This window comes from Phacochoerus africanus, chromosome 14 (assembly GCF_016906955.1).
Source record: "Phacochoerus africanus isolate WHEZ1 chromosome 14, ROS_Pafr_v1, whole genome shotgun sequence".
NCBI lineage: Eukaryota > Metazoa > Chordata > Mammalia > Artiodactyla > Suidae > Phacochoerus > Phacochoerus africanus.
The window spans coordinates 42,383,580-42,503,638 of NC_062557.1; the positions used below are offsets into that span (position 1 = coordinate 42,383,580).

At 43.1% G+C, this 120,059-nt stretch overlaps 2 protein-coding genes across 9 annotated transcripts in view; both read right to left on the minus strand.

Annotated features, from left to right (window-relative positions):
- Window positions 1–25,638: 25,638 nt before the first annotated feature.
- On the minus strand, window positions 25,639–96,458 carry RHOT1 (ras homolog family member T1). Of its 8 annotated transcripts, XM_047757106.1 has the most exons (22): window positions 96,246–96,434; window positions 75,819–75,877; window positions 74,244–74,325; window positions 72,242–72,285; window positions 71,373–71,426; window positions 71,176–71,228; window positions 64,048–64,156; window positions 63,632–63,733; window positions 56,167–56,265; window positions 55,535–55,643; window positions 54,164–54,284; window positions 50,864–50,948; window positions 50,348–50,493; window positions 48,753–48,853; window positions 48,046–48,176; window positions 47,269–47,352; window positions 44,880–44,999; window positions 43,660–43,862; window positions 40,701–40,823; window positions 28,133–28,276; window positions 27,590–27,635; window positions 26,511–26,668 (listed from the first exon to the last, which is right to left on the minus strand). In XM_047757106.1, exons 1-21 carry the CDS (start codon window positions 96,319–96,321, stop codon window positions 27,620–27,622), a joined length of 2,061 nt encoding a protein of 686 aa, XP_047613062.1. In that variant the 5' UTR covers window positions 96,322–96,434; the 3' UTR covers window positions 26,511–26,668; window positions 27,590–27,619. The 8 variants fall into 8 exon arrangements, with proteins under 8 accessions (XP_047613068.1, XP_047613063.1, XP_047613064.1 ...); XM_047757112.1 differs by lacking the exon at window positions 27,590–27,635 and having other exon boundaries at window positions 25,639–26,668; window positions 96,246–96,458; XM_047757111.1 differs by lacking the exon at window positions 28,133–28,276 and having other exon boundaries at window positions 96,246–96,433.
- Window positions 96,459–107,737: 11,279 nt separating this feature from the next.
- RNF135 (ring finger protein 135) overlaps window positions 107,738–120,059 on the minus strand; it is a 13,324-nt gene continuing 1,002 nt past the window's right edge. The window contains exons 2-5 of the mRNA XM_047756553.1: window positions 116,275–116,418; window positions 112,669–112,831; window positions 109,525–109,614; window positions 107,738–108,289 (exon numbers count right to left, since the gene is read on the minus strand). Coding sequence (XP_047612509.1) covers window positions 107,760–108,289; window positions 109,525–109,614; window positions 112,669–112,831; window positions 116,275–116,418 — 927 coding nt within the window. The 3' untranslated portion in view covers window positions 107,738–107,759. The remainder of the gene's footprint in view (window positions 108,290–109,524; window positions 109,615–112,668; window positions 112,832–116,274; window positions 116,419–120,059) is intronic.

The window sequence follows — 120,059 nt, forward strand, 5'->3', positions numbered from 1 at the left end:
GGGAAGCACTGGGAAGCGTTCTGCTGGCTTGGCTTGCGGCAATGATTTATATCCAGGAGAAAGGGGCTGCAAGGCAGGGAAATACCAGGACCGCTGAAGGAACGGGCACATTTGCCAGATGATTCCTGGGGCACAATTGTCTCTGCAGAGGGACGGTCCACGGGGGGAGGTCCTTTCTTCCGAGAGCAAAGGCACTAGCTGATGGCTCATTCATTATCCTAGGGCTCATCTGAGGGAGGGGGGAAGCTGGGAGCACACCCACGCACGTCTTTTCCCAGAACCTAGAAGCTCTGACTGCCTGGGGTTGAAGTGGCGATGGGGATTGGGACTTCCCAAGCACTCCTAGCTCTATGTTTCTTTAACACCTGCCACCTGTATCTGCTTTCCCAGCTTAAGCCAGTTAGTTCACTCTCCCAACTGCCAGCTTCCTTCTCTCTCCTGAACGTAACTGACCGCATTTAGTCAATTACACAGCCTGGGCTCCTGGGAGGTGAGTTCGGTGGTGCTGCCAGGGTTGAAATGCAAGGAAAGAGGGACCAGGTTGGGTAGGTTTGCAACTCTCTGCGACATAAGCACAGAATTTTCCAGAGCTCATTCCTTTCCCCTGGAAATCCATGGGCCCGTGTCTTCCTCTGTGACACTAGGCTGTGAGCATTCGGGAATGTCCCTGTCCTGGCTTGGCTACATGTTCCAGGTGGGCTGGGTCACAGCCTGAATCACACAGATGCCCCCCAAAAGCCTTAGGGGCAGGGCTAATGGGGTGACGAGGGGGTGGGCACAAAGGCATCCCGACCTCAGGGCCCAGTCATGCCCTTTGCCCAGTGGTCATGGCCTCCCCCTGCAGAAGGACAGCAGGATAGTCTGCAGCGTGAGGCTGGGCATTTATAGAGTAACCTAACTGTCCACTGGCTATAACTTCCATGCTATGTCGTGACCCCAACCAGGACAGGGGCCTTTGGAATCAGCTCGCTCTCCGCCTCTGAGAACCATGCCTGTCAGCGTGGCATCGGGGAGGTTTAGTGGGAAACATACCTTTACTCATACGGACCTTCACTTGGGTCTGGTGGGATAACCTCCAGCAGGTTTGTTCACTTAGGTTCACTGAGCCTCAGATGCTGTGGATTTGAAAGAGGCTAACGTGACCCAGCTTGGGAGCATGCAGGTAAGGTGATGAGACGGTGCCTGGCACAGAGTTCCTCTCCATCAGCACCAATGCCCCTTCCTCTCCCCTGGATACACAATACACTTCAGAGATGAGTACACTCTGGCACATTTCTTGGATACGTTCACATTCCCAAAGAGCCCATATATTGCAGTTGTACCTTTTTTTTCCCCTACATCCAACACCAAGGAACCAAATTTGCAGTTTACAGCAGGAGGCGGCCACCCTGTGGGGGGTTAAAGTGGTTTCCAACCAGATGGAGAAGTACGATTTATTTTTAAAGGGAAAATACAAAGAAACTAGCTGGGCGAACAATGCCACAAGGCTTTGTATTTGACCTCTTTCTCCCCTTGACACTGGAGGCACACAGTTGGTGCCTAATAAACACACCCCAAAGGCTTGGCCTTCTGAGAGACCTGGGAAACCACATGAAGTCCTGGAGCCTCGGTGTCCTCTAGTGGGGAAAAACAGCCACAACACCCTGCAGAGCCAACCGCAACACACAAAGCCCAGGGCTGGCGGTTCCCTAAAGGGCTCTGGACAAGCCCCAGGATGCAGCCACCAGGACTTTCAGGCTATCATTATGACCAGGAAACTCCAAACAAACCAACAACACATTTTCCAGGAAATGCTTCTCTGATTGCATTACAAAGAGACAGTCATTGCAGCCACACTTATTCCTTAAAATGCACTAGGCATTAGTCAATTAATGAGGTCTAGGCAATGATTTTAGGCTGCCAACACTCTAAAAGGAAACCAGGCATTCGCTGCCTCTGATGGAATTAAACTGCACCACCGAGGAAGTATTTTTGCCACAGGACTCGAACCTGAGTGTGATCAGTCTCCGGATCTACCCCCCAATTTACAGGCAACGAGTTGGTAGTTAACAAATGAATTTACAGAGGAAAATGCTGAAAACCACCACAGGGATGCAATCAGAAAAATTCAGACCATGGAGACTCTACAGGACAAATGACCTCGTTTCTTCAGCAATAAATTGCAAGGGAGAGAGGGAAAGAGATGAATCTTTTTTTGGCTCCTGATTTAAACAAAGTGGGGAAAAAACTTGTTTAGACAATTGGGGAAATCTGAACATTGTATTTTGATCTTTAGAATTTATTCTTTTAAAGTGTGGAAATGGTACTGTGGTTATTCTTTAAAGCCTCCCTCAGTTTTAGAGGCACACATTGAAATATTTTCAGATGAAATGAATGTGTCGTCTAGGATGGGTTCACAGTGGGGGGAGAACAGATGAAACAGGGCTGGCCACGCTGACCATTGTTGAAGGTGGCTGATGGGTACATGAGCATTCATGAGGCTGTTTGCTTTATTTCTGTTTTTATTTGAACATTTTCATAATTAAATGTAAAACCAAAAAAAAAAAAAATTTGTTTGAAACCCCCCAAACAAAAAAATACATGTAAAACCCAAATCCCTTCTACAGAAAGTTTCAACCCAGATGACTGCTTTAAAGCTTTCTTCTCTGCCTCTGTGAGGAAACAGGAGCCCAGTGTTTGACAACTTCTGTAGGACAGGGAGAGGGATTGCTTTCATCTGCACCAGCTGACTCAGAGGAACTGCTATGCTTTACAGCTGGACCATTTTTTTTTTTTTTTTTTGGTTTGTTTTTACGGCCACACTCACAGCATATGGAAGTTCCCAGGCCTGGAATCAAATTTGAGCTGCAGCTGTGACAATGCTGAATCCTTGACCCACTGCGCTGGGCCAGGGATCGAACCCGTGCCACCAGAGAGACAACACTGGATCCTTAACCCAGTGTGCCACGGCAGGAATTCCTACACCTGTTTCGTTTGAATGAGCTTCAGTTCTTTCATTTACTCCTGGATAACAGGGTGGGAAGAGGTCAAGAGCCAGTGGACAGATCCTCTAAGGGATCACTTTGACAAATGCTCAGACCTGGGGAGCCAGGAGCACCCATGATTTCTGCAGTCTTCGAATTCTCTGGCCGACCTTCTCTCCTCAGAGATAACTCTTGACCCGCAACTTCCCCCCGAAAAACATTGGGCATCAGAACCTCAGCAAGTGTATAGGTGGATTCAGCACCTCCTGCCTCCTTTCTAACCCTCTTGCTCTCTTCTGTCACCAGCTTACATAAACACAGCTGTGTCAGCAGCCCGCCAGCTGCCAACTCTCCTAGAAGATATTCGGCATTTTTCCTCTGCTGGCTAAAAATAAGTCCCAGGCTCTCCTGGGCATCTGCAGGTGGTGTGCTCACTCTGTCATGCTGGAGTTTTCTCAGGATGCTGTAACTCAGAAATGTGGAATTGCTTGTACCAAGTCCATGGCAGAAGCTCTGCCCCTTCTTTGCAAAAATGGTCACCAGCAAAATCAAAGCTGAAAGGAGCTTAAGGCTTGTCCCCTAAGGCCTTCGCTAACTGTGTGCTAACCTCAATCAAGGCATCTGACAGAGGGCACTAGTTCAAATCCCAGTCCTGCTACTCAGCTGGGTCTGTGACTGGTTACCCAAATTCCACCAGCCACTGTTCTCTGTTTAATGCGGATGATAATACTAGACCTCTTGGGTATGAGAATTAAATGACATGTGAAAAGGACTTTGGAAAAGGCCCTATAAAATGTGCTCAGCTCATCTCACCTCCTTTTTATGACACTCTCCCACCCACCCCCTTGTGCCAACAGGCTCTCTTGACGCGTTCACTAAACGCATATCTGAGTATTTGCTCTGTGCCAGGTACTGTGCCTGGAACTTAGGGTAAAGTGGTAAACAAAATAGACAAAAATCCTGCCCTCACAGAGCTAATAGCGTTGGAGAGATTAACAACTAACAAAATTTATTATATAATAGTATGTAAGATAGTGATAAGAAGTATAGAGAAAAATAAAGCAAGACTCCAGGATAGGAGAGCTACCATAGGATCCAGGCAATCCCACACCTGGGCATGTAGCTGGAAAAGATGAAAACTCTACTTTGAAAAGATACATGCACCCCAATGGTCACAGCAGCACTGCTTTTAATAGCCCAGATATGGAAACAACCCAAGTGCCGATCAACAGACAAGTGACTTAAGACGATGTGGTGTATATACATACAGAATGGAACATTACTCAGCCATAAAAAAGAATGAAGTAATGCCACTTGGATTTCGAGAAGACTATTGCATAGGAAAGGTATGTTTTTTCGGTGCCGGGACAACTGAATATCCACATGCAAAAGACTATAGTGGGCTTCCTAGCTCACCTAATAGACAAAATTAACTCAAAATGGACTGAAGATCTAAATGTAAGAGCTAAAACTCTTAGAAGAAAACACGGTATAAATCTTGGTGACTTTGGTTAGGCAGCAATTTCTTCAGTATTTTGCCAAAAGCACAAGCAACACAATAAATAAATAGATTGGACTTTAAAAACTTTCATGCTTCAAAGGCCACTATCATGAAAATGAAAAGACATCTCAGAATAAGAAGAAAATAAACGCTTACAAGCTAACAATTAAAAGATAAATCACAATTTTTAAGTGGGCAAAGGATCCAAACAGCCACTTCTCTAAAGAGGACATACTCATGACCAATAAGCACGTGAAAAGAGGCTCAACATCACTAGTCATTAGGCGAATGCACATCAAACCACTGTGACATACTGCTTCACACTTACTAGGGTAGCTGCAATAAAAAGATGAACAGTAACAACTTTTAACATCAGGAAACAATGGCAGAAATGTAAAATGTTGGGAGTTCCCGTCATGGCGCAGTGGTTAATGACTCCGACTAGGAACCATGAGGTTGCGGGTTCGGTCCCTGCCCTTGCTCAGTGGGTTAAGGATCCGGTGTTGCCGTGAGCTGTGGTGTAGGTTGCAGACTCAACTCAGATCCCGAGTTGCTGTGGCTATGGCATAGGCCAGCAGCTATGGCTCCGATTAGACCCCTAGCCTAGGAACCTCCATATGCCACAGAAAAGACAAAAACACAACAACAACAAAAATAAATTTTTGGGAGTTCCCGTCGTGGCGCAGTGGTTAACGAATCCGACTAGGAACCATGAGGTTGCGGGTTCGGTCCCTGCCCTTGCTCAGTGGGTTAAGGATCCGGCGTGGTCATGAGCTGTGGTGTAGGTCGCGGATGCAGCTCGGATCCCATGTTGCTGTGGCTCTGGCGTAGGCCGGTGGCTACAGCTCCGATTTGACCCCTAGCCTGGGAAACTCCATACGCCGCTGGAGCAGCTCAAGAAAAGGCAAAAAGACCCCCAAAAAAAAGAAAGAAAGAAAGAAATGTAAAATGTTGGCAGTTACTCAAAATGTTAAAATGAGTTACCACATGACCCCGCAATTCTCCTCTTAGGTACACACTCAAGAAAATGGAAAACAGACATCCATCCAAAAATGGCATAAAAATGTTCACGGCAATATTATGCATCATAACCTAAAGGTGGAAACAACTCCAAAATCCATCAGTCGATGAATGGATAAACAAAATGTGGTCTATCTGGGAGTTCCCATCATGGCTCAGTGGAAGTGAATCTGACTAGCACCCATGAGGACCCAGGTTTGATCCCTGGCCTCACTCAGTGGGTTGGGCATCAGGCATTGTGGTGAGCTGTGGTGTAGGTTGAAGATGTGGCTCAGATCTGGTGTTGCTGTGGCGGTGGTGTAGCCAGGGGCTACAGCTTCGATTCGACCCCTAGCCTGGGAATTTCCATATGCCTTGGGGATGGCCCTAAAAAGACAAAAAAAAAAAAAAAAGTGGTGTATTCATGCAACGGAATGTTATTCAGCCATAAAAAGAAGTAACATACTGATACATGCAACAGCATGGAAGAACCTTGAAAACATGAATGAAGCCAGGCACAAAACGCCACATATTACATGATTCCATCCATGTGAAAGATCCAGAGTAGGCAGATTCATGAGACAGAAAGTAGATTATTGTTTGCCAGGGGCTGATGGGGAAGGGACTGCCCATACGTACAGGGTTTCTTTTTGGGGGGTGATGAAATGTTCTTAAATAATGCTAACAGTTGCCCAACTTTGTGACTCTAGCAAACGCCACTGACCTGTACACTGGAAATAGGTGAATTTTATGGTGGGTGAATTATATCTCAAGTTTTAAGAAGAGACAATAGGAGAAGATATTGGAGAAACTTTTTTTTTTTTTTGGTCTTTTTAGGGCTGCACCTGCAGCATATGGAAGTTCCCAGGCTAGGGGTCCAATCAGAGCTACAGCTGCCGGCCACAGCCACAGTCTTGGCAGAAACAACAATCTGTTTGCACAGAAACATCCAGGATAAAGAGGAGAGAGAGAATTGCTGGAGGATGTAGATGAGAGGGGCTGGGATCTCGTGCTGAAGGAACAGGGCTGCCCCGTGGAGAGTTCCTCGGTGATGACAGGAGAGAAAGCAGCCCAGACGCGTACAAACGCAGGGAGACGCGGTGTGGGAGGCGGGAGCTTGAGGAAGTTCCAGGTGTCCTCCTTCAGAGAGATCCGTCTATTTTCCCTGAACGTTGAGCTTACCGCCTCCTGTATCAACACGTGCCTTCAAAGAAAGCACTGGATCCTGATCCCTGGTGATCAGGATCCAGTGCTTTCTCCTCTGTGGCCCAGGTGCAAGCCCTGGTCTGGGTACAGAGATCCCACATCAAGTCACTGCGTGCTGCGGCTAAAACCACCTCCACCACAAGGAAGCAAACTGGCTTAAAGAAATCCAGCAGGCAAACAAGCAAACCAATCCCCAGAAATCATCTACCCCAGAAGTTTTTAAAAGTTCATTCCACCCAAACTGGTCCTTCCTTTACTCTGAATCCTTGCAACAATATTATTTGCGTCTATGCTATTTTAATCTAAAATTTTATTCTACTGAAGAGTAATACTTCAAGTTCCCACTGTGACACAGTGGGTTAAGAATCTGACTGCAGCGGCTTGGGTTGCTGTGGAGGCGTGGGTTTGATCCCTGGCCTAGCACAGTGGGTTAAAGGCGCTGTCATTGCCACTTCTGGGGTGTGGGTTGCAGCTGTGGCTCTGATTCAGTCACTGGCCTGGGAACTTCCATACACTACAGGCGGGGCTATTAAAAAAAGAGTGGCAGGAGTTCCCCTGGTGACGCAGCAGAAATGAATCCGACTAGGAACCATGAGGACACAGGTTCGATCCCTGGCCTCGCTCAGTGGCTTAAGGATCCGGCGTTGCTGTGAGCTGTGGTGTGGGTCGCAACCTTGGCTCAGATCTGGTGTGGCTGTGGTGTAGGCGGGCAGCTGTAGCTCCAATTCAACCCCTAGCCTGGGAACCTCCATATGCCACAGGTACAGCCCTAAAAAGCAAAAAAAAAAAAAAAAAAAGAGTAACACTTGCACAAATAAAATTCAAAAGGTCCAGAAACAAATCTCTCTCCTACCTTGAGGCCGGTTTATTGTATATATCCTCTAAGAGATAATTATATATATGAGACCATATGTGTGTATATTTGCATATATATCCCTCATTGCTTTTTTAAACCACAAACGGTATCCAGACTCACTGTTCTGCATCTTGCTGTTTTCACCGAATATGGATCTTGGAGATTGTCTCATCTCAGTACATACAGCATTGCCTCATTCTTTTGCATAACTACTATGATGTGATGGTTTTAAAATATGTTCTCAAGTCTTTGACATTCTTACCTTCAAGAAGTGGAGCTTGAGTCCTTTCCCCTTACGTGTGGGCTGGGCTTAGTGACTCACTCTAATAAACAGACGATGGCAGAAGCAATGTGTGTCCCCTGAGACTGGGTCATGAAAGAAAATGTAGCTTCCTCCTTTTCCCTCTCTCTCGCATCACGTGCTCTGCGGTGACGCGAACTGCCGTGTCGCTCAAGCAGCCCTGTGGGAAGAGGCCCCTGCGGGGGGTCCTGGCCAAGAGCCCCACGAGAAAACCTTCTTGGAAGGGGATCCTCAACCCTAGTCAAGCCTTCCGATGACTGCAACCTAATTACAGCCTCTGAACCAGAACCAGCCACCAAAACAATGAGATGACAAATACACATGTTTAGGGCGAATATGTCCTTTCTCCTCTATCATCCTATTTCAGGATGAAAATCCCTTGTCAGCCATAAAGCTTATCATGGATAGAAAGTATAATCCTCTTGTCCCACTGTCTCTGCCGCCTCCCCAACAATTGTCAGCACATATGTCTAAATCTGCTCAAACCATGCTGCTGTGAACCGCATGGGTGTTGGCCCCTCTCATGCATTCTCAGAAAAGTTGCTATTTTCTTTTCTTTCTTTCTTTTTTTTTTTTGCTTCTTAGGGCTGCACCCAGGGCATATGGAAGTTCCTGGGCTGGCGGTCGAATTGGAGAAGCAGCTGAGGCCTACGCTCCAGCCAAGGCAACACGGGATCTGAACCACATCTGCAACCTATACCACGCTTGCAGCAACACCAAATCCCTAACCCAAAGAATGCGGCCAGGGATCGAACCAGCACCCTCCTGGACACTATGTTGGGTTCTTAAGCTGAGCCACAACAGGAAATCCCTTTTCCTTTCTTTTTTCTTTTTTTCTTTTTTTGGCTGCTCCCACGGCATGCGGAAGTTCCCCAGGCCAAGGATCAAACCTGCGCCACAGCAGTGACCTAAGCTGCTGCAGTAACAACGCTGGATCCTTAACCTGCGAAGCTACCAGGGAACTCCAGAAATTAGTATTTTCATCAGTGCTCCAGCAGCAATTCTCTGGGTCAGTGTGGGAGCCATATAATTTTAAGTTTTTGGAATGTTTCCACTTTGTTCAGAAAGTGAACTCAGCTAAGAAACAAATCTGGCTTTCCGGGCTTTCCTGTCTCTGCTCCTGACCTAGGTAGGCCTCCCTGCAGTGTAGAGCGGATCTGTCAACTGTACTCTGAGCATAAAGAAGAAAAAAAAAAAAAAATCTAGTCTCTTCCCTGGAGTGGGGAAGCAGCTAATAGCATTCAGATATTTTGAGATGAAACTGTTACCATGGGAATGTTCCCATATTTCTCCCTTAATAATGATGGGTAGAAACAATGAACACCACGGCTCTCAGAATATTCTAGAAATAAAAGAAACAAGGGAAGAAAATGAAGCTGGAAGAACGGGCTCCAAAGAAAGGATAGATGAGCTCAGCCAAAACCCTGCCCAGGGTGCATTCGAGGAGAATGGGGGCGATTCGGGGGTCAGTGTCTTCCCTCCAAGGGTTAGGGTTCACATAGCGGCTGGGGGGTGGGGGATCCTGAGGTGGATGGGGTGATTCTTCAGTGTTGCTGGGAAGCGGGCTAAGCCGCTCTTTCCTTCTGGGACTTGGGGTGGGAGGCAGGGAGTTGGGGAGGAAAACTAGACCTCCCGAATCCTGATGCTTCCAGCCACTGTTCTTTTCTGTCCTGGACAGACAGCAAAGTGCCTGAGGATCCCTCCGTCCCCAGGGCCTCAGAATGGACCCTGAAGGCAGAAGTGTGCTGGCACACAGACACTGGCATCTCACAACCCAGAATTTCCTATGCTATACACCTCACCAAGGGCTTCAAGGGCTCAGGAATCATTTCTTAACTAAGAAGGGACCACTACCTTGCCCTCTGCCCCAAGCTATCCACCACTTGAAGCACACACAGGGATTCCGGCCAGCTCACTGTCAGCTGGGCTCCTGTTTCTCCAGGACCTTGAGAAATCTCAAAGCACAGATGACCCCGGGATAAGCAACTGCGGCCACAGGCATTTTACCCTTGTCTGCCCTAACCTCATACCCTCTCTCCGAAGGATTTGTTGCCTTTTTTGTTGGTCCTATTTTTTGAGAAGAGGTACCCAAGGAGAGCCATCCTACCTGCGAAATGAATGGGAATCCAACCTGCTAGTGGCACATTTAAGAATCACACTGATGAGTGGGGAAAGATAGATGCAGATGGGATGCTCCCTTCATGTAAACACCTTTAAAACATCACAGGAAGAAGGAAATGGATACCACCTCACCAAGCACCCTTGCGCCGCAAACTGACCAAAGGTGAGGCGGGAGGGCAATGGACTGTCTGCTCAGGAATGCTTATCTGTCAATCTCCCCCCACCCCCCCCGCCCCCGCCCCGGGTCTAGTTTTGCCTGGAGTATCAGAATCTAGATTTGCCATTTTGTTCTTGGGAGCCTTAGATAAAACACAGCAGAAGCAGCACTTGAACTGCTCCTTGGAGGTAGTGGGTGGAGAGTAATCCTCACTGGAACATGCAGCCTAAAGACCAGAGACCACATGGGGCTGGGTGAACACTCAGAGGACTGCGGCTTCCTTCTCTAAGTGAGCACCCAGTGAAGCCATACATACAGCTGTCCCTGTTTCTCACACCTTCCAGAACCACACATTGTCTGTTCTGGCATTTATAATTCACAAAGAGAAAATCAGTTTCAAAATTTGATTTGGTGGCAATAGAAGCTCAGCAGAGAGAGTGCAGCAGGGAGCTCTAAAGACAGGTGGCTCTGGCAGGGGAAACCAGCCAGGAAGACACCCAAACACAAGTTTCCTTGCTGGCTTCCCAGCTCCCTTGGCTGGGGGAGCTCCACAGTCCTGGCCACGTAAGGAGGGCTCTCCCTGGCGGGTGACACACCTCTCTCAATTCTTTCTCAGTGACTGCTGGGCAGGCAGAGCTTCTTCATTTGGGCTTGGAAGGTCATTTCTGGTGAACAGAAACTCTTACTCCCAAAATGCGAAACCTAAAGCGTGGCAGAATCTCGACCGCAATGTAAGAAGTTCTATCTGCAGCTGGCTTATAACCTGGTACATGTTTCAGCTGCCACTGATAACCTAATAGGTGACCACAGTTTTCATGTTGCTAGGCATGAACACCTACTCTGTTGCAAGATTTTTTTTTTTTTTCGGCTTCACCTTCACCATGTGGAGGTGCCCAGGCCAGGGGTTGAATCAGAGCCACAGCTGCCACCCTGCACCGCAGCCACAGCAACTCGGGATCCTAGCCACGTCTGTGACCTCCACGGCAGTTCGCGGCCACGCCAGAGCCTTACCCCACCGAGCAAGGCCAGGGATTGACTCTGCGTCCTCATGCATAGTAGTCAGGCTTGTTACTGCTGAGCCACGACGGGAACTCCCAACCCTGACATTTTATAATAGAAATTATGTGTCAAAATTTTTTTGCATACCACAGTGAAGGAAACTCTTCAAAGAGGTGACTGCTGATCTCCAACCCCAAAGCATGAGGCCTCGAACGCCTTCAGCCTGAGTGAAATTAACTCAATACTCTTTATGTATGAATTGTTGAAGAGGCAAATGGAACACAACCCCCTCCATATAGCTTTTTGGGAGCCTCTCAATTTGAGAACATTCACCCTTTGCTAGAATTTCCACTGCACTTGATTTTTCTCTCTTATTAGTTACAATTTTTCTACTTGTAGTAGACACTTACATATTACCTGCTGGCAGATAAAAGTCTATCTCATCTTTATTTCTCACAACACTCAGCCCAGCAATTTATACACAGTCTCTACTGCATGTTTCTCAGTGAATGAATGACCAAGCAGTATGGGGTCCCTCCTGCTAAAACCAAGGGCAGCAATAGGAGGGAGATCATTGAGCTCAGGCTAAGGAGGAGTTGACCAGGCGACTTAAAGAAAAGCTTAGATCCCCAAATCTGAGGGTTAGGACCGCTGACTCTGAATTACTTGAGTCCCTGCCATTCTGTAGTTGATTGTGGCTGAGGCCGCTCCCCACAGCATGGCAGCAATCAGAACCATCTCAGCAGAAAATATATGGGTTTCCCTTTATTTAGTTTTATTTCCTCACTCAGTCCACTAAGTGGTACTGACTTCCACGGCGTTTTAAGGCAAGTAGCCTGCAGTTTATTCGCCTGTTCATTCATTCATTCAAAAAAATATGTATTGAGCACCTAGTATTGTTCTAGGCTCTGAATAAAGAGTGGTGATTAAGACAGCTTGACATCGGTCTGGGAGATGAATTTTTGGAGCTGACTCCAAAAGCAAAGGTGACAAAAGCAAAAATTAACAAGTGGGACTACATCACACTAAAAAGCTCCTACACAGCAAAGGAAATCATCAACAAAATGATAAGGCAACCTACTGAATGGGAGAAAATGCTTGCAAATCATAATCTTGATAAGGAATTAATAACCACAATATATAAAGAACTCATAAAACTCAACAGCAAAACAACAACTTAAAAACAATTAAAGGGAGGAGTTGCCATCATGGCACATCAGAAACAAATCTGACTGGGAACCATGAGGTTTTGGGTTCAATCCCTGGCCTCGATCAGTGGGTTAAGGATCCGGCGTTGCCATGAGCTGTGCTGTAGGTCACAGACGTTGCTTGGATCTGGCATTGCTGTGGCTGTGGTGTAGACTAGCAGCAACAGCTCCGATTAGACCCCTAGCCTGGAAACCTCCATATGCCGTGAGTATGGCCCTAAAATGACAAAAGACAAAAAAAAAAAAAAAAAAAACAATTAAAAGGAATTCCTGTCATGGCTCAGTGGTTAACAGGCCCAACTAGTATCCATGAGGATACAGGTTCAATCCCTGGCCTCACTCAGTGGGCTAAGGATCCAGGGCTGCTGTGACCTGTGGCATAGGTCGCAGATGCGGCTCAGATCCTGCATTGTTGTGGCTGTGGTGTAGACCGGCAGCTACAGCTCTGATTGGACCCCTACCCTGGGAACCTCCATATGCCGCAGGTGCAGCCCTAAAAAGACAAAACAATAATAATAAAAAAATAAAATAAAATAAAAATGATTAAACATGGGCAGAATATCTGTATAGACATTTTTTCAAAGAAACCATACAGGTGGCCAACAGGTACCTGGAAAGATGCTCAATATCACCAATCATCAGGAAATACAAAGCAAAACCAGACTTACTGTGATGGTCATTTCACATATATTCAGATACTGAATCATGCTGTGCACCTGAAACTAATATGTTCTGTGTCAATCATAACATTTATCAATGTTTTAAAAAGACAGACAAGGCCCTACTTTCACAATGTTTATATGCAAGCATGGAGGAGACATCCAACAAATGAAGAAATACACATGAGGAAAAAAAAAGGATGAAACACAGGCAGTGAGATGCTAAAAATTCAGGGTTTTGTTTCCATGAGTTTTTCTTTAGATTAGATGGTCTGGAAAGGTTCCTTTCTGGGGAGGTGACATTTAAACTGAGATGCCCTTTGGAATCGGTAAGCAATGAAATCCTGCCGTATAGCCCTGGGAACTCTATCTAGTCATTTATGATGGAGCATGACAGAGGATAATGTGAGAAAAAGAATTATATGTGTGTGTGTGACGGGGTCACCTTGCTGTACAGTAAAAAGTGACAGAACACTGTAAACCAGCTAGAATGGAAAAAAAATTAAAAAATCATTAAAAAAATAGAATATGAGAAAAAAAATTTTTAAATACAATAAACTGAGGTGTGAACAAGAATGAGGCAGCTTTGCAACAATCAGAAGGAAAAGCACTCTAAGCAGAGAACAGCCAGCATAAAGCTCCGAAGCAGGCACGTAATAGGTTTAGAAACCTCTTATGGGTGTAGGTCAGTGAAGCAGGCAAGGACCAGCTCAGGTGGGCTTTATGAGGCAGGGCATGGAGTCTGTTTTCTTTAAGTGTGAGGAGAAGACCCTGAAAGAACTTAAGCATTGTCATGGGCAACACAGCTGCCATAAAGAGAATGGATTTTAGACGGAAAAGGATGGAAGTGGTAAACCAGTAGTGTCAGGAAGTCAACTTGCATTTAGTTCTGGTGGGAAGTCTCCGTGGCCTGGACTTGGGTGGTAGCAGGGGAGAGGGAGACAAGTGGACAGGTACATGTTCCGGAAGCAGAGTCAACAGGATTTGTTGACTGATGGCATGGGTGGGGAAAGCAGAAGAGAACATCCAGATTTTTGCCTTGAGAAACTATGCAGACGGTGGGGTACTCTGCTAAAATGGGAAAACTGGGAAAGGGGCAGTTAGTGCTAGATGTCAACGGCTCGGTTTAAGGTGCCTCAGATTTCCTAGAGGAAACAACTGGCAAGAAACAGAAGTGTGGGTTTCTGGAACGAGGTCAATGCTGATAATACTGACTGGGGAGTCACTGGAGGATTGAATTTTAAAGTCAGGGGCTGCTAGTAGCAATGAGCTCATTCCAAGACCTCGGTTTCTAATGAGATAATAAAAGGACCAGGGTTCCTTGGAGAAATGGTTGGTGTCAGTATCAGGACAGGGAATGTACAGGATGATGCCTGGGAAGTATTTTGTATAAACGTTGCCTGGAACTTCTTATGGGACCCCAAAGTAAGGAGTGCTCAGAAAATAATGGGCACACATTGAAAAGGCACATGAACCAAGTTGAAGGCGCTCCCATTGGCCAAACCGAAGACAAGAACAATGAGCAATAGCTGAGCAACAAAATAATGATAGTAATGGATTTATGACCCAAAGAACAAAGTATATATCCACAAGTCCATACTGATAAACAGAAATCACAGAATAAATATAAGGGGGAAGAGGCAGTGGTCTTCCTGACATAACAATTCCAATTAATAAATGTAGAAGAGGGCTTCCCTTCATGGCTCAGTGGTTAACGAATCTGACTAGGAACCATGAGGTTGTGGGTTTGATCCCTGGCCTTGCTCACTGAGTTAAGGATCCAGCATTGCCGTGAGCTGTGGTGTAGGTCGCAGACACGGCTTGGATCCTCAATGCTGTGGCTCTGGCGTAGGCCGGTGGCTTCAGCTCCGATTAGACCCCTAGCTTGGGAACCTCCATATGTCATGGGTGCAGCCCTGGAAAAGGCAAAAATATATAACATAACATAAAAGTAGAAGAAATGATAGAAGTAGAAGATTTGGCAAATAACACTGTAGTAACTATTCTGGGCAAGATTACTAACGGTCAAAATCACAATGAGATACCACTTTGCATTCACTACAAATGGTTAAACTTTAAAAGGACAGATAAGGAGTTCCCTTCATGTCTCAGCACTTAACGAACCTGACTAGTATCCCTGAGGATGCAGGTTTGATCCCTGGCCTTGCTCAGTGGGTTAAGGATCTGGCGTTGCTATGGCTGTGGCTGCTGCTAAGCTGGCAGCTGTAGCTCTGATGCAACCCCTGGTCTGGGAACTTTTATGTGCTGTGGGTGCGGCCCTAAAGTAAAATAAAGACAGATAATAATAAGGGTGGAGACATGAGAACCTGCAAATGCTGCTGGTGAGAACAGAGAATGGTGCAGCCACTTTGGGAAAGAATTTGCCAGTTCCTCAAGATATTAAAACAGAATTAACAAATGACCCAGCAATTCCACTCCCAGGTATGTTCCCAAGAGAAATGAAAACACATGTCCACACAAAAACTTGTACACAAATGTTCATGGAAGCATTATTCATACTAGTCAAAAAGGAGAAATAATCCAAACGTCCATCAACCGATGGAGAAACAAAATGTGATCCACACGGGCCTTTTCATCACACTTCATGGATACCACTTTTTTTGTGTGTCTGTTCCGTCTTTTTTTTTTCTTTCTTTTCTTTTTTCTTTCTTTTTTTTTTTCTTTGCTTTTTAGGGCTGCACCCGAGGCTTATGGAGGTTCCCAGGCTAGGGGTCTAATTGGAGCTGCAAGTGCCGGCCTACACCACAGCCACAGCAACACCAGATCCGATATGTGTCTGCAGCCTACACCACAGCTCATGGCAACGCCAGATCCTTAACCCACTGAGTGAGGCCAGGGATTGAACCAGTGTCCTCATGGATGCTAGTCGGGTTCGTTAACTGCTGAGACATGAAGGGAAATCCTTTTTTTGCCTTTTTTTTTTTGGTCCTTTTGCTATTTCTTGGGCCGCTTCTGCAGCATATGGAGGTTCCCAGGCTAGGGGTTGAATCGGAGCTGTAGCCACCGGCCTATGCCAGAGCCACAGCAACGCGAGATCCGAGCCGCGTCTGCAACCTACACCACAGCTCATAGCAACGCCAGATCCTTAACCCACTGAGCAAGGGCAGGGATCAAACCCGCAACCTCATGGTTCCTAGTCGGATTCATTAACCACTGCGCCACGACGGGAACTCATCCTTTTTTGTCTTTATAGTGTTGCATCAGCGGCACATGGAGGTTCCCAGGCTAGGGGTTGCATTGGAGCTACAGCTGTCGGCCTACGCCACGGGCACAGCAATGTGGGATCCGAGCCCTGTCCCAATACCTACACCACAGCTCGTGGCAACGCTGGATCCTTAATCCACTGAGTGAGGCCGGGGATAGAAGCTGTGTCCTCATGGACACTAGTTAGGTTTGTTACTACTGAGCCACGATGGGAACTCCCAGTTTTTGTTTTTTATCCAATTGAAGGTTTGTGGCAAACGTGCATCAAGCAAGTCTATCGGTGCCAGTTTTCCCAACACCACTTGTTCACTGTGTCTCTGTGTCGCATTTTGCTAATTTTCAGAATATTTCAACTTCTTCATCACTATCGTATTTGTTATCGTGATCTGTGATCAGTGATCTTCGATGTCACTCTTTTAATTGTTTGGGGGCACCACAAACCACACCCATCTAAGTCAGCAAACATCATTCATATATGCCATTGTGTTCTGAATGCTCCACCAACTGGCCACTCCCGTCTCTCCCTCTCCTGTGGCCTCTCTACTCCCTGAGACACAATAATACTGAGATAAGGCCAATGTATAACCCTACTCTGGCCTCTAACTGTTCAAGTGAAAGGAAGACTTACACATCTTTCACTTTAAATCACAAGCTGAACCTGATTAAACTCAGTGAGGAAGGTTATGTCAAAAGACGAGGTAGGCTGAAAGCTAGGCTTCTGGCCACACCATTCGCCCAGCTGCGAATGCGAAGGACATTACAAGTGAAGGAGATTACAAGTGCTGCTCCAGTGAGCCCATGAATGACGAGAAAGCAAAACAGCCTACTGCTGGTATGGAGAGAGTTTTAAAGGTCTGGGGAGAAGATGGAACCAGCCACAACATGCCCTTCAGCCACCGCCTAATCCAGAGCAAGGCCCAATTTCTCGTCAATTCTGTTTAGGCTGAGAGAGATGAGAAAACTACAGAAGGAAAGTGTGAAGCTAGCAGAGGCTAGTATTGAGATTTAAGGAAAGAAGGCATCTCCAAAACATAAAAGAGCGGGGGAAGCAGCAAGTGCTGATGCAGAAACCGCAGCAGGTTATCCAGGCGCTCTAGCTAATAAGGTCACTAATGAAGGTGCCTACACGAAACAACAGATTTTCGGTGCAGACGAAACGATCTTTATTGGAAGAAGACGCCATCCAGGACCTCCGTGGCTACTGAGTAGTCAATGTCTGGTTTCAAAGCATCAAAGGACATGCTAGCTCTCATTGGGGGCTAATAAAGCTGGTGACTTTAAGTCGAAGCCCATTCAATCACCATTCCAACAACCCTAGAGCCCTTAGGAATATGCTAATTCTATTCCCCCTGTGCTCTATAAAGGGAACAACAAAGCTTGGACCGCAGCTTATCTGTTTACTTAAACCTACTATTGAGAACCTCTGCTCAGAAGAAAAAAAATCCCTTTTGAACCATGACTGCTCATTGACAATGTCCCCTGGTCACCCAAGGGCTCTGATGAAGATGCATAGGGAGATTAATGCTGTTTTCATGTTTGCTAATGCAACACCCACTCTGCAGCCCATGGATCAAGGAGTAATTTCAACTTTCAAGTCTTATTATTTAAGAAATACATTTAATAAGTCTACAGCTGGAGTTCCCGTCGTGGCTTAGCGGTTAACGAACCTGACTAGCATCCATGAGGACTTGGGTTCGATCCCTGGCCTCGCTCATTGGGTTAAGGCTCCGGTGGTGCCATGAGCTGTGGTATAGGTCACAGGTGTGGCTCGGATCCCGAGTTGCTGTGGTGTAGGCCAGTGGCTACAGCTGTGATTTGACCCCTGGCCTGGAAACCTCCATGTGCCAAGGGTGTGGCCGTAAAAAGAAAAGGAGAAAAAAAAAAAAAAGTCCATAGCTGCCTAGCTAGAGCTTTCTCTGATGGATCTGGGCAAATACACTGAAACCTTCTGGAAATGATTTATCACTCTAGGTACCACCAAGAACATTTGCGAATAATGGGAAAGGGTCAAAATATTAACATGAATAGGAATTTGAAAGAAGTTTATTCTAATCCTCACGGATGCCTTTGAGGGATTCAAAACTTCAGTGTAGGAAGTAACTGCAGATGTAGTGGAAACAGCAAGAGAACTAGAATTAGAAGTGGAGCCTGAAGATAGGAGAGAATTACTGCAATCTCATGATTTCATGGATGAGAAGTTCCTTCTCATGGCTGAGCAAAGTGGTGTTTTTTTTGTTTGTTTGTTTGTTTTTTGGTCTTTTTTTACCTTTTGAGGGCGCCTCCCACAGCATATGGAGATTCCCAGGCTAGGGGCCCAATCAGAGCCGTAGCCACCAGCCTACACCACAGCCACAGCAACTCGGGATCCTGAGCCGCGTCTGCAACCTACACCACAGCTCACGGCTGTGGCGAGGCCAGGGATCGAAACCGCAACCTCATGGTTCTTAGATTTGTTAACCACTGCGCCACGACGGGAACTCCAGAAAGCGGTTTCTTGAGATGGAATCTACTCCTGGTGAAGATGCTGCAAATGCTGTTGAAATGATGACAAAGGATTCAGACTAGTCGCTTAGTCGATAAAGCAGTGGCAGGGTTTGAAAGGATTGACTCCAATTTTGAACGACATTTGGCTGTGGGTAAAATGCTATTAAACAGGAGTTGCCTTGGTGGCACAGTGTATTAAGGATCTGGCATTGTCACTGCTGTGGCGTGGGTTCCATCCCTGGCCCCAGAACTTCTTAGACTGAGGGCACGGCCAGAAAAAAAGTGCTAATAAATAGCACTGCAAGCTATAGAGAAGTCATTTGTGAAAGGAAGAGTCAATGGATAAGACACACTTCACACTTGTCTTATCTTAAGAAACAGCCACAGCCATCCCAACCTTAATCAATTGGCAGTCATCAGTCTTGCGGCAAGACCCTCCACCAGCCGAGACGTTACAACTCACTGAAGGCTCAGATGGCGGTTAGCCTTTTTCAGAAATAAAGTTATTTTTAAATTAAGGTATGCACACTTAATAGACTACAGTATAGTGTAAACATAACTTTTACATGCACCAGGAAACCAAAAAGTTTGAGTGACTCTCTTTATTGCAATATATGCTTTTTGCACTGATCTGACAGCAAACCCCCAGTATCATCAAGGTATATCTATAGAGACAAACAATGAAATATTATGAAGTCCCCTTTCAAAAACAGGGAGTGAAATACTGACACATGCTGCGACATGGATGAACCTTGAAAATACGCTAAAAGAAGCCAGTCACAAATGACCACCTATTATGACTCTATTTATATGAAATGCCCAGAATGGGCCAACCCTATTATTATTTCTGCAACTTTTAAAATGTTTCAAAAAAAATTTTCTTTGGTCTTTTTAGGGCTGCACCCTTGGCATATAGAAGTTACTAGGCTAAGAGTCAAATTGGAGCTGCAGCTGCCGGCCTCTGCCACAGCATGCCAGATCCCCAACCCACGGAGTGAGGCCAGGGATCAAACGCTCGTCCTCATGGATCCTAGTCGGGTTCGTCACCACTAAGCCACAATGGGAACTCCTCAAATACTTCAAAGTAATAGTTAAAAGTTACAAAATAAAAGTTAAAAAATATTTAAAAGTTTCAAAATAGAAGTTAAATAAAATCCGGGTGCTGGGTGAGATCACCTCGAGATGGGATAGAGAGAGGATAAGGAAACTCAGGACAGAACCTTGGAGTATGCTAACACTTGAAAGCCAGCGAGAGACTGCAAAAGACCAAGGAGCCAGCAAGATAGGAAAGCCAGCTATTTGTGCCGCCTGCCAAGGCAAAAGGGGTGAGGGGCATTTTATTGGCCCCAATACCCAAGATAGCTTCAACAAGACATTTGTCAGATACATGTAGAAAAAAAAATTGGCTGCCACCCATCCTCTGCGGCTCACCCAGATGCAATGGCTCAGCTCTGCTCAAATGGGGGACATGGATCTGTTCTGGGGGAGGAGGAAGGTGAAAAACCGCCACGGACGGGTCTCAGAGAGCGTGCACCATGATTCTAATCTTCATTTTAGAGAGAAGAAAAAGAACCAGAAAAGTCAAGCAAATTGTACAATGAATGTGGCAACGCTGGAATTCAAACTCTTAATTCTGAATGAAGCCTGTGCTTAGGAGTCAGGGCTTTCACCACTGCAGTGTGGGTTCAATCCCTGGTCTGGGAACTGATCCCACATCAAGCTCTGCATGCTGAGGACAGAAAAATAAAATAAAATAAAATAAAAATAAAAAATAAATCAAGGGGTGGTGGTGGGGGGTGGTTCACAGAGATTTTGCTGGGCCTCAAACCTCCAAATTTCTGATTCAGTAGATCTGGGGTGGGACCTGAAAGCTGTACTCCTAACAAGTTCCCAGGTGTTGTGACGACACTGTGAGAATCTGGGGGTGGGGGGGAGCAAGAGATCTGAGAGGGAGTCAGTGAAAAGAGTAAGTGCTCTAGGAAGACACCCTCAGCCCCTTATGCCCTTCTAGCCGGTACACGGAATTGGTGGGGGAAAAAGAGGCTGGAGTTACAGAAATCCCAGGGTCAGACCGGAGAAGACATGAAAACAGTTAATGACACAGTTAATGACAAACCTTTAAGAGTCTTCTCTATTAAAGCCCCTGCTTCAAGGTATTTTTTCTATTTAATAAATAGTGAAACAGTATTTTTTTTTCCAAAATTAACGGAACAATTAAATAAAAATTCATAAAGAGTGCGTTTAAAAGAGTCGTCACATCCCTACTCCCCCGTTATCTATAGCTGGAATAAACCTAACCGCCAAGCCTGCACTCCTCTAAATAGACACCATCAATTACCTGGTGATAGCTCCCAGAAGGGAAGGCAAAATGCCTCGGAGGAACTGAAAGGCGTCCGGGAAACGTGCTTTGCCAACTTTAACCCTTCTTAGTAATAGAAATGTCAAAACTCTTCATTGTTTTTTCTTTCCTTCCTTCTTTCCTTCTCGCTCTCTCTAGCTCAGGCACAGACTGGCTTTGTGCCCAGTTTCTGCTATAAAAATATGGACCTGAACAGGTCTTTGGGGTCTACCTAAGCTCTAAAATTTTGACTTTAAATTCTAAAGAAATAAGGAGCATTATCACCTGGTCATGCACATAGGGGATGGTCCCCAGATAACTAGAGTTCAAACTAAACATTCTTGGGGGATTCCTTTTTGGGGGGGGGGGGCGGTCACACCTGTCTATTATGGAGGTTCCCAGGCTAAGGGTCCAATCAGAGCTGTAGCCACCGGCCTACGCCAGAGCCACAGCAACTTGGGATCCGAGCTGTATCTGCGACCTACACCACAGCTCGTGGCAACACTGGATCCTTAACCCACTGAGCGAGGCCAGGGATGGAACCCGCAACCTCATGGTTCCCAGTCAGATTCGTTTCTGCTGCGCCACGACGGGAACTCCTCTTGTGGGATTCTTTCACCTTCCAGGTATGTCAGTTACACACCTGGACAAAGGGAAAATGAACATGGATAAAGCACCAAAAGAACAGCTCCCCCTGAGCGCTCAGAGGCAGTGGAGTGGATGCTCCCTTTACCTGCTGAGGGCCACAGGACCACGTTCTGGCGAACAGCACCACCAGCAAGGGTGAAACAAACCAAACACTTCCTGCAGGTCCGACCTTGGTTTCCCTACAAGCACAGCATGACTACCACGGTTTTATTTTCTCCCTAATATTATACCTTTTCAAATTCGATAACAATCTTAATTTTTATTTATTGTAATTTTTATTTATCATAATTTAAAAAAATCTGCCGTGCATGTATTACTAGTACTTTCATCAGTTATACCAAGAGTTGGTCAAATCTGACCCACAGCCTGTTTTTCTATAGCCTGTGAGCCAAGAACAGTTTCTACATTTTTGAGTGGTTAAAATAATCAAAATAAAAGTATTTTTCTGGGAGGTTGCACTATGGCGCAGTAAGATTGGCATTGTTGCTGCAGCAGCTTGGGTCGCTGCAGGGGTGAGGGTCCAATCCCCAGCCCAATTCAGTGGGTTAAGAATCCAGCGTCGCCGCAACTGCGGCTCAGATTCAATCCCTGGCTAGGGAATTTCCATATTGGTAGGGCGGCCCAAAAAAAAAAAAAAAACAAGAATATTTTTGTGACAAGTGAAAATTACATAAAATTCAAATTTCAGTGCCTATCAAAAAGTTCTATTGGCATGTAGTCATGCTCATTTGTTTACATAATGTCTTTGGCTGCTTCTTTGCTGACATAGTTGAGCAGCTGCAAGTCTCGAATATTTACTACCTGACCTTTTAGAAAAGCGACCACTAAGTTACGCCTAGTTATTGTTAAGTTACGCCGCAGCATGTATACTCACTTCATTCTCATAACCAACACTTCTAAGGGTTATTTGATCATAAAAGATCTGCATGTGAACTACTAACAAGAAAACACCAAGAAAGGAAAAATGTTCTTAGGGAACTTGGATTTTTCAATGTATGAATATGATCCTGGCGATGCCTCCTTGTGTGTATGTATCTGACATGCAGCTTTCAAACCCAGAAGGAACGACAATCTCCCAATTTCACTGTCTGACTTCTGCCACTGCCTATGCTAACGGAGAAGAGAAAATCTACAGAGCAAAACAAGATCCATGGAAAATGCAGCCAGGAGCCAGAATGGCATGACAAAGTTAGGAAGTATTTCCTAAGGATGTCAAAATCTCACCTTTCTTGGTGAAAGGTGTCTGCGCTTTCTGAACCAAAAAGAACACCACTTCTGGGGCAAATGGTGTCACGCGGGAGGGGGGAGGACACGGCTTTTGAATGTGGGATTCACTAGAGTGATCTGAGATATGCAACCGTGATACTCACAGGTCAGAGACTTCCACAGGGCTGAGAGCCAAACAGGTTAACAGATACTCGCTCTCACTGAAGGAGCCTTTTGATAAATAGAGTTTAAAAGACAAGAATTACTTGCAAGCTTAGAAGTTTCAATAAATGGGTCATTGGGACTGGGACTCTGGGGATCAGAGTTTCTGGCATGGCCAGGCCACCTGCGCAGGGGATTCTCACACCACAAACATTAAATGAAGTTAGCATCTTGGTAGGAGCTATTTCTCAAAAAAGTATCCCGTCCCAAATCAGCTTCCTAAAAACACATGGACTATGAAAAAGTCAAGGATAATGCCAAATAATGCCACATGAATAAACGTGCTAATGAAAAATTAGGTCACCTCTCCATTGTTAAGATTTGCACATACCTTTTAAGACACTTTGACACCGATGTTCACTAAGTACAATTCAGACAGAAGGGGCATCAGCGCTGACACCGGCTGCGTTCGGAGGGCCTGTTTAGGAAGGCGTTTGAGCACTTACCTCTCTGTCGCCCCCCTGCCAGTCTTCTACCCAGGTGTCTGTCTTTCCTTCAGGACCGGCTCCTCTGCAGACCTCCTCTTTGGTGCTCTCCCCTGACAGGTGAGGCACAGATATGCACAGCGATCTGCAGCCCTCCCATCTCTTCTTTCACAGGCCATCTCAGAATGGAGATGTGCTCCCCCAATTCCGAACATCAGAGCCCACGCCTACGACAGCACTCACAGCTCTGATGATGTGGGCCGTGGCCCACCTTGGGATCCAATGCGAAAGAGAAAGACAGATGAATGAATGGCAGGAAGCAACAGACCGGTGATGTGCTAATTAAGGCTACTATGGTATGCCACGGCACTACAAACCTTCAAAGTAATGTGTCTTCACAGGACCACTTTGAAAGTCATTTAGGGAGCTCCCACTGTGGCGCAGGGGAAACGACCTCTGGCCTAGCTTGGTGGGTTAAGGATCCGGTGTTGCTGCAGGCCGTGGTGTAGGTCGCAGAATCCTTATGCAGAGGCTCAGATTCCACGTTGCTGTGGCTGTGGTGTAGGCCAAGCAGCTGTAGCTCCAACTCGACCCCCAACCTGGGAACTTTCAAATGCTGCAGGTGCAGCTCTAAAAAGAAAGAAAGAAAGAAAGAAAGAGAGAGAGAGAGAGAGACAGAAAGAAAGACAGACAGACAGACAGAAAGAAGGAAAGAAAGACAGAAAGAAAGACAGACAGACAGAAAGAAAGAAAGAAAGACAGAAAGAAAGACAGAAAGACAGAAAGAAAGAAACAAAAGACAGAAAGACAGAAAGAAAGACAGAAAGAAAAGAAAGAAAGAAAGAAAGAAAAAGAAAGAAAGAAAGAAAGAAAAGAAAAGAAAAGAAAAGAAAGAAAGAAAGAAAAAGAAAGAAAGAAAGAAATTGATTCAAACACTGTGGCAAGTGGCCTCGGGACTGTCCATGGAAAAGATGATGCAAGCGGGGCAGAGTGAAAGGTTTCCTTTCAAGGCTCAAGTTTCTAATTTCCTTATTTTTCTTTAGTACTCTTTCGGCTTGCATTAGTTCTCATTGGAAAAGCTAGGAGATGCCTATTTACTGTATTTACATCCTTCCCCATATTAACTAGTCCTTAAAGTGGATGTGAAGTAAAGAAAAAGATTTGCATGAGCCTGTAGGTTCAAGAGCAGAAGCCAGTGTGTGTTCCCTCTGCAAAGCCAACCCGCCTGGACTAACAGAGCAGAGGAAGCTGCCAGGCTTCCCCCAGGGAGGGAGGCTGTCAAGAGCAGGGAAGAAATAGGGCGGCTGCCAGTCTGCCTCCTTGTGAACCAGACACGTGAGCTTCAAACACAAAGATGAAGAGAGAAAAAGCTAAATACGTGAACACGCTACTGTGCACCTCTTGGCAAACTACCTTTCCCCTCTGCTTCTCACAAATACAACCTTCGACAAGGCAGCATCACGAAAAACGAGATTTCCGTCTGACCAGGGAGGAACTTGGGAGGAAAGAAGGAACGGTTACTGGAAGCCGTGTAACTGAAATTTAGTTGGTAAATAAAAAACGCTCCGAGAATAATGAAGATGAGGAGTTACCAGGTTTTTTGCTTAATTTTCCTTTCCCTCAAATTCCAGATAAAAATGGAAGGGAGGGAAATGGGGAAGAATGCGAGTGAGCGGGGCGCATATGCTACTTCACCAGTTGACAACTAGTGGCTTATGCTGTTAGGAGCTGCTCCCGGTGTGTGATCTGAGGAGGAAACATCCCTCAGCACAGCGAAGGGGAAAAACATCCATGTTAAAGGAGAAAATAAACATGCAAATCACAGCAGAAACCACATCACTTAGGTGTGTGTAGGAGAAAACAATCGCCCTTTTCTAAGAATAGATTTCCCCGCAACTCCAAAATAGATTTCCTCTTATATGTACAAACCACACTTGTCTCCTATTATCTTTTTGTATATAAAATAGTTTTCAAGCTAAGACAGAAACCAGAAGATTTCATTCACGTCGGCACAGAAATATTTACTTTTGATAAGACAAAAGAACTCAAGATCACAGTACACAGCAGTTATTTATTTAAATACTTGAAAAGGTCAATGATGGAAAAAAATAGGTTTATCATGAGAGTTTATAGTCATTAGATTTATTTCACCATTTAAAAAAAGTGCTGCTTCTAGGTTATCCTAGCCAGATACGGAACACTTCATGACACATGCAGCTACTGTCACACACTAGAATAGACACTGCCATTATAGAATGATTTACACTTTGGGAGGAAATTCAGTAGTAGCAATGGTGACTGTTTATTTAAACTAAAAACATTGATAATATACAAATCTTTTTCCTCATTTGATTGAAAGGGCTACAAAATTCAACATACTAACAAAGGAAGCAATGTAATCACACCGGTGACGCCTGTGCTGAGAGCCTGCAGCTTTTATGCCTTCCTTAAAGGAGAGCCTCACACCCAGCTGTACGGTTCTCCAGACTGCACGGTGGCTTCAAGGCTGGCCTACCCCAAGGAACAGGACTGAAAGAACGTTATGTTTTTAAAAACGGAGAGAAAATGGCAAATTGTGCCTCGTGTACTTAAAGTACCCAAAGATCATTCTGAGTAAATGCGAAATAAATAAGTGATCAGTGAGTAAATACGATCTCTGAGCGGACCTAAACCTAGGAGAGTGAGCTAACTGAGCACTAATAATACCATGTAGAAACGCCTAGAAACATCATTTCTAGAACTCAGTTTGGGAGCCCGTATCCTGCCTGAATATGTACATTATTTACAAAATATTCCCTTTTGGCCTTTGAAACTTAGCCATTTTAGTTTGGCTGTTAAGCGGTTTCCTCCCATAAGCTAGTCAATACTGCGGTTATAACTATCATTAAAATACTCTTATGCATGAATTACAAATATTAATAAAGGAATTCTGCATGTATAAATATCTCAATATTTCTAGCGGAATTTAAAGCATTCAGAATGTACATAAAAGTATTTGTTTTTGGTAGGGCCAGTATTTTTTTTTTTTTTAATCATCGCTGTTTCAACAATGCTTTGTACATAGCAAAGCCCAAAACTGCAAAAACAGTAGCACCAAAACTTGCTCGAAGCCAAAACGTGGAGCTCTTGAGGTCAGCTTGTGTCACGTGCCTGTAGTCAAAAAATATAATTAATGTTTAAAACATGATTAGTATGAAAAAAACCAGTTACACGAACAGTCTACTTTTAGGGAAGTATTAGCACACTTGTCAGGCTAATTGCGTACAGTTATGGTCACAAAAACATTTACCAAGAAAACCACAGGTACGTTGCTTAGATAACCATTATCTGAAGACATACTGTAGACATTAGTAAAGACAAGTGTCTTTACAGCTGGTTACTACTTGGGAGTAAACAGTATCTAAAATACTTTCTGCACATGGGAAATGGAAAACTTAGACAAATCAGCCTGTCACTTTTTAATATCACCAGGGCCCTTTAAAATGAGAGCTAAGACTGAGACTCACAATTTTGAGACTCAATTTCATGGAACTTAATGTGCCATCTCCTGTTCCCAGGAACCAAAAGCTATCTTGTAAGCAGTTAAGTGACAAGTGACAATACTTTTCTAAGAGCAATGCTTAAAATCAACTTTGGCAACGATGAGCCCCATAAAAATTTACCAAAAAAAACCCCAGAGGGGAAGGGGGAAGGTTTACCACTTTGCATTAATTTGGTTACTGCTGATTAAAGAAAAAGGAAGAAACAAACAAACAAACCAAACCCTGGTATTAGTCAGACAGGCAGTGACAATGGTACCAACTAACGGACATCATGTAACGTGATGGACTGAAAGGTCAGTGACATAAAAGAAGCCATATTATGCATGACAAGGTCAGGGACAGCCTGTACCACAAACTGAGTTTGTGAGCATGCTCAGTTAATGACACTGCTAAGCACCCTCAAGGGTATCAAGTATGACAGCTTACCAGGAAGAGGACAAAGCTTCAGAGCAAAGGTTGGAACGTTTTATTCAAGCGCCACTCAAGTTTTAGTTAAGTGAATACGATTGAGGGGATGCAGAAAACTTACAGAATTAAGGGCTTAGAGAGACTGCCTCGTTCAGGTTATTTTACAACTATATTAAACAAAAAGGATTTGAAACAAGAGTCAGACATCATTAAAAGACCGAGACACTGACATACGCAGAAGAGTTAAGGGCCAAGAATATAAGCTGCACAAAACTACACTGCCTCAGCAATAGTCAAAACGTCAACAACCAGATTAGTTATCACAAAATGCAATTCGTACATCCCTAAAAAACACGTCCACAGTACAAGCAGAGTGCTCCATGCTTCTCTCCTGAGTAAAACAACACATCGCACTCCAACCTCTTACCCTCCCCAGTTTCTACCAAAAAAAAAAAAAAAAAAAATTCACTCTCTACAAAATTATTATTTTACAAAGCAAAGTGATAACAGAAGTCCATTCCACCTTGCAAGTTAGTTCTTCCAACAGGCAATGCTTCATTAAAAAAAAAAAAAAAAAGTTAGGGAAGAAAATACTTCAGTGTTTAGTTTTTCCAGCTGGAAAAACTCCAACAAGGCCAACCCACTGATTTGTGGGAAATGTTACCTGGCTTCAAGAAAAAGTGGACCATGAGATGACTCCATGAAGATGGAATCTTCTACAGAGTGGACGGCGTGCACCTGGTGAGTAATACTGCCTTCGTCGTCTGCTAACAGCGTGGCACCCCACTCAGCTACCCGGGCTCTTAACCTTTTATACACATGCACACAGTTGGCAGTTCACAGCACAGCTCACAGAAGAAGAGGACTGAAAATAATCTCTCTCAATTAAACATCCTGCACACAAATTGAGTTGCCACCCTCTATGATGCATCTCATGCTTTCTATATTTAAAATAAATGTATTCTATAGAAAGTCACCAAAACTTAAAAAAAACTTCTCTCTACATATACTCTTTTAAAACACTCATAAACCAGGCAAGGGAACCAAAGCTGCTATACACATTCTCTTCACATTCCCCAGAGGCTGGTCCTGGGACACCTGAAACCCTAAGTGAAGCCCTTGAAACCAAGACTCTGTACCCAACAATCTGTGATGACTGTAAACATGACCCAAAATGAGGATAACAACTATTAGTTATGAAGTTTAGAGATGCTTCTCATTTCAGATTATTTCAAAGTTCACAACGCCAAGTCAGAAGAGACGTAGAGAACTTAAACTGAGAACAGAGGCTTCAGCTTTGGTCTGTGATTCTTCACGCATCTTCACTGATGCAGATTTTTTTTACACTTATTTTTTAATTTAGAGGAAAAGGGGATTAGGATAATGATATTACAATCAGTCAGAATGATTCCTCATAAATATTCTTCAAGTATGGAATCTGTTTCACACAGCTCTCTTTGTTGTATTTTGAGAACTATGATCACTCATGAAATAACATATTCTGCCTGACTGCATTGCGTACTTTGCTTCTGCATTTCAAGACAGTAACTATTACTTTCCCCCAGCTACAGTATAGCCTTTAATAGGCAAAACCGTGGTTCATATTTATAGATGAGAAATAATATAGGTACATGTTCACAATATAGCTAGTTAAAACTCAAGGCAACCACTAACTCATAAAATATATTTTAATAACTGCATCAATGTTATAGTAGTTAAGGTGCTTTTAGACATGGAAAACTACTTTTAGACAGAAAGCTACTTACTTAGAGAATTCTTTTATGCCTTTACCATGTGCATTTAAAAGCTACACTAACCAGGCTCTATTTATAAAAGAGAACACATTTATAATGGATGCCGCATTTGTTACTGCTTGCCTGACACCTCGACGGAGAATAGTTTCATCTTATTTAAACTCCGTAAGTATTAAGAACTGAACCATGCTTGTCATTTCAGGTCTCAAGCAGAAGCAGAGTTAACAGTTTCATAAAGCTGCTTCCTAGTTAATGTCTAAACTCAAGCAAAAGTAATTCTTCCCAATTCAAAAGTATAATTCTTTCCAAATGACTCACATACAATATCTTAGAATAAATTATATCTTACTGCATACTTTTTTCTTCTTTAAGTTTTTTTTTTGACTATTAAAGTAATATAAGCATATTATATGTGGAAAATAAAAGTAGTGAGGGAAAAATTATTTAGAGTCACTTAAGGCAACTAATTAAAATTTGGGTTATTTCCTTTTAGAGTTTTTCTATGTATTTGCTACATAGCTGCAAACACAATTTATATAATTTATAAATTTATAATTTTATATCCTTTGAAATATTATATAAGGGAGTTCCCGTTGTGGCTCAGTGGTTAACCAATCCAACTAGGAACCATGAGGCTGTGGGTTCAATCCCTGGCCTCGCTCAGTGGGTTAAGGATCCGGCGTCGCCGTGAGATGTGGTGTAGGTAGCAGACGCGGTTCAGATCCCGAGTTGCTGTGGCTCTGGCATAGGCCGGTGACTACAGCTCTGATTAGACCCCTAGCCTGGGAAGTTCCATATGCTGCAGGTGCGGCCCTTGAAAAGCCAAAAAAGTAAAAAATTAAATAAATATTATATAAGGACTTTTCCATAAATAATGGAAACATTTTATTTTTTGCTTTTCAGGGCTGCATCTGTGGCATATGGAACTTCCCAGGCTAGGGGCCGAATTGGAGTTGCAGTGCACAGCCTACACCACAGCCACAGCAACGCCAGATTGGAGCTGCATCTGCAACCTAGAGGACAGCTCATGGCAATGCTGGATCCTTAACCCACTGCACGAGGCCTGGGATCAAACCTGAATCCTCATGGATACTAGTTGAGTATGTAACCCACTGAGCCACAATGGGAACGTCCAGAAACATCATTTTAAATAGATGCATTAGTATATTAAATTCTTCTATTGGTGGCTAACTCCATTTAATGGTGACTGTAACTAAAGTGATGACTAGTTTACTATGTAAGATTTTTCTCTATATTTAAAAGTTTTCTGAAAATAGATTTCCCCCAAAAGAATAGTACAGGGTTAAAAATGTGTGTGTAATGGGGGCAGTGTGTATAGGTATAGGTTTTTTTTCCTAATCTATGGATATATTAAAATCACATTTCCCTACTGTATGGGGAATAAAACTTAGGTTCAGCAGTATCTCTCTTCCTTTCTCTCTCCTCCTCACTCTCTTTTTTGGCTGCACCTGCACGATACAGAAGTTCTCAGGCCAGGAGCTGAACCCACACTGCAGCTGTAACCAGAGTCACAGCATTAACAGAGAGAGATCCTTAACCTGCTGAGCCATGAAGGAACTCCAGTATCTCTTTTTAGAACATAAGAAATAATGACTAGGAGTTCCCGTCGTGGTGCAGTGAAAACGAATCCGACTAGGAGCCATGAGGTTGTGGGTTCGATCCCTGGCCTCGCTCAGTGGGTTAAGGATCCAGCATTGCCACGAGCTGTGGTGTAGGTCGCAGATGTGGCTCGGATCCCGCATTGCTGTGGCGTAGGCCAGCAGCTACAGCTCTGATTAGACCCCTAGCCTGGGAACCTCCATATGCCATGGGTATGGCCCTAAAAAGACAAAAGACAAAAAAAAAAGAAAAGAAAAGAAAAAATAATGACTAAGTGCTGAAATATAAACTTAATCACTAGGTGAGGCTTGTTGCGTTCTTAGGTAGAAAACTCCTGTGTATGTAGTGCTGGCTTTGTCTTGAAAGTGCTGAGGGTCCATACGTCAACCAAATGACAAGTGGTTCTTGACAAGGGTGTGGGAGCTAACCAACATGTTTGGACTTGTGTATTATTAAGGCTACTTAAAAAGGCAGAAAGAAGGAATATTTTCAAAATTCAGGTAATAAAGAGCTAAATTAAAAATTGTCTGGGAGTTCCTACTGCAGCTCAGTGCAGACAACCATGACTAGTATCCCTGAGGATGCAGGTTTGATCCTGGGCCTCGCTCAGTGCGTTAAGGATCTGGCGTTGCCTCGAGCTGCAGTGTAGGTCACAGACATGGCTTGGATCGGGCGTTGCTGTGGCTGTGGTGTAGGCCGGCAGGTGCTGCTCCAATTCAACCCCTCACCTGGTAACTTCCATATGTCACACCTGCAGCCCTTAAAAAAAAAAAAAAAAAGAGTAAGTAAATTTTAAAAATAAAAACTGTCTGTGTGAAGGTCACTTATGGCTATAACAGAGTGATAAAAATTCCTATGTACCTTGGCAGAGAAGCCCTGAAGTAAGGCATACAAGATGCTTTAACCCTGCAATTTATGGTAAATATAAGAACATGAACTAAAATCTTTATTGTTTCGGTGTATTTAACCAATAATAAAAGAAATGTTATCAACTATAATATTTAGAAACATAGAGTAATCAAATTCTAAAGGCCTCAATAGACTTAAGCCCATTCTGGCCATTTCCAAAGAGCCATTTTTAATATTATTCTTTATAATGTGCCACAAGACCTTATATATGGGGTATAAAAACTATATAGGCATACCTCAGTGGTATTATGGGTTCAGTTCCAGAACACAGGAATTTTTTGGTTTTCCAGCACATAGAAAAATTATGTTTATACTATACTGTAGTCTATTAAGTGTGTGATGGCGCTATGTCTAAGAAAACACACACCGCAATTTGAAAATACTATATATACTGCTAAAAAAATGCTAACCATCATCTGAAAAGGCAGTTACCTCAAACCTTCAATTTGTAAAAACCGCAATGTCTTGGAAGCACCATAAAGCAAAGCACAACAAAATGAGGTTATGCCTGTGTGGCAGAGACCCAAATGTCTGCAAAAATTAGAATTTGGGGAAGGGGGAGAATCGGAAAGGTCTAGTCTGCAAATTGTCATGCAGAGGAAAGAAAAGCTCAGAACATGCTCAAAAGCAGTGAAGCTGGGGGGCTACGGGAAGAGCAGTTCCACCTGGTCACCGTGCCCAGCCCCCCCACAACTTCTTAGATGTCAACTGAATTGCCTATTTTCCATTCTTCTCATCTCACCATTTTGTCTTGCCCAAACACAATTCAGAGGGGTACCAATGCACTGACATGAATGGTCTTCCAGCTTTATAATCCCTTCCACACAGCTAAGTCAATCCTTTGAAATGGTCTATGTAACCGTAATGCATGTAACCCACAGTTCCTAGGGCTTCTAGATAGAAGACACAGCTTTCTCCTATTTGCAGCTACATAGCTCAAGTGGAGAACTGTACTAAGGTCACCAAAACTACAGGTAAGTTTTCTGTTTTTAAACTTTTTTTTAAAAAAAGTCTTCTGGATCTCTTTGCTTTTATTCCTCGCAATGTTTCTACCTGGTGAAGTATTATTTAATATTAGCAGTAATAATGTCATTGCTGCTAATAATAATGTTAACAACAATTTTCCTAATTGAACTAGCAAGGCTGAAAGATTTTAATTAGATATTCCTCCAAGTAGGTTAAGAAATCAACATGTAGTGTCCTACAGAGATGAATTGCAAATACAAAAAAAAAAAAAGAAAGAAAAAAAAGAAAGCTGTTAACTGAGCATGCCTAAATAGTAACACACTTAGGAAAAGGACACAGGTGTGCATCAATGTCAAGAAATGCTTGGCCAAGCATCAGAAGAATAAAACTTTATAGATGACTGCAGATACACGGGAAACACAGAATGTCTACATGTTAAATACTGATACGTAAAGGTCAGAACAGGCAAACTTCATCCTGTTTATCCCTTAATATATTAACCAAATGGCAAAAAAATTTAACTTACAGATTCTCATCAAGTAAGCTGCTGCTGCTTATGACACAAGCTCTCATATAATTTTAAACGTATGACTATGTATATGCATCCAAATTCAAAGAAAAGCCATGAAAGGACCTTTCATATGAACAGAGAAGTTTCATATGAAATTAAAACGCAGGACATGGAGTTCCCATTGTGGCACAGTGGAAACGAACCCGACTAGTATCCATGAGGATGCAGGTCTGATCCCTGACCTCGATCAGCGGGTTAAAGAGCTGGCGTTGCTGTGAGCTGTGGCGTAGGTCACAGACGCGGCTCAGATCCCAAGCTGCTGTGGCTGAGGCCGGCAGCTTGAGCTCTGATGTGACCCCTAGGCTGGGCACTTCCTTCCATATGCTGCACTTGTGGCCCTAAAAAGGCAAAAAAAAAAAAAAAAAGGACAGACTTCCCTAAAATATTTTACTATAACATAATATCCTAAGAACTCTTACATTCCCAGCAGAATCTCTATAACATTCCAATTTCTTGGAAACCTATCACTACTTCATGCAGCAATCCTGTGAAAAGGCATTTCATTTTGGTGTGATAACAGTAAAATTCTTTCTTCAAAAAAGGGCTCCTATATTAAGGAACAAGATTTTAAACTATGTAAAGGAGAAACTTGGGTGATTATTGAAGTAATATGGGCAAATGAAGTCAGTCATTAATGAATGAATTAAAATGTCTCATACATCCAAATTTTTAAAAATACATTTAAAAACACAGAGTTCCCATCGTAGCGCAGTGGAAACGACCAGGAACTATAAGGTTGAGGGTTCAATCCCTGACCTCACTCAGTGGGTTGAGGATCCGGTGTTGCCGTGAGCTGTGGTGTAGGTTGCAGACGTGGCTCGGATCTGGCATTGCTGTGGCTGTGGTGTAGACCAGCAGCTGTAGCTCCAATTAGACCCCTAACCTGGGAACCTTCATATGCCACAGGTGCAGCCCTAAAAAAACTAAATAAATAAATAAATAAATAAATAAAATAGAGTAAAAATACATTTTAAAGCAGTATTAAGGAGTTCCTGCCATGGCACATTGGAAACGAATCTGACCAGGAACCATGAGGTTGCAGGTTCAATCTCTGGCCTCGCTCAGTGGGTTAAGGATCTGGCATTGCCATGAGCTGTGGTTGTAAGTCACAGATGCAGCTTGGATCTCAAATTACTGGGGCTGTGGCATAGGCTGGCAGCTGCAGCTCCAATTGGACTCCTAGCCTGGGAACCTCCATATGCTGCAGGAATGGCGCTAAAAAGCAAAAAATAAAACAGGATTAAAAACCACAATGGGAGTTCCCTTGCGGATCAGATGGTTAAGGATCCAGCATTGTCACTGCAGTAGCACTGGTTGCTGCTGTGGCACAGGTTCAATTCTTGGCCTGGAAACTTCTGTATGTCGCAGATACAGCCAAATAAAAACCCTACAATGGAGTTCCTGTTGTGGCTCAGAGGGTTAAGAACCCAACTAGCACCCATGAGGATGTGGGTTTGATCTCTGGCCTCGTTCAGCAGGTTAAGGATCCAGTGTTGCTACAAGCTGCAGCATAGGATCCAGCTGCAGCTCCAATTAGACCCCTAGCCCAAGAACTTCCATAGGCTGCAGGAGCAGCCCTAAAAAGACAAAGACACACACACACACAGGAACTTCCATAGGCTGCAGGAGCGGCCCTAAAAGACACACACACATACACATAAAACCAACCTACAATGGGTATGATGACTGTCATACCTTTGGGTCTCTGTAAATACTCAGCATGAACTACACACTTTGTTGCTAAAGTAAAATGCTGTTAACAAACTTAAGAAGTAACATGAACGAATAATTTACATGACTAATGCAAATACTAAAATGCGGTGACAGAAATTCTAACATCAAAATATTCATCAAAGACAACTACACCAAAACAATAAATTGTAAAAAAAAAAAAAAAAAAAAGATTAAATTACAGGTGGGAAGAAGTGGGAAGATTATACACTGAAAACCAGCTGGGAAAGGGATCAAGAGAAATTAAGGAAATTACTAAGCAGCCCAGACAAATGAAAACAAACACCTGAAGGAAGGGACAAACGAAAGTTCACAGCACACGACAGCACAGTCACATCATCGCACGCAGCACACAGTCTCCAGTCAGAATCACAAAAACTTAATAAACTAAAATTCTGGGTAGTTCAAACCAACAATCAAGCCCACTCTTACAAAATCATTTTAACACCTTCGGATTTAAGAGGTATTTATAATTAAAACATAATCAAGGGGTGTTTTTCTCCAATACCACGATTTACACTATGTGAAATGAAAGCACTGCCAAAGACTCAAATCATCTGGCCGCATGTTAATCATCCTCCAAACGTATTTTCAGTTCCTATAACTCCAGCTATTCATAAATTCTTCTAAAGAAAAACATAAATCTATCCACATCTAAATGCTGAGGCCTTAATTACCAAAGAACAAAGTCACATGTCAGATGTGCAGGTGATCGCTTTTCTCACATGTTGAAATCAATATGCAATCAATTAAACTGGAAAGAAAAAAGTCTTATTACTTCTCTCTACTTAAAGTATATAGTGTCAGGGAGTTCCCGTCGTGGCTCAGTGGTTAACGAATCTGACTAGGAACCATGAGGTTTTGGGTTCGATCCCTGGCCTCGCTCAGTGGGGTAAGGATCTGGTGTTGCCATGAGCTGTGGTGTAGGTCGCAGATGTGGCTCATATCCCGCATTGCTGTGGCTGTGGCGTAGGCCGGTGGCTACAGCTCCGATTAGAACCCTAGCCTGGGAACCTCCAAAAGCCGAGGGTGTGGCCCTAGAAAGACAAAAAAATAAAAAATAAAAAAATTAAAAAAATATATATAGTTTCAGTAAATAAACTAAAAAAAAGACAATCTTTTCTGGTCAAAGACAGGCAACTAGGGGAAAAAATGGACAATCAGAAATGTTGGAACTATTGAAACTGTGTAAGAATTAATTAATTTGGCATAGATTCTCTCATGATCAGTTTAGAGCACTTAATTTGTTAGCATAAGGCCCTAAGGCCACTGAAAATATAACCAAAGTTTAAAAAAAAATTTTTAACGTAATACTTTAGAAAGGTATGTAAATACAAGTTCTCAATCTTCATCCTGACAGTCTGGCTCAGCCCACAGCAGGATCCTACCTAAAACTTCAGGATCTGAATGAATAAATCAAAGCAGTGGGAGGACGACAAAAAGTGAGAATGTGGCCCCAACAGGTACTACCTCCAGAAGAAACTTCTACCTTGGTGAGCAAAAGTTTTACAAGCACACGAGAACACTGTACTAATTTGAGGTCAACATATATGTACCCGTATTTATTAACTGTCTTTGCAGACATTTAACAAACTTTTTGCTTATGTAACAAATTTAAAACTGCCCATTTATGCTTCTAAAACACTAGGCAGGGCAGATTTCTAAAACCAAAGACTTAAGACTTCTTGTTGAGTGAGAATCCTCCTTGTTGAATTACAGTCAGAAATTCTTCAATGACTTCTACTCAATTAATAAATCCTTTTTCTGTTTATGTAACATGAAGATATACCTAGCCCAGCAAACCAATAGTAACCAATCACCAAAGGTTCTCACCCCATCCCCTTTTTGCATTTTTAAAGAGAAAGGAGTAAAAGCATATGTGGGGGGGGGGGTTTCTAAGAGACATTTTTAATCCTTAGGTGTACTTTTTTTTTGGCCTCATTTTCACAACTCTAGGCTACGTCTTAAGACTGAAATTGCAAACTGGTAGCTTATAAACATGCTTTCTCTGATCTGATTAGTACCTTAAAATTTTAAACGTAATTGCCATTATTTAAATATTAGGAAATTTCACAAAAAAATCCTGATTTCTAGTATCTCAGAAAGTCAGCAGCTATGGCAACACTAGGCTTAGACAGCAACCAATGACCAGAACTGAGTGGTGTCTGTTGCTGCTGCTTTTTTTCCAATTTATGAATTTTTAGATTTTATTTTTTAGGGCCACACCTGTGACATATGAAGTTCCCAGGCTAAACGTCGTATTGGAGCCACAGTTGGTGGCCTACATCACAGCCACGGCAACACCAGATCTAAGCCGAATCTGCGACCTATACTGCAGCCTGGGGCAACACCGGATCCTTAACCCAGTGAGCAAGGGCAGGGATTGAACCCGAATCCTCATGGACACTTAATGTCAGGTTCTTAATCTGCTGAGCCATAACAGGAACTCCAAGTGGCTGCTTCGTTTAGACAGGAACTGTTGTAGTCCCCACCTCTCTCATTTCTTCTCCTTGCCCATTTTCATTCACTTATATTATCCATCCAGATCCTACAGGTACTTAAATTTTCGGCCTCCATCCTCACCTACCTCACCTGCAATCCTTTTATAAATTAGAAGAAACTTCAATACAGAACTCCTAAATTCCCACTTCTTTTTACCTCTATAAAATAATTAAAATACTACCAAGCAACAGGAAGGAGTTCTTTGAAAGGTACACTAGTTTTCCTCATCTTTTTCATGGTTTCCATTCTTGATTACCAGATGTCAGTGATATATGCTGATATTACCATTAAGTTACTTTGGGTTTATAAACAGATATGCGAAAACGTACCGGTTTCTCTTCGTGGATCTCTGTACAGAGTAATTTACTATGAGCAATCTCATCCGTTAATGCACATCCAACCTATTTTCACTGGGAAGTGACTAAACCAACCTAAAACCAAAACTGTCGCTAAAGATGCAAAGAATCAGTTTGCAATTATAGAAAATCAAGAGCTTCTAGAATAAAACAGATGGTTTGTAATCACCAATTACTAGGGACCAAGGTGAATTCACCAAGATTAAGACACCAAAGAGATGTCACCTTCTATTTAGATGCAGTTACAAAATTGGTAGATCAGAGGGATGTGGTAGAAATTGCACTGATTTCAAAAGAGCCCTCTGTGAAATCTCTTCAAGATAAATGTGGGCTGGATAATACTTTTAATTGACAAAATAATCTTTACCCAAGAATTCTGAACCTGTGTCATTGGGAAAAGAGTTCTCTAGTGGAGCACTAAAGGGCTTGCCTGCCTGCTTGCTGGAGCACTCTCGCTCTCCGATCTCTGCGTATTCAACATCATTTTTTATCAATAACTTGAAAGATGAAGAAGACACAGCTACCAAATTTGCAAATAACACAATGCTGAGAGAGAGATAGAATGGGACAAATGACAGAAATAATGTTTGAAATGACTGGGCTAGAACAAATGGATCAAAAAGCGTATGAAATTTAATAGAGATTTATATGCATCTGCATTTAGATTCATTCGAAGAGCCAACTAAAAATGCCAGATACACAATTAGAGAGGAGGGGACACTCCCTTAACAGTACCTCATAGGAAAAAAATCTGATTTCAATTAACCCCAAGGTTAACAGACAACGGCAGTGGGCTGGGGCTGCTAAAAAGTTAACTCATGCACTAGGCAGGGGCTGCTCTAACTGTGGACCGTGACTGCCCACTGGGAGGGACGCGTCAGATCACACCTGGAGGACTGTGTGCCATGCTCAATGGCACTTTTTAAGAGATACCCCGAACAATCTAAGGGGCTTTCAGATGAGAAAACCCAGGAATGATACTGAACCACCTAATTTAAGACGGAAAGAAATGGGGATCTTCTACCTGGAGGAGAGAAAATTAGGGGAGACATGCTGGCCGTCTTCAAATCTGAAGGATTGCTAGGTTGAAGAGGGAGGAGAATAGTCGTACGTTGTTTTAAGGGCAGAACTAAAACTAAAGGAGAGAAAGTTATAGGGAAATCATTTTAGTCCAAATAAATACATAAATGAATAAAAAGCAAACCCCCTCTCCAGCGGGGAAAGCCATCAGCAGATACATGGTACTCTCTCAGGAAGGCTCGCAGGAAGCCACTCTCCTGGGAGGGGTCAGGCCAGCTGAACTCCACAGTCTCTTCCAGCTCTACTACTTCCGACGCTGGAGCTCCTGCGTCTTGTTTGGTTTGAACTAGCCTTGCGTTTTCTCAGACAGTCACCATGAGAGACATCTGTCTGAGTGACTCTTTATGAGGTGCCAGTCAAAAGACGGAGGCAGACCTCTACCACCAAAGGAGCGTGGTGATCCCTTCAAAGCAATCACCTGAGAGGGCTGCATTCTTATTCCAGAGCTGCTAGGGCTCAAAACATCAGTGAGACTCTTTCCGGGCAGGGCAGCTTTAAAGTCAGGTTCTGACTCCTAAGACAGAGCCTCACTGTTTCACAGCCACGTCCACTCTGCTGCTGGTGGACACAAACCATCCTCATTTGGTACAGTCTTGAGTGAGAGCCCAACAGTAATAACCCAAACAGCCAATCCATTTCCAACCAAGATCTACTTAGCGCGATCATCTGTCTTAATCAAGCCCTGCTCCCAATGACATCTGAATGATTTCAAAAACCTAATTCACCCTGAGACACTTAAAAATGTGACATTAGATACAAATTAATATTACATAGGCTCTTAAGTGTTCACAAAACGTAAAATCAATTTGAACAAAGGTAGCATGACCAGAATAAGAACATAACCTTCCAAGTTTATTGCTGAGGGAATGTATATACCTATTTTTTTTTTTTTTGAGGCTGTTACTCTTTTTTAAAAAGCGTGTTACTTTCTAGGAACACTTTATGTTTTGAGCACAATTCCAAAGACATTAAAAGCTAGTACTGTAGATCTTTTTTCCTTTTCCATATTTCTCTAAATACTTAAAGTTGGTTACTATCTTCATTTCACATAAATGTTCCAGGTACTTAAAAGTAACAGATTATAAATAATTTCAATAGTAGAGAAGTTTTTCAAACTCGAGCTGACTTTTCACACCAGCATGCTTTGGTTTTGTTTTTGTAATGGCCGCATGCGGGGCACATGGAAGTTCCCGGGCCAGGGACTGACTTGAAGCCAGAGCTGCAGCAATGCCAGATCCTTCTAACCCACTGCATTGGGCCAGGGATCAAACCCGCTTCTCCGTAGCAACCTGAGCAGCAGAAGTGAGATTCTTGACCCACTGTGCCACAGTGGGAACTCCACACACCAGCATGGTTTTAATAAGTTGTACTCTAATGCAAGCTGAGTAAAGTGTAACATTTGGGATCAATGTGTCTTTTCCCTACTAAAGTCCTCATCGATTCCAATATCTCGGAGTCAAGAGATTTTTTTCCCTACACATATTATCCTCTAATATAAAAAATACTTCCTTAATGAAAAAAAGCCAAAATCTTATTTGATATTCCCCTAAATATATCTATTAATTCTTAAACATTAAGGATTATTCCAGAACTAAACATGGTCACCACAGTGAGAATTTTAGTGGAAGTTAGTTGGGCATCAGTTGGCCTGCTGTCTTTGTAGTGAGTATGATAAATAGTTATCCACTTTTTTCTTTTGTATTTTAACAGAATGCCTGGTACCCAGTAAATAAAGTTAAGAACCTGTTAAGAACTGCAGAGAAGATTTTGTTCTTTACAGATTGCAGCAAGTCTGAGTTGAGGAAGTTCTGACAGATGCAAAATGTACACCTGTTGCAGGTGCACATACAGCGTAACCGGGCATGGCTGCGAAAACACACAGAAGGACAGGAGTTGAGTTCTTACTTATAAATATGGCACAGGTGAGAGTGTGCCAACTCTAAAAAAAAAGATTTAGGCATAAGCAACACTAAAAAAAAAAAAAAAAAAAAAGGACAGTGTGGGGCATGCTAAAGTTGTGCAAAATTCCAATTCCACATTTACCAAAAATATAATAAAAATATAATAAACAGCAATAGCTCCCTCCTCCCTCCCCACAGAAAATCTAGGGAAAATTAGCTAACATTTTTGCTTTCTTGAAGGGGGGATGGAATTTTTATCACAAACGTTTTAGTGGAATAAATATGCACAGCAATAGATGGCACCCTCATCTAAATTAATAAGAGAAAAACTGAGTAAGCCACAGCACCCCCCAGAAGGTCAAAGTCGGCTAGCATTTAAATACCCATCCCCTCCTCCTACTCGTCCCTCAGCAAACACACACATGCCTGAAAACCAGGAAGGAGAAGAGTGACGAATATACAGAAGAGTCAATAGACAAGTCTATTCGACCCTGAGGAGATATGAACAGCATCGTCTTTAAATTCATCAAGCACCATGGTTCCCAAAAGAAATCAAAGTGCTTCATAAATTTCTACGTGAACTCAAAATAGAGGGTTAATTTCGTCAGCTACCAAAACACAGCAGCTACGCATGAGAATATGAAACTCTTGGTAAGGATGTAAAAGTCAACAATGGATCCAATTGATGTTAAATACGAAATTTAGGGAGGCTTTCTGACTCCTTTCTGGTTGAGCAGAGTTGCACTGGTTGGTACAGGCACGTGTGGCAACCCATTTCACCTCCATTTAACCACCAAAGTAGGGGGTCTCTAATGACTGCTCAGTGGTCAGGGCCACTCAGACATACAAAACCATCACACCCCCCTGAAGAGGCACTGGCGCGGATCCCACTCAGAAGGGCGCCACCTGATGAATCAATGCCATCACCTCCTGCAACACCTGAACATTTTTTAGAGGCTTCTCAGTCAAAGGACTGGCCCAATCTGACTTGGCTTAGCTTGTGAGATCTGAGGAGACCACAGCACACGGTGGCATGGTTGTGGAGATTGGCAGCATCCCAATAATGCCTAGTTCCCAACGTGAAGAAAAATAAGAATTAATTTTTTAAAAGACTCTTATAGGATCAAGACATTCCTTTTTAAAACTTGACTCGTGATGATGAACATATCACTGCTACCAAGTCACTGCCAGCTGTCATACTGGAATCCATCTGTTATTTTATAAACGGACTCTCCAACATACACAGGCTCCACCCACCGGAGAGGAGGGATGCAAAGTATGCTTAGCAACAGGGAGATGCTTCATGAGAAGTCGTTTCGGATTAACCATATAAACAAGTGTCCGTGTATGTACATTTATCATATACACACACATACACACACACACACGCACACTCACACGCACTGCGGTAAAATTTTAAAGATGCAGAGCTAAAAACACAGTTGAGGTTATTTACAGGATTAAGAGAATGCATTTACATAGTTAAAAAAAAAAACAAAAAGACACTATAATATACAGTTAGGCAGTAAGCCTGACCAAGCAGTGCGTTTCTAGATAACTACTAAATGCTAATTATGGTGGAAAAGGAGAGCTGGTCATCTATAAGAAAATGTCAACAAAATCCCACAGAAGCCATAAAGAAAAAGTAACTTACAAAGCAGTTTTTAGAAAGACCCAGACTTTTCTCAAATTCTCTATTCTATCAGTGTTGCCCGTGTCTCGGGAGAGTCTGTCTCTGTAATGATCCTCTCTGCAGATAACATACACGAGAGTTTTAAAGCAAAGGTAAAACATGTATAAGGTCTTGCTTATCTTATAGTAATAGGAAGGACTTCTCTTCCAATACAAATAAAATTTCAAGGGTATGCTGCCTTTTTAAAAACATACCAGTTAATGGAATAGCAATAGTTAACTCTGATTTGAAAAATCTGTACGAATTAACACAGTTCTGAAAAACCTCTGTTTATTGCAATTTTTGAGTATGATTCTATTTTATACTGCAGTTTCCGTAAGAAAAAAAATAATTTAGAGAATAACACAATAATAAATGGAATAAACTACAAAGTCCTGAGAAACGCACTGCCTGAAAAACTATTATCTTGTCACAAAACAGAATTTATACAAACACAGTACTTGAGGAGAATGCCATTAAGAACCATGCAATTTTAAGGCAGTTAGTAAGCTATGGAGATGACCACAGTTATGTGCTTGTGCATATGTATGCAGAGATATACAATAAATGTACATAAAATTTGTGGCTCATAACACTTAATGTAAAACATTTATATACAGAGAATTCCAACTACTTTTTACAGCACTTAGAAAAGACATTATATCCTGAACTCAAACATACCCATAATTTAAACATAAATTCATAAAAGATTTTAGCAATCCTTGACATAGTCAAGGTCAACTAATCAACAGAAAAATATAAAAATGAACTTTTTGTTCATATGGAAATACCTTGTAAGCAAAAAGCACATGATGTCAATCCCATTTTATTGCAGTAAGACTATTATTTTAATGTGGGCGAGGGGCTGAGTTTTATTGTACTATCCCATTAAGAGAGTTACAGCCGCTCGAAAATATTCAGATATTGTCAGAAGCACCATTTATATCATTTCATTCTGGTACCCAAACCAAACTCGCATTTACTCAAACTTGTACCTTCTCATTACAAAGTCTCTTTCTGTTGCTGAACAACTTCTAGGTGACAAAGATTCCACCCTCAGGGCTAGAAACAGCATGCACTGTTACCATGAACCATGCAGCAGGAAAGTGATGGCAGAGCGAGTACTTACGGGTACATGGCCATTGTTGTCAGTTTGACAAAGATATCTTTACTGGGTGCATCAGCAGTATTGCAAGTGAAGGCTTGTGGTGGAGGCATTTTGTGTTTCCTGCAGAAATCAGCAGGTGAAATACTATATTCTTGTTTAACTTCATGCAGGTCTGACTTTGCAGCTACGATTAAGCAAGGTATTCTGCTGTCCATAAAGTGTTGCTATAGAATACAAAAATGAAATCAAAATCTGATGACAAGTTCAAAGCCCACTAAACTTCATTAAACATGCACTAAAACTTTTCTCTGGATAGGCAGAAAAATCAACTGTTTCAAAGAGAAAGTGAACTGAGAGGGAAAGACTGGAGTGGTCCAGGTCAGGAGCATAAGACCAGGGCCACTTTTCTAAAGCTGATAAAAAATACACACCTGTAGCAACTCTTCAGATTCACCACAATTTGAAAAAAAAAATTTTTTTTAATTAAAGAGACACAATACTTTTTTTTTTTTTTTGCTTTGCTTTTTAGGGCCACACTTGTGGCATATGGAGGTTCCCAGGCTAGGGGTCCAATCAGAGCTATAGTCTATGCCAGTCTACGCCACAGCCACAGCCAAGCCAGATCTGAGTCACGTCTGCGACCCACGCTACGGCTCACGGCAATGCCAAATCCTTAACCCACTGAGCGAAGCCAAGGATAGAACCCACATCCTCATGGATCCTAGCCGGGTTTGTTAACCTCTGAGCCACAAAGGAACTCCAGACACAATATTTTTGGAGTTCCCATTGTGGCTCAGTGGTAATGAACCTGATTAGTATCCAGGAGATGCAGGTTTGACCCAGGCCCTGCATCAACCCTGGTTGATAATCTCAAAGTAATTGATAACTTTTCGAGCCTCAAATTTATCCTCTTGTTCTGGATTTATTCTTGGTATCACTGGCAACATATATTCAATTTGCATTCCTAATGGCCAAGACCTTCCATTAATGTAGAGATTCTTAACCAGGAATGCACTTCAGAGTCATGTATGGAAAAAACGGTTTTTAAAAACATAGATGTCTGGGACTCTACCACCTCAGAATGAAATCAGAACCTTTAGGAATAGGACACAGACATATGCATTTTTTAAAAAGTTCCACAAATAATTCTTTTACATTTCCCTAGTTAGAAAACACCACAATACAATTCCATTAAATTCCCTATAAAGGTAACTTAGTTACCAGCCAAAAGAGCAACAAACCTTAAAAATCCTGGCACAGTATTCAAAGGATTTGGGGTTACTGACATCATATACCAGGCACACAACATCACAAAGGATCTCGGCCTCAGTTAGAAATTCTGATTCGGAGATATCATGCAACTTGTAAAAAGAAAAAGATAATGAGAAATCTAACATAACACTGATGTATAAATAAAGTCATGATGTTTCATTACTTGCTTAACTTGACTTCCTAATTAAAAAATACTAGCTAAGCATAAATTTTCAGACTATTTTTAGAAGTAAGACTTACAGATAAACAAGGAGCTTCAGATTTGTGCAAATGAAAAACAGTGATTAAGGTTCTACAGAAACTAGTATTTAGTGAGTGACTAAAGCGCAGGCCCCCTACAAGCAATTCTCTACATACTTTAGATGATAGTATCTGTAGTATGTGTGGTATGTATAGTATGTAGCCGATACTGTATCTATATAAAGATAGAGACACAGATAAAGAAAATAGGCTAAAGAGATTAAGTTCACCACCACAGATAACACATCTAATTGCTTATCAGACTAGAACTGGAACTCAGATATGATTTCCCAGTCTTTTTTCTTTCTACCACACCCCCCTTCCTCCCCACCAATCAAAAACACAAACCCAAGAACTGGATGCCAACTGGATGTTCTACTTCACTGCCAACTCTTTTTCGTTTTTTCTTTCTTTCTTTTCTTTCTTTTTTTTTTTGTCTTTTTGCCTTTTCTAGGGCCGCTCTCGCAGCATATGGAGGTTCCCAGGCTAGGGGATGAATCGGAGCTGTTGCCGCTGGCCTATGCCAGAACCACAGCAACACCAGATCCAAGCCACGTCTGTGACCTACACCACAGCTCACAGCAAAGCCAGATCCTTCACCCACTGAGCAAGGCCAGGGACTGAACCCGCAACCCCATGGTTCCTAGTCAGATTCGTTAACCACTGGGCCAGGACGGGAACTCCTCAACTCTTTTTCAATGTTTCTTATTAAACCTCTAAAACATCAGTTTATGATATGATAATGATCCAACAAAAGCAAAATTCAGTACTGAGCTATATACGATCGTGCATCTTTTTGAGGAGAAGAAAAGGGAAGTGCAGTGTCAGAGGTGACTCAGTATGTTCCCAACACTATGACAGAATGGATGGTCAGAGGCATGGAAGACACTAATGTGCAAAGAATGGTTTTAAGAATAAAAACTGGAAAATCAACAATCAGCAAGATTTAATAAATCCTCAATATGTAGAATTATTCTTATAGGAGAAGGATGGGAGATAAACAGGTTTAATGAGAAAACAACAAAGAACTTTTATCATAAAGAGCAAAATATGCATAAAATTTGATGTAATCATCTGTCACACAGAATAAACTATTGCCAAAGGGAAAATGGAAGGCTATGAACTTTATTTAGTGCCTATTATTTGTTTGGAGCTTTCATATTAGGTAACTTAATAAGAAACTCAGGCTCAGAAAGAATAAACAACTTTCCCAAGGCCACACAGCTAATCGGTGGTGAACCAAGATTCAAACCAAAAATCAGACTGGATCCAAAGAGAACATACCACTTCTTTCTACTACTTCATATTATCTTTTCAGTTATACCATTAACTCATTTTTTAGGCTAACACATTTGTTAACTCTACTCCTCCCTGCTTAATAGACACAACTTGATTCAGATTGCAGATAAACTACCATGCACCTGCACTAAGGTTTTCATACTAATTTCCAGTTAACAATAAATAGAGGACATAATTTTTAAAAATAAAAGTGGAAAGGGTGGGGGGATGTGCTTGGGTTATGGGATGGAAATCCTGTGAAAGTGGATTGTTATGATCAACATACAACTACAGATGTGATAAATTCATTTGAGTAATTAAAAAAATAAAAATTAAAAAATGTTTAAAAAGTGGAAGTAAAGAGGATTTAATTTTTTTTTTTTGGTGGTATAAATCCAATTAAGCAGACAAACAGATGAATTTCTACTTGTAACTATACCCATGCAATCACCATACAGATCAAAATAATTATAATTAATGCCAATGAATAAACCAAGTGAGGGAAAAAAAACCACACAAAAGCCAATACATTAAATTCAATTATATTTTCAAAGAATTTTTTTTCCCAAATTTTATGGCCGCACCTGTGCCATATGGAAGTTCCTGGGCCAGGGATTGAATCTGAGCGGCACCTTTGATCTACACTGTAGCTACAGTGGTATGGAGCTGGAGCCTTTTAACCTACTGTGACGGGTTGGAGATCAAACCTGGGCTTCCATAGCAACCTGAGCCAACTGCAGATGGATTCTTAACCTATAGAGCCAAGGCAGGAACTTCCAAATAATTATTTAAAAATGGACCCAATAACTCACAGTCTTCATGTGCCAGAAAGTTACTTACCAACAAGTATTTCTCTTGTCCGTATACATAAACAGTGTTAATCGCATAATAGGATTTATGATCATCACGAATTTTCTTTTGCCTCTGAAAACAGTAAAAAATCTCATTATTTACAGTAAGAAATAACAGTAACTCATTTTCATCAACACACTCTGTGGATCTGTGTGGGTGTGTTACCAAAAAAAAAAAAGGGACATTCTTCCCTACACTATGCATTATTTATCAGTACAAAGGGGGATATTGATTTTGTTTCTTAGTTCTTAAGGGCTAAAACAAAAGATGTATTTGTTTTGCATAAAGGGAAAGCAGTAGCTAAAACGGAAGTAACTATATTACTGAAAGTGTATCCCAGAGCCACCTGCTGGCAATTCTCATCACACTATCACTTCATCTGCTCTTTCATCGGGAAATTATGTCCATCTCCTTACTCAAGGCTGTAGTCAGAATTAGACAGCAATAGCATTTGGTTCAGAATATTCACTGTGCATTAACTTCATGCCAAGTACCGTGTGTGAGGCTTTCATATGTGTATTTATTTAATCCCCATCTAAACACTAGTTAAAAAAGAAAAAAGACAAATGATAGCTAACATCAATGACACAAAGATAAAGCCACCTCAACCAGTTTAGTGTTACACTTTAGTTGTACTTTCCTGTTATACATACGTCACTCAGTTCTACCAATCATCCAAGAAGGCTCATGGTTATGCAAAAATTACGTAAACTCCTAACTATAAAAATGTGTTGGGTATAAAGTTTTATTTTTGAGAACTCTCACCATTAAATTTCTTCCAAGAAGAGCCTGAAGAACTCCACTCTTCCCACAATTTTTCATCCCAATTACATTACATCTGAACACATTTCTTTGAGTTTGTTTTTTCTGAAGGTCTATCTTCTTATCTCTTGTTACTAAAAAAAAAAAAAAAAAAAAGAAGGAAAAAAAGAAAAAAATTATGTACCATTTAGATGCACTAAGTGTACATTTCATCTTCTACAAAATAGGGTATTGGTATTTATCATGTTTAGGAAGTGTTTGATCAATAAACATACTGTACAACAGTCAAGTTGTATGTGAAATAAAGTCCAAAATTTAATAGGGAAGGGCCTCAAGTAGTGAAAAAGACATTTCTGAACGTTGGCTGTAAAGTAAACTTCTAGCAACCAAATGGTATTTATTTCAACATAAAATAAGTAGTATCTTTTCATAAAGGAAAGGATACTGCAAAAATGAACAAAAATTACAGTAAGTATAGCCAATACTACATTCCATCTTTTTGTTATAAATTATTCTCATAACAAATTATAAACTGAAAGAATCTAACATCAATGCCAGATCCTTTAACCTACTGTGCCAGGCCAGGGATCGAACTCATGCCTCCACAGTGACACAAGCCATTGTAGTCAGGTTCTTAACTCACTGTGCCACATGGGAACTCCTTAAAAAACATTTTTAAATTATGAACTGAATAGTACTCAGATACTTACCTGTGACGGCTGAAGCTTGAGACTCTTGTTCAGTCAATATTGAATAGCCTAGATAACCCAAATACTCCAGACACCGCTGCACATCTAAATAGGTCGTGAGCCTAAGAAAGGGAAGAGTTTAAAATGTGAAAAGTTCCTAAATGTGTATTTATTAAAAAAAAAAATTACAACCACTCAAATAATTTGACCACCAGACCCAGATAATTTTTGTCAGCATGCTTTCATTTCCCATGTACCCAAACATGGCTTTTCCTAGAAGGTCATTCTTAGGGTAGAAAAGAGAGGGAGGAGAATGTAAGATGGGGGCAAAGGATCCTGTATCTATTCCACCTGCCCAGAGAGAGCAAGGCCACACAGATGAGCCACACAGCTGCTGGTAAGATCTAGAGTGGGACATTTTATATTATTTGTTTCCCATGTTACATATTATATGGCTAACACTGGCTAGTAAGAAAGACTTAATGGTAATTAAATCTGAAACAGTTTGCGAAAGATACAAAAATAACTGAAAGGCACAAGAATTAGTTAGCCTTTATTTATTTTTTTTCTATCTTTTTGCCATTTCTTGGGCCGCTCCCGCGGCATATGGAGATTCCCAGGCTAGGGGTCCAATTGGAGCTGTAGCCACCAGCCTACACCAGAGCCACAGCAATGCGGGATCCGAGCCACGTCCGCAACCTACACCACAGCTCATGGTAACGCCAGATCCTTAACCCACTGAGCAAGGCCACGGATCGAACCCACAACCTCATGGTTCCCAGTCGGATTCGTTAACCACTGAGCCACAATGGGAACTCCTAGTTGGCCTTTCTTATGATTTGAAAAAAGAATAGATCCTGGTGTTGAGAAAGTTAATCTCACCAAAGCTAAAGAAATTATGTCATTGTGCACAACAAGAGGATCTCCTTAGCATTCTAAATAAAAAGTCAACTCTGCTCTATCTAGACTGTAAACATCCTAAGTCTAAGAGTGCATTAAAAACAAACAGCCACAAGAGTTCCATCATGGCTCAGCGGAAACGAATCTGACTAGCATCCATGAGAACGCAGGTTCGATCCCTGGCCTTGCTCAGTGGGTTAAGGATCCAGTGTTGCCATGAGCTGTGGTGCAGGCTGCAGACATGGCTTGGATCTGGCGTTGCTGTGGCTTTGATGTAGGCCGGCAGCTACAGCTCTGATTCGACTCCTAGCCTGGGAACTTCCATATACTGTGGGTGCGGCCCTAAAATGACAAAATAATAATAATAATAAGGATAAAACTCAAAATCAGGTTCTCCTCATTTTCTCAAGATAAAAGAACTGTGCAGTAACAATGACGTTTCTAGTTCCCTTAATCAAAAAAGTATTAAAATTTAGTTCCATTTTGATATGACTGTTTCCCTGCAAATCATCCAAGAGCAAACATCCTTTCCTGATGAATTTACAGACCATCTCCAGTGCACCTTAGAGACAGCAACGGTACTATAAATCCTGCTCAGAGGCAGTGATGATGAAGCATTTCGTGAGTGCTGACACACTTGCAAAATGATGAATGTAACACACCATAATTTTAAACGAGCTGTAACTCTAGAGGAAAGAAGTGAGCTCTATACTCACGTCCACTGGGAGAGGAAGCCCTGGTAGGTTATCCAGCCTCTTTCATTTGTACAAACTGTGTTATTCACATCTGGCCCCCACGGTATATAAGGGAAAACTTTAAACAGATCTTTAAGCTCATCAGGTGACAAAGCACAATCTCTATCCTGAAGATATACAATAAAGTACACAAAATGTTTAGATATCTAAGAGAATAATTCCCAAAAACACGAGCCCCCTAATCTAGTAAAGCTATGCTTCTAAAAACTAACAAATGAAAAGAAACTTTATATTTTATCAAGAAAATTCCTTATATGTATATTAGGCAACCTATGTAAGTCTATCAGAAAATAATTTTTTCACCTTGGGAAAATAATAAAGTAAAATAATAAAAGAAAGTATTTTTCCTAGTTTAAGAGCATTTGAGTAATTTCTGGCTATGTGACATAAGTACCCAATAGCTCAGGGAACACAGTTGCATCATTCGCAGAAAAATATTTTATCACATATCATGGAAAACCGCAGCTAAAAGCTTACCAAATCATGCTTGTCAAAAGTACTTTGGAGAAACAAATATGCATGATGATTTAATTCAGTAGTGCAATCAGGAGGTATTTTTAGCCTGTTGATGGGAAAAAAAAGTAAAATAAAAGTCATTAATCAAATATTAAAATTTAATTTAAGAAATGAATATGAAACTGCAACGAGCCTTTTTGTAGGATGACATCATTTACAAAATATTTGCTGCAGCCATTTAGACTTTCCCAGGGAAAGTCAAGGGCGTGGTATGACAGTCCTCAGAAGAGTCACAATAGTGCTTGCTCTGAGGTGACATACATAGTTCTCTTAAATATCTGAAGGGTAGGTTGTATTAAAAAATTTACAAAATAACTGGAGTTCCTGCTATGGCGCAAAGGGATCGGCAGCATCTTGGGAGCACTGGGACACAGGTTCGATCCCCAGCCTAGCCCAGTGGGTGCAGCTTTGGACTGCAGCACGGATCTGATCCCTGGCCCGGGAACTCCATATGCTGTGGGGTGGCCAAAAAAGAAAAAAAAATTAAATAAAAAAAATTTACAAATAAGAGTGATTGAACTGTGATGGGTTGTTCTTCCTATAAACCAATTATAAGTCAAAATTATGAGCTTTATACAATATCAACATTGTAATGAGCTGAAGATGATGCGAAGAGATGTTGTTTCTGCCTCATTTGACCTTTGACACACCCTAAATTCAGTTTGACAAACATTTATCAAATGTGCTGAGGTACCAGGGACACAAAAATGAGACAGGCTCCCCTACCTTTAAGGAACCACACCCACGCTGGAGACAGACCACAAGATGACCTCACTATCTCAAGAATGAAGCAACTGCTGGGCATGGGTCAACTGAGGATGCTTGGGGAGCTCATGTGAAAGGGAAGATCTCTGGCCTGGATTTGGGAAGGTGTCAGCACCAGAGACACTGTCACCTGAATTGAGACTTGAAGGATAACAGCCATGAATTAGGTTGGGGAGAGGGAGGAAGAGAGTGAAAATATCATGGAAAAACCTGGAGTGGGAAACAAGACCTAATTGGTGGACTACAAATAGTTCAGTATTTACTTCTAGAACAAAGGTAGGCAGAGTGCTGGCCCAGAGCGGATCATGAATGACCTCCTACACCAGGATAAGAAGCTTGGGCTTTTATCCTATCTTGCAGGGAAAGTGACACGGCCAAATCCGTGTTATCTCTCTATTAACCTGGCAGCAATGTGAAGGACAGAGGCAGAGAATTTAATAAGAAGGCTAAAAAAGACTCAAGTGGTGGCTCTGAAGGGGCTACTTTGCAGAAAGTTAAAGGCGGAACACACAGAGAAATTAAAAGAGGTCTTAGTGAGAGTCACAAAGCCGTAGCAGATGGAGTGTCCTCACTGTCAAACTTTAGAAAGAAAGAAGCAACCTCCTGTAGAATTTATCTACCCACATAAGTGGCACAAAAAAACTTGATGAAAACATCCTGGGACAAATTCATTCATCCAACATACATGTACTGAAAAATCTGGGAAATTATTTGAGCCAAGATTTAATAACTTTAACGATGGAAGTTTCAACTTGGAACTAATTAACAGACCATGTCTCTAACCAAAAAGTTATTTTGTTTCCTCAATGATGGGGAAGGAAAAAACAGCTAAGTTTTTCCCTAACCCTTACATGGATAGCTAACAGTGCTATACTAAAATTAAAAAGAACGTGAAGATAATGTGCCACTGAAAAAAGCTGAAAGACTCAAAGGCCAGATCTTGGAAAGTCACCCTCCTAAAAGGCCCACTTTCCTGACAGGCACAAGGCAGTCTCCTGTTTCAGAGTGACACTGGGTTCCCTGTTAAACACACAGAACTTACACAGAATATCTAAAGGAAAATAACCATGAAGAGAATGACTTATTTTACCCTGAGCTGAGGACTCTATAAAACTTAGAGAAGAGAAGGACTGAAGAAAAGAAAAACGCTAACCAATATATTTCTGGTCCTTTATGTATGCATGTATGTGTGTATATGTATGTATTTGGCCATGCCCATGGCATGAAGAAATTCCTGGGCCAGGTATCAAACCTATGCCACAGCAGTGACAATGCACGATGCTTAACCTGCTGTGCCACCAGGAACTCCATCTGATGTCTTAACTTTATTTTTGTCTTTTGTCTTTTTTTTTGTTGTTGTTGTTGTTGTTGCTACTTCTTGGGCCGCTCCCACGGCACATGGAGGTTCCCAGGCTAGGGGTCGAATCGGAGCTGTAGCCACCGGCCTACGCCAGAGCCACAGCAACGCGGGATCCGAGCCGCGTCTGCAACCTACACCACAGCTCACGGCAACGCCGGATCGTTAACCCACTGAGCAAGGGCAGGGACCGAACCCGCAACCTCATGGTTCCTAGTCGGATTCGTTAACCACTGCGCCACGACGGGAACTCAGTCGTTTGAATACTACTCAGTCATAAAAAAGAATGAAATGATGCCATCTGCAGCAACATGGATGGAACCAGAGACTCTCGTCCTGAGTGAAGTAAGTCAGAAAGAGAAAGACAAATACCGTATGATATCACTCACATCTGGCATCTAATATATGGCACAAATGGACCTTTCCACAGAAAAGAAAATCATGGACTTGGAGAAGAGACTTGTGGTTGCCTGGGGGGAGGAGGAGGGAGTGGGAGGGACTGGGAGCTTGAGGTTAACTATTGCTCTTGGAATGGACTAACAATGAGAGCCTGCTGGGTAGCACTGAGAACTATGTCTAGATACAACGCAGCACGACAATGGGAGAAAAAATTATGTATACATGAATGTGTAACTGGGTCCCCATGCTGTACAGTGGGGAAAAAAAAAGTGTGTTGGGGGAAATAACAATAAAAAATAAATTTTAAAAAAATTAAAAATTAAAAAAATAAATAAATAAAATAAAAACAAGTTTGTCTAGCACCTTTTATCTCTTTCCTCAATAAAATGAATTTCAAAAGATACCTGTTGACTCTATTAGAAGAAGAGGGAGAGCTTGAGCCATCAGTGGCTTTCGCTCCCAAGGGGACATTTTTGGCTGTCACATTTGGGGGAAGAGGTACCACTAGCATCTGTACGGATGTGTTAAATAAACATCCTATAGTGCACAGGACAAGCTCTACAACAACGAATCATCCAGTCCAGTCCAAAAACGTCAAAGATGCCAGGGTTGAGAAACCCTGCTTAAACAGCTCTATAAATCTGATATTCCTGAGTAGCTCAAAGCCCATCTACCTATGTGCTAAATAAAACCTTAAAATTCTGGCGAGTGAAATCAATCAGAAAGCCAAAGGTACATACAAGGGAAATAAATATTCAGGAGTCAAATCCAGATCGTCGTCATAACCAAATCGTCGAAGCACAGTCCAAGTAGTTTCGTGTCTCCCTCTCTGGATAAAAAGTGTGTGTAAAAAAAGAAAACCTGAAATACAATAAATTAGTATGTACAGTTGATGTGAAAAATGGGTAAAAAGTCACACGGGAGAAAAGCATCTAACACATAAGGGCAAGAGCTGAACTCAGGGACACAGGTGTAGTGGTTTTGCATCCTGAAAGTCAAATCAAAACAAAGGAAATATCTCAGTGAAACAGCTGATTTCAGAATCATTTCACATACACACCCAGGCCAGCAAGAGATGGTACTGAGTGAAAGGGCCAAAGACATATCCTAAGGGATTCACTGACATTTTCAAAGTTATATGATAAAAACAAATGCAATCATAATATACATCTTTGCCTTTATTTCTATAATGGAAGATTCACCTCTATTTTACGGTGGCTATATATTTTACAGGGAATATTCTGTGCTTGGTATATTTCATTGGACGATAAAATACCTTCTCTTTTTTTTTAAAGGGCCGCACCTGAGGCATATCAAAGTTCCCAGTCTAGGGGTAGAATGGAAGCTACAGCTGCCAGCCTACACCACAGGCAGAGCAAACACAGGGTCTGAGCCGCGTCTGCGACCTACACCACAGATCATGGCAATGCTGGATCCTTAACCCACTGAGTGGAGCCAGGGATCAAACCCGTATCCTCATGGACACGATGTTGGGTTCATAACCCACCAAGCCACAATGGGAACTCCTAAAATGTCTTCTCTCAAATTAATTTCTATTTGAAGTATGCTTATGAGTAAGAAGAATTTTAAGATAAATTTGTTTTAGAAATTTCTTACCCTCAGGCCCCTGCGTTCCTGAGATCCAATCAATTTTCCTACCTCTAACTTGTACTGACTGTAAAGATAATTATCCCCACCAAGGGCCTGTCTCTTTCAACTCCCCCCCCTTTTTTTTTGCTTTTTTTTTGGGCTGCACCTGCGGCATATGGAATTTCCCAAGCTAGGGGTCGAATAGGAGCTGCAGCTGCCAACCTCCACCACAGCTACAGCAACACAGGATCCGAGCTATGTCTGTACCCTATGCCACAGCTCACAGCAATGCTAGACCCCCAAACCACTGAGCAAGGCCAGGGATCGAACCCCCATCCTCACGGATACTAATAGGATTCGTTTCCACTGTGTCACAACTCTTTAAATATCCAGGCTAGATTTTAGGTATATTAGTAAATATAAACATTTCCTTAAATATAGATAATACTATGAAGACTTCCACTTTCTGCCAAATTTTGAAAATGTTAATTCAAAAGGGTGAAAAAGTATCATTCACCTACCTTTCAGTGTCAATCCACTGTCAGCCACACCATCACTTATGTGTTTTCTGACTACGTTCTTGACATCTTCCAGAGCCTGAGGAGCTAACGGAGTATTGAAACAAATTCTCTAGCAAAAAGAACCATAAAGTTATAAATAAATCAGCACTAAAACCACAAATATAAATATTAATCCATAATGCAACATGAATGAGTTGTTACCGAAAGACAAGTTCTAAATGGGGACAGCTTCTGCTTTGCATTAAGTAAAACATGTCATACGTAGAAGGACATGTTTTCCCTGCTCTCCCCGTGGAGAGTGTCTAAACTGGGGTTTCTAAAACACAGAGCTCTTTGTACAGCTACGTCATATAAAACTAAGAAAGAAAAGTAATTCAGAGTTCAGACTTCAAGGCATCCTCAAATATACCCACTGCATACCATGAAATGACTCTCAGAGGCCCCTCAATTCCTAAGCATTAGAGAGTTTTATTCACTCTAAAGATCACACAGCCTGATATGATAGAAAGTTTTTGATATGAAAGAGAAGCATGGTTATCAAAATACCATTGTTTAAGCCACTAAGTTTTTTGCAGCTTTTCTCAGCAGAGAAAGACCAAGATACACAAATGTCTGAAATAAATGAAAGCCACCTGAAAGAAGTTGAGTTCAGCATCATTGAGTGTGCCGTCGTTATCTTGATCAGATATTTTAAATATGCGAGTAAGGGCCTTTATACAGGCTGGTTTCATCTGCAAAATCATTGAGAAAGGAAACAACTGTATTAACATAACAGGTTGGGATTTTTAAATGTGGTTTTCATCAACAGGCTGAGAAGAATTCTCAATGTTTTCACTGTCAAATACATAATATCGATACAACCAACACAGGAAATGAACTAAAGCAAACCATTTCCTTTTACACTCGAGCCATTTTAAGAAAATGAATCAATGTTTACTCGGACCACCAAGTGGAAGGGTTAAACTCTCCCTTCATGACTGCATGCTCTCTGAAGACGGGCAAAAGAGAAGTTCATCGTGAGTGAGGATCCATTCTTTCCATTATATAAAGAAATGTTTATTTTTTTTTTATAGCCTCTCTCATTTGAGCTGTCTTATAAAACTAGAGCAAGGGCTTCCCCTCTCCCCCTCAACTTCTCTGATTTTTCACCATCAACCTTCTGGTAGCAGAATCAGACTAAATGTTTTGAGCTGTCATTTGTGTGTATGAGTGTGTATTTCAAAGCTGGGACATAAAATGTGCTTTTAGAAGTAGGCAACAAAACAACACTCCTTGATAAGGGCAAAAGGCTTTTACTAACCTCCTATTACAAGAGCTTTATTTATTTATGAGTTAGGGTCCCGGGTCAGTGGTTAACGAACCCAACTAGTATCCATGAGGATGTGGGTCCAATCCCTGGCCTCTCTCAGTGGGTTAAGGATTTGGCGTTGCCATGAGCAGTGGTGCAGGTCGCAGACACGGCTCGAATCCCGTGTTGCTGTGGCTGTAGTGCAGGCCGGCAGCTATAGCTCCAATTCGACCCCTAGCCTGGGAATCTCCATATGCCACAGGTACAGCCCTAGAAAGACAAAAAATAATAATAATAATTTTATTTATTTATTTACAGCCATACCCACAGCATTCGGAAGTTCCCTGAGCCACAGCATGAAAACACCAAACCCCACCCACTAGGTCACCAGGGGAATCCATACTAAGAGAACTATATTTTAAAAGAACCTTGCCTTTTGTGACTCTGTAAAACTCTTTTGAGCAAAGCTGCTGGAAATGTATTTTGACAACTTACTTAATTTTTGTTTGAGGATTTTTTTTTGTCTTTTTGCTATTTCTTGGGCCGCTCCTGCGGCATATGGAGGTTCCCAGGCTAGGGGTCGAATCGGAGCTGTAGCCACCGGCCTACGCCAGAGCCACAGCAACGCGGGATCCGAGCCGCGTCTGCAACCTACACCACAGCTCACGGCAACGCCGGATCGTTAACCCACTGAGCAAGGGCAGGGACCGAACCCGCAACCTCATGGTTCCTAGTCGGATTCGTTAACCACTGCGCCACGACGGTAACTCCCTGTTTGAGAATTTATAAGGGATAGAATATTTCACTTTAAAAAGAAGGCCTATGGAGTTCCCATCATGGTGCAGAGGAAACAAATCCCAACGAGGAACCAGTGAGGTTGCAGGTTCGATCCCTGGCCTCACTCAGTGGGTTGAGGATCCAGCATTGCCGTGAGCTGCAGTATAGGCTGCAGACTCGGCTCGGATCTAGTGTTGCCATGGCTGTGGCGCAGGCTGGCAGCTGTAGCTCCAATTTGACCCCTAGCCTGGGAACCTCCATATGCCTCGGATGCAGCCCTAAAAAGACAAAAGACAAAAAAAATAAAAATAAGGCCTAAAAGTTCTCTTGTGGCACAGGGAGGTTAAGGATCTGGTGGTGTCACTGCTGCGGCTCAGACTGCTGCTGTGGTACAGGTTCAATCCCTGGCCCAGGAACTTCCACATGCCATGGGCAGCGCCGGGAGAAAAAAAAAGGTCTCATTTCTAATATATATAATTAGAATTGTATAATTGCTACAGGATAATCACTGTTGACGATTTTTGGAAAATAAAACTTTCAGGAAGATTTTAGACACTGTGTACACTTGGAAGGAGATCTCTTATGGACACTAGAGTCAGAGAAATGAGACAGCATGGTGAGAAAATGTGTATCTGTTAGCTTATGAACTTCAGTGATACAGCTATCCAGAACAAACAGTGATGAGGAGCTCTGATCCCACTATCTTATCAAATTCAAATGCATAAAATAAATTCTTTTAAAAATAGGAAGTAATGGGCACTTCCGTCGTGGCTCAGTGGTTAATGAACCCGACTAGGAACCATGAGGTCGCGCGTTTGATCCCTGGCCTCGCTCAGTGGGTTAACGATCCGGCGTTGCCATGAGCTGTGGTGTAGGTTGCAGATGTGGCTCGGATCCTGCATTGCTGTGGCTCTGGCGTAGGCCGGCAGCTAGAACTCCAATTAGACCCCTAGGCTGGGAACCTCCATATGCTTGGGAAGCGGCCCTAGAAAAGGCAAAAAGACAAAAATAAATAAATAAATAAATAAAAAATAAATAAAAACAGGAAGTAATGTTATCTTCCCCAACATACATAATCCCCACCCCACTTTTTTTTTTTTGGTTTAAATGGAGCTCTAGGAGAACAATTTGATAGAGTGATAAAAAGGTAAAATCTTAGATATAAAGAGATTGGGAAAAGTGGAGAAGAAGTAGCCAAACATATGGGAAGCACGGATAGGGTTTTCTTTATTAAAGAGTATTAAATGGACTATATAACCTATCATATCCACAATCATGGATAATTTTTAAATTTTTTTTGGCCTTTTTTTTTTTTTACGGTAGCACCCATGGATAATTTTTTTTAAAGCAAAGAATAAGAAATTGCTTCTATAAATATGATGCTAATATTAGGTATTCGAGGTTAGTAAATATCACATATTTTATTTACTCTTCTTTTAAAAATCTGTTACATAATAATCTAAATGTTTCTAAAAGTAGCAATAGCTAGAATGATGCAAAAGACAGTCTAAAAATAACTTTTTATTTTGCAACTGGTTTTTTTTCTCATCACAAAATGTTTTATTAAAAAAAGTGATTTGAGGAGTTCCCTTTGTGGCTCAGCTGGTTACAAATTCAGCTAGTATTCATGAGGATGTGTGTCTGGTCTCGGGCCCTGCTCACTGGGTTAAGGATCTGGTGTTGCCGTGAGCTATAGCATAGGTAGCAGACAAGGCTTGGATCTGGCATTGCTGTGGCTGTGGCATAGGCTGGCAGCTGTAGCTCTGATTCGACCTCTAGCTTGGGAACTTCCATATGCCAGGGGTGTGGCCCTAAAAGGTAAAAAAAAAAATTGAAAAAAATAAATAGTGATGCATTTTTCATTAAAACTTGGAATTTATCAGAAGCAAAAGTGCTCTAAGGTACTGGCTTGAAATTTAAATATTAACCACTTTAAAATATAACACCAAAAATGACTACCTTTTAAATATATTAAAAATTATACTTCAATGAACTGTAAAAAAATGTTATAGTAATAAAATAAAGACACTTTGCATATGAGCGTTTCACACGGATCTTTTTCATTATTAGGTAAGGCAGAGGACTCCACGGGTCAGAGAGTGTCTGTTATCACTGGAAACACACTTTAGGCTTTAATGCAGGCTTTGATTTAGAATATGATCTTTTTGATGATTTCTATCTCAAAGCTGTGTTAACAAAGTTTATTGATGTTGTTGGAATAAAAGATTCTGGTATAAACTTAGATTCAAGGCTTGTATTTGAATAAAATAAAACATACAGTCTCTAAAAGTTGCAGATTTTACCTTAGGTCCATCTAAGAAATCAGTAACAGATGGTAGTAGATGTTTTACTAGGAAGGGAGGGGTGATTAGCAGATTAGCAGAACTAATAATAAGCCTAAGAGAAACGTAGCAATTAAAGAACTGGGAACAAAGGAGAGAGGGGATTTAGGCTAAACTCAGAGGTAAATCTCTGTAGCAGGAGACGGATACCCAAATTTTCTTGATCATGAGATACAGCAACTGGCTGAATCAGAATGGAATCTGTATTTTTAACAAGTACACTAACTCTTCGGAGGTGAATCTGGGAAATACAGAATTAAGAACAACTTAGAAAAAAATAATTTCAATTAAAGAACAGCAAACCAGGATTAAGGAAGAGTCAATCAGGGTCAGATTAAGGGATAACGCATATTAATATTTACATCAGGGTCAGCACATTTTTGGTAAAGGGTCACAGAGTAAATGTTTTAGGCTTTGGGGGCCAACAGGCAAAATCAAAGATATCAAGGGATAATCAATGTGCACAAAGCTTTTATTGACGAAATTAAAAATATAATAACAGTATAAATTTGCTATTCAGGTCTACTAAAGAGAAGGAGGAAATTCTTCTTAGAAGGATAACATATGGTTTATTTAGGGTTCAAAGTTAATGTTCCCTCTCTTGTAATAACCTATAATGGACTATAATCTGCAAAACAAAAAACAAACCACTATGCTATACACCCAAAACACAATATTGTAAATCAACTATACTTCAATTTTTTTTAAAAAAGTAAGCATTTCCTATCATGAAAATCAACTGCAAATGTTCTGTATAATAGAGGTCTATAATGAGATTTTACGTATTTCATCTTTGAAAATGTCTTTTTGTACAGATACACACTTTCAGTAGAGGTACATATCTATAAACGCGTAACTTTAATTGAGCATATTCATCACTTGGAAGACATTTACAGAATTACATTAGATGATTTTCTTGATATTTGCCTATAAACACGTCATTACACTGCATTTTGATCACTCCCAATTGATAGTTAGGTGGAAGCTCCTCAACTGCAGAATCAAATGGATTAGGAAATATGGAAATTTCCTTTGCATGTGCATCGAGATTCAAAAACACCAAAGCTAGAATTAAAGCTCAGAAAATATATCTATTTTGCCATCTGAAATCCACTTTCTTTTTTTTTTTCTCATTTTGGCAAGGCAGGTATGTACCCATAAAAAAATAATACAATGTTGCAATCCAGTGGTACATATGATACTTGAAATGCTGCTGTTGTGTTTGAAGCAGCAGTAACAGTTACCACATAGAGGCTCTGTTGCAACTACTCAACTCTTGTCCTTTGTAGCAAAAAAGCACAGACAAACATAAAGGGTAAGTGTGGCTGTGTTGCAATAAAATTTATTTATGAACCATGAAATCTGAATGTCACATGATTTTCTCACATCACAAAATTTTATTCCTTTTGATTTTTTCCCAATCCCTAAAAAAGTAAAATAGCTCATAGGTCATACAAAAGCAGGTGGCAGGCCAAATCTGGCCTGTGAGTCAGTACTCCAACCACTCACCTATGCTATTAACTTTTCCTGAAGAAAAATCTTCCCAAGAAACTTTTTTCTGGGGTGATCCTGTCGTGGCTCAGCAGTTAATGAACCCGACTAGCATCCATGAGGATGTAGGTTCAATCCCTGCCCTCACTCAGTGGGTTAAGGATCTAGCATTGCCGTGAACTGTGGTGTAGGTCACAGATGTGGCTCAGATCCTGTGTTGCTGTGGCTCTGGAGTAGGCCAGCCCGGCAGCTACAGCTCCAATTCGACTCCTAGCCTGGGAACCTCCATATGCCACAAGTGTGGCCTTAAAAGCCAAAAAAAAAAAAAGAAACTTTTTCCCTCCAGCAAACTTATTTCTTAAAAACTCAACAACAACAAAATAAATAAGTAAATTAAGAAATGGGTAAAAAATTTATTTATTTATTTATTTATTTATTTATCGTCTTTTTGCTATTTCTTGGGCCGCTCCGCGGCATATGGAGATTCCCAGGCTAGGGGTCGAATCGGAGCTGTGGCCACTGGCCTACACCACAGCCACAGCAACGCGGGATCCGAGCCGCGTCTGCAACCTACACCACAGCTCACGGCAACGCAACGCCGGATCGTTAACCCACTGAGCAAGGGCAGGGACTGAACCCGCAACCTCATGGTTCCTAGTCGGATTCGTTAACCACTGCGCGCCACGACGGGAACTCCCAAAAATTTATTTTTGTTGTTGTTGTGCTTTTTGTCTTTTCTATGGCCGCACCCGTGGCATATGGAGGTTCCTAGGCTAGGGGTCTAATGGGAGCCGTAGCTGCTGGCCTATGCCATAGCCACAGCAACTCGGGATCTGAGTTGAGTCTGCAACCTACACCACAGCTCACGGCAACACTGGATCCTTAACTCACTGAGGGAGGCCAGGGATCGAACCTACAACCTCATTGTTCCTGATCGGATTGGCTAACCACTGAGCCATGGGAACTCCAAGAAATGGGTAAAAAATTTAAATAGACATTTCTCCAAAAGAGAAACACAAATGGCCAGTAAGCACATGAAAAGATGTTCAACCTCATCAGCCATCCCAAAAATGCAATTCTAACAGGATACCATTCACATCTACCAGAATGGCTATAAATAAAGGTGGGGAAAGGGGTAACAAGCATTGGCAAAAGATGTGAAGGAATTCAGACTTCCATATAGTTTAGTGGATCCTCAATAAGTCAAACATCGAATTACCATGTGACCCAGCAATTCCACTGCTAAATAACAATTCCACTGCTAAACGCAGGTGTTCAAGCTTATGTGTGAATGTTCTTAGCTATACTCACAAAAAGTGGAAGCCACCCAAATAACCACCAACAGATGAATGGATAAACAAAATGTGGTATATCCATACAAGGAAGTATTATTTGACCATAAAAAGGAATGAATTACTAACACCTGCTACAACAGATGAAAACGAGAGAAAGAAGCCAGACAGAGAAACACCACATATTGTATGATTCCATTGATATGAAATGTCCAGAACAGGTATAGCCACAGAAACGGAAAGGAGATTAGTGGTTGCCGAAAGCTGCAGGAAGGTGGCGGTGGGGGAATGGGAGTGACCGCTAACGAGTACAAGATGTCTTTGGGGGTGATGAAATGCTCTGGTGCAGTATGTACAACTCTGTGAATTCACTAAAAAAAATAAACCAATGGATTATATAGTTCAAAGGGGTGAATTTTATGGTGAGTTATACCTCAATCTAAAAATTAATTTTAAAAGTCTATGGTAAAAATCATTAAATTTTAGATATTTCATTAAGGCATTACTGCGTTTCTAAGCTAAGAAACACAAAGGAGTATTCAAACCGTGTTACACGTGGTTCCCTTGTCAAATAACACCCAAAGTTTTCGCTTGTATGAGTTTTTAAGTTTGTGGATTTTACAGCAGCAAAGCAAGTAGATTGGTTAAGTCTTCAGACTTTTGTTGTTATAATTGCCAATGCTTCTGTTTGTTTTAAATGGCATTTCCTGAAACAGTGTTTCATCTGAAATATTATTGAGTATTTAACGTGAAATGTCTTTGAAGAAAAGCACAAGAAAAATAACAGTTTAGAAAGCAATAAATCTAAATTTTGGTAGTTTAAATGAATACTTAAGAGTTACTAAGAATCACTATCTCAACAGAGTTACTGCCTGCACATTCCAGCCCCTACTAATGGAGGTTTTACCTCTTTTTCCTCTGGGCAGTACAGGGGCCCTGTAGGATGAAGAACAGCTTTCTGTGCATAATAAAAGAGCTCTGATATGTTCTTCAGGTTTTTTGCTGAACACTGAAAAGAAAGTTTAAAATTATTCCCTCTGAAAACAATTACGAGAGCTAAAAACATTTTCTAAACTATCAATGGAAGGTAGTTAAGATCTCGTGAGACACTGAAGAAATGTGTTTTTCTTAATGGTTATCACAATATGAGTGTCTACAAAGCGCTCAGAGGCAAACTCCAAGTTCTGTGCTTTCTTTGGTTTACAAGACTTCACAAACAATAGGAAACTCAGTCCATCCCACACCTTTTCCCCTCTTATTCTGAACCTCAGTTGTGTGAGACTTGAACAACTGTAAATTTCAAAAGCAAATGGGAAAGTTTACCTCCACACAGGTTTCGATTTCGGTGTACTGGTTCATAATCGGAAGGATGGTCTCCATACTACTGTATTCCACCAGATCAGACTTGTTCCCAACCAATATCAAAGGCAGCCTGGAATAAACAGGGCACGTCGTAACAATAAGGAAGGCAAAAGGCATTTGATTTGTATTTTAATGTACATCATAACCTATACTAACCAATAAGACTTAATCTCCCAAATATGAACCCTCTACTGTAGTCCGCTCAAGCCCCCAAAGAGCTTGTGCATCCTCAACAAATATTTACTGAGTTTCTATTATAAGCCAGGGACTGTTCTAATGATTAAAGACACAAGACAGGAGTTCCCGTTGTGGCTCAGTGGTTAATGAATCTGACTAGGAACCATGACGTTGCAGGTTCGATCCCTGGCCTCGCTCAGTGGGTTAAGGATCCGGCACTGCTGTGAGCCATGGTGTAGGTTGCAGACGCGGCTTGAATCCCAAGTTGCTGTGGCTCTGGTGTAGGCTTTACTAACTGTAAATTAGATGACTAGCCTGGGAACCTCCATATGCCGCAGGTGCGGCCCTAGAAAAGACCAAAAATAAAAAATAAAAAATAATAAAAATAAAGACACAAGATAGATAAAGTCCCTCCGCATTCTAATATTAAAAGTCAGAAAATGGACAATAAGCAAATAAACATGCCACGTTCCAATTCCCTAAGCACAATGAAGGAAACAACTAGGGGGATATGGGATAAAGTAATGGGAGGCGGCTAACTATAACACGGTATTCAGGGAAAAACCTCCCTGACAAGGCAGCACTTGTGCCCTGGAGCGAAGGATGAAATGGAACCTGTCAGGTGAAGAGCCAGGAATGAGCTGGCCGGGAAGATAGGACAGCACATGCAAAAGCCCCAAAGCTAAAAAAAACATCCCCATGAGTCCAAAGAACAGAACAATGCCAGAGCGGCTGGAGAGTGGTGTCAAAGGGGAAGAGGCCTGAAATGGGGCTGGAGAAAGGAGCAAAGGCCAGACACGACAGGACCTGCAGCTGCAGGAAGAGTGTGTATTTTAAGTGGACAATGGGAAGCCGTGGAAAGATTACAGGTAGGGGAATGACGTGATCTGATCACATTTTAAAATGCAGTCATGTGTCATCTTTCAAAGATACATACTGAAGTATTTACAGTATGATAAGATGTGTGATTTGTTCAAATGACCCCAAGGGGACGGGTAAAAAATGGAACAAGACTGGCCATGAGTCGTTAATTACTGAAGCTGGATGACAGATACAGAGGGATTCATTTTACTGTTCTCTCTACTTTTGCATATGTTTGATTTTTTTTTTTTCAATAATAAAAGCTTTTCGGAGTTCCCGTCGTGGCTCAGTGCTTAACGAATTCAACTAGGAACCATGAGGCCTTGCTCAGTGGGTTAAGGATCCGGCGTTGCCGTGAGCTGTGGTATAGGTCGCAGACCGGCTTGGATCCCGCATTGCTGTGGCTCTGGCGTAGGCCGGCGGCTACAGCTCCGATTAGACCCCTAGCCTGGGAATCTCCATATGCTGCAGGAGCGGCCCAAGAAATGGCAAAAAAAAAAAGAAGACAATAATAAAAGCTTTTCTGGAGTTCCCACCTTGGCGCAGTGGGTTAAGGATCCAGCACTGCCACAGCTATAGTGCAGATCACAGCTGTAGCTCAGATCTGATAACCTGACCCGGAAATTTCTATATGTCACAGGTGAGGCCAAAAAAAAAATTTTTTTTTAATGTGACATCTTGGATTGGAGCAATGAAGATGGAGAGGAGATATTCAGATGTGAGATATATTTTAGAGGTAGAATGGATAGAAGCAACAGGGAGATTAGATATGGAGGCTGAAGGAAAATAGAAATCAAGAAAAAACAGATTTTTTTTGCTGGACAAAACAGGCAGATCTGAGACAGAAAAGACTGAAAAACGTTTTTGGAGAGGCGGGGGCATAGTCAGGGAATTAAGGATTTTTGTCTTAAATAAGTTAAATCTGACAGGCCTATGAGAAATCTGAATGAGGATTACCCAAGAAAACTGGCCAGTGGAGAAGAATTATTTGTACATTCCACAAGAGAGCTTAAAGGGAACGCAGATCATCTTGCTGCAACTCCACATGCGACAGAAACACCTTCAAGCATTTATTTAATCACATAGTGTGGTTATTATGTGTAAAAGGCCTGGCCCACTGCATAACCCAAATTTAGATTAATGGAGCCAGGAGGGTTTCCAAAAATGTACTGCTTTAAAACCAAAGGTGTGCTCAGAATAACATATGGATCTTAAAAAAAAAAAAAAAAAAATACATAGATCCAAGCCCTACTCCAAACCTCCTAAGAGTCAAAGGGTGGGGCACAGGCACCTACACTGTTTTCAAGCACCTCTGGTGACAGTAATGGGCATCCCTGACAGTAAAGGGCACACTGGGATAATGGTCCCAGAAGTCCTAAGTAAGAACATATGTGCAGGGAGTTCCCTGGTGGCACAGCAGGTTAAAGATCTGGCACTGCCACTGAAGAAGCTTGGGCTGCTGCTGTGGCGTGCAGAGTTCCATCCCTGGCCCGGGAACTTTCACATGCCACAGGCATGGCCAAAAAAGAAAGAAAAGAAGAAAAGGAGGAAGGGAGGAAGGACGGATGGATGTATAAACATAAGGTATGAGGCTCAGGAGAGACGATACTGGGAAAATGTGAAGTCCAACAATAAAGAACTAGACCGCCCCGGGACAAGTCTCCACGAGAGAAATAAATATGCTCATAGGATTCGGGGAGGGGAAAAAGCACAGCCACATCTGAGAGAGCTCAGTGAGATCGCCACACAGAAAGCCACTTTCAGACGGCATACTGAAGGGGCCGCAAAACCAGCCTGCGGGTTTCTAGAGAGCAGTTTACGAAGCCCTCAGAGTAGAGCCCATTTTCAAACTTCAGTTGTTCAAGGTGGTGCTTGACAGATCCTGGCAAAACTGACTTCTCTGGAGAATCTCTCCTGGAAACAGTTCAAGTAATCAGCAGGAAAAGCAAGCGTCGGGGCATAGAGGTATTGTTTCCTCCAAGACAGTCCTGTCAGATATACCTGGGAGGACAGAAGAGATCTTATCTGTACTGTCCGTCCCGGTAACCTCTAGCCACGAGGGGCTAACGATCACTTGAAATGTGGCTAAGTGTGTCCAAGGAACTGAGATGTTGTTTAGTTTTATTTAATTTTACTTCAAGTTAAATTGCCACAACCGACTGGAGGCTACTGCACTGGACAGCACAGCTCTAGAGAGCTCCTTCCAGCTTTGTCAATAAGTCACTACAGGAGTTCTCTTGTACTGCAGTGGGTTAAGAATCAGTACTGTCACTGCAGCGGCTTGGGTCACGTCCCGGGCCCAGAACTTCCATATGCCATGGGCACAGCCAAAAAAAAAAAAAAAAAGTCTCTATGAAGTTTAAAACAATGATAAAGTGATGGAGACCCCACTGTGGTTCAGCAAGTTAAGAACCTGACCAGTATCCACGAGGACGCAGGTTTGATCCCTGGCCTCGTTCATGGGTTAAAGATCCAGCACTTCTGCAAGCTGTGGTGTAGGCCAGCAACAGCAGCTCCAATTTGACCCCTAGCCTGGGACCCTCCACATGCCTCGGGTGGGGCCCTAAAAAGACAAAAGAAAAAAAAAGAAAAAGAAAAAGAAAAACTAAGAGAAATCAACAAAATAATCCCACTTAAATTTAACCAAGGAGGTGAAAGACTTGCACACTGAAAATTATAAGTTACTGATGAAAGAAACTGAGAAGACACAAAGAAATATGAAAATATTCTATGCTCATGGATTGGAAAAATAAATATTATTAAAATATCTATATCACCCAAAGCTATATACAGATTCAGTGCAATCCTTAGCAAAATTCCAATGACATTTTTTCAAAGAAATAGACCAATCTTAAAATTTGAATGGAACCACAAAAGATCCTGAGTACCCAAAGCAATTTTGAGAAAGAACAAAAAATCTAGAGGTACCACACTCCCTAATTTCAAACATTACAAAGCCATAGTGATCAAAATAGTATGGTCTTGGCAGTAAACCAAATACATACATCAATGGAATCCACACAATACGGTCAATTAATTTATGACAAAGGAGGCAGGAACATATAATAAAGGATGGTCTCTTTCACAAATAGTGTTGGGGAAAAAGAACAGCTACATACACAAGAATGAGATCAGACCACTATCTTATACCATCCGCAAAAACTAACTCAAAGTGGATTAAAGATTTGAATGTAAAACCTGAAACCATAAAACTCACAGAAGAAAATACAGGCACAAGCTACTTGACATCAGTCTTGGTAATGAATTTTTGGATCTGGCAGCAAACGCAAAAATAAACAATGGGACTAGATCAAACTAAAAAGCTTCTTACACAGTAAAGGACACTATCTACAAAATGAAAAGAAAACCTACTGAATCTACTGAATACAAGGAAATTATCTGCAAATCATATACTGGATAAAGAGTTAATATCCAAAATATACAAAGCACTCATAAAACTCAATAGCAAAAGAGCAAAAATCCAATTTAAAAATGGGTAGAGGATCTGAATAGAGATTTTTTTTCAAAAAGAGTCTTATAGATGGTCAACAGGCACTCAAAAAGAAGCTCAACATCACACATCAGGGAAATGCAATTCAAACCACAATGGAAATTCCCTTGTGGTGCAGCAGGTTAAGGATCCAGTGTTGCCACTGCAGTGGCCTGGGTTGATGCTATGGTGCAGGTTTGATCCCTGGCCTGGAAACTTCCACATGCCACGGGTGCAACTAAAAAAAAAGAAATAACAAGTGCTGGTGAGGACGTGGAGAAAAGGGAATACTCAAACACTCTTGTGCACTGTTGGTGGGAACATAAACTGGTGCAATCTCTAAGGAAAACACTATGGAGGTTCCTCAAAAAATTAAAAACAGAATTACCACATAATCCATCAATTCCACTTGTGGGTACCGATCTAAACAAAAACATTAATTTGAAAAGATATATGCAGCCCCATGTTCATTAAAGCATTATTTACAATAGCCAAGATATGGAAACAACCTAAGTATCCACTGATGGATAAAGGAACAAAGAAGATGTGGTATAAGTATACAATGGAATATTATTCAGCAATAAAAAAGAATGAAATCTTGCCATTTGCAACAACATGGATAGACCTTGAGCAAATTATGCTAAGTGAAGTTCAGCCAGACAGAGAAAAACAAATACTGCATGATTTCACTTATACGTAGACTCTAAAGACAAAACCAAAATCATGTAAACAGAGAATAGAATGACGGCTACCAGAGAAAAGGGGATGGTGGGGAGTGGGTGAAATAGGTGAGAGGGGTCAAGAGGTACAAACTTTCAGTTATAAAATAAAGAAGCCACAGGGATGTAAAGCACAGCATGGTGACTACAGACAAGCACACTGCAGAGCATACTCACAAATGGCCAAGAGAGTAAACCCTAGAAGTTAACTTTGTATGGTGACAGGTGCTAACTAGACTTATTGTGGTGGTCACTTCACAGTGTATACAAATACTGAATCATGATGCTGTCCACCTGAAACCAACATAATGTTTTATGTCAATTACATCTCAAAAAATTTTAGAAGATGCAAATGTCTCACAAATACCATGTTCCATTAATTAAGCAATACTGCAAGAAAAAAATTTTTTTTTCTCTTTTTAGGGCCTCACCCATGGCATATGGAAGCTCCCAGGCTAGGGATCAAATCGGAGCTATAGCTGCTGGCCTACACCACAGCTCGTGGCAACACCAGGTCCTTAACTGGCTGAGCAAGGCCAGGCATCAAACCTGCACCCTCATGGATACTAGTCAGGTTTGTTACTGCTGAGCCACAACGTGAACTCCAAGAAAATGTTTTGTTTCCATTTTAATTTAAAACTCAAAATATTTAAACCCAGAACCACCATTCTGCTCAGAAGAATAAAAAATGTGCGTTCTCTTGCTTTTCCCCATCACACATATATTTCCCAAAGAATTTCAAAGAAATCTCCCACGTGAATTTCTAAGTGAACATCTCTAAAGATTTTTAGAGAACTTATAAAGCGCTTACACATGCACTATTTCACTGGATTCCCAAAATAACCACACGTAACCAAAAGAAGTATTCTCCTCATCAGCTATTACAGATGAAGAAATTAAGGCTCAATGAAGTCGAAGTCCTAAAGCCCCTAAGTGGCCAAGTCAGACTTCCAAGGTCACTCATTTTCCTCCAAGTCCTACACTCTTACATAGACCACATAGCGAGCAACCAATAATGGGGTAATGTCGGAATTCCCGTTGCAGCGCAGTGGAAACGAATCTGACTAGTATCCATGAGGACTCGGGTTTGATCCCTGGCCTCACTAGGTGGGTTAAGGATCCGGTGCTGCCGTGAGCTGTGGTGTAGGTGGCAGACAAAGCTTGGATCTGGTGTTGCTGTGGCTGTGGTGCAGGCTGGCAGCTGTAGCTCGGATTTGATCCCTACCCTGCGAACTTCCATATGCCATGGAAGCGGCCCTATAAAAACCAAAACCAAAACCAAAACCAGGGTAATATCAAGCCTCAAAAGGACATTTCAAGAGGGAGGGCAGGGAGTTTCCATTGTGGTGGAGCAGAAACAAATCTGACCAGGAACCATGAGGTTGTGGGTTCGATCCCTGGCTTCGATCAGTGGGTTAAGGACCTGGCATTGCCATGAGCTGCGGTGTAGGTCGCAGATGTAGCTTGGATCCCACACTGCTGTGGCTGTGGCCGGCAGCTACAGCTCTGATTGGACCTCTAGCCTGGGAACCTCCATATGCGCAGGTGCAGCCCTAAAAAGCAAAAAAAAAAAAGGGGGGGGGGGAGGCTTGTTACAGCATCAGTGCATCAGTGTTCTATTTCTGCTTTGCTTTAAATATACATGCTGCCTCAAAGAATTCCTCCCCAAAAAAGGTGTGTGTATATAAACAGACAGACCTAGAGATAAAGCAAATACAGCAAACTGTTAACAACTGGTGGATCTAAGTGAATAGTTCACAGATGTTCATTGTACTATTTCTTGCAACTTTTCTTGAGGTTTGAAATTTTTCAATATACAAAGTTTGAGGAAAAAAAAAATACCTGCTGTCTTTGTCTGTTCTTTCATTTATGAGGGGAATCCATCGACTTGTTACCTAAAACGAAAATTAACAAGAGCTAAGCCATGATAAGAAAAATGTTCCACCCTCGGACCTCTAAAATTCTAAACTGAGAACCAATTTTGAAAGTGCCCCTACTGAAATTCAACAAAATATGGTGAAAAAAGTCATAATTCATACCTTATCAATAGAGTGCTTGTTGTTAACAGCATAAACTATGCAGATGACATTAGCCTACAAGAAAAATTAACAAACTGATGGCATTTTAAAAGAATACAAATGTAAACAGTAACATTTAATTACCTATTAGTTAATATATCAGGGCCAAAGGAAGAACAAAATTTTAAAACTAAAATACTGAAGTTCCTGTCATGGCTCAGTGGTTAACAAACCCGACTAGCATCCATGAGGACATAGGTTCGATCCCTGGCCTCGCTCAGTGGATTAAGGATCTGGCATTGCCATGAGCTGTGGTGTAGGTCAACGATGCGGCTCAGATCCCGAGTTGCTGTGTCTGTGGCGTAGGCCAGTGGCTACAGCTCGGATTCGACCCCTAGCCTGGGAACCTCCATATGCCGCTGGTGAGGCCCTAAAAGACAAAAAAAAAAGACAAAAATAAAAGAAAATACTTAGCATGCCTCTAAGAGGAAAAAGTTCCTAAGGATTTAGAGCAAAAATACAAACTCAAAGTCAGCAGTAACAGGGAGGTCCTATCGTGGCTCAGAGGTATTGAACCCAAGCAGTTTCCATGAGGACATAGGTTCAATCCTTGGCCTCCCTCAATGGGTTAAGGATCCAGCATTGCCATGAGCTGTGGTGGAGGTCGCAGAAGCAGCTCAGATCTAGCGTTGCTGTGGCTGTGGCGTAGGCCAGCAGCTACAGTTCTGATTGGACCCCTACCCTGGGAACCTCCATATGCCTTGGGTACAGTCCTAAAAAAAAAAAAATAGAAAAAGCCTTCCTGGTAAGTGAGAGAATGAAATGGTAGACTCACAGAACCATCACTGTTTTCCTACAAAAAAACCTCCAACTATTTTTTTTTAACTCACCTGTGATATTTCTTGATGAAGTTGTTCATCACTCTGTTCTGCTTCTACAAATGACAGTCAGAATTTTTTTCATATTTTAAACACTTGCATAAAAAAATAATGGCCAAGCTAAAATCCATTCAACACCCATCTAACATCCCTCAAAACACCCCTCATGCCTCAGGTCATTTACATGATGGAGTGTCAGACAATGTGGCAAAGACAAGGGCAAGCCAGAGAAGGGAGAGTTGAACTATGATAAGGAAGCGGGCTGGCACCGAAAGACACGTCTACACAAAGATAACTCGGGCACAGAAGAGCAGAAGGCATTGTGTGATCAATCTGGGCTGGCATCTGATCCCAAACTGAGAAGGGTCTGGCAAAAGAAATCAGAAACCCAAGCTAGTAGGTGGGGTGCTGAAGAGTCAGAAGACCAGACAAAGAGACTATACACACAGGGTCAAAAAGCCAGGTGAGAATCTGGGCAACACAAGCTTAGGATGTAGATAGCAGATATGAGTAATCTTAGCCAGGCCTAGAAGCAAAACTAGAGCATGACAGTAAAGCGTCAAGAACTTTCTCACTAGTCCACACCTCTAGCTAGAACTTGTCTCGATGGGTGGATGTGCCTATGATCCCCCAGGGCGGGGGACAGGCATGATATACAGCTCGGATGGAGAAGCAAACGAATGAAGAGCAAAGCAATCAGGGACATATTAATTTAGATCATGTTAAATGTTCCTCCCCCAAAAATGCATGTAATTTCTGTCATACAAACTAATATCAAAATGAGTACAATGGCATTTCAGTTTATGCTAAATAATTGGCCATATTTTAAACATCTTCTTATAAGACTTCAATTCTAATACTGAAGAGAATCTAAGTATGTGGCTACTCATCCTGAAAGGGGATAATTCTGCATATAAAGCTAATTATTAAGACCAAGAGTAGCAGAAAGCTTTCAACCCCCCCCCCCAGCTTCTAGAACAGTGCTGTCCAAGAGAAATATGATACAAGCCAAATACGTAATTTTTAATTTTATAGTAGTCACCTCAAAGTAAAAATGAACAGTTAAAATGACTTTAACCCAAAATATCAAAAATACTAAAATTTCAACACATAATCAATAAAAAATTATGAGGATATTGTACATTCCTTTTTGCATACTAACTCTTCTAAATCCACTTGTATTTTATACTTAGAGCACATTTCAAATTAGGCCAGACACATTTTAAGTGTTCAACAGTCAAATGTATCAGACTGCACAGTTCTGATTTCATTTTTAGAATATATGGAACACCAATTCAGCAAAACAAAGTATTACCAACGGAATTATACCCATTTTTAAAAATAGACTTTATTTCATAGAGTAGTTTTAGGTGCAAGCAAAACTGGGTGGAGGGTACAGCAATTTCCCATATAGCTCCTGCCTTTACATAGCTTCCCCCATTATCAACACTTCTCGTTAAGAGTGGTACATCTGTAACAACTGACTCTTTTTTTTCCCAAAAGAAGACCCAGAACAAAGCAAAAGAATATAATGATTAAAAAGTACGTACTAGTAGAAAAATTTTACATTACTAAAAAGCAATACAGATAACAATTTTAACCTTTTTTTTTTTAAGGAAAAATCTAACAAACTCAACAAATTTTCACATTAGAACTCTTTCTACAGCATCAGAGCATACCTGAATGCCTGACAACAAAATTACCCCAAAGCTTCTCTCCGTAAGCAGAGTATTCAGGGATGGTATGACTGATCTGGTCATTTTTCACCCCTCCTTTCTTTCTGTTATTATGGAACCCAACTTAGCGAATTAGGGGCAGAGAACCGCATGGTGGAGGCTTTATGTGGGGTTTGGGGTGGCAGGGAGACATAAATGAGACAGGAACGGTGAATGATTATTTACTGCTGGAGAAAAAGGGCCACTCCTCCTTAACCGTCTTTTAAAGCTCAGTTAAGTACCGTTTTAAGGGCTGTGAAATTAACTCTCCCGCTCCACCCACGGCAGACATGCACTACCTGAGTAGTCCACGATGTGCGTCGGAACCCTCTCAGGGGTGACATCAGCTGGGATGGTGATTTCTTCTGCCCGAGGAGGAACCTTCGTTTGCAAACAAATATAAAAAAGGAAGAATCTTTGAATACTATCAAACTTACTAATGGATTATGTAAATTTATCCATATATTAGCCCCTTTGCCCATACTTAGCTTTACAGGTATTTACTGTACTTGTAAATGCTTATTTTTGTGCTTTACCACAGATGAATACTTATATGAAAGTTATAATGATAAAACACTTTTTAATTTTTTTTGTTTCCGTTTCTTTTTTTTTTTTAGGGCTACACCTGTGGCATATGGAAGTTCCCAGGTTAGAGATCAAACTGGAGCTGCAGCTGCAGGCCTGTGCCATAGCCACAGCCACAGCGGATCCAAGCCACACCTGCAACCTACTGGGCAGCCTGCAGCAATGCTGTAGACCAGGGATAGAACCCACATCCTCATGGGATACTATGTCTGGTTCCTAATCCAGTAAGCCAAAACAGGAACTCAAAACACATTTAAAAAAATATATACACTTTTTCTTTTTCTTTCTTTTTTTTGGTCTGCCTGCGGCATATGGAGTTCCCAGGCCAGGAAGCAGGTCTGAGCTGCAGTTGTGACCTAAGCCATAGCTGTGGCAATGCCAGATCCTTAACCCACTGTGCCAGGCTGGGGAATCAAACCTGTGTCCCAGCACTCCCAAGACACTGCCAATTCCCACTGCACCACAGGGGAACTCCAAAATTAGATTTTTTAATTTGGAAAATGATCAGGTGGATAATATTAGAGGTTTTCAAATACGTGTGTCAGAATCCTAATGGTTCTAACACCTCACAGACTGGGGAGCGCCAGATAGCAGGCAGGTGGGGAGTGAGACCTTCACTCTTACTTCAACTAAAGGAATATTTATCTGTTTTATATTCTGGACTTATGCATAACATTTAATTTTTAGGAGAGGATGATGTAGCTTAGGCGAGCTGATATCCCTTTTCAGCCCCCCCTTTACAGATGAGACAACGAAGGCACAGAGATGACAAAGGTCCTCGCTCAGATCAAAAGCAGGAAACACAAAGGCCTTAGGGGTACTCAGAACTAGGTTCTTTCTCCTATACTACATTTCAGAGATGTCTTGTAAAAACTAACGTGAGCCTTTTTAAAAGTCGTAACTATCAGAAAAACACATGTGAAAAATCGTAGAATTTATTTTAACTCACTTTTGATAAAATTAAAAAAATTTTAAATATAGGAAAGAGGGAGTTCCTGTTGTGGCTCAGTAGTAAGAACCCCACCAGTATCCATGAGGACGCAGGTTTGATTCCTGGCCTCACTCAGTGGTGAATGATCCGGCGTTGCCATGAGCTGTGATGTAGGTCGCAGACGTGGCTCAGATCCCGAGTTGCTGTGGTGTAGGCCGGCAGCTCCAATTCAATCCCCTAGCCTGGGACGTTCCATATGCCACAGATGCAGCCCTAAAAAGACAAAAAAAAAAAAGAAAAAAGAAAAGAAAAGAAAGAAAGAAACACATAAATAGAAGAAAGAAATCAAAATGTTTACCTCTTCTGGGAATTCTTCACTGACCAGAGACATAATCAGTGACGTCTTCCCAACTCTAGCTGTGAAAACGAAAAAGGATTACTTGAATAAAGTATTTACAGTCTGCATAAGCTCAAATTTTGCAACCCACATAGGAAAGTCTGTTATTGATTAGCTAAGATCAGAAGCATCCAAATTACCAAGTCTTAGCATAATACTTAAATCTTTTCTTCTGCTTAGAAAAGTTACATATACTTATTGTTTAAAACCAAAAATTATCAAAATATGTAAAAGTAAAAATCTATCATAGTATCTTCCATTAATAGTTTAATGTATGTAGCCTCCCAGATTTTCCTACACTTAGAGCAACATATTATGATAATTTACCAGAGTAGAATGAGAGTATCTGTACTATTTTTCAATCTTCCTTTATTACTTAATCATGAATTTGGGCAGTATTCCACATCAATATTTTAAATCTCCTGGGAGACGTAAAGGGAAAGTTATTATTTAATATATAGAGCTTTTGATGGAGATAAAGAAAAAGTTTTAGATATAGAAAGTGGTAATGGTTATACAACATTGTGAGCATATTAATACCCCTGAAACATACACTCATAAAAGACTAAAATGTTAAATATTGTTTTGAAAATATACCTATTTTTTTAGGTGCACCTGTGGCATGCAGTAGTCTCCTGACCAGGGATCGAACCCACGCCAGAGTAGTGGCAATGCTGGATCCTTAGCTGCTAGGCCACCAGGAAACGCCTTGTTTTGCATATTTTATCATAATTTTAAAAACAGCAATAATAAATGTACTTTATACTAACATTTAAAAAGCCTCCTACATTATCTTTTGATGGCTGTATTAAGAATTCATTGTATGACATGTCATAATTTATTAATGTAATCTCCTAACAGTGAACGGTATTCAAATTTTCATTTTTATAAACAATACCACAATGAGCATTCTATAGGGTAAATTCCTAATAAATGGAACTCAGGTTAGCATGCATGATACATATTTTTTTTTCCTTTTTAAGGCCACACCTGTGGCATATGGAAGTTCCCAGGCTAGGGGTCAAATTGGAGCTATAGCTGCCGACCTATACCACAGCCACAGCCACGCCAGATCCCTGACTGAGCGAGGCCAGGGATGGAACTTGCATCCTCATGGATACTAGTCAGATTCGTTTCCACTCTGATATTTTTTGTTTTTAACAGACACTGTTAGATTACCTCCAAAAAAAGAATAAACTAATTTACATCCTCACCAAGAGAAGATCAGTGTCTATTTCTGTACATCTTTACATCCTTTCTTTTTTAGGATAACATACTTAAGGGTTAGTAAGAGTAAAGACACTTTCCTGGAGGTCCTAGGTCCCTTCATGGCTCAGCAGTCAATGATCTCAACTAGGATCCATGAGGAAGCAGGTTTGATCCCTGGCCTCGCTCAGCATGTTAAGGATCCACCTCGTTGCTGTGAGCCGAGGTGTAGTAGGTACACAAACGCAGCTTGGATCCCAAGTTGCTGTGGCTGTGGTGTAGGCCGGCAGCTGCAGCTCGGATTTGACCTCTAGCCTGGGAACTTCCATGTGCCACAGGTGCAACCCTAAAAAGCCAAAAAAAAAAAAAAAGAGAGAGAGAGAGAAAAGAAACATTCCTGTTACAGTTTCTAACTTGGCATTTTTTTTCATGCACAAACTTAAATTCTTCATTTTCTCTCTAAAACTTGCCTTTCATTGCCATCACTTTCTGATCATATAATTACTATTGTTAGATATTCAAATGCTTATCAACTGAATTTTTTTGTGATTCTAGAGGAAAACAGTCCACCTGTCTATTTATCTCTGCCATAATAGCAAATCACAGTTTTCAAAAATTAAGTCTAAATACAAAAGAACTAGAAAACATTAAAGACACTCACATGCCTTTTCTGAATGACCGAAAGAAAGCATGACTAAACACAAGTCAAGTCTCTGGCTGGAAAGGAGAGGACTGGTCAAAACAGCTTGCAGGAGACACTGCAGACAAGTGGGCGCTCCTGACACAGGGCACGGCAAACCATTACCAGGTGTCTTCTAGCCCTGACTTCTTCAATCTTTTCCATGTACACGTGTGGGAAGGCTTGGGCCTTCTTCAACTGGTGACAGTAACACGACAGCTCCCTGAGTCCGTGACTCCAGAGCCATCATCTCAGAACTGCTACAGAGGTCAGCTTATCCAGCTCCCCACAAAAATGTCAGGTGAAGAGCCTGGGACGCAGACACACTGATTTTCTCATGATCTCACTAAAGGATTAGTAGCAGACCTAAGGGAATAATCCATGTCCTGACAGATGGGTAGTATTCTTTCTCTTTCTTATGCCATACTTCAAAAAATTTTGCTGGCCGGGATTCCTGTTGTGACTCAGTGGTTAACAAACCCAACAAGCAACCATGAGGTTTTGGGTTTGAATCCTGGCCTCGCTGAGTGGTTGAAGGATCCGGTGTAGCTGTGAGCTGTGGTGTAGGTCACAGACCTGGCTCGGATCCTGTGATCCGAGGCTGCGGTGTAGGCCAGCAGCTACGGCTCCAATTTGACCCCTAGCCTGGGAACCTCGATATGCTGCAGGTGAGACCCTAAAAAGACAAAAGGAAAAAAAATTTGTTGTTGTTGTTGTTGTTAAGAGTTCCCATCGTGGCACAGCGGAAACAAATCCAACTAGGAACTATGAGGTTGTGGCCCTGGCTTTGCTCAGCAGGTAAGGATCTGGCATTGAACTGCGGTGTCGGTCAAAGATGCAGCTCAGATCTGGCGTTGTGTGGTTGTGATGTAGGCTGGCAGCTGCAGCTCTGATTAGACCCCTTGCCTGGGAACCTCCAAATGCCACGGGGGCGGCCCTAAAAAGCACACACACACAAAATTGTCAACTCAAGTTAGTAATACAGAAAAGGAATGGTGACCTCAAAAGTCAGCAAACACTGCATACACCAATACTACGTCAAGTTAATTAAAATATCCACTGATTCACTGGTGACTAAGCCAGCAGCTCTGACACAATTTTTTAAAAATTTATTTTCAGAATATTTCAGGAGTTCCCGTCATGGCGCAGTGGTTAACGAATCCGACTAGGAACCATGAGGTTGCGGGTTCGGTCCCTGCCCTTGCTCAGTGGGTTAACGATCCGGCGTTGCCGTGAGCTGTGGTGTAGGTTGCAGACGCGGCTCGGATCCCTCATTGCTGTGGCTCTGGCGTAGGCCGGTGGCTACAGCTCCGATTCAACCCCTAGCCTGGGAACCTCTATATGCCGCGGGAGCGGCCTAAGAAATAGCAACAACAACAACAAAAGACAAAAAAGACAAAAAAAAGAATATTTCAGACTTAACAGAAATACTGCAGATTAATACAAAGGAGTCATGTCTAACTTTAACCAAATTCCCCACATGTTAACACTGCACCACATTTGCATTATTCTCTCTCTCTCCATATATGTGTCTGTACATTATTTTTCAAAATCAAGATTAAGTTGCAGACATGATGCCCCTTTACCCTTAACCTTTCTAGCATGTATTTCCTAGAAACAAGATCATTCTCTTACATAACCGCAGTGCACTGTCAAAAGGAAATTAACACCAAAACAACACAATTACGTAATCCTCAGATATTCACATCTCACCATTTGTCCCACTATTATCCCCTATAGAAAAGAAAATCTTTTTTTTTTTTCTTTCCTGCCCAGGATCAAAAGTCCCATTTGGTTGCCATGTCTCCTGAGTCTCCTTTAATCCTCAATCTTTATACTTCCATAAACTTCACCTTTTGGGAGACTACAAGCCACTTATTCTGTAAAATCTCTCAACTGGGTTTGTATGATGTTATCCCATGATTAATTTCAGGGTGTGCATTTTTGGCAGAATACACCAGAAGGGCTACTGTGTCCTCCTCAGTGCATCAGAGTAGAAGGCAGATGATGTCGATTTGTTCCATGGCTGGTGATGTTACTGTCATCAACTGGAGGAGGTGGCGTCTGACAGGTTTCTCCACTGTAAAGTTATTTTTTCCTTTCCAATTAAGAAGCATCTCATGAGGAAATACTGTGAGACTATGTAAATTTCCTGTTTCTCAATAAACTTTTGCCTACTAGTTTTAGCAGCCGTTCAAGATTCTTGCCTAAAACAAGGACTGCTACAGTGGTTGCCAGATGATGATTTGCTATCAATCCTTCTATATTACTCCACATTCTACCATAATGTAGACTCCCTTCTAGTTCATGACTATGGTCTCATGGCTTCCTACATTATTCTATGGGTTATAATCCATTACTATCATTGTTGAGAGGCTCCAAGTCCCATCTTACTTTGAAAAATGACATTTGTGCAGGTATAAATTAGCATGTACAATATGATTTTACAAATAAAGACGTATAATTTTTGCTACTAGAAAAGATCAACAAGTACTACTTTAAAAGCACTTTGGGGGAGATAATAATACCATCTCTTCCAGGTCCCAGTAAGAATTAAACAACATTATATATGTGAAAGTGCTTAGTAGAGTGCCTGGCCCATCAGTGTTTCTCAATAAATAAAGGTTTAACTTTCCTCTTTTAAAAAAAGTCATTTTTGGTAGTAAAAATTGGCATGTTCTAATTTATAGATGGCAAATTAAATTTAAGTTTGACAAGTTAAATGCTTTTTTTTTTTTTTTTAAACAGCTGCACCCGAGGTATATGGAAGTTCCCAGGCTAGGGGTCAAACTGGAGCTGCAGCTGCCAGCCTACACCACAGCCACAGCAATGCTCAGTGGGTCAGGGATCCGGCACTGCCGTGAGCTGTGGTGTAGGTCCCAGATAAAGCTCAGATCCCACATGGCTATGGCTGTGGTATAGGCTGGCAAATGTAGTTCCGATTCTACCTCTAGCCTGGGAACTTCTGTATGCCACGGGTGCAGCCCTGAAAAGCAAAAGAACCAAAAAACAAACAAAAAAACCCCAAACCATCCCTGACTCTCAACTACCCACCACATCAAATGAAACTATTCTACTGGCCTTTGAAAATCATACATAATTTAAGCCTAGCTCTTCTAATCTTCCCTACTATTCCCCACTTACACGATTTCCTCAAATAGGCCACTCTGCTCTGTGTAAGCACAAACAAGCCATGACGACTCCTGCCCCCTCACAGGGTTTTCGTCAGCTAAAATAGGAACCCCTCTCTACTTTCCCATATGTTTACCATCTCTCAAGGACAGCTCAATTCTACCCCATCCCTAAAGACACCAGCCTTCCCCCTCCTCCTCTGAACTACTCCTATGCCACATAACGCATACAAAACCATTACGAATATAAAGTACATACTTAACATGTGTGACTCTGTATTAACACAATATGTAGGTATTTGAAAACACTTGAGTGGAATTTTCTAATTTTATATAAAAGGAGAAGAACTTCTGGCTCAGCACCTAGACCAAACTATATGACTTGATTTCATGTTTCCCAAGCACAACAGTATTGCTACAGCTTCAGCCCTGGTATTTAGGAAACTAGTCCCACCTCCTGGAGGTTCTGGAACTCTTTCAATGTTTTTCTTTTTTCTTTCTTTTTATTTTTGGCTTTTTAGGGCCACACCTGAGGCATATGGAAGTTCCCAGGCTAGGGGTCGAACCAGAGCTGTAGCCGCCAGCCTACCCCACAGCCACAGCAACACCAGATCCAAGCCCCATCTTCAATCTACACCACAGCTCACGGCAACACCAGATCCTTAACCCACTGAGTGAGGCCAGGGATCGAACCTGTGTCCTCATGGATACTAGTCAGATGTATTTCCGCTGAGCCACAACAGGAACACCTCAAAGTTTTTCTTGAGAGTGACTGCAGAGCTGTGAATAATAGCACATAACTATTGAGGCAATAAAAAAAAAAAATTCTAAAATTACTTCATTCAACTTGTTCTTTGTAAAAAAAAAAAAAAATTAACATTTCAAGTATGAAAGGAAGATGTGGTACAATAAAGAATACATGGGGTCTTTCTTTCCAGTTCCTGGCACGGAGCTTCAAAATCCCTTGGAATGTCCCGAGTGAAAGTGTCCCTTGTTAGTCTCTTTCAATCACACTTCAGTGTATCCTAATGAGGGGACTCATGAAAGGGGAGGGGGGGCCTAGACCGCTTCCGAATAGAGGTTGGTGGCCCAAAAAACCACCATGTGATTAGGGGGTTGGACCTTCCAGCCCCTCCCCCAAACCTCTGGGGAAGTGGAGGGAGGCCTGCTAGAGACAGAGTTCCATCACAGGCCAACGGCTGATCAACTGTGCCCACTCATGAAGCCCCACAGGAACACTCCGGACGCGCAACCAGGACCAACCAGGGGAGTGTGGCTGGTGAACACACGGAGGTACCAGAAAGGTGGCACACCCTGACTCTACAGGACACTTACAGACCTCGGCCTAGGTCCCTCTCCACGTGGCTGTCCATGTGGGTAAGTACAGCACTTTCCGGAGTTCTGGGTCTTTCCAGCGAATTACTGAATCTGAGGGGTTGTGAGAAGCAAGCTAATGCGTAGTCAGCCAGGAAGAAGTGTGGTGTGTCTGGGGACCCCACTTGCAGCTGGTGTCTAAAAAGTAGGGGTAATCTTGTTGGGGACTTTGCCCTTTAACTCGTGGGATCTGATGTTAACCCAGGGTAGGCAGTGCCAAAATTGAATGGAACTGAGGACACCCAGTTAGTTTCCGGAAATTGTCAGAATGCAGAGGCGGCACCACGGTTCTGTAGTTTTGTATTTCTAAAAAGAAGTGATGGTTGGAGCTCCCGTTGTGGTGCAGTGGTTAACGAATCCGACTAGGAACCATGAGGTTGCGGGTTCGTTCCCTGCCCTTGCTCAGTGGGTTAACGATCCGGTGTTGCCGTGAGCTGTAGGTTGCAGACACGGCTCGGATCCCGCGTTGCTGTGGCTCTGGCATAGGCCGGTGGCTGCAGCTCCGATTCAACCCCTAGCCTGGGAACCTCCATATGCCGCAGGAGCAGCCCAAAGAAAGAGCAAAAAGACAAAAAAAAAAAGAAGTGATGGTCAAAAAACTGAGAAACAGTGTAACAGAACTTCTATCCAAGGGTTCTACTCAGAAACTGTTGCCCCTGTCTGGTCCCAACTAGGAAAAACACTACAAGAACACATAGAGGGCATTCACTTATGCTTCTAATGACCCAGTTTGCTTGTGCAGACTCCTGCTTAGTTCATTTGGTAAGTATTTACTTGTCTTCTAAGAACAAAGCTTAGTCTTAGATACTCTGTGAGGATAATATGGAAATTGTATAAAACAACAGATAAAATTGCCATAAAAGAGGTATGGATCAAGGGTTATGTTCAATTACTATATTAAAAAAAAAAAAAAAAAAGGAGTTCCTGTTGTGGCTCAGCAGTAATGAACCCAACTAGTATCCATGAGGACACAGGTTTGATCCCTGGCCTCGCTCAGTGGGTTAAGGATCCAGCACTGCTGTGAGCCGTGGTGTAGGCTGCAGACGAGGCTCAGAGTTGCTGTAGGGTAGACTGGCGGCTACAGCTCCAACTTGACCCCTAGTCTGGGAACTTCCATATGCTGAGGGTACAGCCCTAAAAAGAGAAAAAAAAAAAAAAAAAGGAAAGAGAGAGAGAAAAGGACAGAAGGGAATATTTACTCCTTAGAAGTCTTTCTCAATATAGCAGGAAATCAAAAAGCACAAAAAACATACCCATATTTTGCCCTCTAGGAGAAAAAAAAAAAAAAAAGAATAATCAGTAAAGACATCTAGGCAACCTTCCAGCATATCACCAGTGGTCAGTCTCCTGAAGGATCTCCTACTCCTCCTTGGCAAAAACCTGACATTTTCCAACAGCTACTGAGTATCTCTAGAAAGACTAAGAAACAAGTACCTCACTGTCACAAGGAGACTCCACAAGGGCAGGGAACATGTCTCTTGTTCACTGCTGAACCCCTAGCTCCTAGCGAATGAACTTAGTAAATGGAGTTTAGTGGTTAAGAGCACATAATTTGAAATTCAGGAAAGTGGATGGTTACCTTTGAGGGAAAGAGAGGGAAATACAATGAGGAGGGGACTTCAACTGATTGGTAATGCTTTCTTTAAGCTGGGTGATGGGGGGTATTTGTTATATTATTCTTTCTAGCTTTCTATGACTATTTCACCAAAAAAAAAGAATACAGGCTTTGGAATCAGACAGAACTGGACTGAAAGCTTAGTTTGGCACTTCCTAGCTGTGTTTCCTTAGGCAAGTCACAGAGCCTCAATTCGTTCATCTGTAAAATACAGTGCTGAACAGCTTTATAGACACGGTAAGAGGATTAATTAGGATGACAGATGTATAATGCTTGGGACAATACTGGCACAAATTAAATACACCAACGGTAATAGTTATGATGATGATGACGATGAGAAAGAGTCTGAATTAAAGAAGTTCTTGTTTGTTTCTTCTGCTTTTTAGGGCCACATCCGCGGCATATGGAGGTTCCCAGGCTAGGAGCGCTAATCAGAGCTGTAGCCGCTGGCCTACACCACAGCCATAGCAATGCGGGATCCAAGCCACGTCTGCAACCTACACCACAGCTCACAGCAACGCCAGATCCTTAACCCACTGAACAAGGCCAGGGATTGAACCCGCAACCTCGTGGTTCCTAGCTGGATTCGTTTCCACTGCGCCACGACGGTAACTCCTGGGGCTCAATTTCCCTACCAATTTTTTCAAAAAGTGGACTAGATGCTATTAATGCTTATAGTCCATGAAATACCTAAACTATCTAAACTCTCATGTCACACACCTAGAAAACAGGCCTATAACAGACAAAAAGATGCACATAAGGTAGCTTACCCCATAGTACCCTAGAATTGGCAGACCCCAAAATCCTATCTCTGATCTGTTTTAACTGTGTATGGGTAAATGATTTGGTAGAAACATTCATCTACCTATAAGAACAAAGTGGGACTTACCAAGCCAACATGGGGTCCAGGAATTTCTAGAACTTGCTGACTTACTTTCCACATGTCATAACTTTTTTCCTTACATACTCCTTTCATCATGGCTCTGTTTAGGGTTCCAGCAACTCCAGACCTTCGGCTAGCTCACATTAGCATCTCAGCATCCACAGTAGTCCATCTTAATTCCACACGAACATGTCCAGTGGAGGTAAAACACAGCTGACCCTTGAACACAGGCTTGCAGATCGACTTTGACACAGATTTTTTTTGACAAGAGCAAATACGACAGTACTACACAACCTGCTTTATCTGAGATGTGAAATCACGGATACAGAGGAACCCAGTATACAGAGGGCTGACCAAACATCATACACAGGTTTTCAAGTGCACGGATGGTCAGTGTTCCTAACCCCTGCATCATTCAAAAGTCAGCTGCAGTTATCTTAAAATAAGCCAAGCCACCATCCTCTTATTCCAGATCAGGAAACGTAGAACTTGGACCTCCGCCTATTTTTCACTCTTGACAACAGATGCTACAAGGCAAGAAGAATGCATTTGGAAAAGAGCCCTAACAACGTCCTCTCAAAGAGTGATGTCCGATTTCAGACAAATGGCGCACAGCAGAGATCTCTGCGGATCCCCAGCCAAGAGAAGGCCTCTGCTGCGAAGCCCAATCAAGCTCACCAGGCCTTGTACTTTACGTAACTTATTTTAATATCAGCTTAACTCTCACAAACGTAACACAAAACTTTTAGACAATCCAATGCTGTACAATACTTGAGACTCTGAACCTTCCGGGCTCTTCTGGCCCCAGGGAGATGTCTGCTTTTTCCCTAGTGTCCCCCAAACCCCACAGCTACCAACAGCACAGGTGTTCCCAGAAACGTTTCCATTTCTCAAGACATTCCTCTGGATGTCTTATAGAGCTGACCCTCCCCACAGGTGAAAATCCTAGAATAACTTACGTTGGCCTTCTACATCACCCAGCTCTGTACCTATAATTTCACATCCCTGGATTCAACCAGCTGCAGACTGTGTGGTACTAAAGTATTCACCACTGAAAAAACCTGCAGATAAGTGGACCTACGCAGTTTAAACTGGTGAAGTTCAAAAGCCAATGGTATAGGTCTGCACTGTTACCCTTAATCTACTATGTTAGGAATGGGAAAAATGAATCAGATACTAAATACCGCAGATGTTCCTTGGTAACTAAAAGAAAAAAGTCCCATTTTTGGTCCTTGAGAAATTTGGCTATTTGAATACCCTGATTCTTCTCACAATCCCTTTTATTTTTATTTGATCTTTGCTTTTTTTAGGGCCACACTTGCAGCACATGGAGGTTCCCAGGCTACGGGGTGAATCGGAGCTGCAGCTGCCAGCCTACACCAGAGCCACAGCAACACAGGATCTGAGCTGCATCTTCGACCACACACTACAGCTCACCCCAATGCCAGATCCTTAACCCACTGAGTGAGGCCCAGGATCAAACCTGAAACTTCATGGATACTAGTTGGGTTGTTACTGCAGAGCCACAGTGGGAACTCCTCACAATCCCTTTTTTAGAATTACTTCTAACAATTTTATTTGAATAAAAGAAAAGAAAAAAAAGTGAAGTTCCCTGGTAGGGCTCATCGGGTTAAGGATATGGTGCTGTCAGTGCTATGACCTGGGTCATTGCTGTGGTGCAGGTTCAATCCCTGGCCTGGGAATTTCTGAGTGCTGCAGGTACAGCAAAAAAAAAAATTTAATTAAAAAAAAAATTGTATTTGTACCTACCACTCTAAGACCCTCACCAGTTTCAGAAGAAACCTACCTCTGAATTCTCAACTCAAAATGTTAAACAAAATGTTCAAAATTAAGTCAATTGACAACATTAAAAGGCCTACCAGTTTCCAAGAAAGCTAAGGACTTGTTTCTCCTTAATCACCATCACTCAGGATCCCTCAGCAAGATTCAGGTCTTCAACCGGTGTTCCATGTGACCTTTAAAGTCCCCCCCTCACCAGAATCCTTAAAATGCATCATCCATTCTGCCTTCTCTCTCTTTGTAAAACTCATTAGAACAACCCTTTTCCTGGTCATAGTCACTTTCTGCTTTTCCCCGGACTCTTGTATCCCCAGTGATATATTCAGAAAAGAAAGACCAACATTCTGAGGAAATTCAGATTTCTCCACAGCTCCGCTCCTCCGGCAGCTCTGGCTCCCTGCAGCGACTCCAGTGCCTAAGCACAGACCTGCCACCAGGTCTATTCCCACAGGGCAGGCCTCAGCCTCAGAGACAGGAAACAGCAAAAGGAGAGGAAGCATTGGAAAGAATGCAACATTTAAAGAGCTCTACTTGGAGTTCCCGTCATGGCGCAGTGGTTAACGAATCCGACTAGGAACCATGAGGTTGCGGGTTCGGTCCCTGCCCTTGCTCAGTGGGTTAAGGATCCGGCGTTGCCGTGAGCTGTGGTGTAGGTCGAAGACCCGGCTCGGATCCCAAGTTGCTGTGGCTCTGGCGTAGGCCAATTCGACCCCTAGCCTGGAAACCTCCATATGCCGTGGGAGCGGCCCAAGAAATAGCAAAAAGACAAAAATAAATAAAATAAAAAAAATAAAGAGCTCTACTTATACCTGACCATACAGACTTAGCAGACAGAGATACCAAAGGATGGGAATTATGTATTTGTATCAATATTACCTTTCAGAGTGGCATTTTTATTTACTCATTCATATCGTGCCTCATTCTGTTAAAGAATCTGAAGCAGTTTAGCACTTACTACAATAAAATGCCATCCAATTTCTGAAGTGATTGTATAATAAAAAGCTGTTTAAAAAAAAAATCAAAGAACATGAATGAATCTCTTCCACATAAAAATACAAGAGCGATTTCCTTTTTTAAAACAAGTTCAAAATCAGAGCACAAGAGAGATTACAGTGAATTTGGAAGAAAATGAGCAAGCGTGTTTTCATTAGTATTATTTTGGGTTTCCTTTTCGAAAAGCAGTGAGATGATAGCTGCTCTAACTAATGAAGGGTTACACAGATGTGATTTAGTTTCAAAATGCTTTGGTGAATCTAAACTAGTGCTTGCTTCTTTTAAGGCCTACCCACCTAACCCTGAGTGAGACTACCAAAGAAATAATGAAGCAGCAGATTTACAATTAAAGTTAAAATAAACGTGCCTCTTTGTTCCTAAAAAGACAAAAAAAGAACAACAACAACAAAAAAAAACAGTTAAAATAGGCCACTTTTGGAGTTCCCATTGTGGTTCAGCAGGTTAAGGAGCCAACACTGTTTCTGTTAGGATGCAGGTTTGGTTCCCTCTAGGGCTTCATTCAGTGCGTTAAGGATCTGGTGTTGCTGTGGCTTATGTGATAGATGCAGCTCAGATCCCACGTTGCCATGGCTGTGGCATATACCGCAGCTGCAGCTCCAATTCAAGCCCTGGCTGGGGGACTTTGGTATGTTGTGGGTGTGGTCAAAAATAAATAAATAAACATGCCACTTTTAAGATAACTTTGATTTGTTTTTGTCTTTTTCTTTTCTAGGGCCGCACCAGCGGCATATGGAGGTTCCCAGGCTAGGGGTCGAATCAGAGCTGTAGCCGCTGGCCTACACCACAGCCACAGCAACTTGGGATTCGAGCTGCATCTGCGACCTACACCACAGCTCACAGCAACACCAGATCCTTAACCCACTGAGCAAGGCCAGGGATAGAATCTGCATCCTCATGGTTCCTAGTCGGGTTCCTTAACCACTGCGCCATGATGGGAACTCCCTAAGCTAATTTTAATTGAGAAATAAATGAATGCCTTGAAGGAAAAAATTTTAAAACATTAAAATTTTAAAACTATTGGAGTACTCACTGGGTGCAGCGGGTTAAGAATTCGACAGCAGTGGAGTTCAATGCCCAATCCGGGAACTTGCATATGCCACAGGTATGCCATTAAAAAAATTTTTTTAACTATTTAAATAAGCCTACAATCAAAAATACCCCTTCCAACAATGGCAGATATGAGTATAAACACTAGTTTTTTTTTTTTTTTTTTCCTTTTTAGGGCTGCACCCACGGCATATGGAAGTTTCCAGGCTAGGGGTCAAATCGGAGCTGTAGCTGCCAGCCTACACCACAGCTCACGGCCACACTGGATCCTTAACCCACTGAGCAAGGTCAGGGATCGAACCTTCGTCCTCATGAATGCTAGTCAGATTCATTTCCGCTGAGCCGTGACAGGAACTCCAACATTACATTATTTTTAACTGCTCCAGAAAATAAAAATTATTTCCATAAAGGAACAACATCTCAAGCTCTTCTCTAATCATTGCACCAATGAAATTTTACATTTACTATAAATATATAGTATATACTATAGTATAAAGATGTAATTTTATAATAATTAAAGTCATATAATATTAACATATTTAATGTAAATATTTACTATGGAGGACCTAAAAATTATCCTTTGTTAGCCAGCCATCTGATGGTCCCTATTCCCTATATTTTGTCTGAGAAATATTAAAGTGATCTTTAAAAATAAAAAGCATGGCCACAACTATCCCCAAAGATAGAAAACCTTCTCATTCAGTTCAACACAACACACTACAGCTCTGTCTAAAACTCCATGCTTCTAAGTAGGTCATCCATGGAAAACATAATTCATCACTATAGGACAAATTATCTAGATTTATCCAGGCTAAAAATTTCTTTGTCTTTTCATCACATCTTTTGAACATCTAGTTCTAAATGACAGCAAATTCCTAATATTCGTGAAGTGGAAATAACATCCTCTGGTTGCAATTACCACCCTTCCAGTCATATTGGCTATTTTTCATGATAACAAACACCCCAGGCTTCAAGTGGCAAAGGGACCCGCTCCTCATTTTTATCAGCTTCTTTATTAAGAAGCCTTGCTGGCTCTTCCTAAGTTACTGTAATTAGAATACAGAGGAGGAGGAAAGTGACTATGAAGTTATGTTTTTAAGTGGAAAACTTTAGCATCTGGGGAAACAGCTGAGCCTTGTTCCAAAGGAAATTTTCTTTGATCATATGCAGACGACGTGGGCTTCCGAAGGACAAATACCATGGTCTATCCCTCTCCTTCAATCTACATCAACACTGGTGCCCAACGGTGCCAGAGGAGCAGAAAAGACAGCAGAGAACAGGTCTCAGTACATATACAAGGATGATGTAGAAAAGACTCTATATGACTAAAATAGACTGCGTAGAACAGACTTTTATGGCCAATCACCCAGGTACTACCACCCAGATGATAGTAGGTACCATACTGTGTTGAGTACCTATCACCCAGGTACTCAACACAGTGTAACTGAAGCTGTAGCAGCTGAACCTCCAAATATCATTCTAACAAAGACCAGATTGAAGAGCAAGTACGTCTTTTACAGGACCAGGAAAGCTTTTCTCTGAAATTAACACTAGCTTATTCCTGAAGGCTCTTTGACTCTTAAAGAATCTTCCTCTAGCAGTTCCCATCGTGGCGCAGTGGTTAACAAATCCGACTAGGAACCATGAGGTTGCGGGTTCAATCTCTGGCCTTGCTCAGTGGGTTAACGATCCAGCGTTGCCGTGAGCTGTGGTGTAGGTCGCAGACGCGGCTTGGATCCCGTGTTGCTGTGGCTCTGGTGTAGGCCGGCGGCTACAGCTCCGAATAGACTCCTAGCCTGGGAACCTCCACAGGCAGCGGGAAGCGGCCCTAGAAAAGGCAAAAAAAGAATATTCCTCTAACTCCTTCAAACCTCTAAGATGCCTTCTGCCATTTCAAGGAGAAGCTGACCTCCTTTAACAAGGACTCTAATCTTTGCAGCCAAGACATAAAATGGACATGGCATTGCCATTATAAGTCACTGGTCTACTTTTGCCAGAATACAGGAACTTCTCAGACAAAACAAAGGTAAAGACATGGAACAAGAGAGGTGATGAATGTGGCCCCTTCAAATTCTAACAATTAACTGGATTTTTTTTTTTTTGTCTTTTGTCCTTGTAGGGCTGCACCCGCAACACATGGAGGTTCCCAGGCTAATTGGAGCTACAGCTGTTGGTCTACGCCACAGCCACAGCAATACCAGATCCAAGCCATGTCTGTGACCTATACCACAGCTCACGGCAATGCCAGATCCTTAACCCACTGAGCGAGGCCAGGGATCGAACCCGCAACCTCATGGTTCCTAGTCAGATTCATTTCCGATGCACCACGATGGGAACTCCTAACTGGATTTTAAGAAAGGAAAATGATCACATTTTTATGAATAAAAGGAGTGTTTTGGAAAACAAGGAAAGACTACATAAACTAAACTAGCTTGAATTCTCATTCCTTCAACAACTATTTTAGAGCCTATTTTGTACCAGGCCTATTGAAGCCCTGGGGCTATGGCAGTAAACATGACAAATCACCTGTCCTCCTGAAGCTTACTTTCTAATCCAAGTAACAGTAACAAAAAAAGTGAACAGGCAGGGGAGTAGGAATAATGCCTAGGTCAGGGCTTTCTTGTAGAGAAAGCCATGAATAAGAGAGAGAAGTACAGAGTGAAGTAAGTGCCACATTGTGAAGGACTTTGTAAGCCTGCATTTAAAAGTTTAATGGCCTTTATTCTAAGTGAAAGTAGAAATCATTAGAGAATTTTAAAAATGAGTCACGAGATTGGAGATACTTTTTAAAGATGACTCTGCTACATGGAGAATGGACAAAATTAGAAGCAAGGACACTAGTTAAAGAGATATTACAAAAGCTTAGGCCAAAGCTTGAGCTAGTTTGGCAATGGTTTCGATAATAAGCTAAGCAGTTAGACAAATCAGGTAAGAGATACTGGATTCACTTAAAAAGAAGATAACAGTCTCGCTCTCTTAATTAATTTGACCAGAAGAGAAATATATCTCAATTTAAAAACAAGACCTCAGGAGTTTCTGTCGTGGCGCAGTGATTAACGAATCCGACTAGGAACCATGAGGTTGAGGGTTCGGTCCCCGCCCTTGCTCAGTGGGTTAAGGATCCGGCGTTGCCCTGAGCCGTGGTGTAGGTCGCAGACGTGGCTCGGATCCTGCGTTGCTGTGGCTCTGGCATAGGCTGGCAGCTACAGCTCCGATTAGACCCCTAGCCTGGGAACCTCCATATGCCGCAGGAGCAGTCCAAGAAATAGCAAAAAGACAAAAAAAAAAAAACAAGACTTCACTAAAACTATTTTTTTTTCCCCATGCCCACAGCATGCAGAAGTTCCTGCGCCAGGGATCAAACCCAAGCCACAGCAGTGACAACACCAAGTCCTTAACCACTAAGCCACCAGGGAACTCCCTAGCTTATATACTTTTAATGTAGCTACATGATTTAGATAAAAGGTTAATAAGGCTCATGCTAATTTTATCATAAAAAGGACATTTATTAGGCATACTAATGCAAAACTAGTGAAATAAAATTCTGGTCAACGAAAATGACCATGGAAACTTAAAACCTAAAGAACTAGGAGTTCCCGTCGTCATGCAGTGGAAACGAATCCGACTAGGAATGGTGAGGTTTCCGGTTTGATCCCTGGTTAAGGGATCCTTAACCCTCAGTGGGTCAAGGATCTGGCATTGCCCTGAGCTGTGGTGTAGATCGAAGAGGTGGCTTGGATCCTGCATTGCTGTGGCTCTGGGTGGTGTAGGCCAGCAGCTGCAGCTCTTTTTGGACCCCTAGCCTGGGAACCTCCATATGCCACGGTATAGCCCTAAAATGCAAAAAAAAAAAAAAACAAAACTAAAGAACTAAGTTTCATGTGGTTGTATTTTAATTTCTGCTTTGTTTAAAGAATGGTAATTGACTTTTTTTTTCCATTTCACATAATTTTATTTTTCCCCCAGTGGTAAATTTTCTTCAATTTTATTGAAGTATAGTTGATTTGCAATGTTGTATTAATTTCTGTTGTATAGCAAAGTGACTCCGTTATAAATACACATATTCTTTTTCATACCCTTTTCCATTATGGACATGCATATTTGTTTATCACGGGATATTGAACAGAGTTCCCTGTGCTATAGAGTAGAACCTTCTTGTTTATTGATAACTGACTTAACTTGGCCTGAATAGTATTCAATATGTTCAATAATTAAGATAAGATGGGAGTTCCCGTCGTGGCGCAGTGGTGAACGAATCCGACTAGGAACCATGAGGTTGTGGGTTCGATCCCTGCCCTTGCTCAGTGGGTTAACGATCCGGCGTTGCCGTGAGCTGTGGTGTAGGTTGCAGACGCGGCTCGGATCCCGAGTTGCTGTGGCTCTGGTGTAGGCCGGTGGCTACAGCTCCGATTCGACCCCTAGCCTGGGAACCTCCATATGCTGCAGGAGTGGCCCAAGAAATAGCAAAAAAAAAAAAAAGATAAGACGAAAAAGATACTTACACTTTGGCTTTTTCTGCAAATCAACACCTTAAAATTTATAGACAGCCTAGTTTTTCTGATCTAAGCAGTCTAGACGTTAAGTTAGCATCAAAGCCTGGAGGGCTCAGAATCCAAATTCTAGATGGACCAAGAAAAGATCCATTTCACTTCCAGAGTACAGTAGAGGTTTAGCCAACAGAATGCTAAAACCACTCAACAATTTTGGTGCTTCAGTGAATGAAGCTTCTGCTGTGTGGTTCAGGGATAGATACTAACAGCAATAAAATGTACTGAAGTGATGGAGAAAGAACAGGCTTTACAAGAACAGATACAATACAGTAATACAATACTGTGATATTTACAACAATGCCAGAGACGATGCTTCTTCTTTTCCCATTTCTCTTGGATAAACACCTTAATACTACAACTGAATTATTACCACTTCTTCCTTAAAAAGTAGTTTTCCTAATAAAACTGTGTATCAGATAAGTGTTAAAATAGCCCTGGTCACACTTACTGTTGACCTTCAATCAAGTGCTACGGCTAGGCTAAGCAGCTGTAAGATACACTAAATCTCAAAAAGTAATGCTTCATACTCCCCCCTCCCAGAATATTAGCTTTGATATAATTGAAATTCTATATTTCAAATAAGTATAACTCCTTCAAATATTTTTAAATGTGAAAAAAGTATGTATATATGGTAGCTGGCCTAAAATTTCTGGTGCCATCTTGTAAGAAAAAGGCCTCCCTCAAAAATTAAGGCTTTCTTGGAGTTCCCATCGTGATTCGGTGGTTAACAAACCCGACTAGGATCCATGAGGATTTGGGTTCAATCTCTGGCCTCGCTCAGTGAGTTAAGGATCCAGCGTTGTGGTGAGCTGTGGTGTAGATCACAGACTCAGCTCGGATCCTGCATTGCTGTGGCTGTGGCATAGGCTGGCAGCTGTAGCTCTGATTCAACCCCTAGCCTGGAAACCTCCATATTCCAAGGGTTCGGCCCTAAAAATCAAAACAAACAAAAAAAACACTAAGGCTTTCTCTTGTGTCAAGTTTCTCCCTATCAAAAAACTCTCACATATACACTTTTATTCAATTTTTTTTGCTCTCATTTCTGCAGAATATAAATTGTAGTTTTTCTTTCTTTTTTTTGGCCACACCCAGAGCATATGGAGTTTCTGGGCCAGGGATCAAACCCATGCCACAGCAGCAACGCAAGCCGCTGCACTGACAACACCTGATCCTTAACCCGTTGCATCGCAAGCAAACTTCAGGTGGTGATTTTTCTAACAGATTTTTAAGTCTTTATGTCTTTCTAAATAAGCGATACTGTTAACATTTTAACGTAAACATCCTAAGGCTGACAATATATCTTACATATGTATAGCATTTCGATTTTGATGTTTTACAGACTAACGATTTTATGTAATTGCTCCCTATATTCAAAACTAAAACCAAAACACAGAATGTTTGCTCTTAAAAGAATTTCTTTGAAGGGTCAGTTTTTTTTCTTTCTTTCCTTTTTAGAGCCACACCTGTGACGTATGGAAGTTCCCATGTTAGGGGTTGAATCAGAGCTACAGCTGCCCGCCTAACCACAGCCACGTAGGCTCCAAGCCACATCTGCGACTACACCACAGCTCATGGCAACGCCAGATCCTTGACCCACTGAGCAAGGCCAGGGATCGAACCCGAGTCCTCATGGATTCTCGTCGGATTGGTTACCGCTGAGCCATGACCAGAACTCCAAGGGTCAGTTTTTGAAGCGGGTCATCTACTCACTTTCCCTACGTAGCTCCAAATGCATCAACACGAATCATTTTCCTGAACTTTGTCAAGGAAGTCCATACTAAACACAGATTAAGATATATATGTAGGTACAGATGAAAACTATAATCCACAATTGCAAACCAAAAAGTCAACTGTATCTGGCTAAGCGTACTTCTAAATTCTGATTCTAAAGGAAGATGTCTACAACAGAAGGAGATCAAAGATTTCGATGAACAGCAAAGAACACTACAGGAGAGGGTAAAAACGTGTTAGCTTTCTTCCTTAGGAGGGCATCACAGTGACCTGGAGGGGCTACTCCAGAATGGAATGGGGTTTAGAACAGAAAGCCTCCAAACAGCAATAGAAACGCATGAACGAATGTACTTAAACAATCCAGCCCTCCCCAGCCCACCTCTTCTTATTTTAGTCCTTCCAATTGAGTCATGAAACTCGCACAAAGACATCAAGAAGTCCCTGCTGTTCTGTCCCCAAGTCAGCGAACGGAAAACGTGTCCCCTTTATTATCTTCAAAAAGTGAAATCTAAGTGCCTGGGTGGAGGGGAGGAGGTAGGGTCTCACATGTTTGGGCGTCAGTTTGGGTCTACGAGTGTGCCTGTTATTATTTTTAAATTAATTACCAAGCAGTTATGGAATAATGTTTTAAAAGATGGGGAAAATTAAGCTGTAGGGTAACAATAATTCTCTCGAGTGAAAGACCCTCTCCAAATAAGTACTCATTCATTGGGCACCTGTGTAACTTGAAGTTTAGAGTAAATTTTTGAGGAAATACCGAGCGTATCAGGAGTTATTCCAATGCAAAGGGAAAATATGGCTAAAATAATTTTTTTTAAAAGAAAAAACGCTCCATACTTTCCAATCAATGCCTAGAGGGAGGGCAGACCGCGAGCGCAAAAACACGCGGAGACACCTGACCTTGCCCACAAGTCGAACAGTTCGGCACCCCTCCCCCGAGCTTCCCCGGGAGCCGGTTCACGCCATCCCAAGTGCTCAGTCTGCCTGTTCCCAGCACCTGCCTGGCAGGGACATGGGAATCTCCACGGAAGACGAACGGGTCTGAAAAGGAGGCGGCCTCGGAAACGCAGAGGCCCGGGAGGAAAGGATTCCTAGTGGAAAAGGAGGACAGGACCTTCGGGGAGGATGAGGCCGGGCGGCTAGGGGCTCGGGAAGACACGGCTGGGGAGGACGACGGGGGCACAGCGGAGGGAGGAGTGAGGAGGACCCAGATGAGGTGAGAGGTCGGCGGCCTCCGGCGGGCAGCCTACAGGGAAGACGGGAGGGGCTGGGAGGCCCGGGAGGCCTGGGGGCGCGGAGGGAGGACGGCAGGGGCAGGGGCTGCGGTGGCCGCGACCAGCCCCAGCGCGCGGACTCACGTTCTCCCACCAGCAGGATCCGCACGTCTTTCTTCATGTCGGCGGCTCGCAGGGGCCGAGCTCGGCCCGCACGCATGGAGCGGACTCCTCTCGCTGGGAGCGCCCAGCCCGCGGCGCCGCTCTCCCCGCGCTGCCGGCGCCGCCCCGCCCGAGCCTCGACCGCCCCGGCCTTCCGCGCCGCCTCCTCGGCTGCTTCCCCGCTCGCGAGCCGGGACAGCGCCAGCTCCGCCTCCTCCGGCTCCGCGGGCGGCGGCGGCGGCGGCGGCGGGGCCGACGGGGAGCCGCGAGGGACAAGCGCTTTCGGAACGCGAACGCTCTCGGAGCGGGAGCCGCGCCCCGGCCGTCAGGCTCTCCGCAGGGCATCGCCAGGGAGTCTCGCCCACCCTCCTCCGGGAACATCGGCTTTGGACGGGGAGTTTGAGTAGCAGAGTGTTACCCACTGACCCTATTTCTTTTACAAAATATGAGCAGGAGAATTTCCTTGTCTAACTAAGGTCACACAGCTAGAACTTGGCAGTGTGACTCACGGCGGGCATATTCTCGCCAAACTATAAAAACTCCAGGCGGGTGGCGACCTGTCTACCTGGTTTTCAGCAGCATTCCCCACCTTATCGGACAAAGCCCTCAGAAAGCGCTTGTTTGAGTAAAAGATGACTACGTCCCTAGACAGAGTCCTTTCCACTACCCAGAGCCCACCACTTTAGCAGCCTTTTATCTGTGATGTTTATAAAATACGATTCTAAATAATGAGATTAGTTTCTGCACTACGTAAACATTCATTTCTTTGCAACCAAACTAAGTGATTTCCTCCCTCTTCGTGGTCTACTTTTACACAGGGTCTTCTGATACTTCTCCATACATCGTAGGTTTGCCCAGCACAGGACTGGGCACATTGGTGGCACAGGATAATAAACCCTTACTGATTTTTCTGATATTGCCTTAATTTCCTCCTGACTCTCTCAGTCTGGAGGAATTTGTTGCCATATCTCTAATGCTTGAGCAGTGCTTGGCATACAGTGGGAGATAGATGGATAGATGGATGGATAAATAGATACATATGGAAATATATAGAATAAATGAGGAAATTCACTGTGCATAATGTGCCTTTTATCTTAAATATTGAAAAATGATTTTTTTAAGGAAATAAAATGCACACAGTACCAATCCCCTTTTCTGCTAGGAGAACCCCAGTCGTCTGGTGCAGCAGTTAAGAGCTGCTGATAAACTGCATAGGCTTGACTCCAGAGCCCATCACCTAAGTTATGTGATCCGGAGCAGGTTATTTGACTTCTCAAGCCTGCCCCTTCTTCTCTAACAGGGCAATAATGATCATATTACCTACCTACTCAGGTTGTTGTGAAAAATAATTAAGATAATAAATAAACACCAAGCATTTGGAAGAGTGCCAGACTCAGTACTTGGTTTACTGGTCTCAGCGGTGCTTACTATCTTAAAGGTCACTGAAAAGCTGAAAGCCACAAATTTTGAGGCAAATTCCTTGTTATGTTTACAACAGTATTTCACCATCTTTGTTATAATGATATCCCAAAGGAGCACAGGGGTGGAAGCCCTTCCAGAAAACGCTCTCACTGTGATGAAAGGAGGAAGACAGGAAAGACATACTTCTCTGCTCACTGAGGGCTTGATGGCCTGATCTTTTCAGAGAAAGTATTCCTCAGAATGTTAATATTACAGAGTGTTTGAGGAGTTCCCATTGTGGTGCAATGGTTAAGAATCCGACTGTTGGGAGTTCCTGTCATGGCTCAGTGGTTAATGAACCCGACCAGCATCCATGAGGTTGAAGGTTCAATCCCTGGTCTCAACTAGTGGGTTAAGGATCTGACATTGGGGTGAGCTGTGGTGTAGGTGGCAGATAGGGCTCGGATCCTGAGTTGCTATCGCTGTGGAGTAGGCTGACGGCTACAGCTGTGATTGGCCCCCTAGCCTGGGATCCTCCGTATGCCATGTGTGCAGCCCTTAAAAAAGAAAAGAAAAGAAAAAAAAAGAAAGAAAGAAAGAAAGAAAAAGAGAAAAGACTCCAACTGCAGCAGCTGAGGTTGCTGAGGAGGTGCAGGCTCAATCCCCAGCCCAGCACAGTGGGTTAAAGTATCCAGTGTTGCTTTAGCTGTGGCAAAGTTTGCAGCTGAGGCTTGGATTCAATCCCTGGCCCAGGAATGTCTATATGCATCAGGTGCAACCATTAAAAAAATAATAATAATAAATTGGAAGGACCCTTACAGAGCCCTTATTCTAATGCCATTACTCTGTAGCTAAGACACGCAAAGTCCAGAGAGATACAGTGACTTGCCAAAGGCATGTCAGCTGAGACGGAGCCTGGGCTCTGCCTTCCTGACCGTGGGACTCTAGGCAAGTCAGTTTCCTCAGTTTCCTCTCTACCAAACAGAGAGGGCTGGTTTCCTCTTTAGCCCTCTACTTCAGGGAGTAGTTTGGAGGATCCCATAAAATAATGTATCATATGTGAGAAAGCTTTTTCTCGGAGTTCCCTTGTGGCTAGGTGGGTTAAGAATCCTGCATGGTCACTGCTGCGGTTTGAGTTCAATCCCTGGGCTGGGAACTAGCACATGCCTCGGGTGTGGCAAAAAAAGAAAAGAAAAAAAAAAAGAAAAAAAACTTTTCCTTAAAAAAATAAGTTACACAAATATGAGCTCACAAAGAACAAAGGCCCTATACAGAGGGCCAAATTCTTTAAGGCACTGCTTCCTCCAAAAAAGGCTTTGTAGAGAAACTTGACCCCAAGAGCCCTGGATCACCATTGCCAGCGGAGTTCCTACTGTGGCTCAGCAGTACCTGCTAGTATCCATGAGGACACAGGTTCAGTCCCTGGCCCTGATCAGTGGGTTAAAGATCCAGCGTGGCTGTGGCTGTGGCTGGGACCAGCAGTTGCAGCTCCAATTCGACCCCTAGACTGGGAACTTCCATATGCCACGGGTACAGTCCTAAAAAAAATAAAAAGATTAAAAAATTGCCAATGGATGGTAGTGTTAATTCTATGCCTTCTCCAGGCGTGTGAGAAGATACAAGGCCTTCCGGACATTGTACGTGTGTGCTGGGTAAAGTTTTTGGCATGGGGAATGTGTGGAAGGCAGGGGCTAAGAAGAAGAGTTTATTTGGGGGAGGGGGATACTACAGAGATAACACTTCAAACTCCTTTGTAAATAAAACTTACTTAAAAATCCAGATGCCTCAGAATGTAACCTTATTTGGAAACAGTTGTTGCAGATACAAGTAGTTGAGATGAGGTGATACTGGAGCAGAGTGGGCCCCTGACCCAGTCTGACCAGTTCTTAGGAGGAAATGCCATGTGAAGACGCAGAGAGAACAGTTTGTGGAGATGGGGGCCAATACTGCAGCGCTGCATCTACCAGTCAGGGAATCACAGGGACTGGAGGCTTTGACCAGAAGCTTCCAGGAGAGAGGCAGGGAACAGATTCCTCCTCAAAGCCCTCAGAGGGAACCAACCTTGCAGACGCTTTGACGTCAGACTTCTAATATCCAGAACATTGAAACAATAAATTTCTGCTTCAAAAAGAAAAATCCAGGACTTCCCGTTGTGGCCCAGGGGTTAACGAATCCGACTAAGAACGATGAGGTTGCGGGTTCGATCCCTAGCCTTGCTCAGTGAGTTAAGGATCCGGCGTTGCCGTGAGCTGTGGTGTGGGTCCCAGACGTGGCTCGGATCCCATGTTGCTGTGGCTCTGGTGTAGGCCAGTGGTAACAGTTCCGATTAGACCCCTAGCCTGGGAACCTCCATATGCCGTGGGAGCAGCTCAGGAAAAGGTAAAAAGATAAAAAAAAAAAAAAAAATCCAGACTCAAGGGCTGCAGAAAGGCGTCACCTAGCAAGCAGTTATAGCCAGCAATAACTAATAGTTTGGTACAAAAGAAAACCAATACTGGAGTTCCCACTGTGGCTCAGCAGTAATGAACCCGACTAGTACCCATGAGGACACGAGTTCTATCCCTGGCCTCGCTCATAGGTTAAGAATCCAGCTGATAGAGGCCGGCGACTACAGTTCCAATTCAACCCCTAACCTGGAAACTCCATATGCCAAAGGTGCGGCCCTAAAAAGACGACCAAAAAAAAAAAAAAAAAAGAGAGAGAGAGAGCAGTACTCACTAGTGTGGGAGGTGGGGAGCCCAATGAGCCAGAATGTGTGTCCCAGGCAATCTAAGTTTCTTTTTACAACCCCTCTCTGCTTCCCATCAGCTATACTTCTGAAACTCTGGCCTCCTACCTTGCCTTGAGCTTTATACTCTTCCATCAGGGGTCACTCTGAAGTTTTCCTGGAGAGGGTATGGTTCAGTGATTAAAAGCAGGGACGCAAGTTGGCCTGCCTAGGTCTAAACCTCAGCTGTGCATCATCAAATTACGTAAGTTCTAAAACCCTCAGCTGCCAAGTGGGAATAACACCTCATGGGATTGTTATGAAAATTAAATGAGGAGTTCCCGTTGTGGCTCAGTGGGTTAAGATTCCAACTAATATCCAAGAGGATACAGGTTCAGCAAGGCCGGTGTTGCCGCAAGCTGTGGTGTGGGTCCCAGATGCAGCTCGGACCTCGCATGGCTGTGGCTGTGGTGTAGGCCAGCAGCTACAGCTATAATTCAACCCCTAGCCTGGGAACCTCCACATGCAGGTGTGGCCCTAAAAAGCAAATAAATAAATAAGTTAATATAGTGGGAAAATGCTTAGAATCATGCCTGGTACATGGTCAGCAGTCTATAAATGCTGGATAAATAAATTGTGACAGCAGTGACTTCTGGAAACCTCCCTGAGCCTGAGGAGAGAGCCTCACGATGACACGCACTGCAGCAAGGCAGAAGCCAGAGAATGGAGTTGTTGGCAGTGGAATTTACTGCTGGGATACTACAGATCATTGACTGTATATTAAGTAGATTGGATAAAGCCAAGAGGACAGATGGGTATCGACAAAGCACTCACGGAATTTTCCTCTAGAATGCTGGGAAGGCCCTCCAGCTTCACCAGGCAAACTTCATGCCCCCTCAACTGTGGCGGTGACACTGGGAGATCTGAACAATGAACTGTGGCAGGAGATAAGAGCTCCTATCAAAGAAGGAGCTTCCAACACAGCCTCTCTCTGAGTCTCTGGACAGTGGAACGGCCCGGGGCTAGTGGGCAGACCTACTGGGTAGAAGATACAGTGCATGTGAAATGAATGACATTGGGTGGAATAAGAGGCTGGTCTCTGATTTTTTTTTTTTTTTTTGGCTTCATCCATGGTATGTGGAAGTTCCGGGGCCAGGGATCGAACCCTTGCCAGTGCAGTGACCCCAGCCTCAGCAGTGACAATGCCTGATCCTTAACCTCCTGTGCCACAGAACTCCTGGTCTCTGATTGGTGGGTTAGACACAGTCCTGGGCAGGAGGCCACATACGATGGGTTGGCATTGTTCCTGCTCTTCAGACTCATCTATCTTTGGGGTCTCAAATTAAAGCCAGAGTGGCATCCATCTTCACTTTTGTCTCCTGTTCCTTCCAGGAAGACTTTCTCCTTGTTCCTTCCAAACCTGCTCTGGTGGAGCAGAAAAGCCCGGTGCTTTAATACAGAGTAAATCTTTTTTTCCATCTTGCCTTTGAATGCATTTGTTCCTGGCTTATTGGTCAGACACCCATGTCCTTTACCTAGGCAGATGGATTGGTCTCTAAGGCCATGGATTCTGTTTGCTCAATTTGGCCAGAAGACACATCACAGAGCACAATTACTTTTAAAAGGCATTTGATTATAACCGTACTGAAAGGATATTTTTCCAGATAAAAGTCTCATCTGTTGATGAGGCTGCATCCACTTGTCTTTTTAATTTTCTCAAGGTCCTCTCAGTTACATATTGTAAAACAAATACCCTCAATTAAGAGATAATTGATATTAAGAAGCCTCCCAGACTTTCTTGCACCCACGTGGCCTGGATTCCCTTCTGTCATGGTGCAGAGCACAGGCTCTGAGGTCTATATTTCTTCTCAATGCTTTGCTAGCTGTGCCACATTGAACAAGCCACAGAACCTCTCTGGAGTTCCCACTGCAGAGCAGTGGAAACAAACCCAACTAGTATCCATGAGGATTCAGGTTCCATCCCTGGCCTCCCTCAGTGGGTTAAGGATCCAGCGTTGCTGTGAGCTGTGGTGTAGGTCAAAGACACAGATCGAATCTGGCATGGCTGTGGCTCGGATTTGACCCCTAGCCTGGGAATTTCCATATGCCGTGGGTGTAGCCCTAAAAAAAAAAAAAAAAAAAAAAAAAGGCAGAAAACAGAAACAATGACTCTTGTATACTGAAAGTGTCCTTTTTCTATTGTCTGCCCATCCTGATTAAGTCCAGGGGAAGCCTCAGGAAATCTTTAATACCTGTTAATCTTTCGAGCAAGAGAGAGAGGAAAAGAAAAAGCATATACCTCAGGTTCAGAAACTTAGACAATGGCACCGAGCTAGTCAGACTGTTTTGTTTTCCTTAAAACATATATTTAAAGTTATCTTTCTATTTAAGACACATGATTCTGGTTTCCACTTATATACAATTTTTAAAGTTTCTTTTTGAGGAGTTCCTGTTGTGGCGCAGCAGAAGCAAATCCATGAAGAACCATGAGGTTGTGTGTTCGATCCCTGGCCTCACTCAGTGGGTTAAGGATCCAGCGTTGCCATGAACTGTTGTGTAGGTTGCACACTCGGCTTGGATCCCAAGTTGCTGAGGTTGTGGTATAGGCTGGTGGCTATAGCTCCGATTCAACCCCTAGCCTGGGAACTTCCATGAACTGTGGGTGCGGCCCTAAAAAAAGCAAAAAAAAAGTTTCTTTTTGAAATATAAGTACCTGAAGGGGGAAAAGTGAGTTGATTTAGGAAAAGTATGAAGTAAAAAATGGTACAGGAGATATGCACATATAACAAGAATCACGGCACAGGAAAGGCTGAAGCTTAGGAAACCCTGTCCTTAAAAAAACCACCGTGGTACAATGGGTTAAGAATCCAACTGCAGCAGCTCAGTTCCCTGCAGCTATGGCATAGGTCAAAACTGTGGCTTGGATTCAATCCCTGGCCCAGACACTTCCATATGCCTCAGGGGTGGCCATAAAAAATTTAAAAACAAAAATCAAGGAGTTCCTGTTGTGGTTCAGGGGAAACAAATCTGACTAGTATCTGTGAGGATTTGGGTTCGATCCCTGGCCTCACTCAGTGAGTCAGGGATCCTGTGTTGCCATGAGCTGTGGTGTAGGTTGAATACATGGCTCAGATCCCATGTTGCTGTGGCTGTGGCACAGGCTGGCAGCTGCAGCTCTGATTTGACCCCTAGCCTGGGAACTTCCATTTGCTACAGGTGTGGCCCTAAAAAGCAATAAATAAATAAATAAAAAATTTTAAAAAGCATCTGATATAATCTAAGTGTATAATTAAAAAAGACTGCAGTCATCTGGAAGGACCCAGGGCTTAGGATTTTGAGTGATTATGAATGAGGAGGAATTGGGAGCTAAGGACTCAGCAGGAGCGGGGGTGACAGAGCCGAGCATATCCCAGGCAAATGCCCCCTTTCCTGTCAAAGGCTCCAAGTACACCCTCAACCAGAGCAAGAGAGAGCCTGAGTAGTCTCCCCAGAGAGCAGCACTGTTTCTTTCTTTCTTTCTTTCTTTCTTTCTTTCTTTCTTTCTTCTTTCTTTCTTTCTTTCTTTCTTTCTTTCTTTCTTTCTTTTCTTTCTTTTCTTTTCTTTTTTTAGGGCCGCATCCAAGGCATATGGAGGTTCCCAGGCTAGGGGTCAAATCGGAGCTGTAGCCCCCGGCCTACGCCAGAGCCACAGCAATGCAGGATCCATGCTCCATTTTCGATCTACACCACAGCTCAGGGCAATGCTGGATCCTTAACCCACTGATCCGGGAGACAGATCGAACCTGCGTCCTCATGGATGCCAGTCATATTCATTTCCACTGAGCCACGAGGGGAACTCCAGCACTTTGTCATTTTGTAGCAAAAAATGACTTAACCTCCTAGCTAAGTCTTGAAATTAAACTGTTCCAGCAAAAAAGTAATATATTGGAGGAGAAGCAAGGGGCAGACAGGTGCAACTGTAGGACAGATTGTCTCCAGCTTAAGAGGTAGGGTGGCTTCCTTGGTGCTTCCAGGAACCCAAAGGCTTGGACCCCAAGAGTGGGCACAACCACCTGGACGACTAAGAGTAACATCTCCAGGGAAGGTGGGCAGCCCCCTGGGGTCCCTGACGGGGAGTCTTTCTGGCTTGATCCACAGGTGGATGGTTTCTTTCCGTATGCAGTGCAGATGAGACTAAGGCCCTTCATTCGCTGAGCATTTTGGCTTCAGTTTTTTTCCTTGGGAGGATTTTCTGCTTTTTTTTTTCCCCCTCTTTTCTTTTTTGGCCACCCTGCAGCATGTGGAGTTCCCGGGCCAAGGATCAGATCTGAGCCTAGCTCGCAGCTACGGCAGTGCCAAATCCTTAACCCACTGTGCCGGGCTGGGGATCGATCCTGCACCCCATCGCTCCCAGGATGCCACCAATCCCATTTCACCACAGCGGAGACTCCAAGGATTTTCCGTTTTGTTTGAGGGACGGGTGCTATTTTCCACAGTGTACTGAAAGAGCTATGCTGACAGAAAGCTCCAGAATAAAGCGAGGAAGCTAAGATCGATAACCTTCCCTCCCCACCTTCATGATTCTTGTGCTTTCGCTTCAGTTTGGGGAAATCATGCAGCCAAGAAACCCCGCACTGACAAGAGGCCCCATTTATCCAAGGCACCTGACAGGATGGTATTTAACCAAAGGACCTCGAGAGGCTAAAAGCCTGGCCTTTAAATTCTTGCCACTTTAAAAGACAAATGTGAAGGTGACTCTGGGTGAGACGATAAAGGCTCCACAATGCAGACAGTGAGAACAGAGGGCCTTTTGCTGGTCATCTGGCACAGAGAGAGGCCTGGTCCCTGCTCAGATAACCCAAGGCTCTCACACGGAGAACTGCCACCAACAATCAGAAGTCGTACCTCGTGGTTTTAGGGCTGTCTCCTATCAACATGGAAGGCCAAGTCCTGGTCTCAGAGGGGATGAAGGTTAGGGCCTTGAGAGTGGGAACACTGGGTCTGCTGCCCCCCTCTGCCATGCACTGCGGATCGACCCTGTGCAAACCCCTAAACTGGCCCCGCCCCGCCCCCCAACCTCTGCCACCTTCCTGTGTCTTAACAGAAAGCTGCTAAGACTCTTCACACAGGGTGGTTGGAGGCTCAGAGAGCCAGTGAGCAGATCGCGGGGAAGAATTCCGCTTGCACGTGTTTTCGAGGATATGGGCAGAAATGAGGTGAGAGTCTAAAGATGTTAGAGGCCCAGGTGTAGGATAGGAAAATACATTCCCTCGTGGTTGCTGTGGTTGTAATCACCCTGGCATTCTTCCAATGGCCTCATCTATTGATGTAATTCTCTCGGCAACCCTTGGGGGAAGGTCAGGAAGGGCAAAGAATAGTCACTGCCCTTTTACATGGAAAAGGGGCAAAGAGGTGACATGCACGATCAAAGGCTGCCTCGCTGGTTTGTGTGGCCAGACTTTCTGCCCGGCCCAGTCCAACGGAACTGAATTTCCACTTCTCCCACCAGTGTGGAGGCAGCCTGGGAGCCTACAGATGAATCAGAAGAAGAAAGGGAGGGGAAAGCTGCGGGTCAGAAGACTTCAAAGGCATATCAACTGCTAATGGGTATCAGGGGTCTTTCTGGGGGTGATGAAAATGTTCTCAAATTAGACAGTGGTGATGGGTTCACAACTCTGTCAATATATGAAAAAACTGATGTGTACACTTGAGGTGAATTTTACAGTAGGTAAATCAAATCTCAACAAAGCTATTATGAAAAAGATGTATCAGGTTTTTTTAATGGGCAAGACTAAACACTTGTGGCTAGGAACACATATTTAGGTGCTAAAACAAAAGATGCAAGGAAGCCATTACTATAAAAGCCAGGACGGGCGTTCCCATCGTGGCTCCACAGAAATGAATCTGACTAGCATCCATGAGGATGTAGGTTCAATCCCCGGCTTCGCTCAGAAGGTTAAGGATCCGGAGTTCCCGTCGTGGCGCAGTGGTTAACGAATCCGAGTAGGAACCATGAAGTTGCGGGTTCGGTCCCTGCCCTTGCTCAGTGGGTTAAGGATCCGGCGTTGCCGTGAGCTGTGGTGTAGGTTGCAGACGCGGCTCGGATCCCGCGTTGCTGTGGCTCTGGCGTAAGCCGGTGGCTACAGCTCCGATTCAACCCCTAGCCTGGGAACCTCCATATGCCGCGGGAGCGGCCCAACAAATAGCAAAAAAAAAGACAAAAAAATTTTTAAAAATTTAAAAAAAGAAGGTTAAGGATCCGGTGTGGCCATGAGCTGTGGTGTAGTTCACAGACGAGGCTCAGATCTGATGTGGCTATGGCTGTGGCTGTGGCGTAGGCCAGCATCTATAGCTCTGATTCGACCCCTAGCCTGGGAACTTCCATATGCCGAGGGTATGGCCCTAAAAAGACAAAACAACAACAACAAAACAGGAATAGAAAAAGGCACACAGGGCAGGGGCCAGGAGACCCCTAATTTCCTCTCCCAGTGGAGTCAGGAGAATAAGGCTTAATTCTCCCAACACAACGTGTGACAACACAGACAGAATATTGCCAGCCGGGGAGGCCCAGCCAAGACTTGTGTCCATGGCTTTGACTGGGGGGCGGTCACATAGGCAGACCCACCACCCACATCATGACCTTAGTTTCCAGCCCCTCCAGAGGTCAAGCTGATACTGCGTGGCCCAAGACCCTCAGGTAAAGAAAGACACCGTATCAGGCAGGATATTCCAAGGGCTTTGGTTTTTGTTTTTGTCTTTTTGCATTCTAATCGGAGCTGCAGCCACCAGCCACAGCAACGTGGGATCCGAGCCGCATCTGCAACCTACACCACAGCTCACGGCAATGCCAGATCCTTAACCCACCGAGCCAGGCCAGGGATCAAACTGGCAACCTCATGGTTCCTAGTCAGATTTGTTAACCACTGTGCCATGACGGGAACTCCTCCAAGGGCTTTGAAGTTATCTCCCAGTCAAGACTCTCCTTTCTTTGGAATGTGCAGGATCTGAACAACCTAAGCCTGCTGAGTTAAGCATTTACTTCGAATTCCTTAACATCTGAAATGGGAATCTTTTTTTTTTTTTTTTTTCAGGGCCACTCCTGCGGCATATGGAAGTTCCCAGGCTAGGGGGTTGAGCTGGAGGTGCAACTGCAGGCCTACACCACAGCCACAGCAACACCAGATCCAAGCTGCATCTGTGACCGATGCCGCCACTTGCAGCAACACCGGATCCCTAACCCACTGAGCGACACCAGAGATCGAACCTGCATCCTCATGGATACTAATTGGGTTCTTAAACTGCTAAGCCACAACAGGAATTCCCTGAAGTGGGATTCTTAAGCCAAGTTGCCGGCCTGCTTGAAGCCAGAGAGACTGGGAAACCAACATGTTTTCACACCCAAGGAACGTTTATAGGTTTACCTGCCTTACAGTCAGAGAGTTGCCAGGATATAAGCCATACAGCCAGAAGGCAGGGTACAGAGCAAAGGAGGCAGAGACTGGATACTCGTACAGAAGCTTCTCTTGATCAGCCACGGAATAGAAGGCGAGCTTTCCCTTCTCGAAGTCCAGCCAGATGCCCACCACACTAGGTCTGTCTGAGCCAAGGACAGTTTGCTTGACCACGTGCCACGCGGAGAGCTGGCTAGCCCCGTTCCACTCCACGCACCAGGAGTCGCTGGTCCTTCCCAGGATCTGGTCACGCCTCATCCCCCGGGAAGCCACCCCAACTGCCCAGTGGCTACAACGCTGGGTGTCCACTTCCCAGTACCGCTGCCCAGAAGAGAAGCCCTGGGAACCCAAAACCTGGCAGGAGGCAAACCTCTGGGGACTCCAGGGATAGGACTGTGGGTAGTGAGATACGGTCACCGTCCGGTGATCCTCGGACACCTCCAGGCTACAGGAGAGGCTCCCTAGGTCAAAGGTTGGACTGATGGCCCCTGAGGGAAAAGAAACAAGAACGTGACCAGCCAGTTCTGATGGTTCACGCGAAGAGATCCTCAAACGGCAAAAAGCAGCTTTGTATCTTTGAGTGTGATAAAGTTTTCCTCACACTAACATAAACCCTGGTATATCAACGTGCAGTTTTCTGTACAGATGTTAATCTAGCAACCATACCCCCTTTTCCCACCTTCATTTCTACTTACCCATTAGCCCTCTTTCAGGAAGCCCTCAGGGAAGGCCACCCAGCAAAAGTCACCTCTTGCTTCTCTGAACATCCCTAGTGCTTTACCTGTTCTCTAGGGATTCTTAGCATCCTCTACCTGTAATACAGTGGTCGAAGACCATGGCTGTGTGTATCTCTCCAGTTACACATACGCCTCCTAATGAAGGACCATGCCTTACTCATCTTGTCTGTTTCATACTGTCTCCTATTGAGGGAGTGAATAATCGCTAACACATAGCATTCCTTCTCTAGGCTCCCCCTTACACACTTTTGCTTACGACCATCCTACGGGGGAAGTAAGTACTATCATTATCTGCATCGTACAGATGAGGGGACCAAGGCTCAGAGAGCTTACATACTTGTCCAGGATCACAGAGCTAGTGAGGAGCTGGAAGTCAAACCCAAGCAGTCTGGCTTCAGGATCCCAACTCTCAAGGATTACTCCAGACTGGGACAATTATGGTAGTTAGGTTAGGGAATTGGCAGTTGGCTGTAAGCAGTGGCCCTGGCACAGATGCCCAAAGGTTGCCTGGGTTCTGAGTGCACATGGGTCTGGATTAGCCTAGAATACGGGCATCTTTTTTTTTGGCCTTTTTTTAGGGCTGCACCTGCGGCATATGGAGGTTCCCAGGCTAAGGGTCTAATCAGAGCTGTAGCCGCCGGCCTACGCCAGAGCCACAGCAACGCGGGATCCGAGCCGTGTCTGTGACCTACACCACAGCTCACGGCAACGCCAGATCCTTGACGCACTGAGAGAGGCCAGGGATCGAACCCACAACCTGATAGTTTGTAGTCGGACTCATTTCTGCTGTGCCAAGATGGGAACTCTGAATTCAGCCATCTTTAACCCCCTTTTATCTTTGTAATCCACTCCCCATGGGGAGGGACCAGGTCTGGGGGTACCAGCCAAGGAGCAAGCCTAGCAGCAGAGAGATGGACACAGCGACGCTCTTGCAGCTCCCTGCTGCAGCAGGTCAAGCCCAAGTTGTAAGCAGACCACACACTTACATTGAGCAAACGAGGAGGCCCTCTTGGGTACAAGGTGGCTCTGGTCAGGGAGTAGGCTTGAGGAGGAAGACAGAGCTTCTGCGATGTCAACTAAGGAATCAAAAAAATTGAGAGACAGGGAAAGTCCCATCAAAAAAAAAAAAAAAAGGCAAATAGGAGTTCCCTGGTGGCTCAGCAGGTTAAGGATCTGGTATTGTCACGGCAGCAGGTTGGGTCACTGGTGTGGCATGGGTTCGATACCTGGCCCAGGAACTTCTGCATGCCATGGGCACCGCCAAAAGAAAAAAAAGGGGGGCAATAGGAGATAATCAAAGATTATGATCAGTTAGAGTTCCCGTTGTGGGTTAAGAACATGACTAGAATCCATGAGAAGGCAGGTTCTATCCCTGGCCTCACTCAGTGGGTTAAGGATCAGGTGTGGCCAAAAGCTGCAGCATAGAAGGCAGATGCGGCTCAGATCTGGCGTTGCTGTGGCTGTGGTGTAGGCCAGCAGCTGCAGCTCTAATTCGAGCCGTAGCCTGGGAACTTCCATATGCCATGGTGTGACCCTAAAAGGCAAAAAAAAAAAAAAAAAATTATACTCGGATTTTTGGCTGCACAGTGCAGGAGTTGGTGCCCCTACCTCCACATTATTCAAGGATCAACTGTACTCCCCAATACTTACATTCGTATTATAAATAATCACCTCTGCTGGGGACACTGCACCAAAATGCTTATCAAAACTTTGCTGCGCATTGAAACCCCCTGCAAATTGCCAATGCTTGGGACTTATTCCCGGGGATGGTAACTCAAGAGTCTGGCAAAGGGCCCTGGATTCTGCATTCTTATTAGCGTTAGTCCTGGGCCACTGCGGGCCACTCGGAGAAACACTATGCCATTTAGGCTGCATGATTTCCATGACCGCTCATGCTGTATTTACACAGGTCAAAGGAAATCACTGTGATGAGGCAGTCAAACTGCTCGGCAGCTGTTAAAGTGCTGACTTGAAGAACAACTAATCTACTGTCTATGCAACGGGGGCCTGCTGTGCAGCAGCACAGAGAACTCGACCTAATATTCTGTGATAATCTACATGGGAAAAGAATCTGAAAAAGAATGGCTGTGTGCACACGTGGAACTGAATCCCTCTGTGATACAGCAGAAATGATCACAGCCTTGTAAATCTTCTACACGTCAATAAAACTTTACAAAGTGGGGGAGTAAAGCAAACGTGTGAGAACTTCAGAGACGGATGTTTCAGGACATAGGGATATGTTTAGCTCTTATATTTTTAAAATGTCCTGGACTGGCCCAAATGATCAAAACCAAAATAATTGAAGTTCCCGCTGTGGCTCAGGAAAAACGAATCCGACTGGCATCCATGAGGATGCAGGTTTGATCCCTGGCTTTGCTCAGTGGGTTAAGGATGTGGCGTTGCCGTGAGCTGTGGTGTAGGTCATAGACCTGGCTCAGATCTGGGGTGGCTGTGGCTGTGACTGTGGTGCAGGCCGGCAGCTACAGCTCCGATTCAACCCCTAGCCTGGGCACCTCCATATGCCATGGGTGTGGCTCTTAAAAAAAAAAAAAGAAAAAAGGCAAACTTGAGTTTCCTAAGTTAAATTTTAAAAATACTTAATATGTATACTTAATTCCTCAAAAAATTAAAAGTAGCATTATGATTTGATCTAGGAATTTCAATTCAGGACATATATACAAAAGAACTGAAAGCAGAGTCTCAAAGGGGTACTTATTACCCACACGTTCAGGGCAGGACTGTTGACAATAGCCAAGGGGAAGAAGCACCCTAAATGTCCACTGATGGCCAGATCAACAAAATGCGATATATATATATGTGGACAGTGGAATATTACTCAGCTTTAAAAGGATGGGAATTCTGACACATGTGACAATATGGATGAACTTTGAGGACATTGTGCTAAATGAAATAAGCCAGTCACAAAAAGATAAATACTGCAGACTCCACTTATATAAGCTATTTGGAATACTCAGACTCACAGAAACAGAAAGTGGAATGGTGGTTGCTAGGGGCTGGGGGAGGGAATGGGGAGTAACTATTTCACGGGTTTGGAGTTTCCGTTCTGCAAGATGAAAAAGTTCTGGAACTTGGTTGCACATCAGTACAAGTGTACTTGACACTGCAGAACTGCACACTTAAAAATGGTTAGGATGGTGAATTTGTTATACATATTTTACCGTTAAAAATTAAAATTAAAAAAGGCCTACTTAGGAGTTCCCACTGTGGCTCAGCAGTGACGAACCTGACTGATATCCGTGAGGAAGCTGGTTCCATCCCTGGCCTCGCTTAGGGGGTTTAGGATCCAGGGTTACCATGGGCTGTGGTGTATGCAGCAGACTCGGCTGGGATCCCATGTTGCTGTGGCCGTGGTGTAGGCCAGCAGCCACAGCCGTAATTCAGCCCCTAGCCTGGGAACCTCTGTATGCTGCAGATGCAGCCCTAAAAAGACAAAAAACCAAATAAATAAAACTGTTTACAAAGTTTCATGCTTTGTTAATAAGGACATTTACTAGTGAAAAATTAAAAGCCATCTATTTCTTTCTTTCTTTCCCTCTTTCTTTTCTTTTCTTTTTTTTTTTTTTTGCTTTGTTTTTGCTTTTTAGGGCCGCACCCATGGCACATGGAGGTTCCCAGGCTAGGGGTCCAATCGGAGCTGCAGCTGATGGCCTGAGTCACAGCCACAGAAATGCCACATCCTACACCACAGCTCACGGCAACGCCAGATCCTTAACCCACTGAGCAAGGCCAGGGATGGAACCTGTACCCTCATGGGTGCTAGTCAGATTCCTAAACCGCTGAGCCACGACGGGAACTTCCAAAACTGTCTATTTCTGAAACTCCTCCAGGAGTTAACACAGATGTACAGTGAGCTGCAAAATCAGGTCCAAGTTCTGGATTTTAGGTCTTAGAAAACCAGGTTCTATCTACGAAGGGCCTGTGTTACATCACATGTCCAGTCAGGTCCAAAAACACATCTGGCCACAAAAACACCTCAGCCACTCCATCCTCACTCACACCACAGGGACGACGCAGCCGGCCTCTGGGTTCCTGTCCCCAAATAATAAAGCCCTGGAACACTTGCTCAGCTTCCACAGTTAAGCCTTCTCCACAAAATAAAAGCAACTCACCCTGCTTTTGTTCTTCGAGGGCCCCTTTCCAGGTGAAATTTTCTTGTAACTTTCCCTGGATCTTTTTAAGGTCATGGAGAATGTCTCTCATTTTTGCCTCAGGTGTGTTGGAAGTCACCAGTTTTGGAGACGCCAAGGAAAGGTCTACGCCATCCGACAAGGCCTATTGATGAGTCATGAAAAACAAGACAAAACTGGAGTTTCCATCATGGCTCAGAGGTTAGTGATCCCGACTAGCATCCATGAGGACGCAGGTTCGATCCCTGGCCTCGCTCAGTGGGTTAAGAATCCGGTGTTGCCGTGAGTGTGGTGTAGGTCACAGACACGGCTCGGATTCCGTGTTGCTGTGGCTGTGGAAAACAACCTCCCAAGGAATGCTTCAAACATATTCCAGTTCTGCCATCTATCTCTAAGTTTCTACTTACTTCCTAACGGGTTTTTCCAAATCTAATTAGGTTCTCAAAATACGTGCCTTGAAAAACAACCTGGAAAAATACATACTAGAGCCAAGATATTAAAGAATGGCTATTTCTGGGTGGTGGGCTATAGACAATTTTTATTTGTTTTCTTAAACTGCTATGTATTTTCTAGTATCTTCTACAACAGATATGAATTTCTCCATTCATATCCCAAAAAAGTTTAAATTTTTGGGTGCGACTTTTTCATCCTTTTGTTTGTTTGTTTGTTTGGTAGCACCCATGGCCTGGAATCAAACCCATGCCATAGCAGCGACCCAAGCCGCAGTGACAATACCAGATCTTCAACCTACTGAGCCACAAAGGAAGTCCTGGACCTGTCTTACAGGGGCTTTACAAAATAAGTAATACAGATGGCCACTAAGATAAGCCTCAGAGGCCAAAATAATCTTCCCTGGACTGCTGCTGTCATTATATGATAACTCCTCCCAAGGGCCAACACAAACATGTTGCCTGCAACCAGGCCCCGATCTCTGGGGCCTCCAACACGATGCACTCCCTGAGTTTCTTTCTTTCTTTCCTTCTTTCTTTTCTTTCTTTTTTTTTTTTTGGCCACACCTGTAGCTTATGGAAGGAAGTTCCCAGGCCACAGCCGCAGCTGCACTGGATCTGAGCCACGCCTGTGACTTACACCACAGCTTGCAGCAACACTGGGTACTTAATCCACTGAGTGAAGCTGGAGATCGAACCCACATCCTCACCAACATCATGTTGGGTTCTTAACCGGCTGAGCCCCAATGGGAACTCCTCCTTGCTTTTTCTTTAACTTCAGGTTCTATGATTCCCCAGCACAGCCCCTCACCTGCTCACCACCTTCCCGCCTTGCGCATGAGACTTTCTTTCTCAACTTTGCAAAATCCATTTCCCTGAGGCATAAGGAGATTCCCAGGCTAGGGGTCGAATCAGAGCTGTAGCCGCTGGCCTACACCACAGCTACAGTAATACCAGATCCGAGCCGCGTCTGCGACCTACATCACAGCTCATAGCAACACCAGATCCCCAACCCACTGAGCAAGGCCAAGGATTGAACCTGCCACCTCTTGGTTCCTAGTCAGATTCGTTTCTACTGGGCCATGACAGGAACTCCCCATTTCCCATTCTTTTGACCAATCATAACAAGCATAGGCATCGTCTCTTGAGTATTTTCCGCTGCTCCCCTCTAATTTGCCTAACAGCCTTCCAAGATAGGTTCCCTGTCTCCATTTTACAAAAGAAGTTCATGGAAGTTAACTAAATTGCCAAAGTGAGTTTGATCATCCCTCATTTTAAAAATCTCTGCATCAAACTAATGAGGTGCTGGCCATGGATCATTATTTTTGTTTTATAGGTAGAAACCTGAGACTTGGGAGTTCCCTGGTGGCTCAGCAGGCTAAGGATCCAGTATTGCCACTGCTGTGGTTTGGGTTGCTGCTGTGACACAGGTTCAGTCCCTGGCCTGGGGACTTGTGCATGCTGTAAGAAAGAAGGAAGGAAGGAAAGAAAGAAAGGAAGGGAGGAGGGAAGGGAGGAAGGAGGGGAGGGGAGGAGGAAGAAAGAAACCTGAGACTCAAAAAGATGAAATGACTTGCCCAAGGTCATACCACGAGTGAGCTGCAAAGTCACAACTGACAGTCAGACTCTCAGACTTCTACCCCAGCACCTTGTATCCCTAAGGACCCGTTTATTCACTCATTCAAATATCGTGGGTATTTGCTGAGCACTTACTATGTGCCAAGCACTGTGCTGGGCTTGGGAAAACAAGGGCGAACGAAAAAATAAGTGCCATCAAGGTCTCTACCCTCATAAAGCTTAAAGTCCCATGCAAGGGGAGAGGGATGAAAGACACTAATAAATTATGACACCAGAGTTCCCATCATGGCTCAGTGGTTAACGAACCCGACTAGCATCCAGGAGGACACGGGTTTGAACACTGGCCTCGCACAGTGGGTTGAGGATCTGGTGTTGCCCATGAGCTGTGGCGTAGGTCCAAGATGCAGCTCAGATCTGGCGTTGCTGTGGCTGTGGTGTAGGCTGGCGGCTACAGCTCCAATTCAGCCCCTAGCCTGGGAACCTCCGTATGCCACCAGTGCGGCCCTAAAAGACAAAAAGACCAAAAAATAAAAATAAAAATAAAATAAATTATGACACCAATCATTCATTACCAAGTCACACTGTGACAGATGAAAGGTCCATTGAATCACATACATAAGAGCCTCTAATGGGGGATTTGACTTGTTCAAAGAATCAGTGAAGGCATCTCCTAAGAATTGATAATTTAGCTGAGGTCCAAATATGGAGCAGGCATTACCTACGTAAGAGCGTAAAAGAAAAGCATTCCCAGAGTGCCCGTTGTGGCGCAGTGGAAACGATCTGACTAGGAACCAGGAGGTTGCAGGTCTAATCCCTGGCCTCGATCAGTGGGTTAAGGGTCTGGCGTGGCCATGAGCCGTGGTGTAGGTTGCAGACGTGGATCTGGCATTGCCGTGGCTGTGACGCAGGCCAGCAGCTGCAGCTCCAATTTGACCCCTAGCCTGGAAACTTCCATCTGCCGCGAGTGTGGCCCTAAAAAAAAAAAAAAAAATTGTGGGGATAAAGAAAAGAATGGAGTTGCGAAAAGAAGCAGGCTCACAGATATAGAGAACAAACTAGTGGTTACCAGTGGGGAGAGGGGAGTGGGAGGTACAAGCCACCGAGAGTGAGATAGGCTGTTCCCCATCCTTGTACAACATGAGGAGTATAGCCAGTATTTTGTAATAACTATAGATGGAGTATAACCTTTTACAATTACGCAAAAACATAAGCAAAAATTTTTTTAAAGAAAGCAGCTGTGGTGGACTATGTCGCAGTCTATTGAAAGGCCAATGAGGATAAGAGCTGGAATGTCCGGGGGATTTGCATGGAGGTCACTGGAGACCTTAGAGCTGGTTAAGGTGGCAAGATAAGGATGGGACTTGGCCCTCCTGGCATTCCCCTAGCTCTCCTCAAGCATTCCACATCCCCAACCATCCACGTTCCCATGAAGAGCATGGCAAACATTGGAGGCTCACTGCATCCTTCACCTGCAAACATTTCTGTTGCTCCCTAGCCATGCCAGGGGGCTGTCCCTGGCCCCACCCCCTGGGCCATCCTTTCTTCTCCCAGATGAGCCTACCGAAGCCAGGGTCCTCAGGTCCTTGTCTGGTTCGGATTCTGGGAGGCAGCTCTGGCTCTGAAGGCTCCTGACAGTATCAACAAGCTGGTCCACCAGCTCTGCCAGCTCCCGGCCGACTTCTGTGATGCTCTTCTGCGCCGCCACCTTTAAAAGAGCAAAGCAGAATAGATGCAAACTATTGCCTTTGGCGTGGATAAGCAATGAGATCCTGCTGTATAGCCCAGGGAACTATATCTCGTCCCTTATGATGGAGCATGATGGAAGATGATGTGAGAAAAAAGAATGTATACATATGTGTGACTGGGTCACTTTGCAGTACAGGAGAAATTGACAGAACACTGTAAACCAACTCTAATGGAAAAAATAAAAATCCTTAAACATAGAGCAAAGCAGAACACAAAGCTGGACTCAGGAACCAGCTCTAGATGGAGGGAGCTGCAACACTGGATAAAGGAAGCAGACAAAGAAGTAACAAAAATGGGGAGTGGGGTGGGAGTGAGGCATGAGGGGAGGCCTAGGGGTCCTTTTGAACAGGAGGAGACAGAGAGGAACCACTGCGAGAGCCCGGCGACTCGGCAGCGCGTGTGGCAGGTCATCAGGTGAGTGGGTTTCAGGATCTGGTTAAAGTTTAAGCTCCGCCCTCACCTCTGACTCATCCCGTGTCTTCATCGTGCCTTTCGAAACTGAAAGCCACCATCCCTCCTTCTCTTCAACAGTGAGAAGGATCTATGGGGAAGGATCTTGGAGCCTTTAAAGTGAAGTACAGCTGCAAGCTCTTCATGTTTGTTTATTGCCATCCTTCACATTTAAAGAGACGTTCAGATGGGAACGCTCAGCGACACCGCTTCAAGAGCTTAATCTGCTCAGCTGCCTGGCGGGGAGTGGGAGGACGTTTCGTGGCCAACATAGTCTGGCAACAAGCTCAGGACCTGGTGACAGTCATCAGAGGCAGGCAGGGCCCAAGAATTTGTATTACCTCCAAAGGGGGTCCGATGTAGAGCCACAGATATACCGGCTGTTCTTCACCCAACTCTAAATAAACCAGAGTTTTGATAACTTTGGGAGGACATTTTTTAAATTATGCTGGAACCTGGAAAACTGGAACCAGAACCTTTTTCATCCCTAAGAAGCACCAATGTCCCTCCAAATGGCATGTGTTTTGGAAGCCACATGCACACTATTTTATAGAGGGAGGTGGCTAACTACCAGTAATGAGGTTTGCTGTTAAATGTCCACGTCTCCTAAATATTCAGGCAGCTGGAACTCGGGAGTGGAGCCCTTATCTAGGTACACGAGCAAATTAAAATTAAAAAAAAAAAAAAAAAAGCATGTTGCTTTCTCTATCCGTAAAAGAAAATGCACACTCATTGTGGTGAATTTAGAAAATGCAGAGAATGTGAAAGAATAAATTTTGTTTGTTTGTTTTGCTTTGTAGGGCCGCACCTGTGGCATATGGAGGTTCCCAGGCTAGGTGTCCAATCAGAGCTACAGCTGCCAGCCTACCCCACAGCCACAGCAACGCAGGATCCGAGCTGCATCTTCGACCTACACCACAGCTCACGGCAATGCCAGATCCTTAACCCACTGAGCAAGGCCAGGGATTGAACCCACAATCTCATGGCTCCCAGTTGGATTCATTTCTGCTGTGCCACAATGGGAACTTCAGAAGAAATGTTTTAAATCATCCAATGTCCTACCATCCATAGACAATCATTTTAACTTAAAAGCCAATTGAAAGTATATTCAATCATTATAAACTACATTAGTAAGAATTTTAAGGACCTGAGGGACAATACTATATTTATAATCAAAAAGAAAAGAACAGTTTTATTCATAATTAAAAAAATAAATAAAACAGAAGCAACCAACGTGTCTATCAAAAGGTGAATGAATAAGCTATGGTAAATCTATGCAATGGAATATTTTACAGCAATAAAAAGAAATGAGCGATCAAGCCCCAAACCTTAATTGTGATTAGTGAAAGAAGCCAACCTGCAAAAACTAGATCCTTTATGATTCCAATGATGACAGTCTGGAAAAGGCAAAACTAAAGAGATATCATAAAAAATCAGTGAACGCCAGGGGTTGGGGTGGAGGATACAAAGAGCATAGGGGATTTTCAAGGCAGTACAACTGTGTGATACTATAATTGCAGATATATGACTCCATGCACTGAGTCAAACCCCATAGGCCTGTTCAATGAATGTACCAAACTAATGCAAAATATTAATAATAAGGGAAAATGTCAGGAGTATGAGGGGACTTTCTGCTCAATTTTCTGAAAATCTAGAACTGCCTCTTTTTTTTTTTTTTTTTTTTTTTTGCTTTTTAAGGCCATGGCATATGGAAGTTCCCAGGCTAGGAGTCAAACGGGAGCTACAGCTGCCAGCCTGCTCCACAGCCACAGCAGCTTTCAGGGATCTGAACCACATCTACAACCAACACTACAGCTCATGCCAATGCTGGATCCTTCACCCACTGAGCAAGACCAGGGATTGAACATGCATCTTCTTGGATACTAGTCAGATTCGTTCCCACTGCGACACAACAGGAAATCCCTAGAACTGCTTTAAAAAATAAAGTCTAGGTGTTCCCGTCACGGCACAGCAGAAACGAATCCGACTAGGAACCACGAGGTTGTGGGTTCGATCCCTGGCCTTGCTCAGTGGGTTAAGGATCTGGCGTTGCCATGAGCTGTGGTGTAGGTCAAAGACTCGGCTCAGATCTGGCATTGCTGTGGCTCTGGCGTAGGCTGGTGGCTACAGCTCCGATTCAACCCCTAGTCTGGGAACCTCCATATGCCGCGGGAGCGGCCCAAGAGATAGCACAAAAAAAAAAAAAAAGACAAATAAATAAATAAATAAAATAACATCTATTAATTTTTGAAAAAGAGGAGTGGGCAGCTCTAAGCTCTTTTACCCTGACTCCCCACTAATCCCCACTCCTCCACCCCCCTAGACACACACACACACACACACACACACACTGCAAAACAAGCAGAAACTGTCAGTACCAACTCTGTTGGAACTCTGGAAAACACTTAACTAACAAAGAGCAAGCTGGTAGGAGGAATGCTTTGCAGTGTTTTGACATGCCTTTGCCTTGCTCTGTCCCTAGTTCAATGAAAGTTCTCAGTGAAATCCCAGTCCTGGTTCTCAGAGTGACAGAGTAGATCTTATTCACACATCATTGTGTAGGTTTGTCCTAACCTGGCTGGGGACTTCCTGAAGCAAGGACACAGGGTGCTCACCTTTGTTTTACTTAACTTGGAGCTGGGACAGAAAGGGGGCGGGCGTTCCTCAAGTGCTGCAAGCAGAGCTAAACTTGGAGGTGTCTGGGACAAAAGACTTGATTGAAACAGACAACAGACCTAAGCCCTAGAAGCAAACAGGCCAGCAGCAAGCAGACCTTAGTCCCAGGAGCAAAAGTTAGGGAAAATTGGAATCCTCCCACTTTGATAATGGGAATGCCAAATGTTGTTGTTGCCTGGGATGCAGTTTGGCTGTTCGCCAATAAGTTAAACATAGAATTACCATACGACCTAGCAATTCCATTCCTACCCAAAAGAACTGAAAATAGGAACTGGGATACTTGTGCACCAATGTTCACTGCCACATTACCAACAATAACCTGAAGGTAAAAACAATCCAAATGTCCACTGATGCAGAGTGGATTTTTTAAAATGTGGTATAATTATACAAGGGAATTATTCTTCAGCCACAAAAAGGAACGAAGTTCAGATCTATGCTACGACGTAAATGAATCTTGAAAACATAACCGCACGT

What these genes read in the sequence shown, in the direction of transcription:
- RHOT1 (XM_047757112.1), bottom strand. Translation starts at nt 96,321, where the DNA reads ATGCGTGCGGGCCGAGCTCGGCCCCTGCGAGCCGCCGACATGAAGAAA. An exon ending in GTGAAGAATTCCCAGAAGAG is followed by an intron (nt 74,326 to 75,818) that starts GTAAACATTTTG and finishes TTGCAAACGAAG; the next exon opens with GTTCCTCCTCGGGCAGAAGA. An exon ending in CTGAACTCAACTTCTTTCAG is followed by an intron (nt 55,644 to 56,166) that starts GTGGCTTTCATT and finishes TCTTTTTGCTAG; the next exon opens with AGAATTTGTTTCAATACTCC.